The sequence below is a fragment of the Cibotium barometz genome, chromosome 8 (assembly GCF_041138505.1).
Source record: "Cibotium barometz isolate CiBa-2024 chromosome 8, ASM4113850v1, whole genome shotgun sequence".
Classification (NCBI taxonomy): Eukaryota; Viridiplantae; Streptophyta; class Polypodiopsida; order Cyatheales; family Cibotiaceae; genus Cibotium; species Cibotium barometz.
This window is the reverse complement of record NC_141053.1, coordinates 7,179,358-7,323,536: the sequence shown is the minus strand read 5'-3', so window position 1 is coordinate 7,323,536 and position 144,179 is coordinate 7,179,358. Positions and strand designations below refer to the sequence as shown.

Below are 144,179 nucleotides of genomic sequence, written 5' to 3'. Positions count from 1 at the left end.
TCGATAGAATCCTCGTTCGTGTGGATTGTTGGGTTTGTAAGGAGACGACAAAGCGGCACTCTAGGAAGGCGGTTTTTGGTTATTGACCAAGTGGTCCTCCACCCAATTTGTAGAGATGTGTCGATCAACCACTTGGCCAAAACTCTCTTTCACATACTCCTCTTCTTCTATAATCATGGCACTACTAGTGGCCATACGATTGTTGGCGGGAGTTGAAGAACCAACTTCCATAGTCAACTGCAATTGTGAGGTGTTTGTCACCTCGCTTTATGTGGCCACTTGTGATATGCCCACATCTTGCGAGAGATTGATCTCATCTTGCAATCCAGTGAACCCTTTCGATTGCAATTCGATTGCAATCCAGTGAACCCTTTTGATTGCAAACGAGTGCGTGAAGGCATTCTGTCTTGAATATGCATCCATATTACCATAAATAATTCTTAAATTATTCTTTTGTCATTAATATATGATGTAATTATTTTAAATTAGTATTTAATTATCATTATTTCTTTATTCCAATTACATGCAATGCACTCTCTTTAAAATTTTAGAAATTGTTATGCTATCTATATGAATCAAAACAAGCTTACTTGGAGAAGTTGGATGATTGAGAACTCTTCCTTCGGCATTAAGGGCAAGTGAGGACCGTTATCACTTGAGGGCATTCCAACTGTTGAGACTGCTTCCAACTATTAACGTGCGCTTGTTGAGAGAGAAAGGACGACTCTTTGTGGGAGAGAGCGAGAGCGTGGCTCTTTGTGGGAGGGGTTGAGAGCGTGGCTCTTTGTGGGAGGGGTTGAGAGTGTGGCTCTTTGTGGGAGGGGTTGAGAGAGAGAGAGAGAGAGAGAGAGAGAGAGAGAGAGAGAGAGAGAGAGAGAGAGAGAGAGAGGGCGACTGTTGAGGGGTTGAGCGAGTGAGAAAGAGAGAGAGGGTGGCACGTGAGGGCGGCTTTTGAGCAAGAGAGAGAGAGAGGGTGGGACTTTTGAGCGAGCGAGAGAGAGAGAGAGAGGGTGGGGCTATTGAGGGATATTTTTGAGCGAGAGAGAGAGAGGGCAGGGCTATTGAGGGCTCTTTTGTGAGCCCTCAACATTGGATGTGCAATAGCCGTTGCACAGCCAGTCACGTGGCCATGCAACGTGGCGTGTGGCTTTCATCGCGTGCCACGCATGACGCGGCTATCGCATGTAATACCTGCGCGCATTACACGTGGCAAGTCCACGTGGACTATTTAGTCCATATGGCATGGTCACATGTAATGCCCATGCTCGGGAATTACACTTGGTGGTGCCACATGGACACTTTAGCCCACATGGAAAGGCAACATGGTTCGCCACGTAGACTACAAAGTCTACATGGCGATGCCACATGGACTATTTAGTCCACGTGGCACTACCACATGGACTATTTAGTCCACGTGGCACTACCACATGTAATGCCCGACCTCTGGCATTACATGTGGACTAAACAGTCCACGTGGCATGTCCACATGGAAATGCTAGCCCACGTGGTGAGCTAGTGGCTCACCACATGGACTAGACAGACCACATGGCACACTATGATGTGCCACATATAGTTGTGAAACACGTGGCACCATCTATTTGGCGCCATCATGTGGACTCCACCATCGCATGCAGTCCACATAGGATCCATGTGTAGTGTTGGCACAATGCACGTGGTGCCACGTGCACTGCGCATCACACCTGGCAGCCACGTGTAATGCCCGCACTCAGGCATTACATGTGGCAGCCATGTGTGATGCCCATCGTAGGCATCACATGTGGTCGCCATGCATGGCGTGGCTGCGTGCCATGATACGGCCACGCCACGAATAGCTATGGTGGCATGCACGCAAGTGGAGGGGGCCGGTGGCATGCACACCACGCAGCCCACTCCACCTCCTCCTGCCCCCTCCTGAAGCACCCCCTCCAATCTAAACCTCTCTCAAGCACCCCCTCCTCAAGTGCCTCCTCCTCCCAAGGGCCCCCTCCACCTCCTCCTAAGCGCCCCTCCCCAAGGGGCCCCCCAACTCCTCCCGTGCGCCCCCTCTCCCAAGCACGCAGACGCACCCTCCTCCTATCGCCCCCTCTCCTATCAGTGCAAATATTTTAGATCGAATTTCTCTTTTTTCTCCATCAACATGTAGACGCCCACTTCCTATAGTCCTCTCAAGCCCCCTCTCCTATCACTACAAGTAATCAAAGACGGAATTTCTCTTTATTCTCCATCAGCATGCAAACGTCCACTTCTGTGTTTTTTTACGTGTTAGACCACGTCATTGTTAGAGGAGCTTACCATGGAGTGTATCATCTTGCAAGGATACATGGCACTTGATGAGATGTACAAGAATGACTTAATCAATCCAGACTTGTACTAAGAGCTAGAGAGATTTTGGGGAGTTTATTATTGGAATTGAAGCAAATAGTCAAAGGAAAGGAGAACGACCTTGCAGCAATAGATATATTTGAGCTCAGAGTATCAAATCAATTGCTTATTGGAGGACATGCAGAGTCATTAACGATGAGAATGAGCAATTAATTAGGAATACCACCCAATCAATGGTTACGCATCGTAGAACCTTATGAGTGTGTTTTATAAGAATTGAGGTTTGTAATAATGTTGGCATTACTTCATAATGCAACTTCTTTGATGTAGAAATAATGTTGGCTAGTACTACTTCATAATGCCAACTTCTTTGATGTAGTAATAATGTTGACACTACTTCATAGTGCCAACTTCTTTAATGTATTTGTCCAGTTTTTTAGATGGTTATGTTTTTTGACGTTCATCTTGTAAACCATGATGAAGGAGAGAGAGGAGAGAAATAGAAGAGAGATGAGGGAGAGAGATGTACGAATGCTAATTTTGGGGAAAAATATTTAATATTTATTTATTTTTTAGATTTTTTTTGTAAATTTAATTTTTGTTAAAAAATTAAAAATATAATTAAATTATAACGGTTAAATTAAAAACGGCCAAGTTTTTTAAGAGTGTTAATCACCATATCAGTACTTGTGTACTCCCTACCTATTGTTGTACCATTCTTTTTTATTCTTATGTACTTCGTTTTTGCTCCTCTTTAACAATGAGTTGTACAATCACATTCCCATCTTCTAAGAAAGAACTGACTTTCAACAATGGATGGGTTGTGGTGAGGGAAAAGTTTTTACATGAGCAAGTAGCTCCCCACTCATTTTGTGGATTGCAAGCCAGAGTAAGTATTGGGACCCAAGAGTTGCACATCCCTCTCAAGGCAACCTCTAATCATGAGGGGGAGGAGTTCTACATACTTGAGGACTCTCTATCTGAGGAATGTGATGGATTTATGTAGTACGTTTCAAGATAACAAGGATACCGATGCATCGGGGCCCATCCAGTGTGTTATAAGAGGACAAGGTAAGAGCATTTTAGAATACCTTTTCAACATGAAGAAGGGAAACACATTAGCAAAGATTTTATTAAATGTCAAAGACGTTATCAAGGCCGTGGAGATTCCTAACAATACAATGTGATTTTGTATTTGAGTTCCCACCGACCATGGGAACACACTCAGGAATGGACTTCATGGAGCATATGTATGATCCCCACTAGTGGTCAAAGCTGCAAACCTCTAACATTGCCTTCCCTGGAGCATGTTGGCGAAGCCATTGCCTAGGTAGTTTGAAGTATATTAATGAACTTTGCCCATGTTTAAAGAACCATGTGGTATCAAATACGTCACATTTTACTAGAAGCATGCTAAAGGCACCAACCATTGGAGAGGAGTGCAACAATGCAACAGTGCAACAAGGTAGGGGAAGGATATAGATTCTCTTTACTATGCATGTACTACCGATATGGCAAATGCAATTTTGCAAAGCACAAAGGCAATCTCTTACACTCAATGCAAGCACATAGGGAGAGGCCCAAGCTTGGAGAAACTAAAAGAACGGTGCTCTACAAGCCCTGCCCAAGTGGTCCGAACAGTTAATCAGGCAACTGAAGGAACACCCATGTACAGGGCACCTACCCCTCTCACTGGCAAAGAAAATGCACATCACAAGAGACCGTCAAGGGTGGTAATTGATATTAATGATATAAGGCCACGCATCGACTAGAGTACAACACACATGTAAGAGACCGCAAGTATTCAAGTAGGTCACGGAAGATTAATTTCAAAGAACATGATACAAGTAGAACTCTAGAAACAAGTGCAGAAGAAATAGAGGGCAATGTCATTGAGCACAATGTGAATGAAGCTATGTGGTCAATTTGAAGGACATGCATTGGCAGCAAGGTCACATGCAACGGAACACCTCATGGGGGTAAGAGGTGTAGGCAACACATAGTCAGATCTACAAAGGGTGTGCCTGCACCTTCCTTTGAAGGCTAGCAAGCACCCTAATGGTCTCATTATATAATGGATGTGGTTCTACCCTGACCACGTGCTTCATTGCTATATTATAGATAACAACATAGACCCAAAGCCCATTCCACCACCACCCAAGATATGGCCAGTTGCTATAGGAACAAACCTCACAAACAAGGAGGTATATTCATTGTGGGAAGGTGGATACCATTGGAGAGCAAGAATGCAGAAGGTGTTGTGCCCACCCCATCGCGTAGCAGTGGGGCTTCAAGGTTCTTTACAACAACTGCAACTTTAAAAGATCCGCCATATGGGTCTAACTACTAACATAGAGGTTGTTGGGTCAGGCATGCAAAATGGCATGAGTCAAGTACCACAAGTCAATATCAAAGGAAGCAGCCAAGAAAATAAAGGCTGCTTTGAAAATGAAAGCTATGGCGGTGGAAGAAGTGTAGACAGTGGATCACAAGTATGAAGTTTTCAAGATCGAATTGCACTGGGATGATGCACACATGGGAAAATATGATGTGCATGTGAAAGACAAATCGTCTTATACATGTCCAAATTTTGTAGATAGAGACGCCAAGAAGAAGCCGTACCTTGCATGCAAGCACTTGTACTTCATTTATTTATGTGTGCTAGGCTCAAGCCAGAGCAAGAATATGTCCATCCACCAACCTATCCTATTTGACCTTGAGCTTTACAATCCCTTGTCTCGTAGGAGAACATACCCGAATTTAGACATTTGAATGCAAGGATAATCATTTGACCTTCGATATTTTGGGATAACCTTTGTGGATATCACCTCATTGTAGAGGGTTCTATTGTGCAATGTATATCTCCTTTAAATACATACTTGCTCTTTCCCAAACAAGTTCAAAAGATGCATTTTTTATTGTGGTGCCGAAATTTGAGGAAAGATACCTTTATTAATAACATTAAAAAATAAAAAATATATTTTTTTATTTAGAGTGTTGAAAAAGGAAGAGTGTATCTCTCCCACTGCTATAAATATAGAGGCAAGCTCCAAAGCAATTTGTTATACACCATCCACCACCAAGCCTTGTTATTAGAGTAAAATAACCTAAACCCTCCTTCTTTTTGTTTGTGATGGCCTCATCAAATGTTAGCATTGAAGTTGTTGATGCACGTATCTAGAGGGAGGCCACCAATGTGGAGATCAAGCAGAAGACCATAGATGGTGCACAAGCATGGAAAGGTCTCACATCCTTTCCACTTCTTGGAAATGATGATGTTATTTCTTAAGTTAAGGACAAAGTGGTGGGCTTAATTGCAATTTGGTGAGTCCATGGTTTTATTGATGAATCGTTTAAGCTTGTCTTGCTAGAGGAAGTACAAAAGGGTACGAACACCATTCGCTTACTTTGTGCCTACACCCCGGAGAACAAACGAGGCCCATAGTAGTAAAGATGACAGTTTTTGCATTTCTATATTTGGAAGGTGTACGTGAATGAACTTGTTTTTATTTTCAGTTTGAACCAATAACCCCAATGTAGAGGATGTGATGTTGAAATGTGTTGTGTTCCTACCGAAGTAATTATGTCATGTTGCTCTCTCCAACTTACTTCACCCCGCTCTCTTCATGGAAGGGGGCTTTGCATTTCTGTAATTGGAAGATGTACATAAAAAAACTTGGTTTTATTCTCAGTTCAAACCAATAACCTCAATTGTAGGATGTGTAATAATTTTGTCATGTTGCTCTCTCCAACTTACTTCGACCCTCTCTGTCTTGGGGGAGGGGGCATCTTTTTGGAATCCGCTCACCCGATTCCCAAAAAGTGCTCGCTCAAAAAAGATCGCCAAAAAAACTCCCCGCATCATCTGTGAAACTCATTCACGTAAATCTTGAGACGTGGATAAAGAGGCTTCAGAACCGGAAGAAGATGGTTGGTGCACAACAACAAGGGCAAGGGAGGTATTCACCCCTATGTGCTCAAGGAAAGCTTTAGTGACCTGTGGGGTCAATGGTAGGGTGTGCTCCAAAACAAAAGGAAATAGAAGGGAAATAGAGTCCTGTGTGGAATTGAGGGGTGTAGGACCACCAGCAAGAGGGGAGAGTGGTGAGGTAGTGGGGTGTTAGATCAGTGTGCCTATAGATGGAAGGGTGTGGTGGGCCAACCATACCTACAAGGGTTAGGGAAGAGAGGCGACAATGCAGGATCTCCAAGGGAAAGTTGGATGGTGGCCAGGCCTGTCAGCCCTAGTGTGGCGAGCTCGAAAGGGGTGAAGAGGGAATTGAGAGGTGAACTTGCGAATGGGTTAGGCTCATGGAAGTTAATGTAAAAGATGTTAAACTGAGTGCGATAAGTCCTAATGCTTTCTCATTCCTATTCTTCCACTCATTTTCCCCACTCACCTCTGGGCATTCATCTCTTTCCTCAACTAGCCACCACAGATTTTTCCTCATGAGTAGATACATGGTTTTTGTTTGCCATGTATAAAACTGCTCCCCATTAAATTTGGCTATCTCTTGTGCTGTGCTCATGATGATGTGAAGGGGGTCTTACCTCTTGATCCAATTTCAAGATTCAAGGGCAGTGTTTACCCTTTTACAACTCAATCTGGTGTTTAGGTGATGATTACAACAGATTTATCAGCATAAATTCACTAGAAATTATATTAAACCAAGGGTAACAAATCTGTACTGAATGGTTGGAGTATCAAACCATCTCCGAATTGCAATTTGAAGTTATAGGGATCTGTATCAGATACCTAATGGTTAATTTGAACCCTCAATTTCACCAAAATACAGTGATTAGTACTGATTAGTACTAATTAATCATTGATTAGTACTAACTTCAAACCATCTCCGAATTGCAATTTGAAGTTATAGGGATCTGTATCAGATACCTAATGGTTAATTTGAATCCTCAATTGCACTAAAATACAATGATTAGTACTGATTAATCACACTGATTAGCAAAATAATCACTAAGTATGCGGGGAGTCCAGATCTTGCGCCTTAGAGTTCAAATGAGCTCAACTCCTTTCAAAGCAATTAGTCTAGTAGAGGATTAAGCCAAGAAACACAAGATTTGACCAAACATTGAATGCTTAATCTCTGTTTTACCAAAGTCACCTGCAGATTTGATAGAGAGCTTGGATCTCACTGTAGACTTGATGAAATCAAAAACTGTCTTCACTAGCTTGTAGAGCACCCTTGAAAACCCATAGGGTCAAGAGGAATTAGAGCAATGTCTTCTGGTGCAGACAAGATCTCAAATTTGCTTCAAAAAAAGGCGCCTAAAAAAACACGAAAATCTGCAGCTCTGGGTAGCGGTTTGATGTGTTGAATAGATGGGCTGGAGCATAGGGCTTGTGGCTATGTGTGGCTAAAGGCTTGAAGCCTATTGTTAAGCCTGGAGGGAGATCAAGCTCCTCCACCAGCTGGGGGTACAGAAGCTCTTTGAAAAAAGGAGGTAAAAACTTGATTATCTACTAATCTTGATTAACTAGGTGATTAACAAGATAATGGGCTCATAAATTTGATGGATTCTAAGCTAGGCTCTGATACCATGTTAAATTTGCAGCAATGTGATGAGTTATGGTAGATCAAATGCTAGAATCAACATCATTAGAAAAGAGATTAGATGATAATTAAGACGTGATTAGTGAGTAATTAATTGATAGCTTAATGTAGGCATGGATAATAAAAAACCATCAAATTCTTATTAGGCCAATGCCTCAATTTATAGAGTTTACATCCAAGCATCTAATCCCACTGATCTCTCCTTGATTCACTCCACCTCTTTTGCTTGATTCTCTCCACCTCTTCCCAGAATATCTCCACACCTCCTAAATCTTCTCATGCTACCTTTTATTCTCTCCCAGTAGATACTTCTCACCTTTTCACTCATTTACAGATTCTCTTTTACAGCCTCTTGCTAAAGGGCTTCTTCCCGCACACACCCTATTCACTAGAAGGTTCACCCACAACCCACATTTTTATAGGCCTTGATGACATGGCATTCCTTAGGAGGCCCATTTTTTAGTCCAAAATAAGCCTAATGTTCATACCTATTTGATTGGACACGGATTTCAAAATAGTCCTAGAGAAAGTATTTGATATATAAGAAAGGACAAGTAGGATTTGCTTGTTGTCATTCATACCTATTTGATTGGACAGGGATTTCAAAATGGTCCTATAGAAAGCACTTTATATGTGAAAAAGGACAAGTAGGATTTGAAAAAGAAGTGGGAGTGCATAAACATGTATTTCATTACTAGATTGCCTTTAGTTAATGCTAAATATCAATCTAGATATCTTAGTTATGGTGGATCACTTGACAAAGGTCACTCATAAAGACTTATTCAGCTCTTAATGTTGTTAAATTCTTTTTGAAGGAAACATTCATACTCCATGGATTGTCCAAAAGGATTTCAATCAAGATGCAAAGTTAACATCCCACTTTTGGACTATTCTGGTCAAACTAAGAGGAACTGAGATGAAATACCCAAGCATTAGAACATTGTGATATAAGGCCCTGAGTGAGTCGCTCTACCATTAGTGTGATTTTGTTACCATAGATAGAGGGGTAGGGGTCTCATAAGATTTTTTAATATGGACCACCAAACATTTAAACTTGTATACTGTATGAATGGATTCATATGCAAATGATTTGATTAGGCTTCTTAATCTTGTACATGAACTATTGAAGCTGCATGTGTACCCTTAAAGTTATATGCCATACAATTGGATACACAATATGCATTTAAATACATACATATATATATATATACATATATATATATATACATACATATATATATATATACATACATATATATATACATACATATATATATATACATATATATATATGTATGTATGTATGTATGTATGTATGTATGTATATATATACAATTGTGTGTATCTATATATATATCTATATACATATATATGCCTATATATATGTGTGTGTATACACACACACACACACACACATATATACATACATATACACACACACACACACACACACACACACACACACACACACATATACATACATACATATATATATATATATATATATATATATATATATATACATACATACATACATACATACACACACACACACACACACACATATATATATATATACATACATATATATATATATATATATATATATATATATATATATATATATATGTACATGAAATATTGAAGCTGCATGTGTACCCTTAAAGTTATATGCCATACAATTGGATACACAATCTAAATGGTGAAAAATAGAACTCTCATGGAGATGGTTAGATGCATGGTTAAAGGTCAACAGCTTCCACACAAACTTTGGATGGAAGTAGTTCTTTGTGCTACCTATGTGCTAAACAAGTACCCCACTAAATCTTTGAAGATTATCACTCCTTATGAGGCTTGGTTCAATAAAAAATCTAAGGTTGAATGCATGCGTGTTTTTGGTTGTTTGTGGCATATGCACATGTGCCAACACAAAGAAGAACTAAGCTTATAATGAGAAGGAAATAAAATGCATTTTTATTAATTATAGTGTTGAAAGAAAAGATTATCATCTCTAAAATCCTCTCACAAAAGAATATTATTATTAGTAAGGATATTGTTTTTATTCTATCCAATGATGGAATTCAATAAGTATGGCTATGCCAATTCCTTGGACATGTTTAATGGATTATTACCTATGCTAGTATCTATTGATTCTTAGAGCAGATTGTGCCTACTGATCCTTGTTTATTCTTGCAAGGGAGGAATGCTCAAGGATTTTATACATTAGCTTCAGATCAGTTGGATGATGTAGTAAATGCTTAAAAGATCAGCATCAACAATCAATGAATCTACTTTGCAAAGAAGCATCATGTAGGATAGCAGATTATATGTTCCTTTTTGCAGAGTAGAACCAGATCTAGGTGCTAGAATCACTTCTTCAGTAGATATTACTGAGTTTGCACTTCTAGGTTCTCTACATGATGTGGATGAACCTGAGTGTTTTGAAGAGGCTCAAGAAGATCTAAACTGGGTGAAAGCCATGCAAGGTGAAATACAACACTTCCAAGGGAAAGGAACCTCTATATATCAACCTCAATCTAGTTCATTAAGTAAAATTCAACCCTCAACATTGACATTAACGAACGCATAATACGTAACCTCTATATATCAACCTCAATCTAGTTCATTAAGTAAAATTGAACCCTCAACATTGACATTAATGACAGCATAATACATAACCTTGTTTTCCAAAAGCCTTAGAAAAATCAAATCCCAAGACCCCTTCCACAATGATAACCAAGCCTCATTAGTGTGATGAGCTGGGCCCAATTCACCAATAATGTACAACACTTAAACTATGTTGGGTTCTCAAGATCTTATTAGAAACTCAAGTTTGCTATGATCATAACACAATCATCATCTAAACTCTAAGGAATGCTAGCTAAAACTTAAAGGAAATCTAGAAGGCCATAACCTCAAAGATGGGATGGAAAGTGTCCACGGATCTAAGGAAACATAAGGTTATCATGAAGGTAATAAGTTAATGTAGATGCCAAAAGATCAATGGTGCGCTTCAGGTCAAGTTCAATCAAGAAAGTGATGACAATATCAAGCTTAGTCTACTCTACTAGCAATAGTCATCAAAGATGGGTTGGGTGCCTAAATAGTCATCAAGAAGGCGATGCCAATATTAAAGCTAAATCTACTAGCAATAGTCATCAAAGATGTGTGGGGTGCCTAAATAGGTACTACAAGATCATGCATTCTATTAAGGAGACATTAACATTTGGCTACCCAAGAGAAACATTAAATCCTCAACAACATTCAATAAAGACCCACAAGAGTCCACAAGTACACAATCTTTAAACAATGACCTTAAGAGAGATACACAAGAACATTTGCCTAAAAACGGCAAGTAACCATAAGAACCTTTCAACCCTAGAGTAAAATAGATTTAAAAAAAACACCTACTCCACGAAGGTTCATTGTACAAACACAAGAACGTGTGACCCCAAAGGCATAGTACCATAAGAGCCTATATGGGACCATCTCGCTACATCATCCCACTACATCAAAGTAAGTAACAAGGCAAGCTCTTATATGAAGGCCGTACACAAGGGATGAACAAAAACTTCAAAGGGAGAACCACATCAAAAAATTCAAAGGGAGAACCACATGAACCATGATGCAAAATCTATGATACATAAGAACCTTCCACAAATGCAAGTGAAGATCATGCATCCACCTACTACAGGAAGGCCAATGGTGGTCTTGGATTTCATGAATTTTAACTTCCACCACAGAGCTAGAGTGGGTCGCTTTCAAGGAGAATATCAATGGATACATGCAAAAAAGATGGTTTCCAATGAAGATCATCATAGACTAGAATTTTCTTTAAAAAATACCAAAGCCAACTTATACACGTAGAAATTTAAATTGAGTGTATACACACACACACACACACACACACACACACACACAGTGTATAAGGAGTTGTACAGTGATGTTGAATGCCTTTTTGTGCCAAAAAATCTTTGAATGCATTGGATATATATTTCCCCCCTCTGTTTGAGCAAAGAGTTTAAACTTTTAAGCTAGTTTCATTTTTAACCATAGCAACAAAAAGTGTTGAAATCTTTGAGTTTTCCTTCATAGGGTAAGACTACTCGTACTTGCTGTAATCATCAATGAATATAATAAAATATAAGTTTTCTTCTAAAGAAGTAGTCCTCATTGGACCACACACATCACTATATACAAGTTGCAATTTGTGATCAGCTTTATCTGATGCATTCTTTAGGAACGGTTAGCAATAAAGTTTGCCAAGGAGGATGCAACCTTCATAAATACATCTTGATGGTGGATCAACTTGAGAAAGATCCTCTAGCATCTCATGTTTCTACAAAAGCATCAAACCACCAATAGAAGTGTGGCCAAACCTAGCATACGACAACTAGGCATTTTTCATTGCATTAGAAGTATGTGCTAGACAAGCAATATCACAATTATCATACATATCTAATTTGTACAAACCACTTATAGTTAAAGATCCAATAAGAATAATTTGTTTGTCTTATTCTTTGTCTCCTCATGGGGACAATGCATTTATTTTTTACAAATATAACATTCGGACCCTGATAGCTAGAGTGGGCACAAAAAGCAAATTCTTGTGAATTTTTGGAACAAAAAGTACATTTTAAAGACAAAGATCCTCACCACTAATAGTAGTGAGAAATATCACGCCAATATCTTTGATGGTGTATAAGGAATTATTGGCACATATAATAGTGTGACCACTTTTTGTGCATTCTCCAGATGTTTGACCAAACTTCTTTGAGAAGTTATATTCTTAGAAGCACCACTGTCAAGGAATTAACTGTTAGAGGCAGTTGCACTGAGACATGCATCTTGTTTAGGATTATAACTACAAATAGCCATTTAAGTGAGAAGTCTTGATGGACAACATTATTAGTAGAGTCATCTTTCTTGGAAGTCTGATTGTCAGAGGGGCAAAACTCTTGGAATCCTTGTTGGATTTTTTTTCTTCTTTTCTTTGTTTTGAAGTTTGAAGCAATTTTCAAGTGCATGGTTGAGATTCTTACTAATACCAAAAAATCACCTTCTTTGGCTTATTAGAATCATCCTTAGCCTCATAAAATTTGTTTAAATTGGTCTTTCACTAAAACTTCTTGTCCTTATCCTTGGCTACTAGAGATTGATCATTGTTGGAACTCTCGGAGATATTCTTTTTGGATTGTTCCTCCTGCAACAATGAGATAACAAGCTTTTGATAGATAAGAGGGGTTGCATTGCCTCTCAAAGAAAGCTAGAGGGAAGTATTAAAACCTAAATAAGATTCAGGCAATGAGTTAAGAGGGTGATGTTATAATCATATCCTTTTCATGAATAACTTCATCAATATTGAGAAGTTGCTCTCTCAAGTCCTATAATTTTATTAAATGTTCATGGACCCCTTTTCTTGCTTTTTATTTTTCAAGTTCCCTTCTAAGATGGGCAATCCTTGCGTCATTTTTAGCCTGATACATAATTTGTAGAGTGTTCCAAGCAAGCATGGATGTTTTACAAGAGTAAACTTACGAAACAATAGACTTTTTAATTGGTAATGTAATCAATGCTAAAGCTTGAGCATCATGTGAATCCCATCTTTTGTGGTCAACAATAGTTTGAGGAACTTGATGTCGGATCTATTGGCCTTGACCCCTTTGAGGAGTAACAGGTGTAATTATGCTAGGGCCAAGCTCGTCACCACTTACATGACTCCATAAGTCCTTTACAACAAGGACATTTTTAACTTAAAACTCTAAAGAGATTAATTTGACACATCTAACTTATCCTCTTTGTAGAAAATACAAAACAAATCATTTGTATAGTTGTTTCCATCCCTGGCTACTATTGGTGAATTTTAGAAGGAAAGATACAAAAATAAAGCTTGAACTAAACTCTGCTAGTGCTAATGATCAATCTGCAGACTATTGAGGATGGTCCTTGAAAGTAGATTCGTAGGATTCAAGAAAGTAGATTGATTGATATGAAAAGTTGAATTGAATGATCCTAAAAAGGTTGAATCGAATGATCCTAAAAAGTTGAATTAGGTGATCCAAGAAAATTGAATCGATCGAACTAAGAAAGTAGAATTAGATGATCACAAAAAAGTGAAATCGTTGAGGTAGGATTAAATGGCTGTGAACAATCCAGCTTTTTGAATCATGAGATTAGATAAAGCAAAAAGTGGAATCAATCAAAAAGTGAAATCAGTCAAACAGTAGAATCTGTTACGGTTTATCCGTCCGTCTCTCTATGGTTAATTGGGGATGCCTACTTACTACTATGTTTATAGCATGACACTTGGGTGATTCCGAATATTCCACGTTAGGACGTATGAAATTAGGGAGACGACTGAAACTAATTGTTGGATTTAATGCTTATGTGTTGTCGTGTAACTTTAGCATAAGTTGCTAATGTGAATGTGTTTGAATGGATAACCTATGTAGGTTGGTGAGATTGACAGGCTTTGTGCTTGTAAGACATAATGGTTGGTGATTTGGCATCAGTAATTACCAGGAAGGTTTTTTCTCATTTTTGGTATTTTGGTTGTAGTATCTACTATGAGATTTTGTATCATTGTTAGCCGCCCACTTTTGTTATACTTGGGTGTGGACTTATTGATTTTTTTGCACGTGAATTAGTCCTTGGGGTTCTTTATGTATTTTTCCTTTAGTGATTTAGATAGGAAGAATTTATATTATCTTTTGGTTAAAGCAACTCCCATTTTTGTAAAGGGCACGTCCATGCATAAGCGTGCAACTATTTTTGGCATATGGAATATTTTTATGAATAAAGCATAAATAGCCAAGAACTAGGAGGATGTCGACACTTCTTGGGGGGGGAGGGGGGGGATTGCACCCAATACTATGTTCAAGGTGATGTCTATTCTATTTCTTGTTTTTTATTTCAATTTATGCTTATCTTGTCAAATTAAATTAAATTCTATGGTTTAGTCTTTGTTGTATTTGTGAGTTTTGTATTACTCTTCAAAAAGTACTTCAAGATCTTGTGTCAAATTAGGTTTAGTCTTTGTTATATTTGTGAGTTTTGTATTATTCTTCAAAAAGTATTTTAAGATCCTCTGTCAGTAGTATCAGAGCACAGGGGTCCTTGGATTCGAAGAATAGGGAGAAGCTCACTAAAATCCAAAGGGTAAAGTATTGAAAGACTCTAGAACCCACCATGGACGAAAGTTTGAAGGGTTATGGGAATTTTTTGAGCCTGTGGATCAAGATTTAGATCAAGGGATATGTTTTAATATCAACTTTGATCAGAGAACCACTCTTTTTGAAGAGAAATTGCCCTTCTTCCTCCAAAAACCACCTTCAATAATCTTAATCCTCTCCCAATTCCATCTATATGGATGGAATTATCACCATTACCCATCTTATGAATAGTTTTCCTCATCATATCTTCAGACTATATGAATGAGGCTCTTGGCACCCTCTTGCCCTCGGTAAAATTTCCAAGTATCATTCTGCTTTATCAAATCTTTACTTCAATTATTTTTGTAACCTTTTCAGATATTTATAGTTTAGAAAAATTACATATTTTCCCAATAAATTCACGTTGCTTTCTCATTTTTCTTTCTAATTCCCAATGAATTATTATTCTCAATATAGAACATCATTGTAATCGAAATAATGTAAGGTGTGACCTTCTTACTCTTGACTCAATCTTATGATTGCCAAGTTTCATATTTATTATTCAAGTTTATTTTTATCATAACTTCAAATGCATATTAATCTTTTTATCATCATGTCATTTGACATTAAGCTAACTATATACATTTAGACTTATTTATTTAAACCATTTCAAAACCTGTTAGTCTTGTTCAAATTTAAAGCTTTTGGAGTAACGTTTAAGTTGACAAAACCTTACCCATAATTTTTATGCGAGGCTGTTAAACAATTTATGTATATTTATACCTTTATTTCCCTTGCCAAAGCATCAGTCTAAACCTATAAAAACCAAGAGATGGTGAAACAATTACCAGAATCTTCCATCATGAGATATTAAGACCAAATAGAGACTTCTTTTTAAACTTATATGGTAATTGGGAAAATATGACTAAAGGTTGCTTTCCTCAAATTTGAGAGACACTTACTATAAATACCTTATAAAGGTACTTATACAAGATTCAATGAAATTTATGCCATAGGTTTTATCCATTGCTAGAAAGAGAACATGTACAAGTTTATTTTGTTTGGCCTAATTTGAATTAGAGACACTAGAAGATGTATTAAAAATATTAACTTATTCTCTTTGTGAAGATGTCAGTTTGCATGGAACTCCACTAGCACAAGTGCATGATCACAACTCTTTCTTTGAAAGATTGTACAAACCTTAAGTCCTCTTAAGTTTAGAGACCTTCTTTATGAACTTAAGATATCACATATGACCTATCCCTAGTAGTCTTTTGACATTAACTCGTTTACAAATTAAACCTTTTATTTTGATTTCCAAGAGACAATTATCATGAAATAGTTAAATTCATGTTTTCATTTTTATCAATTAAGATTGTTAAAATTGATGCTAGTCATTCATTACATTCATGTTTCTAGTGTGCTTAAATTTTGAATGTCAATTCTCAACTCAAGGTAATTTTCTCTCATCTAAATATCCATAATCAATTTATATTTTAAATGTGAAGTTTCTCATAAATTGTGTTCAAGAACTTTATATTTCCTACCCATAAAATGCATAACGATTCACAAGTCTTTGGAGTCTTAAAATTGTTTTTGACAGATAATTTTAACCACACTACAACGATGGAGGTATGTATTTACTTCATTTCTAAAATGGAGAAACCATAAGGTAAGATTTGGGATAAATCGTCATCTAGATTAGCATGCAATTAGCAAGAATCACACATAATGCCTAAGTGATTTAACCTTTCACCAAAGGATGAAAATAGCCTTCCACCATAAGCCAAGGTTTGGTAGCTCTAGGCTCCAATCTCCAATGTACATTCCAAAAGTCATATGATCAAAGGTATCAAAAGGTAAAAATGAAGATCCATGAGACCCTTTTATAGTTAAGCCCATGCCCATGCCCTAACTAAAGTTCTTACTTTATTATAAACCATCCCTTGCCCAAAGATTTTATCCTCAAAATTTGCACTATGTACACTTGGATACATCCTCCAATATATATCAATGGAGAGGATGGTAATGAGCTCATAATAGGCTAAAAATGCATCGATTAAGTAGCCAACATTCTCCTCAATGTATACACTCATGATGACCATGGAAGTCCAATAGCAATGAGAAGAAGCCTTCAAATGAACTTCTGCAAAATTTATCCAGAAAATTCCAGCATATATACTTCCTCATGAAACCCTTGTGAATCTGAAGAAAAGCATGCCACATGGTCAAGAAGCACCCTCAATAGATAAACCTTATTGTCTTACATAAGAAAGTGGTTGCCATTCCAATGAGGTGATAGCTCAAGTGGTGAAGGTGTTTGCCTAGAACTAAGAGGTCCTAGGTTCAAAACCCCCCTTGGTGCTTCCTCAGTGGCATCACCTACTAGTGGATAAATAAGGGCTTGTGGACGGCTGTCTATGGTCTACGAACGGTAAAATTTGGTAACTGTGGGAGGATCTTGGGTCAAAGGCCAGTTGAAAAAAAAAAAGAAAGTGGTTGCCATGTAGCCTCGTAAATGCTTCCATTTGATGAGGAATTCTTCAATGCTCCTATTCCTCAATTCTCTTATTCTCTTCACAATAATCCTCTCTAGCTCATATATGATTTTCCCTTCTTCGTCCATGGGTGGAAGCTCCTCCGTCACTTGAGGTATAGGCCCCACAAATTTCTTAATATTGGATACATGAAATACATTATGGATCTTGTAGAAGTGGGAAAATCAAGCTTGGAGGCCAAGTCACCAACCTTCTTGAGTACCAAATATGGCCCATAATATCTATGAGAAAACTTTGGGTTGGTGGAGATTTTGAGAATATTATGATGGCTCTTTGGAAGCTTCAACAACACATAGTCATCCTCTTGAAACTTCACATTGCATCTATGCTCATCCGCATTAGCCTTCATGACATCTTGAGCCTTATTCATGTTGTATTTGCAAAGTTGAAGAAACTATCTGATCCTTTCCAATTCATCTTTGGCTAAAGGATTAACCACCTTGTACTCTTGAAAAGCTATGGATGGCATATGCACTTGATAACCATAAAGAGACTCAAAAGGAGACATCCCAATGCTCATATGCTTGCTTGAATTATGACAAAATTCAGCAAGAGCCAACTATTCATCCCATGAAGCTTGTATATCATGACAATAGTGTCTCAAGTACACCTCAAGCCACTTGTTAGTACACTCCATTTGCCCATCCGTTTGAGGGTGATAGGCTATAGATGGAATGATTTGTGTGTCCATGTTCTCATGTAAAGATCTCCAAAAAGTTCCCATGAACTTGGTGTCTCTACTATCACACACTATGCTGAGTGGTAATCCATGAAACTTGAATACATGCTCCATGAATTGTTTAGCAATTTGAGATGCTCCATATGTGAACTTAGGCGCATTGTAGGTGTTACATGACCTTTGGTACATGGAGATTTGAATATTCCACAAATTGATTAATAAAGAAAATAAACCATAGACACCATAGCTTAACCCAAGAGCATAAAAAGACAAGAACACAATATTGGGTGCAATCTTCCCTCCTAACGTGTGTGGCTCCTCTCCCACACGTAGTATTTAAATTATATTTTATAAATTTAGCCCGTGGAACCATAAATAGCATAGCTTTTCCAAAATTGGGCTTTTACAAATTTGAACCATACTCCAATGCTTGTAAAGTATCTTATCGAAAATAAATCTTTCCCAACATATGTACAATGGGCCAAACCATACAAAATTAATTATTTTGCACACATGTGCATGGCTAGATTATTCCGTCCAATGTCCACCTTCGTTGTTCCGAACTTATGATCGATACTCAAAGACAATCCACAGTGTTAGATCATAATTACTTTGGATTCACTCACAAAAATAATAATGACAAGTGGTAAACATTATCTAGATTCCCTCTTGATTATTTATTTCTATGTGAAACGTAGTTAATTGGATTTACTCACAATGTCTTCACATGACAAGTGGTAAACATTATCTAGATTCCCTCTTGATTATTTATTTCTATGCGAAACATAGTTAATTGGATTCACTCACAATGTCTTCACAAAGTTTTTTCTTTTATTACAGATGTGTTTCCTTCTAAGTTGGTGGAGGACCAACATATAAAAGCTTAACATGGACATTTGAAGCATTTATACAAGCGTGGATGAGCTATTATTTCATTAGCAAGACTACTACCTCTCTATTTAGTGATAAGGTTAAAGATCGATCATCTATGAGTTTCTTTATGTGGCTCCCTCCATTGAGCATGGTTATGGAAAGTTGGAGTTACTTGTAACCCCTCCATTAGAATCTCCAGAGTGGATCTTATTACCAAGTATTTGGGTTTTTGAAACAAAAGATGTGGCATGATATTCAAGAGCTTCAAGAATGGTTGCATTAAGTTGGATTGTTCCTCCACATATTTTTGTTTCTATGTTTTTATCATCTTCACCCTTATCAAAGTAAAGGAATGTTCACTTGTAAAGCATTAAACACCATAAATTGATGATCTACTAGGAGATTCATGAGGGGTTTTTACATAAAGAATCTACAAAGGAGATGTGTTTTCGCTATCGCTATATAGAGTGTTCTTTCATGTTCAATCTTTTGCACTATACGTACAATTTGTGTAAGAAACAAAGATAAAAATTTTGTAAAGCATTTTAAACACCAAAAATTAATACTCTATGAGGAGATTCATGGGGGGTTACACAAGGGATATGTTTTTAGCTGCAGAGTGCTTGTTTCAAGTTCAATCTTTCACACTATACTTACAATTTGTGTATAAAAGATGGATTAAAAATGCAAGGCATGTGGATTCCAATCACACTATACTTGTAATTTGTGTATAAAAAATGGATTAAAAATGCAAGGCACGTGGATTCCTTTAAAGTCAAATGATGCATCACATACAAATGTTGAGTTAATAATTAAAATGCAAAATAGACGCATGGAAATGTTAGGACATTTAGTAGTACTACAATGTGAGGGCATGTACTTATGACATGGGCAATTTTGTCCCACTGGGAGTTTTCCCATGACCATCCAAGTGTGAATGGGCACCTTAGGGTTAGTAGTATATAAGCAACCTCATTCACAGTTTAGAGTTGCTTGCTTATTTATATTTTCTCTTTGTACTTGTAGAGATTTTCATCTCTCTCCTTTGAGCTTACCAATCTCTCTCCCGATATGTTCTTGTCTTTGAGCATTGTGTGTGTAAGAGTCCAGCTCTCCATTCTGTGTGAGCTAAAAGTGGTATCAGAGCAAAGATTTCCATTCCTTATTTTCTAGTTTTTCTTACAATATGTTCATGCTTTCCATAACTTGCATTCAAGCTTTCTAAAACTTGTTTTACTTAGTTTTTATCAAGTCGTTGTGCAGCTCTTTATCACTCCAAGTTGAGGTGCTTCTTTTTTAAGCTTTTCCTAAAAAGCTTCCATTGAAGCTTTCTTTCTCTGTGAATAGTGAAGGAGGCTTCCTCTTCTCAAATCGACTCTTCTACTTCAAGCAATAACTCTATTTCAGTCCTTTCTAATTAGTGATTTAACTCCTCACCAAGCGATTCAGCTATAGTAATAGTTGACTTCATTTTCACATTCAAATAGTTATACTCACAATTGGATCGCTTCAACAGTCCAATCACCAAATGATATGACTCCTTTTTTAAACCACGTCACTAAGGTAGATAAAATCGCTCATTTCTGTGATCATTTTTACCTCGAATCCTTTTTGGGTGTAATCGCCTGTTTTTAGGATCGTTTTTAGGTTTACAATCAACCGATATAATTGTTGAATGGACCGATTCCACTTTTTTGCCGATTTTAATACAAGATCTTCAAATACTTTTTAAATAATAATACAAAACTCACAAATACAACAAAGACTAAACCATAGAATTTAATTTAATTTGACAAGATGAGCATAAATCGAAATAAAAAACAAAAACTAAAAAATAGAATAAACATCACCTTGAACACAATATTGGGTACAATCTTCCCCCCCTCCCCAAAGAAGTGTCGGCATCCTCCCACTTCTTGGGTATTTATGCTTTATTCATAAAAATAGTCCACATGCCAAAAATAGTTGCACGCTTAATGGGCTTGCCTTTTACAGAAATGGGAGTTGCTTTAACCAAAAGCTAAGATAAATTCTTCCATCTAAATTACTAAAGGAAATATACATAAAGAACCCCAAGAGCTAATTCACGTGTAACAAAATCAATAAGTCCACACCCAAGTATAACAAAAGTGGGCGGCCAACAATGATACAAAATCTCACAGTAGATACTATGACCAAAATACCAAAGATGAGAAAAAACCTTCCTGGTAATTACTCACGCCAAATCTTTGCCATCACGTCGTCCCAGCCATTCCATCTTACGAGCACAAAGCCCGTCAATCTCACCAACCTACACAAGTTTTCCATTCAAACACATTCACATTAGCAACACATGCTAAAGTTACACATCACATAAGTATTAAATCCAACACTTAGTTCTAGCCATTCCTAATTTCATATATCTTACACATGGAATATTCGAAATTACCCAAGTGCCATGCTATGAACATAGTGGTAATTAGGCGTCCCCAATTAACCACAGAGGACGGACGGACAAACCATAACATCTCTCCTACCCGGGATAACAACTGTCCTCAATTGTGTTATATCAATTGGCCCATGTTTGAAAGTAAGATTGGATGAGATCGAGATAGGCATGGAAAACCGCTCAGACATCCATCTAAAAATTCACAAATAGATTCAATATGTTTTTGAAGTGAATGCTTATCTTATTCTAAAAGTAAAGGGACATTTAAATGATTTTATTGAAAATGTGAATCCTTATGGTGAAATTGTAATAAAGTAGAAACTATAGTTAGGGCATGGGCATGAGCTTAACTCTATGAAAGCGACTCATGGATCTTCATTCTTATCTTTTGATACTTTTGATCATATGACTTTTGGAATGCACATTGGAGCCTAGAGCTACCAAACCTTGGCTTATGGAAGGCTATTTCCATCCTTTGGTGAAAGGAAATCACTTAGGCATTATAGGTGATTCTTGCTAATTGCATGCTAATCCACAATGATTTGTTCTAAATCTTAGCTGATGGTTTCTCCATTTCAATTGGTATTAGATCTCTTGTGTTTCGAATCATGGTTTCATTGATTTTTGTAAAATTTTTGGAGAGACTTTGGTTCTTGGACCAAATGTAAGTATTGGACCAAATCTTTTGAGGCTATGGACCAAATTTGAACTAAGTGGGAGCGATTAGTGTTAATTTTTTTATAATTACATTTTTACCTTCTCTTCCACTTTTCTTCAAGCTTTCCATACCTAGGGTCAGTCGTTTCCACACACAACCTCGGGGCTTTGGTTAGGGACATTTTTAGTAACGCATAGAGCACCATTTTGAGGTATTTTTGAAACATGGATTTTCTAATTTCTTCCCTCTTTCCATGAGTTCAAGAAACCCTAGAAATGGTGATTTATAGCTTCCAAGGTGTATATGAACCATTAGGCACACCACCTAATAGCTTAGGGTCACATTGAAGAGCTTACTTTGTTCGATCTTTTCTTCCTAATCTCACATAGGACTGGCAGCAATTTCAGCCTGAGAGGTAAATTTTTTTGGTTCATGTACTTGCCATGGTGCACTATGTGCTCGCTTCTCTAGTCTAGCAATAGTTTTGGGAGGATAAAGAAGACATTCTTGGTAATTTTCTTGGAGATCTTGGTGATTTTGGAGCCTTCTTGAAGGGGAGAAAAAGTTCTTCACAAATCTACACAAAGAGAGGGAAAATCTTCATCAACTCCAAGCATTGGTGTTTTCTAAAGGCCATTGGTGAGTTGCTATTGCCAAATCTTGATTTCTTGCAAGATTCAATGGCATTTAGGGATTTCTTTAAGAAACCCTAATTTCTCAAAAATTGGCCATTCCCTCTTGCCATTGGGAACTCGTTGAGGCTATTGGAAGCATTGCTTATGCCATAATGCTTGCATAGGCTTTCATTTTAGAAATTTGGCCAATATTGGCCTTATTGTGGTATCATTGGATAGAATTTCTAATAATGATTTGTTGAATGACAATACATGCTTATGGACTCAACATTGCCTTAAAGTCTTCACTCGGGCTTTAAAGTTATTTGAATTACTATCATGTAGCACTTGCTTCACTTGGCCTCTTTTTGATGCAAGCTACATATTGTTAATGTTCACAACTTAAATATATGTTGCATTAGTTAACTAGGGCTATTGGTGATATGGTAAGGTTGAAAGCTTTAATGTATAAATGTTCACACTAAAAGTCATGTTGTATATTAACTACCACCTTGATTAATATAAGGTTCCATAATCTTATATTTAGCTCCCTCCCTCGATCTTCGTCGAGAATAGGACATCAAAATGCTCTTTTTTGTCATTTTATTATTTTCTAGAGAAGGCCAAATTAAATGTATAATTATTTATTAATTAATTATCATAAAGAACTTAGCTCATTAGACTAATCACCTTGATTTCGTGCATCATTGTCTACACATGGAGTATGTGTGTGTGTGTGTGTATACACACACACACATACATACATATATGTATCTATATAAATCACACACACACACACACACATGTATATACAAAGGCTTGAGACGTATGGAGGTTAGGTTGTCTCTAGCTCGCATGCATGGAATGAGATGGGAATTCTCTATGGGAGGGAGCTTAAGGAGGTTTTCTTGAGCTAGAACAACAAGGTGCATGCTCCATTGATATAGGTTCTCTCTCTATAATTTATAATGACCTCTCCATGTGACTTGGACAAAATTAGAAACTGCATAAAATTGTAGGTCCCATAGGAGAAGGAAAAGGCGCAAGAGTGGGAGGAGTAGAACTAGGGCAACCTTTTGTAAACCTTAGGATATAAATTATAATTATCCCTCCAATAGTGGGCATTAAGTAATAAAAGACACAAATAGAGTGAATAACACCACAAATATGTTTGCTTCTCTTGTTGATTCACAACAGAGCGCCCCCCACTAGCTCCTTAGCTCATGACGTCTCATTGCTCATCCTAGAGCAACCCCCCACCTTTAGGCTCCTCATGAGAGAGAGAGAGAAAGAGAGAGAGAAAGGAGGAGTTGCATTTGTCAAACATGCTAAAAAGTTGCAATCCTTATAGATTTTTTGCCAAATAAAGATAATAATGTTATTTACCTGCACGTAAGGCTCAAAACCTAACAAGAACCTTTGAATTGTTTTACTCTTGCACACATTTACATTATTTAATGGTGATGCCAAAGAAAAAGAAGGATCTAGGGGTTACTCTTTCTATGCCTTTGGTGGCTAATACTTGCTATTTGTAGATACATGAATAATAGCCATATAAGCATAAATTGTTTTTAATTAAAAAACGTGTTTCACATTGCAAGAGAGGGTACTAAAAAGAAATGTCATTTTTAGGCTTGCACCTCGTGGGTGTGGTGGGCATGGATTGAACCTAGGTCTCTTGCATTCCTTATGTTCCCCCTTCACCAATCCACCACAATGCCAGTGGATACAATTTCTAAAAAGCTAGTGAGCACATTACTATTTATTTAGGTTTACAAATAAGATTTGTATGGCTGCTATTTTCGAGCCAAGAAATAGTAGCTTCATAAATACTATTTCTAGGGGTAAGAAACAATACCTTTTGGAGTTTTAACACACGTGACTACATAACCACTATTATTTTACAAATGATCAAAGTTAATGTGCCACACGTTCAGGGTCTAAAATATTGCTGAATTTTACAAAAAGAAAATAACAAGTGATATTCACATTTTTTTTGTTGCTATTTCATTAAATAAGTGCTTATTTTGAGCAATATTCCTCATTTGAACCTCTTTAGTACACTAATACCATGGAGTACGAACCTCTCATTCACCTATGGGAGCACATCCAAACAAAACCTTAATCTAGGTTTAACCAACAATAAAGGATGCATGGAGTAAAAGAATGTAGACGTACGAGTGAGAAGACGAAAGCTTGCAAGTGGATCCATGAATGACTTCATTGTGAGACGCCAGTGTGGATTTGGCACTCGGACGGAGATCCCGAGGGACCGCCATTGGTGTTGCGGCCATAGCCAAAAAAAAAAAAAAAAAAAGCACCATGTGCCTAGCTAGGGACATGGACAAAATCGCTACTATTACATTAATGGGGGTCGTTTTACCTTCGAAGCTTTGACCCTTTAGTACCAAGAAAAACATGTTGCTATATATCTCCTTGGGGACGAAGGAAGATTTTCAATTTTGGTGGCATCAACCCAGTCTTAATCGGGTGCATGCGAATAACCTCTTGGGAGTAAGTAAAAGCCCAAGGGAAGGGACTATTTGCAGCCTCCAGTCTTGCAGTTGTGCTCACATCAGAGACCTCCACTATGAACATCTCCACACCAATCACCACCTCTATAAGTATTGCATTCAACGTTAATATCAGTATACACTTCTGTAGCATCTTGAAGCTGATATAGCTTCCTTTACACACCCAGATGTTATTTACGGGTGAGAGTTTTTGCTCTCTCTCATAACATTCAGGCTGGTAGAGATGTCTACCAATCAAGATGTTGGGTGGGCTTACACACAAAAGATGAAGAGTATTCTGTACCAGCTCAATACAGTGGTGCTGTGCAGCTCTTCATATCAACTTCTAGTTTTTGTTGTCAATGTACTCAAACGACAGATGCTCGACTTGTTTTAAATTTCCATTCAAAGTATTTCTTGTGTCTGGTTCACTCTTCTGCCAAGCGTGCACCCCAAATCAAGTCCCATCTTAGCTAGTTACGTAGCAAGTACCAAGAAGCACGGGATGAACGTGTGCATACTTCCTAAGGTGCACTTGCTCCATTGAAAGAAAGAAAAACGTATTATTTAAGCCCACTAAGCTGCTTCAAAAATAGATTGGAAAAGTAATATCCAAGCCACCACTAAGCTGCTGACTTGGTTTCACAAACCAAAGGGAAAAAATTTTGAAACAGATCTTAAGAAGGAAGCCACATACCAAGCTCTAGCTTTGCTTCAGAAGACTTGAAAATACTTTTTGCTTTCTGTAGTTCTAAAGGCAAAATACAATAAATACAAAGTGACAACTGTGCTACACATGCCAAACTTTAGAATATAATTAACTTTTTTCTAAATGTGTCAGACCATTAAAATGCTCAAGGAATTGAAATTCTCCAAGCATACACTAGAGAGGGTTATATCATAAAAGAGTTCGCGACTCCCCATTGTGACAGCATATTACAAAAAAAACATTTACATTATTACAAATCGGCCAATACTTCAATGTCTTTGGTTTCAGGCACTGCAGTGATCGTTTAGTCATTGAAGTGTCATATCTATATACAATGCAAAATGGATAAAACACCCTCAAATTAGATGCCTTTTAGGTACACTGCGCCCACTTCTGCTGATCCCACTATCGGTATTTGCAGATGAAGACTGGCCCCTCTGTGCTGCTAGTTCGTGAACTTGTATTAGAATGGGACCAGGGACAGGAGAAGCTGAATGCTTCCGTCTATGCTCCCCCTGCTACACATCACCACGGTTAAGTTAGAAGATTTTGGCTGAAGAGAGACTCCACTACAAGGTACTTCATTGCAGTCACCAAATTTGGCCAGTACAAAGAAACATCTATTCCAAAGAGAGATGGAAAGCCGAAGCATGGTCCCCCTTCTCCTTACAGCTCTGCCTTTGCTGAGCGCTCTTTCAATATATTGATTTGTGTAGACGTATTGCAGACTTGTTGACATGCATCTCGAGGTTAAGTATTGATCGAGTGGCCAATGATAATAGTACCACACTCCATGTTTGTTAACACACATCCAACCCATGGTCACCATCAGCTGGGCTGCAAAAGTGTTCTGAACAACCAAGGTGGCCAGCCTCCAGTGGCTGGATCAGAAGTTCAGGCCATCCATGGAAAGTTTGGGTGGTCGGTGGACAGCAGGGTTGGGGGGGGGGGGTGTGGGACGGGGAGGGCGGGCGGGGGTGGGGTGGGGGACAACAGGCTGTGTGGCCGGACAGGAAATTCAGGGACTGCTTTTGATCAATACCTTTGGAAAGGTTTTTTAAAAAAATAGATTCATATTTAAGCCCAATTTGTTCGTAAAAAACCCGGGTAATTTGACTTTATGTGATCAGCCCTGAGGATTTTTCTTTTTTTACGATTTTCTTTTTTTTCTCCTCCTTTTTGTGCGTGTGTGGGGTTGGGAGGGCAGCCACCACCTTTCATTTTCATCAGCTTGGTTGCTGGGTTTGTAGTAGGGACCATATATTTTACAAATGCTTGCTTCTCTACTTCAATGCACTAAAACTACATTGCTTCCATCTGAGCATTGATGCCCTTAGTCTCTAATCCATGAGTTTTTTCCATCCATGCCAGGAGAGAGACAAAGAGAAAGAGAGAGAGGGTATATATTAATTTCTTTGGGGACCAAAGTCGCCCATGAGACAAAAAATGTGCGAGTACTATAGTAGGAGATGCATAGGGCATTATACCTAAACAAGGCATAATGAAAAAAAAAAGTCAAAGAGGTATGCCCAGGAGACAACAATGGAGAATGAAGGCATGATATGTCAAAGCGTCATGTTTGCAAAGCCATCTCAAGACCTCATCCAATGACAGACATGAGGGGATCCATACTCATGGATTGACTTAAGATCAAAATTGGTCCACAGTCACCGAGGTGTGTGTCCGGGTGCAGCATTGCATAGAGAGTGGTCTCTTTTGCTGAGCTTGAGTCTTGATGGGTTGTGTGTGTTATCGTCCACGGGTGTTTAGCAACAGTTCGGTGTTTGGACATCAAGATGGAAACTCCCAATCTCTCTGTGTGCCTTAATCGGGTGCACGTGAGTCCCCTAGTTATCTGTCTCTTGAGCTCGACACCATCTGATGCTCTCAAAGAAACATGTAAGGAATGTCTGAAAGTGTATCTCATGAAGAAATGCCACAGACCTTTTGTTCTCATACTCTATGATTCAACAAAGTGGACCAAATGTAACAGGAAGCGTGATTCTCAGAAGACTTACGTAGTTAACTTGACTAATCACACTTTAAGACAACCATTAATTACAGCTTTGCACAATCATACCACACTAGGGGTCGAAGATGGGCTGACATAGCCATGAAAGACAGTCATGACTCCGTCCAAAGCTTCCAAAGTGTTTTCAGGCCTTGCTTCAAAAGGTCCTCACAAGCAGGCAGCCTTGCTTTCCACCACATCTAGGAATACCAACTGGGTATTCTCACTCCCTCCTAATACACAACTGGGTCTCACGAACCAGTCCCAGGCTGTAATCACAGCCTAGCCGGCATTTGCGCTCTAGAAAACATCCCCATTGGTAGATACAGGGAGGACTGCTCACCCATGTGAAGAACGCGCAGTGCAGGCACCACCAAGATAACAAGTTGACCAACCGATTTTAGAAATTCAGCATGAAGAAGATGGCGATTAGGGGAGAACAAGTTGACCAACTGAATTTAGAAATTCGGCATGAAGAAGATGACGACCAGTAGACTCCAGGCATGGGAGGCAAGCAACAGAGGCTAGCTAGGTGCACCAGGGAGCTGGCCGCACATTTCTACAGAAGCCGCGAACAAAACCAATAATGATTTACAGCCCATCTTCCTCTTCTTGTGTGCGCCAAGTTCTCCTTCCTCACATTAGCAACTTGAGTTGCTATTTGGGTGCCCCAGCCTATATTGGCAACCCACATGCACACTCGCATGCATGGCTGCCCAGTCTCAGGCACCCATGCCACTACTTGTCTTTGGTTTTTAAGACTTGTATGCCTTGCTTGTGAAAGCTCAAAGTTGTCTGCCCGTGGTTGAGTGTAGCGTGTAATAAATGCTTACACAAATAAATAAAAACAAGCCCGAACAACTCTCGTTGAGCACAGTCACTGGAGACCTTACACATTCCCTGTTATTTCCTCCCATAATCTTGGCTCTTGCCTCGAGTAAAATTATGTCTATAGCAACTCACTCGAGCAAATGGCTTTTGCATCTTGATCTATCCAAGACTAACTCATGTTATTCCTAGATGCACAGAGGAACAATCGATCATGACAACTCTATCGCAACTGTGACCAGGTCGCCTGCCTTCTGCCTATCGACTATAGACCTGGCCTTCTTCTTGTGCTACAGTCTTCGCAATCTCTAGGCCCACTTCAGCATCTGCAAAAGCTGCCACATCTGTATCAACATTTAAGCTCCTCCAACATCCAAAATTAGGGGTTTTCTGAAATGTGGTGAGAATTTGTCAAATTGAATTCCCTCCATATACCATAATTTGGGGTTTTTCAAAATTAACGCAAAAATTGCCTAATTAACCACTCCGGCATTGATAAAAGTTAGGGCATTGCCATGCCGTCGAGCGAGATAAGACTGTCGAGATCGCCTGCGAGCTCCGCTTCTCCCCCCCCCCCCCCCCCCCCCCCCCCCCCCCCCGCTGCTTCTCGCCATCGCGCCCCTCTCTCCCCCCCGCCAGTCCTCCGCTGTCTCCTCCGCCCTCTCCCCCGCCTTCTTCATCGCGCCCCTTTTCGCCATCTCTCCACCGCCTTCTGCCTCGCGTACTCCCCCGCCTTCACTCCCCCGCCTCCCTCCTCGTTTTCCGCTTTCTTTCCCCCCGCCTTCTCTTCCTTCGCCACCTTCCTCGCTGCCTTCCCCGCCTTTCCCCCCGCCGTTTGCTTCCTTCCCCCATCCTCCGCCTCTCTAACCGCCTTCGCCTCCCTAACCACCTTCGCCTCCCTCTCTCTTCTCTCCCCCGCCACTCTAACCTCCTTCGCCTCCCTCTCTAACCTCCTTCGCCTCCCTCTCTCTTCTCTCCCCCGCCACTCTTTTTTTCCTCCGCCTCTCAAACCACCTTCGCCTCCCTCTCTCTTCTCTCCCCCGCCACCTCTCCCCCCTCCGCCTTCTCTCTCCTCCCCTCCGTCTCGCCCCTCCGCCCACCGCTAACTCCTCCCCGCCTCAGCTTCCCCCCCCCCCCCCCCCCCCCCGCCCCGCCCCCGCTATCCTGTAGCCCTCCGCCTCTTTTTTCCTCGCAGGGCTGTGTCCCTCCCGTTGGTGACCCCGGTTTCTGGCTTTTTCCCTCTGGAGGACTCCATGGAAGCCGCTCCGACTAACCCTGCCGATTCCGGTCTCCGTCTGGAGTTCACAGCTGAAGATCTTCAGTTGTTTGTTTCCACAGTTTCCGCTCTTGAGGCCTCCTCCTTGGTCTGCAAGATAGTGGGTAGCCGTCCGATGCGGAGAGAGCTTCGCGACCTTCTGCAAGGCAGCCTTGTTGGCGTGCCCGCCAAGATCGTCAGCGTAGATTTTTTGGGACGTGGCTACTATCAGGTGGATTTCAAGTCCCCACAGGCAGCTCAGATGGTGCTGGCTCGGAGCCCCATTGCCCTCCGCTCTTCCCGGGCGTTCCTGGCGCGATGGACTCATGGTTTCGACCCTGCTTCTGACCCGCTAGCAGGCGCGACAGGTTTCCCCGTCACTATCTGTTTTCCTGGACTCCGTAGGGAGTACTTGCCCCTCTTGTCATCCATTGGCAAGGCGTTCGGGTAGGTGGTGGAGACGCCTCAGACAACGGCTTCAGTGATTGCTCGGGCAGCAGGACTCCCGGCCATTCGGGTTGTGGTTCCGTCACCGGAGTCCCTCCCGAAGACGATCCTTCTCCCTTGTCTTTCTGGAGGACATATGATACAGCGCGTGGAGTATTCGGGCCTCCCCGGCCAGTGTTACATATGTCGGGAGATGGGCCATCTCGCACGCGCCTGTCCCCGCAAGGGGGCTCATCCTTCACGCTATGCCGCCTCCGGACCCCCTGCATGAGACCCGAGGGGTGGCCATCCACTTCAGAGACCGGACATCCCTGGCTCGTCACAGCAGGCGCCATCATCTGACGAGCAGGCCCCGGCGGAGGATGCCGCGCAGTCCCAGGAGGCTGGCGGATGGCAGGAGGTTCGCCGGCGGAAACGCCCGGCCCGCAGGGACCGTCGTCGCAGACGCCAGCAGCAGGCAGCACAGGCGGGCGGACAGGCGACTCCGGCTGGCGGACAGGCACCTATCCGCACTTATGCTCCTGTCAGGGATAGGCGGCCAGCAGGTCCCACCCCGATGGACGAGGATTCAGACTCAGTGCCCGTTGAGGCCGCTGGTGGAGCCTCCCACGTGGAGACCCCGCTCCCGCCTCCCCCCGCGGGGGGCCCCGCCCCCTCCTTGGAGCAGATTCCTGAGGATCCTGGGCCGCACTCTTCGACCCCTGGCTCCCCTTCCCCTCACCCGGAGAGCACTCCTTCCACCCTCCCCTCTCCCCCCCCCAGCCCCCCCCCCTCCCGCCTCCCCCGGCGGCCCCCCCTGACACCTATCCTCTGGCAGATGCCTCTCCATCCTCTCCTCGCTCTCCCCCCTCCTCTCCACGAGCCCCCATCCCTCCCTCGGCCTCTCCAGGATACTTCGCCAGACCACCCACTGCCCCGGGGCAGCGCAGCTGGGTAGGCCAGAGCTCAGTCCAGCGGCTGTTCCACCGCCACTCCGGGCCGGTGGAGATGGCGATCCTCGCTTCGCCCGCCACAGAGTTCTCTCCAGCCTCCCCTGGGGGGCCCCCGCGAGTGATGGGGCTACCAGTGGATTACGGTTTTTTCAGGTGCCTCCAGCTGGATGCTGGCCCGTTCGAGACACTGGTCGCGCCCTTGCGAGTTTGCGTGGTGTGCCATCCCTCTCGTTCTCCCTCTGTGGTGAGCAGCATGGTGGCTTTCTCCTTTCCTCTCAGTGTTGCCCCAGACACAGCATGGGATTGCAACTCTGTAGAGGAAGTTTTGCGTGATCAGATACTGGAGTTTTCTCACCACTTCAGTGACTTGGGGCTCACGGACCTATTGCAGACCCGATTACACTCAGCCCGCATGAGCTTGTTTGGTATAGGAGACTGGCGGGCGGATCCGGTCCACACCTCAGTTGAGGCGGTGCTTCTGATTCTCCTCCATGCCGCCCCGAGGGTGCAGCCTACCTTTAGATACATATATGCAGAGGATTGGTCTCACGCCTATGCCCTGGACAGGGCGAAGGCGGAGTGGGGCTGGACACAGAGACAGGTCACCCTCTTTTTGGAGAGACTCCGCACCCGGACAGACAGTGATTATTCTCCCTCCAAGCCGGCGCCCAAGACTCACAGAGTGGAGGGCAGATCATCCGGGCCGGCTGAGAGGGGTGAGCCAGTGGAGGCTGCTTCACTTGCCATAGCTCATCCATGAGGATCCTCTCATGGAACATCCAGGGTCTCGGTGGACATCGTGCTACATTGGCCGGGGCAGACTTCGCCAGGAGATCCAGAGGGCTCTCGTTGGAGGACCCATAGATATCCTTTTCATCCAGGAGCACCACCTTTCTGCCGGGCGTACCCGCACCTGCGGGAAGATCTTGCCAGGCAGGACTCACACTTTTTGGTCACCGGCATATGGCTCCCAGGGGAACCAGGGTGGAGTATGCATCTCAGTCAGCGAGCAGCTTCTATCCGAGGTTGTGGACTCTGGCATTCTGGTCCAGGGTCGTGCGCAGTGGATCATCCTTCGGGTTGGGGAAGACCGCATTGGCTTCCTCAACTTCTACGCCCCTAATGGGGCGACCGGGAGAGCCGAGTTCTGGAGCACCATTAGGCAGTCCCTCCCCTTGGCAGACCACTGGTGCCTCGGAGGGGATTGCAACATGCTGGAGGATGCAGAGGACAGGATGGGGGGCAGCCAGGAGACCATTCATGGGCCGCGCGCTCGGATAGACGGGCCACAGGAGTTAACCTATCCCGCATCGACAGGTTTTACATTGATGAGTGGGCCTGTGATAGAGGTGGCACAGTGGGCATACTTGCAGGCTCCTCGTTTTCAGACCACTATCCAGTGCTTCTCCAGATCGAGGACCCCACGAGAGGAGAGCAGGGCCAGAGCGTCCGGATTCGAGATTGTCTCATAGAGGAGCCCGAGATTGCGATCAGAGTTGAGCAGGTTTGGCAGGAGCTGCAGTTCAGGAGAGGATCGGCAGCCAGCGATCTTGCCAGTGGCTTGCAGGAGATCAGCCAGATGCTCAGACAGGCTGCCTTGGACCGGCTGGAGGCCTTCAGAGAGCAGGAGAGGAGCCTACGGAGGAGTCTAGCGTCCCTCCAGAGACTCCAGGAGAGGGATCCTACGAGCCCTTGGATCTCAGAGCAGATGGAGTCAGCTCGCACGGAGATCAGATCCATCGAGGAGAGGAGGGTGGAGTTCCGATTCCATGCTCGGGCTTCCTTTTGGGGAGACAGAGTGACTCGAGATTTCTTTGAGGCGACAGGGCCTCGCTTCAGACGAGAGATGGTCTTTCATACATCGAGACAAGGCAGGAGTCAGCTGACATTCACTCTCGCAGGACGCCAGGTGAAGGTGGTGACATCATACGTGTACCTAGGGGTTACCTTCTCTGCAGCAGCCACACGCTTCACCATGGGTTCAGCACCCAGAGCTAGATTGACACGGGGATATGCAGCACTGGCTATGCTAGAGAGACAATGCCACCAGGCGCATGTTCAGGAGCCCGGGACGAAGGGGTGGCTATTTGACACATTAGTCACACCAGCACTGATGTATGGAGCAGCGGTATGGGCGCCAGGCCTTGCTGCCCATTGATGGACACAGATAGAGAGACCACAGGCCCTCATGATGGCACACATGATACGCAGCAAACCGTCAATACCTCATGACATTATCCGAGCAGAGTTTGCTGCGCCTCCTTTGATGGTAGAGGCCATATTCCAAACTATATGCCTACTAGACACATTCAGAGAGATGCCACAAGACAGATTGTCATACAGAGCTTTTGAGGCATCTAGACAGCTGGCTGAGGCAGGAGACAGAGGATTATGGTATGCACAAGTCACACATTGGTTCTCACAGCATGGCCTAGACATGGATCATCTACCACCATTCCAGTATGACAGGGATGCACCACATATCCGTCTCTCTCATAGTGAGAGGAAGAGAGTATTGAGACAGGACCTATGGCAGCTCTATACACGAGAGACATGGATATCGCCTACACAGCCTCTTCCACCGAAGATGCTATACTACAGAGATCACTTCATGAGTATCACTGATGATGGATTTATAGAGAGGCCTAGATACATGCAGGGCTTTTTACCACACGGCTTCCGAGTGGCTATTGGTCAGCTTAGAGTTTCATCACATCGATTGGAGATCGAGACTGGCAGAGCAGCACGGATCCCCCGAGAGGAGAGGGTATGCAGATTGTGCAGAGAGGAGGTGGAGAGTGAGGAGCATTATGTATGGAGATGCAGAGCATATACAGCCATGAGAGAGAGATATACAGCCATGAGAGAGAGATATCCCATTTTATTCAAAGAGCCACATTCCCTACGCCAGATCTTTGAGGCAGCAGACCAGCGCATATTGGGGAGATTCATTCTAGACATACAGTGTCACAGAGAGACATCATTACAGGCTCAGACAGCTCCAGAGGGGGGATGACAGACACAGATTACTACATTTTTTCAGAGATCCATCCCACTCCCAGCCCCTACACGGCAGGGAATTACTCTCCAGAGAGCAGAGACACTCAGAGCCCGTAGGAGACAGAGGACACCTAGCTTTCAGACACAGAGAGATGACAGAGATCAGAGCTCAGTTTCACAGAGGGTGTGCGGAGCGACTTGCTCGCTTCAGAGCAGACCCAAGCATGTTCTTCAGGGAGCTGTGGACACCCCCTTCATTGATGTATACCATTTTATACCCCCAGTATGGTACAGGATGGAGCTAGCTAGGTTGCATATCATGATTGTATACTCCATGCATATAGCTTTGCATTCTCCTAGTAGTAGAGCTCCATCCCCTCTCCCACTCATTGTACGTATTGCACACCCAGATTCAGCTTTTTAGTTCAGTACTTTTTCATTTTGTTGGGATGACAGAGGATACCCCATACAGGTACACCGATTTGTCTCATAGGCCGAGTTCGGTCTTTTGGAAGACGTTAATAAAATCTCTCTCTCTCTCTCTCTCTCTCTCTCTCTCACACACACACACACACACACACACACACACACACATTCACGTTCAGATACCCGAGGCTTGTCCTAGAGTCCTTGAGACAGCTAGCACTTGAGGGCCACTCTGGAATATGGTATGCATTAGTTTCCACTTGGTTCTCAGTATATGGGCTCCGCATGGACCGCCTACCGCCCCTTTAGTACAGTTTGGACTCCCCTTTTCTCCGGCTATCTCACGAGGATACCAACCAGGTTATCCGGTTAGATTTTCTTAGCCTCTACACCCATTGCACATGGATCACACCTCCAGAGCTCCCAATGAAGACGCACTTCTACAGAGATCACTTCCTCACGCTCACGATTATGCCACACAAAGGTGGAGACAGAGGAGCATTACATATGCTACTGCCCTATATACTATGAGATCCGCAGGAGGTTTCATTGTTTGTTTTGTGAGGGATTTGGCCCACTCTCTAGGATCATTACCAGCGTTGCCTAGGTCTCTTCCTGGTTGAGCTCCGCAAACACAAGGACACTTTTCTTGAGAGAGCTTCGGCCCTAGCCACCCCACCCCCTCCCTCGCTAGGCTACCATCACCAGTTTCTTCCGGACTTAGGAGATGGAGGACACCGATAGTGGATCTTGTGGACCCACCTCGAGCTGCTCTGGATCCACCTCGCCCGAGAGGAGTTACCTCAGACTGGGCCTCCGCACTCCAGCGTGCCCAATGCCCCCAGCCCCCCAGCCGTCGACCACGATCTCCTGATCCAGGACATGCTCCACTGCCATTGAGCTATTTTGGAGAGTGGTATACCATCTATTGGGGGCTGATGCTGCTCTCATGTTTCTATGGTCGAAGTATTCCATGATGAGTTTCCATGGACGGTTTTGTATCACCCCAGTGAGATACCTATGTTTATGTTTTGTTTCTTTTTTATTTTCCATTCCATGATGAGAAATGCCATGGACATTATTGTATCACTTTGGTCTCATAGGCCCATTGGGTCTTTAGTAGATGCTTAATATATCTTTCTTTTTCTAACGCACACGCACACACATTCACGCACACAGAATTCTCTCTCTCTCTCTCTCTCTCTCTCTCTCTCTCTCTCTCTCTCTTCGGACATGGAGCCAATACAGTGGACTATCTAATGGGATCCCTCTCTCTGATCCCACTCATTCCAGAGTTTACCATCTCGCCTTGCCCCATTGGTGTTGCAGCTGCCCATGCATACCTGGCCTTCTCCCTCACATGCTGCTTTGCCCCATCACTGTCCAAGATACCACTTCACTAGAGAGACCTCTTCCATCTATTCTGATCATGTCTACCGCATCCTCTCCGACCTTGACCCCCACATCCCACTTGATGACCTTACCACACACCTCTCAGCCACCCTCCATATGTCTGCTACAACCGCCTTCCCGCACTCCAGAGCCACCCCTACATCACTAGGAGGGACTGTCCCACAGAATAGCTGGTACGACGAGGAATGTCGTGATACCCGACCCGAGCCCGTCTACATCGGAAGATGGCACCAGGATCCACTACTCACCAGCATGCGCGAGTGATCTTTCGACGTCTCACACTGTGAAAGGAAAGAGCCTACCTAGCCAGGCTTGAGCGGGAGCTATACCAACTATTTCTTGGAAGGGACTGTAAGGAGGCTTGGAGGATCTTCCAATTCATCGCCTTCCGACTCCGATTACTTCACCCGGCACCTGGCACACCTTTGCCACCTCTCTCTACCATGCCCCTGAGCAGCCACCTCTCCCCCATCCACCTGAACCTCGTCCCCCACACCCTTTCTTCTTTCACCTCAGCATGGTGAGAGATGCTATTGACAGGATGCAGACTGGGAGAGCACAGGATCATGATGGACTCCTCACCGAGCATTTCTCCTGTGCTAGGGACACGCTAGCCCCTTTACTGGTTCACATGTTTAACAGGGCTTTATGTGAGAGCTTCCCCACCAGCTGCTCATCGAATACTATTGTACCTATCTTGAAAGCAGGCGACCCCATGGACCCCAACAACTACAAGACTATCATGATTGATCACACCTTGGCCAAGATTTATGGTTCAATTTTGGAGCATGAGCTTAGTAGATGGTCCGAGGAGCAGAGACTCAGAGCACCGGGGTAGGCAGGCTTTAGGAGAGGGCACTCCACACTAGATCATATCTTTACACTACGGGGGATCATTGAGGAGGGGAGAGCTCTCACGAGCATCGGATATATTGTTGCTTTGTGGATTTCCGCAAAGCTTTTGATACCGTCCCACGAGCCAGACTGATGAGGAGACTGGAGGATATAAGAGTGCTAGCAAAGATGCTTTGGGGGATCATTACACTCTATGAGTCAGTCACAGGCAGAGTACGATCTCCAGGAGGTGACTCAGAGATCATACACAGCACTATCGCGGGGTGAAGTAGGGCTGCCCCTTGTCTCATACTCTATTTGGTCTATACATTGATGAGATCTCGGATTACATAGACAGACAGGGAGGACCAGGAGCACATTTGTCGGGAGAACTGATATCGATCCTCTTGTATGCAGATGATATTGTTCTTATTTTTGATTCACCAGAGGGGCTGCAGAGGCATTTGGATGCATTACGGGCCTTTTGCAAGGTCCGGGACCTCACTGTGAACCTTGGAGAGACCAAGGTCATGATCTTTAACACCTCCTCACAGTGGATAAGTAGATCTGCAGTACAGTTTACATACCATGGAGAGCCTATGGAGTATGTTACCTCATATGTATACCTTGGGATCACTTTTGCTGGAGCTCAGTTCTCAATGCGGAAGGCGGCCGCCGAAGCTAGATTGATGAGGGGATATGCAGCCCTTGGCTCGCTAGAGAGGCAATGCTCACAGATATAGTTTCAGGAGCTCAGGACGAAGGTTTGGCTATTTGATACTCTAGTTACACTTGCACTACTGTATGGTGCCCCCCATCTGGGGTCCTAGCTTATACCACAGGAGGAGACAGAGGAGAGAGCCGTCCGAGATAGATACAAAGGAGGTATATGATGGGTGGAAGCCGATGGAGAGGCCCCTAGTGGCGATGATCTCATGCATGATTAGGAGTAAGCAATTAGTGCCACATGAGATTGTGCGGGCAGAGATGGGGGCTGCACCGATAGTGACATAATGGCAAAGGCTACGGAAACTTCCACTTGATAGATACCCCCGGCTAGCCCTGGAGTCCTCGAGACAACTGACACTTGAGGGAGATACAGAGTGTTGGTATGCACAGGTAGGCACTTGGTTTGGCATGCACGGCAGGCAGATGGAGGCACTCCCCTCGTTCCAGTACAGCCTAGAGGCCCTGTCATTTGCTCTTAGCCGCACAGAGCAAAACAGGGTTATCAAGAAGGACATTGTCAGACTGGATACTCAGAGGACGTGGAGTTCACCTAGTCGTCCACTGGGGACGAAGATGGCCTTCTACAGAGATCACCTCCTATGCCTGAAAGAGGATGGTTTCATCATTCGGCCAAATCCTATCCTTTGGGGTGAGATGTGCGATCGGCCAGATCCACACCTCGTCCCACCAGCCAAGAGTGGAGACTGCTAGATATGGGCCTAGGACGGCCGCACCAGAGGACAGGATATGCCAGCTCTGTCACACAGAGCCTGAGACAGAGGATCATCACATATGCCAATGCCCTGTATACTATGAGATTCGGGGGAGGTTCCACTGCCTCTTTCGAGCTGGGTTCGGACCACTTTCCAGGATCATGGACTTCCCGGATTAGAGATGCCTGGGACTTTTTCTTCTAAAGCTCCGTAGACACAGGGAGTCCTTAGTGAGATCCAGATCAGCTGTACTTGCTCGAGGACCAGTACAGAGAGCTCTCACCAACTTCTTCCATACCAGCACTCCAAGGACCGATCCACCCATCATACCCGGACCACAGGCTAGTGCAGAAGCTTGGCCGAGAGGTGTGACACTCGACACAGCCACTGAGTTATGCGGAGCTCGATGCCCCAGACCCCATGGCCCTCGCCCACAGCCACGCCACCAGAGGAGGATCCGGGCCATCATCTCCCATCATCGCAGGACCTCCTCGCGCTAGCCAAGTTTAATCACCTTGAGTACCATCTCACAACAGCCCATAAGGGATGTATTAGGGTGATATAAGAGCTCTCTACTCATGTACCTAGATCAAATTTTATAGTTCTAGATTTTTGTTATCTTTCTTTATTACTATTTTGTACCCACGATGATGTACCTCATGGATATGATGTAACCTTTTGGTCTCATAGGTCATTTTTGATGTAACTTTTTGGTCTCATAGGTCATTATGGCCTTTTGAAGACGTTAATATAACATTTCATTTCTCTCTCTCTCTCTCTCTCTCTCTCTCTCTCTCTCTCTCTCACACACACACACACACATGCACGCGCGCGCGAACGGACGCAGAGGAATTGAAAATTGGAGTTGAAAATTTATATTCTCTCTCACACGCGCACGCGGGCGCGCACAGAGGAATTGAAAATTGGAGTTGAAAATTTATTCTTGTACCAGTTTCTTAAATTTAAATGAAAGACAAAAATGTAGCACTGCGTATTTTGAGCCAAGGCACAAGCTCCTCTCCTTTAAAGAGTAGTTATGGAGTGTGTTTGGGCATGTCACTTTTATGAAAAGAAATCGTCCCGGGGCTTCCATGGTAAACGATTTGATCTACATAAGCTCCAACCTACGCCTTCTAGGCCAGCATGCATACCATATGGGTGAGAGTTTTATTGAGCTAGATCCACCATCTCCTAAGAAGGAGATACACCTACAAGCAGATGTTGCGTGGTTACATGCAGTAGATGCAGATTTAGATGATTTGGTGGAAACGAGAGTGGCAGACTGTAACTTCCCGAGGTCCTGGGGGTTTCACAAAGCAGTTGACCATTAATGCAATTAAACACTTAAATGGCCACAACCTTAAACATATGCCACTTCATTCCACAAACTGTAAAAGATGTCCACATCTGACACCACATAGAGGCCGGATGGGCCGACCCCCCCCCCCCCCCCCTTAGAGTATTTTATTACCCAAGGAGAATAATATCATGTACAAGCTTTCAAGGCCTTAATCTCCCCACGGGAGATGCCAAATTATCCATATACAAATGCCATGATACAGCCCAAAACGAGGCAACCATAAAATTCAGCAGGTACACAGGCTGTAGAAATGCTGACCCAACAATATAATCCATATACCTCCGTGTGGGTACCGATTCTTCCCCAAAAACCACGGGTCTTCATGCAATAGAGCTGGTATAGCAGGTATAGCTCTCCATTCAGGAGGTACAACAAGTACATGGGCTGGTACAACAAGTACAAGGGATGGTACATCAAGTACAATGGCTAGGTACAACAAGTACAAAGGTTGGAACAACAATTACAGTGGCTGGAAATCATAATAAAATGATTAAATACCCTTGCCTTCCGTATTTCTTTGCGATGGAAGCCTTCAAAACAGTCCCCAACAGCCAGTATACTTCATGGGCAGCCTTCAAGAGAGAGAGAAAGAGAGCAGCCACCATTAGGGCAACCACTAACGGTGGTAGAAAGCCATAACGTTGGAGTAGAGAACCACCAAGAATAGAGAGTTACCAACATGGTAGAGACTAGTTTGTGGCAGTAGAGCCTCTCTAAATGAAGAGAGAGGGATCCACTTTATAGATTTGGGCCTCCCATGAGCTAAAATGGCAAGAGAAGGCTATAATGACAAGTGGAGAGCCACACAATAGCTGAAGTGACAAGTGTGAGGCCACTTGTTTCACTGTGATCCACTTTCTTGCCACATGTCCCAATCCAAGAGGTGGGTCCTCCCATAATCTTTACCTTTAAAAATATCCCAGTTGATAGCCCATTTGTAATAAGTACTTTGGCAACTCTTGGTATTTGCTCAATTCCAGATGTAATGACGCGAACATAATTTACATCGGACTCGAGCCAAAAATAGCAACTTTCCTAAATTTTAGGAGTGTTCTCCTTGGATTCCAAGATAATCCCCCATTCCCAAAGCTTGTACTTTCCAATATTTAGATGTCCTAGAGTCCACCAGACTCCTTTCATACTGGGAAATATCCAGGCTGGTGACATCCTCCCCAGCTTCTTAAAAGTTGTCCTCAACTTTAAGCTTCAAGCCATATATCCAAGATATAATCATATCCCATTCAGTCGGCAAGATGAGACAGTCTCATAAATCCAATATAACTGAAAGAATCCATATCCAAAATAAATGGGTGAGACAAAACAGTCCCATAAATCAGATATCATAATCATGTCCCAAAATAAATGGGCAAGACAAAATAAGTCTCCATACTACTAGATTCCAGTCTACTAACCCTTGGCGTAGACATAAGTTCCCTGCCAAAAGGCGCTAGTCCACATGACCCTTGGCGTAGACATAAGTCCCCTGCCCAACCAGGCGTCATGTCCACTCTACCACTTGGCATAGTTACCTTGGACTACACATAGTTATAGGCATTTTAACCACCAGTAGAAATCCAGAGAGAAATCCTCGATCCATGAGATAACCATGAGTTCCATAAGTCCAATGCATCCAAAATAAAGGGAGCCAAAAAGAATAATCCATCCGAGTAAAAGGGATCCATAAACATAATCCACAAACCTGAGGATGGATCCAAATCCCAAGAAAAGAAGTCCACCAATCCATAGACCTATATACCGTATGGTACACATGTATACCATAAACCTGTATACAATACTTCCATTAGTCCGTCCAACAATGCCTTGAGAAGATCCATAATCCAAAGGAAGTCCACCTGTCCATAAAGAAGCTCCATCACCAATGGATGTCCACGAGAAAACTCCATATCCAAACTCAAGTATGCCTCGTAAAACCACTATATGAGAACCACATACCAAACAATGTATAGAAAGAGTGCTCAGGCACAAGTCTCCAGAGTACACTTCCTCCATCACATATCATGGACTAGGTGACATTATATCCCTTGCCAATTGGTCTTACGTGAATACACGCATGTACTTAACCAACCAAGTCCCCATTCATGAAGCTATACCAAAGGACATTTCCAGGCAAGTACACAAGGTACCAGACCTAGTGGAAGGCCAATCCTCTAGGCGTTGATGTTTCCAAGCAAGCACATGATTAAGGTACCAGACCTCATGAAAAGCCAATCCTCCCCAGGCATTTCTAGGCATATACACAGGCACAAGTCCCCACGGAAAGCCATTCCTCCAGGCGTTTCCGGGCATATACAAATAGACAAGTCCCAGCGCCACCACATATTCCAGACATGAACACATCAAGTTCCAATAGAAGATCACGTCCACAGTCTCACATGACAGGCATCAATCCCATGCATAAGCATAAACCAATAGCCATGGATGCAAGTCCAATGCATACACATAGTGAAAAAATAAAGTACAACAACACAGTTCCGATGAACTCGCCAAACTGTGAAGTCTTTCAATCATAGTACTACTATGCAGTAAGACCACTACTGCGCGTTTCCCATACTACACAAAATATTGCTTTGTAAAGCTGACAATCCATAGACCCATATTGGCATGGTAAATGGAAATGAGTTGTCATACAAAACCATTACCATAATTCTACCACATGCTCCGTGCTAGCCACAACTTGCAGTAGTGGTGGACTTACAATTTATAAACATTTCGGTCGTCGATAGAAAATTCCATAAAAGCATTATATCCATGAGATATCCAAATATTTCTTCTCTATAAACTCGGACAAATTTGTCCATAGAAATTTCCTCCGAAGCCCAATATCTATATAAATCTCGTCCAAATATGAACTCTCCATAGATACATCCAAATAATCCATGAACACATGTAACTACGAGACACATGGAGTATGCATTTCCATCAGTGAGCAACTACTACCGGTAGTGGTCGACTCAAGCACCATTGTCAGCCAGTCAGTGACCATGCGGATTGGAGAGGACTGTGTGGGCTTCCTAAATGTATATGCACCGAACACGGCAACATGTAGGGCCACCTTCTAGAGTATAGTACGTCAGTCCCTACCGTAGGCGGATTTCTAGTGCATGGGTGGGGATTTTAACATGCTAGAGTCGGCACATGACATACTTGGAGATGCCATGGCTACAAACCTGGTATAGAGTACTCGGCTTGGGAGGATTTGATTTTGGCTCACAGGTGACAGGAATCAAGATCTTTCCGATATGCGAAATTCATATGATAAGAATGATGATTTTCAGCTTGTATGGGCAGATTTACAGTAGGGTAATTCAGCCCCAAACTATTGCATACAGGATGGATAATGTGATGATGCAAAATCGCTTATGTGTGTATAAGGATTTACGGGATAAGGTGATGGATGAATGCCATGCACTGCCATATGCAAGACATAGAGGAATTCTTGACACTACACAGGCTTTGGAGAAGTACTTTTTCTAGCCAAGCATGCGCAAAGACATAGATGTTTATGTGCGCGAATGTATAGTTTACCAAAAAGTGAAGTTTGATAGGCATAAGGCGTCCGGTTTGCTTCAACCTCTGCCTATTCTTCCGGATCAACCATGGGACTTCATCGCCATGGATTTGCCTAAAACACAGCAGGGAAATGATGCCATATGGGCATCATTGACACATTTAGTAGGCTCATTTCATTTCTGTGCGAAAGAATATTAAGCCTAAGCAGATGGCGAGAGTATTCTTGGCCCATATTTTCAAGCAACATGGTATGCCTAAGACTATTGTGGGAGATCGGGATCCGAGAACCACAAGTTTTTTTTGGTGGGCTTTATTTGATAATATGGGCATAGAGCTGAATTTTTCATCAGCTTATCATCCTCAAACGGATGGGCCGAGTGAAATTGCAAATTCAGTTGTACTTGATATGCTCAAATGCTATGTGGCTGAATGGAAATCAGATTGGGAGGAGTACTTGCCTCTTGTGGAGTTTACTTATAACAATACGGTGCACACCTCCACTGGAAAGCACCTTTTGAGATTGTTTATGGGGTAGAGTGCTGCTTCCACCTATCCTTCCCACGAAGGATGAAATCTTTGCTGCCGATGAGTATGTTAGAGATCTGGATACAGCTTTCTCACAGGTACGGACAGTGATACAATGAATTCAAGAAAAGCATAAGAAAGCTGCAAATAAACATCGCAGCAGCAGACAGGTAGATTTCAAAGAGGGTGATTGGGTGCTTCTCAAGTTTGAGAAGGCACGCCTTCAGATGTGACCTGGCAAGCAAGGGAAGTGCCTAAAATTGTCTCCCAGGTACTATGAGCCATTCCAAAAGTTGAAATGGATTAATGAGGTGGCTTTCACGCTTGCTTTGCCTCAGCACTAGCGCATACATAATGCTTTTCATGTTAGCCTCCTCAAGAAATATGTGGATCTTCAGCCGCTTGAGCTAGTTATCGAGGACCAACCCGAAATTGATGAGCTTGAAGAAGTCCTTCAACCGAAACAGATTGTGTTTCATAAGGAACGGAGAGCTGTTGGTGGCAAGCTTCTCCGCACGTTCCTTGTGAAGTTTAAGAACTATAGACCCTGGTGTGTGTTCCAGGTAAGGTTTAGTACATGTGGAAGGACTCCATGGAAGGATTGAGATCCTGGTGTGAGCTCCTGGCATGGTTTGTTACATGTGGAAGGACTCCATTGAAGGATTGAGATCTTGGTGTGAGCTCCTTGCATGATTTGTTACATGTGGAAGAGCTCCATGGAAGGATTGATATCCTAGTGTGAGTTCCTGGCATGGCTCATACATGTGGAAGGGCTTCATGGAAGGGTAGATATCCTAGTGAGAGTTCTTGGCATGCTGATGAAGTCTCATGGAAGGGTAGACACCCTGGTCACCATTCTTTATACCTATATGGGCGGTGCCCAAGACAAGTTCTGTACAAGATAAATAAGTTGGGAGATGGAATCAAGAATACTATCCATAAAGCATTTGTATGTGTTTTGACATGCATGAATGACTTGTCTTAGCTGCCTGGACAATGCCTGGTATTTTTGCTTGTGATTGTCCTCCATGGGCTCCGGAAACGCGTGTGTGCACACCCATTTGGGACTGAGGCGGTGGTTTTATGTGTTTTGCAGGTGGTAAGTGACCCCAAACTCAATTTACAGCTTATATTTTATCATACAAAGGTTTATGGGTGCAGGTGTTCACATACACTTAAATTTGGGCAGACAAATTATAAAGTGTTCACATACACTTAAGTTTGGGCAGACAGTTTATAAAGTGTTCACATCAAGCGGACCAGTTTTTAATGAAGCTTGGTCATTACTCAAGGTGGGTAGCCCAGCATGCAATAATAGCTTCGTGAGTTGCTATTCTGGGAGGTGGAGAAGCCAAAAGGAACTAGGCGCCCCCTTTCCAGCCATTTTTGGAGTGAAACACTCTAGGGTTTGAGGACATGTGTCAGTTTGGCATGCACAACAGCTCTAGGGTTTGAGGACATGTGTCAGTTTGGCATGCACAACAGCTCTTCAGGGCTGGTCGACTCCTTCCAGGGCTGATATATAGCTGATCGCTTGCCTCCATAGTGGCTATAGATAGAAGCAATTCTTCTCTCTTGAAGCAGGCGACTTGGAACCTTCGGGTGGCCAAAGCTAGGGTTTTCATGGCTGGTTACTCGAGACAGCACTACTACTAGAGGGTGTGATCACATACTAGAGTATGGTTGTGCCTGAGGAACTCTTGGAAAACTGAGATTAAGGTCTCAGGCAACTGCTTTATTTGTTTTCATCATAATCTGGATGTATCTAGTGCCAGTCTATAGAGTGTTTACTCTCTGGCACCTGTTCTCTTGCACTGGAACACTCTGTTGGTAATAAAGATACCTTGGGGGGGGCTGGCCCAACGTCAGCCCCTCGTGCTATGTCTTGTGCAGGCTTCTCATATTGTTGTTTCAGGGGTTTCAAAGCATGATTATGTATTGTCAGATGCCTATGTATTATGCCATGATGTTATGTATGGGATAAGATTTTCTGTGTACACGCTTCCGGATTTGTGACAGTGGTATCAAAGCCTTGGGTCTGTGGTAAATCCTCTTGTTGAGGTAGCAGATAGAGCGTTCCGAGCACAGAAGATTATTGTGTTGGCAAAAATTTGTGGTCAGCAATCATGGCTGAACATGTGAGTGATGATGAGCATGTGATGAATACAACCAACTGGCAGATGCAGGATGAGGTGCTCAGGATGTACGTAACACACCACTTGCCGCACCACTTACGGATGTATTATCTGAGTTGGAAACTCTAAGACACCAGGTTAGGCGATATCGTGATGAGAGTGCAACACTGAGGGCCATATAGGAAGATCCCGATGTACAGAGGGTTTTGTAATCTAAGAGAAAGAGTAATACAGATGGCGAGGTCTTCGAGACCATAGCTTGCTCATGATGTACGCAACACACCACTTGACGCACCACTTACGGATGTGTTATCTGAGTTGGAAACTCTGAGACACCAGGTTAGGCTATATCGTGATGAAAGTGCAACACTGAGGGCCATACAGGAAGATCCCGATGTACAGAGGGTTTTGCAATCTAAGAGAAAGTGTAATATAGATGGCGAGGTCTTCGAGGCCATAGCTGCCCAGTTGGGATATCCAAATCCCAAGGAATTCGCCAAGTCTTACTTGTAGGAAAAAGGAGAGATGAGGAAGGATGTGTCTCATCATGCCACTCATGCAAACTCTAAGGAGTTTGATGATGCCTCCTCTCATTCTTGTCATGCCTCTCGAAAACGAGAATACTCAAAGCATGAAGTCTCTTCTCATTCCTGGAGTAAGAGAGATAGATTTGATTCCCCTGATAGGTCACGCAGCAGGAAGAAGACCCGAGAACTCAAATCGGGAGATAAGGACATTAAGTTTAAAATTTTCCATGGAAAGATGGATACTACGAAGGCTCTTTCATTTGCCAGGCAATTTGAGATAGCCTTTAGTGATGGAGACTTCACGAGCTGCAACATGTGGGCATGCACTTGAAAGATAAGGCCAGTGATTGGTGGATGGCCAAATTGTTGGATGGCAGTGCAGCTCTTTCATGGACTGATTTTAAGAGGCAGTTTTATGCACGGTTTTTGCCACCAAACTTTTCTAAGAATGTGAAGAAGGAATGGGATTGGCTTAAGCACGAAGAGGGAGTGTGTGTGCAGACTTATGTGGCCAAATTTTGGAAGGTGCTGCTGAAGGTAACTCTCTTCATGTCTCTTGATGAAGAAGAGAAGAAAAGAAAGTTGGAAGTTGGCTTAACACTCTGTAATACAGGACAACCTTGAGATGTACCCGAATCAGACACTGCAAAAGCTCATTCATTCAGCTACTATGGCGGAACGATTGCATGTTCTGCCCAAAAACATGCCATTTTCAGATCCATATAAAGGCAAGAAGAGGGCTGGTTATGACCAGAAAAAGGAGGGACAGCCCCATAAGAGTGACCAGAAAGGCTCCTCTGACACAAAGGTTCGTTTAAGAAGCCGGGGAGTAGATTGTTTGATCATGCGCTGTCCAAACAGCAAAGGCTTGATTACATATGAGATGGAAAATGTTTTGGATGCAGTAGTAAGGACCACTTCTATCCTAAGTGTCCTAAGAATCCCAAGAATGCAAGGGACAAGGCAGAGAAGCCTATTGTGAATGTGATTCCCAATGTGCAAGGAAATATTGGACAGCCTCAAGGAAATATTGGACAGCCTGCTGAGAGCAAAACCATATGCAAGGCTTGGGGGCAACTAAAGGATCAGCCCGCTCTTTTCCTTTTTGATGATGCATCCACAGATAACTTCATCTCTGAAGAGATGGCTGCAGCTATTGGGTTAAATGTATCAGACTATGGTATGCAAATGAATGCTGATTCCGATTTTGTTGATAAAGGGGTTAATGTAACTCCTATCATTGGGAAACTTCGCATTCATATCCAAGGATATCTAGATCATCAAAGCTTTTTGGTTGCTCCACTCACAGGATGTCCCTCCTCTTACGACTCGCCAAACCCCCACTCACGACTCGGACAGCCCCTCTTGCCCTCTTCCCTACCCCAATCCAGACTCGAACCAAATCCCCCCCTTCCAAACGACTTGCCCCAACCCCTCTATCCAACCCTTCCCCCTCACGACTTGGCCAGATTTCCCTCTCCCCCCTCACGACTCGCCCACAACCCCCCCTCTCCCTCTCTTACGATTTTCTCAACTGCCCCCACTTCCACGACTCCCTTCCCACCCCCTCAACCAATCATCCCCCCTCTAGACTCACCCAAACCATACTCACTCCCACGATTCGGACAAAACCCCCATCACCCCTCATGCCTCACCGACTCGCCTTTTCTTTTTCCTCTCCTCCCTGCCACATGTTCACCACTCCTAAGTTTACTCCTGTCCTTTCTTCCAACAGTGCCTCCATCTACGTTGTGTGCTTTCCCTTGTTGCAAGTAGTTCTCGACTCCTACTCGATCTCCCCATCGATTTTCCAAACCCTCCCCTACTCACCCCCCTCTGTTTCCCTCGTCTCCTCGCCCTTCCTCCAAAAGAAAAAAAAAATGCAAAAAGGGAAAAAAAAAAAACAAGAAACAGACTAGCCCAATTGATTGGTCTCTATACTTTTCTTCCTGCCCATGCATTTCCTTTTCATCCCATCATGGCAGACAAATTACCTAACACTCCAGTCCCGTACCGGCACTGCATTGCTCGCTTCCTTTGACTGGTGGGGCCATCTTCTTCCTCACAAGTGGCGCCTCCGGTACCTCCTCCTGCACAGGTCTCTGCGACAGCACCTTCGACAACAGGCGGTGGCTCTACCGCACCACCATCTTCTCATACTCTAGTACCTGTGCTACCTCCATCAGGTGCTGGCTCTACTGCACCACCGTCTCCGCCTCCTGCATCATCGACTGTTCCAACCACTCTGGCTCCATAGGTAACCTTTCCCACCACCTCTTTGGATTCCTATGAGTCCTCAACGTTCACATCCTCTTCCGATAGTGATCCTCAGTATGTTCCCTTTGAGGATGAGGCTGTCACTTCCACTTCCACCCCACCCCCTCAACTGCATGTTCACCACCGCCCCGCTCACACTCCATCTTCTTCCCCTGTTTCAATCCAGCCTTTCCATCTACCTGCCTCCGTATCCCGCCCCACCCCCTTCACCATCAACTTCATTGACACAACTATTTCAACTTCCCCAGCTCACACATTACTTACTCATACCGAACTAGCAACTTTGGGCTTGCAAGGCCTAGCCTCTCTTCCGCTCTTGCCTGCTCTTGATGCCTGTCTTTGCGCCACGTTCCTCACCGACTTTCCGTTGATGCCCAATGGGCAGCGCCTCACAACCGCCTACCTTGCCCACCTCATTGGCCCTCCCGAGAGTTCGGTTCTTCATCGTTGCTCTGATACTCACATCATGGATATTCCCCGAATCAAGCTTTCTGCCGCCACAATAGCCCTACTGGCTTCCACCCCTTCACTCCCCAGCCCCTGTACCATACATCTCTATGTTATGTTCTAGTACAATCTTCTACTCCGCGAAATTCCCGCTGCTCCGTTGCCCTTCATCTCCACTCACTCCATAGAAGCCTTCCAATGTTTATGTGCAGGCCATCCCTTCCCCTTCCATCATCTCTTATACGAATCCCTCCGCCTTTGTTGCCATCACTTTCATACCCAGCTTAACAAGCCCGAAATCGCCTCTTTTACTTGGCCCTCTGCACGATTTCTCACATATCTTCTACAGCAGCCGCCCATCCCCCTTACCTCTCCACTGCCTCGCCAACCTGACCAGTCCACTCCTTCTGCATCCCCCATCCGACCTCGGGTGCAACATGTTCTTTCCGCCTCATCACGCCACCGCACTGCTCCCCCTGATTCTCCACCCATTCCCCCTACCGCCACTATCAGCGGCCCTGCGTCATCCCAACACACACCATGCTTGACCTCAGCTGTCTCTTCCCTCTCACCCCTCCATCCTTGACGTCAGCTGTGTCTTCTCTCTCCACCTCCATATCCTCGACATCAGTTGTTTCCTTCCCCACATCATCTTCTTTTCCTCCATCAATTGCTCAGGGGACATCCTCAATGGTGGCCACTGCCATCCTGCAACCACCCCTACCATCGCCTCTAGAGGGCCATCCTTGCGTGCTCCCACTCTCAGTTCCCTGCATGAGGTGATTTTCCGTGTTGATCGGGAGGAGGACACGGACCGCATAGAGCTTCCTGATTCCCCATTTTCCTACAATGCTCCATATATTTCGGTGGGAGATCTTCCATGCCTACAGTTTCTAGACCCTCTAGAGAAGCTATCTTTGCCACATCCTCGTCGAGCTCATCATATTGTTTGGGGTCTAGAAAACCTCTCGGCTGATCTCCGCATCTACTCTGCCGACCTCACTGACTATATTTTTGAGCTCTCGAGTGATCGCCGCCACCAGAGGGATTGCACCCACCAAGATACCGACACCATCCGTAGTCTCCAGACTCAGGTGTCCACATTAGAGCAGCACCTGCACGACACAGAGTCCGAGCTCACCCACCTCCGCTCTTCATCTTCCCACAGCACTGAGGAGGTGGTGGTATTATGCGATCTAGTAGAGCAGTAAAATCGGGAGCTGGTCTCTTTACAGGCCCAAGCAACCGAATTGGATACCCTCCAAGAATCTCTTTGGTCTTCCCACTTCTTCATCCACTAGCGCACCTATCACTACTCCTGCCACACCTAGCACTACTTTTGGCAGTACTTAGAAACCCTACTATCATGAGGAACATTTTCAGTTATTATTCTCATTGTATATACTATCTTTATATGGTGTCATTTTTTTTCTGCACCAATTTCATAATGTAATCAATGCATACTACATCTTTCATAGTGTCATCAGTGCATACTACATCTTTCATAATGTCATCACCACATCATGCATACTTTCCATATATGTAATACTCCTCAAGGCAAAATACTTCTATCTTCCTCACTGAGGATGGTGAGCACTCTAGTGGTGGGCAGCTTGTACCCACCAAGGGGTGCCCACACTGGATGCACCACCACAACAGCGTGACACCGCCACACCGTAACACTGTCAAACCGTCACAGTGGGTCAACCTAAAGACGCCGAGCATTCAGGACCATCAAAAGCGGAGGCGCACCCCAACGGACACAGAGCAGTGCACGCACCAGCGTTGAAGGCAGTGATTGACACTCCAACAGGCATCTCCCAGACATAGGAGAATCTACCAAAGGCTGCCACCTCAGCGCATCCACCGAGATGCCACCTACTCCACCAACTCAACCCGTCTTGCCGGACTGCTTATATGGTCCCTCGACTCATCCTCAAGAACATCCTTCATCCCTCACCCATCATTCTGAAGGAAATCCTTCATATTTCATTCTTCATACCAATTTGCAGTCACTTGTCATCAACTTGAGCTGTGTGTTGTCCTCTTTACTGTGATCTCTGCTGAGTGTGCATGGTACAGTGAAGGGACATGTAACAGTGTTCTTGGAGTAGTGCAAGTGTTCTTGTTCCTCTTGCAGTCTTGTTGCTTGTGTTGTGTTCCACTCCATAGTGTCTACTGTGTCACGCTGTAAGCATCAAGGACGCCGGACATACTGTCCAGAGAAGAGCCACCACTTAGTGTGCCGGGCAACCAACCCTGCAACAGTAGTCCCACTACAAAATCCATCAAGACACACTGCCATTTGTTCTCAGAAATTGACAGTGGTGGCTGCAACATACCCCCAGCTCTAAGCCTATCATTGAGCTTGCTAAGTAAATCTTTCATTCTTGCTAATCTAGAATTAGAAGGATTACTTTTGAGAAAAGAAAGAGGCCTTGCTTCTAAATCTGATCTAAATAAAATATTTCTGGTAAAAGAAAATAAGAAGAAAAAGGAAGGCGTCTCCCTATCAATCCAACCCCTGCTCAGCCTCTCAATCCTGTAATCTGCTGACTCTAAGTGCATATGAATAAGGTACCCTTGTAATTTAGCATCAAATTCAGAGTTAGCTATATAACTGCAAGGCGTTCCAATTCTAGTGATACCAGATTTCCAAACACTTGATCGAGTTAATGAGATGATCCGTACACTAGAGGTCATTAATTGCTTAGATTTTAGAGTCATCCAGAACCTATTTATTTTAGACCTACTCCTTGAGGAACAGCATAATAGAGGCAATTTGACGTACTTCAACTAATGTCACAAAAGAGAGGAAAGGTACTGCAGAAGGAGATGGTTGATGTTGCATCCTTTACATAGACATGGTAAGGGGTAGGGTTCATACTCTATGGGTCATGCAAGGTGTACCATGTGTTACGCTATTGGAGAGTTAGTTACTAGTCCCATAAAAGCATAGTCATTAATAGGGTCTAAATCCTGTACAAGTGAGTAGGTGTGCACATAACTGTCTGTGAACCAAGTGTGTGTGTCTCAATCCACTCTAGCCCATGAGGTAAATATTGGCTCGAACCACCTCAGGGTTTCCGGGCATGGTATGGATCATTTGAGGGCAATGTGGTCTATGATCTGGAGGCCTCACGCTCAAGTGTATTCACCCATTTAACTCTCTTACCCCACTTACCCCTCTGGCACTAGGAGGGAGAATTCCTACTGGTCCAAGCTTATTCAGTTCGCCAAACATGATGGTTCAAGCAAACATGCAAATTTTCTTTTGTATGAAAGATTGGAATAGGCTTTGGTGATGGCTAAGCAAAGATAGAGCCATTCTTTCTTCTGTGTGGATAATTGTGCAGTTAATCAAAGCCAAACTACATTTTGTAGCTCCACAGGTAAAGGCTGTGGCCAGTCACTGGTAGATGGCAGAAATTTCAGGAAGTGAAACTGGCCTAGCTTTAAAAACAATTCCAGCTCTCATTTGTGCCTTTCAATGTTGGAGGAATGGGATTTTTAATAACTGAATCAATGACTAAAACAACAAGTTTTAAAAGATATACTAAAGATAAGCCTTTTCCAAAAAGGTAAAGAATAAGGCTAAAACACTAGTCTACCTGTGATATCATCTTATAATGTGTGTTACTAGCTCTTACAAGATTCCGCCATTTATCCTACACATAAAACAGCACATAGATCAATTTCAATAAAATAACAAACTCTGATCGTAAGAGCATGTATTGCTGAGAATTCAAAAATGGTTCCTCACTTCAAAAATGTGCAAGCCATTGAGGCAAATGCATGCTGAGATATGCCAAAAATAGAGACACCAATAGACCCCTCAAGCTTAAAGAAGAGCCTTGGGAAGCATGCCGACAAATACATAGGTGTGCATGTGCTTGCACACACACCACACACACACGTAGAGAGAGAGAGAGAGAGAGAGAGAGAGAGAGAGAGAGAGTTATATTAAACATCTTCAAAAGACCCAATGGGTCTACGAGACCAAAAGTGGTACAAGAGTTCCATGTGATATTGGGCCATGGAGAGAGAGAGAGAGAGAGAGAAAGAGAGAGAGAGACCTTAAGATCAGTAGATGAACGATAAACACAGTTTGAGAATGAAATTTTTTTGATCTCTGCCCACTTTCCTACTCCGCAGCGAGTTACACCCTCCAAAAGCTTCATCACTTCCCTAAGTGTCCAAGGATGATGATGCTTTTTTTGACTTCCACCTTTCCCACCAAGTATTGTGTCTGTGTCAGCTTCTGAAGACTTCAAGTCAGGAAGGTTGGAAATCATTTCACCATTGCCTTTTGAAGGTGGTATCAATGATTCTAATGAAACATCCTGATAAAAAATGTGGCAGTATCAGTAAAATGCTCTCTCTCTCTCTCTCTCTCTCTCTCTCTCTCTCTCTCTCTCTCTCTCTCTCCCTAGTTGCTGCCTCCGGATGCTCCCTACTGATGTATTGTAGGGCTAGATACTTACCTTCAGTTCTTTCTTTTCTTTTCCAGACAGTGTATTAGATGTCACATGGTTGTAACTTTGGTCTCATAGGTCACTTTGGCCTTTTGAAGACGTTAATATAACATTTCATTTCTCTCTCTCTCTCTCTCTCTCTCTCTCTCTCTCTCTCTCTCTCTCTCTCTCTCTCTGTGTGGCACGCTGCCGTCTTAAGCATGAGGTACGGATTGGGCAAAATCACGAGGCGCCAAGCGCAACAGATTTCTCAACGGCTCACCCAACGCAAGAAACGGGAGTTCTACGCTCGGAAACAGGATGAGTTATATTGACTTTTCTTAGGACCGAACAGCAAAAAGGCCTGGAGGAAACTCAGAGAACATCCCCCTCCCACACCTGTCACCTGCCCGGACACATAACACTCCTATGCACGCTCCCTCTATCATATCCCCCATCAGCCACCCCTACCCCCACCACCAAATCCCCGTCCCACCACCTCCACCTTCTTCACAAAGGGCATGGTCCTCAAGCCCATTCGTAGACTACGCAATGGGCGAGCCTAGGATCATGAGGGACTCACCGCCAAGTACATCTCGCATGCCGATGATACCCTAGCGCCCCTACTAGCCTACATGTTCAATAGAGCCCTTTGTGAAGGATTTCCACCCTCTGGGTCCACCAACACCATCACCCCCATCCCCAAAGCCGGAGATCCACTTGATCCTAATAATTACAGGACGATCATCATTGGCCACACATTGGCCAGACTCTATGGATCAGTGCTAGAGGTGCAGCTCAGTTCATTTGCAGAGAGCCAGCGATGTGGAGCTCAGGACACGCTAGCTTTTGGAGCAGCTACTCTACCCTTGACCACATCTTCACCCTATGTGCCATCATCGAGGAGGGTAGACCATGACATCAGAGGATTTACTACTGCTTTGTGGATTTTTGCAAACCTTTTGATACTGTACCCCGAGCCCACCTCCTACACCGTCTATAGGAGAAAGGAGTCCCATGTGACATGGTTTGGAGCATCATCGCCCTCTATGAGCCCGTCACCAGAGGAGTGAGACCCCTAGGAAGTAAGTCACAGAAGATTTCTAGCACTATTTGGGTGAAACAGGGCAACCCTCTATCATCCACTCTTTTCCGCCTCTAATTTGATGAGATCTCGAGCTTCATTGACGGATTAGGTGGGGCTGGTCCCACACTGGCAGTAATATTGATCCCCATACTACTTGTCCTCCTCTCAGACTCAGCCGAGGGGCTATAGAGACAGTTGGATGCTTTACAAGACTTTTGCACTCAGCAGGACCTCTCTATTAACTTTGGTAATACCAGCCGGAGCTCCCCACAAAGATGCACTTCTACAGAGATCACTTCCTTACACTCACTGAGGATGTATTCATCCAGCAGCCGGGCTACTTGAGTGTTCACATGTTCCATGCCATGCGGATTGCAATTGGCCACATACGGGTTTCATCCCACCGCCGTAGAGTGGAGACAAGTAGAGCTCAGCGCACCTTCAGAGCCGGGAAGCTCATACGGAGACCGAGAGAGGAAAGGATCTAGTGATTATCTCACACAAAGGCCGGAGGAGTATTACATATGTCGCTACCATGTATACTATGAGATCCGCCATAGGTTTCACTGTCTATGTCGTGATGGGTTTGGTCCACTCTCCAGGATCATTGACTTCCAGGACCAACGTTGCCTAGGCCTCTTCCTGCTTGAGCTTTGCAAGGGGACACCTTCTTGAGAGAGCTTCAGCGCCAACTACCCCGCCGCCTCCCTTGCCAACCGAGCCTCCGCACTCCAACGTGCCCGACGCCCCCGGCCCCCCGGTCGTTGGTCACGATTACCTCAACAGCTCCAGATCCAGGACATGCTCCACCGCCATCGAGCTACCTTTCCACATGACATAGCTGAGGGAGACCTCTCGGCCATACTCATTAGCCCCATGCTTGATATTTTGGAGAGTGGTATACCATCTACTCCGAGCTGATGCTACTCTCATGTTTCTATGTTCTTGAAATTCCATGATGAGTTTCCATGGACAGTTTGTATCACCCAGTGAGATAGCTATGTTTATGTTTTATTTTCCATTCCATGATGAGATATGCCATGTTTTCTTTGTATCACTTTGGTCTCATAGGCCCATTGGGTCTTGAGTAGACGCTTAATATATCTTTCTTTCTTTTCTCTCTCTACCAAGCATTTCTCCCATGCTAGGGACACGCTAGCTCCTTTACTCGTTCACATGTTTAAATGGGCTTATGTGAGGGATTCCCTGCCAGCTGGTCATCGAATACTATTGTACCTATCTTGAATGCAGGTGATCCCATGGACCCCAACAACTCTAGGACTATCATGATTGGTCACACCTTGGCCAAGATTTATGGTTCGATTTTGGAGCATGAGCTTAGTAGATGGTCCGAGGGGCAGAGACTCAGAGCACAGGGGTAGGCAAGCTTTAGGAGAGGGCACTCCACACTACATATCTTTACACTACGAGGGATCATTGAGGAGGGGAGAGCTCAAAGGCATCGGATATACTGCTGCTTTGTGGATTTCTGCAAAGCTTTTGATATCGTCCTACGGACCAAACTGATGAGGAGACTGCAGGATATGGGAGTGCTAGCAAAGATGCTTTGGAGGATCATTACACTCTATGAGTCAGTCATCACAGGCAAAGTACGGGCTCCAAGAGGTGACTCACAGATCATACACAGCAATATCGGGGTGAAGCAGGGCTGCCCCTTGTCTCCTACTCTATTTGGTCTATACATTGACGAGATCTCGGATTACATAGAAAGACAGGGAGGACCAGGAGCACATTTAGCAGGAGTCCTGATACCGATCCTCTTGTATGCAGATGATATTGTCCTTATTTCTGATTCACCAGAGGGGCTGCAGAGGCATTTGGATGCATTACGGGCCTTTTACGACGACCGGGATCTCACTGTGAACCTTGGAAAGACCAAGGTCATGATCTTTAACACCTCCTCACAGTGGCTAAGTAGATCAGCAGTACAACTTACATACAGTGGAGAGCCTGTGGAGTATGTTACCTCATATGTATACCTTGGGATCAGTTTTGTTGGACCTCAGTTCTCGATGCGGAAGGCAGCCGAAGCTAGATTAATGAGGGGATATGCAGCCCTTGGCTCGCTAGAGAGGCAATACTCATAGATACAGTTTCAAGAGCCGAGGACGAAGCTTTGGCTATTTGATACTCTAGTTACACCTGCAATACTGTATAGTGCCCGCATCTAGGGTCCTAGCTTATACCACAAGAGGAGACAAGGAGAGAGCCGGCCGAGACAGATACAGAGGAGGTATATGATGGGTGGAAGCCGATGGAGAGGGCCCTAGTGGCGATGATCTCACGCATGATTAGGAGTAAGCCGTCAGTCCCACATGAGATGGGGGCTGCACCGATAGTGCCAGAGGCTCTATTCCAGACAATGACATACTATCACAGGCTATGGGAGCTTCCACTAGATAGATACCCACCGCTAGCCCTGGAGTCCTCAAAGATAGCTCACACTTGAGGGAGATACAGAGTGCTGGTATGCATAGGTAGGCACTTGGTTTGGCATGCACGGTATGCAGATGGAGGCACTCCCCCCATTCCAGTACGACATAGAGGCCCCATCATTTGCTCTCAGCCACACAGAGTGGAACAGGGTTATCACGAAGGACATTGTCAGTCTGGATACTGAGAGGACATGGAGTTCACCTAGTCGTCCCCACTCGGGACAAAGATGGCCTTCTACAGAGATCACCTCCTATGCCTGACAGAGGATGGTTTCATCATCCGCCCACGCTACATGGACACACACCTATCCTTTGGGGTGAGACGTGCTATCGGCCAAACCCGCACCTTGTCCCACCAACTGAGATTGGAGACTGCCAGATGTGGGCCTAGGGCGGCGGCACCAGAGGACAGAATATGCCAGCTCTGTCACACAGAGCCCGAGCCAGAGGATCATTACATATGCCAATGCCGTGTATACTATGAGATTCAGGGGAGGTTCCACTGCCTCTTCCGAGCTAGGTTCGGACCACTTTCCAGGATCATGGACTTCTCGGATCAGAGATGTCTGGGACTTTTTCTTCTAGAGCTCCGTAGACAGGGAGTCCTTAGTGAGATCCAGATCAGCTATACTTGCTCGAGGACCGGCACAGAGAGCTCTCACCGACTTCTTCCATACCAGCACTCCGAGGGTCGATCCACCCATCATACCCGGACCACAGGCTAGTGCAGGAGCTCGGCCAAGAGGTGTGACACTCGACAAAGCCACAAGTTATGCAAAGCTCGACACCCCAGACCCCATGGCCCTCACCCAAGGCCACACCACCATAGGAGGATCCTGGCCATCATCTCCGATATCGCAAGACCACCTCGCGTCAACTCAGTTTCACCACCTTGAGCACCATGTCAGAGCAGCCCATGAGGGATGTATTAGGGTGATATGAGAGCTCTCTGGTCATGTACCTAGATCAGATTTTATAGTTCTAGATTTTTGTTATCTTTCTTTATTACTATTTTGTACCCAAGATGATGTACCTCATGGATATGATGTAACCTTTTGGTCTCATAGGTCATTTTGGCCTTTTAAAGACATTATACAACTCTCTCTCTCTCTCTCTCTCTCTCTCTCTCTCTCTCTCTCTCTCTCTCACACACACACACACACGCACACACACTAGCACAGGTGGCACACAGGAGGGAGTGCATGCCACGCATCTTGGATGCATGTAAGGCGGGGAAATGGGCAGTGTGCAGAGATGGGATGGTGATCATCACCGAGCGACGTGCCCAATGACAGTGCGAGACCTATGAGACCAAGCTAGAGATTGCGGTTTGGAACTGCAATCATAGTCACAGGGAATGGGCATTTTTAGACCCGGGAATGTTGGGGATGGCAGGATCTTCCCGTTCCCATTCCCATCCCATGTCACTCTATAGTCACAGGGAATGGCCATTTTCAATCTTTTCCATCCCCTTTTCCCGTCCCCATTTCGCGTCACATGTGACTATGACTGCAATGGAGCCTTGAGGACAGATGCAAGTCTGTTCGAGGAGACATTTAGAGGGAGAGACTTGGTCTTATACACAGAGACACATCAGTGCCAGGGGAGTCGGCTTCCAGAGGTGAAAGGATACAGATGGAGTTTGTTCACCGCCTAGGCAGGGGGTACCCGGGGGTTGGGAGGGGTGGCTTTACTATACAAGGAGGACTTGAGCATGTGATACGGGTGGTCGGGCGGGATGAAGCTACACGGTTTTTGTGGGTGAGGATCCAAACAGAGAGGGCCCAAGACATTTACCTTGCAATGTGCTACTTTCCACCCTCCACTCCTAAATATGCCACCCATGGAGAGTCCCCGTACCTGCCCCTTTATGATGACATTATGAAGTTTTCAAGTCTAGGGGACGTCCTCCTGGCTGGAGACTTCAATGCCCGCACCGCACGTGCATAGGTACCCTTCTTTGAGACAGATGATCCCATGTACCAGGAGATTGACATTGTGGGTACCAATCTGGAGCGGACATCACAGGATACAGCAGCCTGCACACACTATGGAGAGTATCTCTTAGCCCTCGGCAGGGCTCGTACGGCAGGGCTCATAGGCTAGCCATTTATAATGGCCTAGCCAGATGGCCTGGATCCAACTCCTTCACCTCCTACCCCTTCGGACATGGAACCAATACAATGGACTATCTAATGGGATCCCTCTCTCTGATCCCACTCATTCCGCAGTTTACCATCTCGCCTCGCCCCATCAGTGTTGCAGCCGACCATGCATACCTAGCCTTCTCCCTCACATGTCGATACACCACCCAACAACCTGCTTTGCCCCATCATTGCTAGAGATACCTCTTCCATCTATTTTGATCATGTCTACCGCTCCGACCTCGACCCCCACATCCCACTTGATGAGCTTACCACGCAACTCGCAGCCACCCTCCATACGTCCGCTGCAGCCACCTTCCCACAGTCCAGAGCCACCCCTACATCGCCAGGAGAGACTGTCCCACAAAAAAGCTGGTACAACGAGGAATGTCGTGATACCCGAGCCCGTCTACGGCGGGAGGTGGCGCTAGGATCCACCACTCGCTATAGCGCGAGTGATCTTCCGACGTCTCACACGGAAGAAGAAGAAGAGAGCCTACCTAGCCAGGTTTGGAGCCGGAGCTATACATGCTATTTCTTGGGAGGAGCTGTAAGGAGGCCTGGAGGATCTTCCAAGATCATCACCTACCGACTCCGATTACTTCACCCGGCACCTGGCACACCTATGCCACCTCTCTCTACCATGCCCCCGTGCAGCCACCTCTCCCCCATCCACCCAAATCTCGTCCCCCACACTCTTCCTTCTTTTACCTGAGCACAAGATGCAGACTAGGACAGCACAGGATCATGATGGACTCCTCACCGAGCGTTTCTCTCATACTAGGGACACGCTAGCACGTTTACTGGTTCACATGTTTAACAGGGCTCTATGTGAGGGCTTCCCCGTCAGCTGGTCATCGAATACTATTGTACCTATCTTTAAAGCAGGTGACCCCATGGACCCCAACAACTACAAGACTATCATGATTGGTCACACCTTCGCCATAATTTATGGTTCGATTTTGGAGCATGAGCTTAGTAGATGGTCCGAGGAGCAGAGACTCAAAGCACCGCGGCAGGCAGCCTTTAGGAGAGGGCACTCCACACTAGATAATATCTTTACACAAAAAAAATCATTGAGGAGGGGAGAGCTCACAAGCATCGGATATACTGCTACTTTGTGGATTTTTGCAAAGCTTTTGATACCGTCCCATAGGCCAAACTGATGGAAGACTGCAAGATATGGGTGCCAGCAGCGATGCTTTGGGAGATCGTTACACTCTATGAGTTAGTCACAGGCAAGGTACGGGCTCCAGAAGGTGACTCTGAGATCATTGAGGAGGGAAGAGCTCACAAGCATCGGATATACTGCTACTTTGTGGATTTTTGCAGAGCTTTTGATACCGTCCCACAGGCCAAACTGATGGAAGACTGCAGGATATGGGTGCCAGCAGAGATGCTTTGGGAGATCGTTACACTCTATGAGTTAGTCACAGGCAAGGTACGGGCTCCAGAAGGTGACTCCAGCAAGGCTGCCCCTTGTCTTCTACTCTATTTGGTCTATACATTGACGAGATCTTGGATTACATAGAAAGACAAGGAGGACTAGGAGCACATTTAGCAGGAGTCCTGATACCGATCCTCTTGTATGCAGATGATATTGTTCTTATTTCTGATTCACCAGAGGGGCGTCCACTGGGGACGAAGATGGCCTTCTACAGAGATCACCTCCTATGCCTGACAGAGGATGGTTTCATCATCCGTCAACGCTACACGGACATACACCTATCTTTTGGGGTGAGATGTGCGACTGGCGAGATCCGCACCTCGGCGAGATCCGCACCTCGTCCCACCAGGTGAGAGTGGAGACTGCCAGATATGGGCCCAGGGCGGCCGCACCAGAAGACAGGATATGCCAGCTCTGTCACACAAAGCCCGAGACAAAGGATCATTACATATGCCAATGCCCTATATACTATGAGATTCGGGGAGGTTCCACTGCCTCTTCCGAGGTGGGTTCGGACCACTTTCCAGGATCATGGACTTCACGGGTAAGAGATGCCTGGGACTTTTTCTTCTAGAGCTCCGCAGACACAGGGAGTCCTTAGTGAGATCCAGCTCAGTTGTGCTTGCTCGAGGACCAGCACAGAGAGCTCTCACCGACTTCTTCTAGACCAGCACTCCGAGGGCCAATCCACCCACCTTACCCGGACCACAAGTTAGTGCAAGAGCTGGCAGAGCCACTGAGTTATGCACAGCTCGACGCCAGAGACCCCATGGCCCTCGCCCACGGCAACGCCACCACAGGAGGACCCTGGCCATCATCTCCCATCATTGCAAGACCTTCTCGCGCCAACTCAGTTTTACCACCTTGAGAACCATTTCACAAAGGCCCATAAGGGATGTATTAGTGTGATATGAGAGCTCTCTGCTCATGTACCTAGATCAGATTTTATAGCTCTAGATTTTTGTTATCTTTCTTTAGTACTATTTTGTACCCAAGATGATGTACCTCATGGATATGATGTAACCTTTTGGTCTCATAGGTCATTTTGGCCTTTTGAAGATATTAATACAACTCTCTCTCTCTCTCTCTCTCTCTCTCTCTCTCTCTCTCTCTCTCTACATGATGAGTTTCCATGGACAGTTTTGTATCACCCCAGTGAGATAGCTATGTTTATGTTTTCTTTCTGTTTTATTTTCCATTCCATGATGAGATATGCCATGGACATTATTGTATCGCTTTGGTCTCATAGGCCCATTGGGTCTTTAGTAGACGCTTAATATCTTTCTTTCTTTCTCTCTCTCTCTCTCTCGCACTGCGGAGTGCTAGAGTAACGGTTTATGCATCGAGCTTCTAATCGAGAGATCCTGGGTTCGATCCTGGGTTCGAGTTGCATCCCCACACTTCAGTGCTGTCATATAGATCACATATAATCCACTAGCTTGGTTATGATGACTCGCTGCTGTCGAGAGGCCATGGTGACTGTACAGGAGGTCCGCCGCATTATCATCATCATGCGTCACCCCAAATAGGGGCGCGGGAATCAGTCCATTCCAGTCCTAGTGTGGTGTCCCATGTGCAAATCTATTTTCGGCATCATGGATTTTGATTAAGTGATTTATTGTTTAATGTCTAATACGTTTTGATGGTCTCAAAAAGTGTGTCAAAGGCCCTAGCCCCTCGGCCACTTTAGTTGCCCCCTATCAAATGCATCCAGAAGAGGTGGTAAAAATCTTCAAATATCTCGGTGTATAGCTAGCTTTAAATCATACCTGGTGTGAAATCCAGGCTAGAGGCAAGGAGGAACTTTTACTAAACATTTGAAACACATGTTACCAAGCTGAGACGACCAAAAGCTGGCCTCTCAAGAAGTACCCTTTTGACACTTCGGTCACACTTGTAGTACCCTATCAAGCAGAGACCAAAAGCTGGCCTCTCAAGAAGTACCCTTTTGATACTTCGGTCATACTTGTAGTACTTTATCAAGTGAAAGTATATGTGATGTGGGGTTTAAGGGGGGAAAGGGGAGGGGGGTTGGTGTGGGGGGTCGTTGGGGGTAGAAGCATCTCAGCATCTTCTTGCATAGATGGATGTTAAGATATAAATTTTCCCAGATTTCTACACAGTCAAAAAACAAATTCCCTGCTTGCTCCTCAGGTGAGGAAACCTACCATTGAGAAGCGAGGTACAGAAAGGAAAAGCTCGTTGAATGCATGATCAAGCATCAACTTGTGCCCTCGGCAAAGTTGCCGAAGTTTGCATGGGAACTTGGAAGCCAACTGCAAGAAAGAAGACACACAAGAGCAAGCTCTTAAACTTGACCTCCACACTAAGATTGCTGGCGGCAGGCACCCATCCTAGTGCTCGGATGCCAAAATTGTTGTCTGTTTCCCATTTCCTCATGTGGGCTGCCTTTGGCAGAGGTTGCCTGTGACCCTGCTGATGGTAATATGTTTCACCATTATACTATTGAAAATATAATTCTCTTTGTAAATAGAATCAGTTTGCCCACAGCACTTAAGTTTTCCCCTCCTCTTGTGAACCCAAATTGGGTCATCCACAGTTCAAGCCATAGACAATTTTCCCATGGTCTTAGTAAAAGCCTTGAAATTCTATCCATGTGGCTTGAGACCTGAGGACCCAAGAAAGGATAGGCAATGGCTAACATCTATGCCTTTAGACAAGAAAACTTCCATCTTAAGGAAGTGACTGGGTTGGGCTGGGGTGAAGGGTGTGGATGTGGATGTGAACGTAGATGTGGAGGTGTGTTGGGATGAAATTGAGTAATTCTTGCCATAACACGTACCTCCACACCCGCCCAAGACCCCAAAATTTGGAGTCGAATGTGCACACACTCCTTGAGGTCCCCAACTGGCCATCCAGATACCCAGACCCTATACACCCTCTTTGTTTCACCATTGATTCCAAAAACTTGGCATTTCTAACAGGCATACGATAGCAGCCACATGTCCTCCCATGAAGAAGCGGTAACATTATACATTACAAGAACAGAAAGAATGTTACCATTGTGTCATTAGGTAGTGGCTTTATCTTGACTCTGGGTTCAGTTGAGGTCAATAGTCGCGAGGTGCGTACAGAAATGGCCTTGCGCACAAGCTGTGCTGCTCTTCCAGAGGAGTTGGAAGTCTGTTCATCGGCATAGCTCAATATAAACCTCAATGAACGCAAGAATCAAACAGTACTAATCCTCGAACAATCAGAAACAAAAGCTACATTGTAGGCATCCATCAATTTGAAACAATCAGGTTTGTACCTCATGCAGCTTACCAGGAACATGTTACCACTCTTTCTGGGACGTCCACGGCGCCTTCTGTAACCAGTCCTGAACTTCATCTCAGTGATCCCCATGTTATCTGCAGCAGTCTGCCTCCCTTCGTCCCGGAAGTGAGCTTTGTTGCCGATGTTCAGTTCATTCTTTTCTTGGTTAGAGTCTTTGATAGCAGCAGCAACAGCCGCAGCCACAGCCACCTTTCCAAATACGTCTCTTGTGGTGTCAGATGCTGCAAGCTCTTCAATATATCTCTTTGTTGGCTTGCGTTTCCTTTTGCCTTCGTCTTTGGATAGCTGTACCTGATCCTTCTCCTCAATATTATCTGAATCTCCTGTAATAATGAACTGATGTGCCACCCGAGGAGATCGTTTCTTGTGCTCAAGAAACTTGGGATCTACAAGTGATGAAAAGGCTGCTTCAGGTGACCTGTTTCCAGCTTCTTTCTTGTGCTCACGGTGCTTGGAATCCACAAGCAATGAGAAGGCTGCTTCAGGTGATCTGTTACCAGCTACCTGCCCTGTTTCTGGCACACACAATGCCTGCTCTTCAACCGGACTAGTCCCAGACCTTACAAAACCAGGGGCATCATCTGCAATGGCAAGCATAGGACTTCCGTCCGTAGCTCCTTCAGCACTCGTAATCTCAAGTGAGCCTCCCAAACCCATTGAAATTCTACGTTTCAACCATTGTTTGTCTTTGACAGATGTTTGCTGCCCAAAAGTAGTTCGGAATGCTTCATGCAGCTCCCGAATGGACAACTTATCTAAGCTGACATTCCCTTTAAACAAATCACAGTCCAAATCCTTTGAAGTCTCTCTTTTATCATCTGCAAAACCCATATGCACAGGATTGTCTCTAAATGAGCTCTCATTTGAGATGCTTGTCCAGTTATGTTTACTTGTACTTGAAGGGCTCTCCAGCTCCCCTAGATTTTCTCTGCTGTTAGTGGTTTGCTCCAGTGACATGGTGTGATTCTGGCAAGGATCATCAGAGATATCAGGTGACATGATGTTTGTGTCTGATTTGGATTCCCACTTGGTGTCCAGATCCATAAAAGCAGAGATTTGCTGCTTCGCATGATGATCCCCATGGCTTTTGGTAAGCTCAGAGTAACTACCAATATCAACTCCTCCTGAACATGCTATTTCATGTTCTTCGTCCTTCAGTTTCTGTAGCAATGCATCGAGAAACTACACCAAGAAGTTCCACAGTGAATGCATAAGTTCAAAAGAGAGGAGCTTCTTGAATACTAGAGAAACTAAATTTTAAGTTTTTCATTTTGCATACCGCCAACTGAGCAAGAAGTTTTTTCCTTTCGTATTCAAGACCATCTAAATGCTGTGATCCTGCAACATATAAAACATTTAGCTGAGGCTGTCTCGACAGATTAAGAATAGAAAATTGCTATCTTCTTTCTTGCCCCACATGCAGAGAATACATAGGGAAGGGCCAACATGTAGCTCTTACTTCTTTGTAATCTGATTTATAGAAACTGTTGATAGAAGACGTTTCCAAACAGTATGAAAAGACATTACGTCACGTCAGCACTGAATTCGAAGCTACTTCCCAGATGCAGGCAAAGCCAATGCCAAGCTTTCAAACTAAATGATGGCTAATAATGATGCATAAAAGTAAATAGTTTGCACTCACTACACATGTTTTATCTCAGCAAAAGCATTTGGCATCCATCCCACGGTGTTTTACAACAGAAAGTAAAATGCACACCAAACCAGTCACCACAGAGAGAAAGAGAAGAGGTTTAGTAATGTCTTCAGAAGGACAAAACGGCCCATTAAAACCAATGATGATGCAATATATGTGAGTACTGTGGTGGGAGATGCGTAGGGCATCCCCTATAGTCTATACGCATGTCAAGTGTGTCAAGAAGATAGTGATGGACTATGGCCTAGAAGGGTTACACAGCCATTTCAGACCTCTTCCAGTGAGACAGACATGAGGAGTATCCAAACTTATGGACCACCATACGATGAAAAATGATCCTCTATGCCTCAAAAGGAGTGTGTCTAGGTGTGGTGTCACATGGAGAGTGGTTTCTTTTGACCCACTTTGGGTCTCGAATGTGTTTTGTGTACAGCATTGTTTATGGGGTTGCAGCACCGCATAGCGTATTTGGGGTTCTAAAGCCCAACTTATGAGCAAATTGAGTGGCTACGCTATGTATGTTGATTGGGGGGCAGTTGCTTGGCTTTCCTAGTCTAGTCTGCAGCTTTTCTACGAGGGCAGTGACATAGACACTGCTATTTTCATTCGTAGAAGTATTGTGCAGCATAGTTTGTTGTAGGATGTCCCTCCCTCACATTATACAACCCCCAAACAGAGGATTGACACCAGTTGCAAGATTGTTGCCAATATTACAGCATGGCAGACCTGGAGAGCTAGATGTACGGAGGCAATTGAGGATGTCAAAATTTTTGAGTCTCAGTGCATCAGCACTATATGGGGTGATATCGTCCATACTCTCATGGCTACTTGGGCTCGTATTCAGGGGTCCTCTCATTCTGCGCAAGCAAAGCACGTTGTATTTATGTGGAAGTGGGACCATGGCATTTTCTTTTCCTCTAGTCCCACAGGTCTTTCATGGCACCATGACGCTCCTCAATGGCTGAGATCACCTTACATATTGAGGGGATTATATTCTATTCCGGCTTATAGCCATGATTGTTGTATGCCTTTTTTCTTCGAAATAAAAAAAGGCACCAACTCCCATGTCTCAAAGCTCTCGCTAGAGTCCTGTCCCCGCGGGCTGTGCACCTGTCGTTCGAGCCGTTGCCCCCCATCTCTCTAACCTTCCCTCACAATAGTCGTCGATTCCCCCTCCGGCCTCCCCTTTCCATCGTGATACTACAAACCTGCCCTTGCCTCCTTCCCTCACCTCAGCTCCCGTCTCTTTTCTATCTCCGCTTTCCATCGTGATACTACAAACCTGCGCTCTCCGTTTCTCCTCCTTCCCTCACCTCAGCTCCCGTCTCTTTTCTATCTCTGCATCCCTCCATGGCCTCAGTCCCCCACCTCTATTCGCCTCTTCTTCCCCCGTGCGCAATCCTCTTGCGCCACCTCCTATCCTCTCCTTCGCGCCCCTACCACCTCTTCTTCCCTTTGGGCTTTAGCCCTCCCCATCTCTTGCGCTACCCGCCAATGCCTCTTTCGCCATCTCTGAAACTGTGTATCTCCTACAGATGTGACCAATACGTTTTTGCCAAATGTCATCCACCAACCACTGCTCTGCAAATCTCAGATTCTCCTCACAAAATGTCTTGCAACCAAATTTATGCCGCAACTATGCACCAAACCTGCAATTGAGCATACACAGTCAAAATTGACACCTTCACAGAGTTCTTGCCAAAAAACTTGTAGAGCAAACGAGGCGAGAAATGGCCTCGAATCCAAATTTTGAAATCACTAAGAGTCCTACGGACCTCTCCCACAATATATCAGAGCTCTCTACTGCACCGCGGAGAGCGGCTCAAGATGTGAGAGTGCACCTTACCGTTGTGTCCCTCTAGTGCACTGTGGAGAGCGGCTCGAGATGTGACAGTGCACCTTACCGTTGTACCTCCCTGCTGCTCTTGACTAACAACTACTACTAGAAGAGATTTGGTTCCAAATCAAAGAGAAGAGATGGTGTTATCCTTACCCATGTATGGCTTCCTTTGCTTGCCTCTTGAGCTCTTCACGCGAACATGTGCTCTGATACCATGAGAAGAATGTGGAAGCGAGGGTGAGCTTTAGCTCCTTGCAAGCAAACACACACACACACAAGTATAGACAAGCACACAAGGGAGATGGATGGCTGAATTTTCTTCTATTCTCTTCTCTTCTGTAAAACCATAACATAAAGAAAAGAGTGCATACTATAATGAAAATAACTCTCCTACTAAAACATACAAGGTCCATCCATTTTGTGAACCCTACTACATGAGTTGACGATATGTAACTATTTGGCCCTCCTAGCTCTATTTCACATGATGAAATCCTTGCTTGGACACTAGACACGTGGAAGAAGGCATACGGACAGGGACCATAAGGTTTGTTAAAGAAAAAGCACTAGTCTTGGTCAAAAAGCAAGAAAAAGCAAAAAGTCAAACTCGGTTGACCGCGAGCCAGGGACACCACTAGGAAGAAGAGACTGAGCCGGACCAAAAAGCTAAAAGCCACATTTTCAAAAAGCAGCTCTAGGGCCAAAAAGCAAGGCCCTGAAGCCAGAAAAGCAAAGCACAAGTACTTTGGAAAAGACTGGTCAAATTTGAGTAATATTTATTGTATAAAGTATTTTATTATAAAAAGCAAAAGAAAAAAGCAAAGGCATGAAAACTTTTGGCAAAAAGAGGACCTCCCTTGGGTATAAAAGAAGCATGAACCCCTCTTGAAGCATCATGGACAAGGCATGAAGACCATCATTGAAGAGTAAAAGTTTATCATCATCAAACAAAGTGCTCATCTTGGCCATTATTATCAAAAGTTTGAAGCCCATCATCATTAAAGCATGATGATCACCATCTTCATCAATCAAGACGTGGATCTTATTTTGGCCATACGTTGGCTGAGTTCCGCCATTGATGGTTGCCACCTGTTACTCGAAAGCACTGCCGTCAAAGCTACTTGTTGTTGCACTGACCCGCCACGTGTGCTACTCAGTCGCCACCGCTGACTAATCCAGCCGCCTGTGCGCCATCACTCCTTCGCGCCTAGCTGTTGTACGCACTGCGCCCGCCTGTTCAGTGTTGTTGCTGCCTTTTGCACCTTTTGTTCTTCGCCTTCTTAGCCATCAGCGCTAACGAGCACAGTCAACGCTAGCCAGTGCAGCCAGTGCCAACCATCCGAGTGAGCGTGGCCACCGCCGTACGAGCGCCGCTACCTATTGCTGCACTGCTGCTGCCTACGTCATCACCAGTTCGTGCCAACATTGCATGCCAATTGGGGCCAAACTGTAACATTGCCTATCGTGGCCGCTTGTTGCCCTATTACTGAATTGCATCATTCAGTTACGGTATTCCCACAAGGAACTTCTCCTGATATACTCTTTTGTGAGGCTTCTTTTGTGGGCTGTCTTTTCCTCAGGATTCGGTTACAAAATTTACCACTAGTCAACATAAGTTTTCCCTCTACTCGCATCCCTTGTATACTTTGTCTACAAGCTAGGATTTGGATCTGGACATAGACTTGGACATTGGATTTGGAACTTGGACTTGGATTTGGATCTAGAACTTGGACTTGGACTTGGACTTGGACTTGGATCTAGATTTGGAACTAGAACTTGGAGTTGGACTTGGATTGAAACTAGAACTTGGACTTGAACTTGGATTGGAACTAGAACTTGGATCTGGACTAGAATCTGGATTTGGATTTTGACTTGGACTTGCAACTTGAACTTGGATTAGAATTTGGGCTTGGATCTGGATTTGGAGATTTGGATATTGTATTTGGAGTCACTGTGGACTTGGATTCATTGGATTTGGATATTGAATCTGGTGGTACTAGCCCGGTGAGAGATACTTGTGAGTCATCCCCATGGTATGCTCGGCATCAGAGATCTCATGCCTAGACATTGGCATCGACATCGACTTCGATATCCTACATCGGCATATCTCTTTGTTTTGTATTCATCGATTGTATCCTGGCCAACGTGCCCATGGATTGTTCCTAAATAAATTCCTGAAAGGGGGAAGGGCTTGTTCCCCACTCAGTGTGGTGTTTTGTGCAAGATCCCTATTCCCTTCTCTCTCTCCCCTCTCTCTCAATATCTTTATCTCTTGGACATGTGGTTGAGTCTGTCACTACGCGCCCTACTGGGCTCACATGATATAACTATGACATACCTCTAGTGAACTAAAGTGGCTGTCACACAGCCACTAAACCACTAACGGCATATCACCCATAATCTCACCAACCATGCCAGTGGCATAAGTGTGGGGTTGTCATCCTAGCGTGTCACCCATACCCGCACTAGTTAAGCTCAATATCTCAATATCTACAATCCATGCAGTCAAAGGATCTTTGAAAGTAGAGATGTTGTATTTTCTGGAAATTTAGCACAACCACTGGCTGACTTTAGTAGACATTTCGAAAATGGCTCACAGGATATGTTTGAGGGACTACTCCCATTGGACATAGATGCAAGGGAAGACTACCCACTAGAAATGCATAATGGACAGCATGTAGGTGCTGAAAATCAGCTCATTGCAAATCATGACATAGAGGAAGCAGTTCATGAAGAGCGGACGGCTTTGGAAGAGGCCAAAACAATGCCTCGTTGTTTGGTCCATACTTTGTAGGAGAGTAAACTCTCAGCTCCTCTTCATAGCATAGCACAGGCTGATTCAAAAAATGCAGATATGGTCTACATGGGTAGTGTTTATGACACAGATGAGCCGGACTCTTATGAGGAGGCTCAAGAGGATCAGCATTGGCAACAAGCCATGCAACAAGAAATCAATGCTATCCAGAAAAATAGCACATGGGATCTAGTGGAGTTGCCTCAATGGCAAGAAGCCAATTGGTACAAAGTGGGTTTATAAAGTCAACAGAAAGTCTAATGATACCATTGACAAATACAAGGCCAAACTTGTTGCCAAAGGCCATGCCTAATATAAAGGCATAAATTATGATGAGACTTTTGCACCTACTTCACGTCACGGATATCCACTATCGGATGTGTTGTTGCTTTGGTTGCCCATCATGGATGGAAGATGCATCAGTTGGACATTAAGACGGTCTTTCTCAATGGGGGCTTGCAAGAAGAAGTTTATGTGAGTCACCCATTGGTTTTGAGGTGCATAGTATGTAAGCTCCCGAAGGCTCTTTATGCCCTCAAACAAGCTCCCAAAGCTTGGTATGAAAAGATACTCTTATTTATATACCTAGATGAATCCAGGAATTGCCCAAATTCACCTTTTAGGAACGTGCATGTTATATACTCATGGTAGTCAACCCACAAGACCATATAACTATCAACTCCATTCTGCATAGTATGGACTAGATACTACAACATCCCCACTAACGTCATCAGTGCCCAATAGTGGGTGTAGAACTCTGTATCAAGATATGCTCACACACGCACTCCACACACACACACACACACACACACACACACACACATAAGAGCATATATTCACACAAAGCCCTTCCTATTGAGTTTCTGTCAAACCTCCAGAGATGCAGGGCAGACTCAGCCATAATGAAGCCTAGCACCAAGGGAAGTAGCAAACAGAAAGAATCAGTACAGCAAATAAGTAGTTGATAGAGCAAATGCACCGCTGAAGATGGAAAGAATTAGCACAATCTCAACTGGCCGCAACTCGGATGAAAACTTCACAATGTGAAATCTGCATGCCCGTTAATACTAGATGAATCCAAGAACATGCCCAAATTCACCTTTTAGGAACGTGCATGTTATATACTCATGGTAGGCAACCCACAAGACCATATAACTATCAACTCCATTATGCATAGTATGGACTAGATACTACGACATCCAGGAAAAGATACTCTTATTTGGCCAGCTAGGGTTTTAAAAACAGAGAACCCTCTATGTTAAAGAGGATCATGGGGGTTTACTTGTGCTCATACTTTATGTGGATGACATGTTGTTGACTCGAAAAAGTGAGGATACAATTTCAGCTTTCAAAGTTGAATTAAAGACCTTTTGAGAAGTCAAATCTCGGTCTCTTTCACTACTATTTGGGCACACAGTTTGTGGAGACACATGAGCATTATGATGCTTCAATCCAAGTACATACAAAACTCCTGCATAAGTTTGTCTTTCGGGATTGTAAGCCTATTTCTACCCCAATAGAACCACGGCTTAAATTGAGCATGTATGATGCACGAGAGCATTATGATATGAGTATGTATAGCCAAGCAGTTGGCTGACTCGTATACTTGTGCAACACAAGACCAGATATTTGAATTGGTGTTTCCCAGGCCACCAAATTTATGTACAATCCAGAAACTAAGCATTGGCAAACAATTAAGGGTATCTTCCGCTTTCCTCAGGGCACCCTGGATCTTGGCTTGTTTTATCCCAAGAGAGGCAGCTTGCAACTACATGCTTATATTGATTCAGATTATTTATACCCCAATAGAACCAAGGCTTAAATTGAGTATGTATCATGCAGGAGAGCTTTATGATATGCGTATGTACAGCCAAGCAGTTGGCTAACTCATATACTTGTGCAACACAAGACTAGATATTCAGATTGGTGTTTCCCATGCCAGCAAATTTATGTACAACCCAGAAACTAAGCATTGGCAAGCAGTTAAGCATACAAGTTCCTAAAAGGTGAATTTGGACATGTTCCTGGATTTATCTAGGTGTATATATATATATATATATATATATATATATATATATATATATATATATATATATATATATAGTCTTGTGGGTTGACTACCATGAGTATATAACATGCACGTTCCTAAAAGGTGAATTTGGGCATGTTCCTAGATTCATCTAGGTATATACATATACATATACATATACATATATATATACATATACATATACATATATACATATACATATACATATACATATATACATATACATATACATATACACATATACATATACATATACATATATACATATATACATATACATATATACATATACATATACATATATACATATACATATACATATACATATACATATACATATACATATACATATATATATATATATATATATATATATATATATATATGTTCCGTTGTCGTCAGGGCACCCTGGATCTTGGCTTGTTTTATCCCAAGGGGGGCAGCTTGCAGCTATATGCTGATAGTGATTCAAACTCAATTGGAGACTATGACACCTGGCACTCAACCAGTGGTGGGAACTATTTTTTTCTTGGCAACTCATGCATATCTTGGTTGAGTAAGAAACAACCCACTATTGCCACATCTACCTGTGAGGCTGAGTGTTGGAGATATGCATATTTGTAGTGGAATTGTATGTAGGAGTTAGAAGGTAATAGTGCTAGGCACACTAGGCCTTATATAGCATTTAGTTTAAATGGGTTTTTAAAACCTTAAAGTCACTTACACTTTCATAGGCACACATGGCACATTATGCTTGGACCCCTTTGGCCCTTTGATTTAGGGGCTTTTACTTTAGCTAGTGTATCTTCTCCTCACTCAAGAAATTTACATGAGGTTTCCAACGCCATCTCTCCATCTCTGTGTACTCATCAAGTTCTTCTCTACCTGTGTATGTGTGGGTTTTTAAAACCTTAGAGTCACTTACACTTTTATAGGGACACTTAGCACATTATGCTTGGACAACTTTGAGCCTTTGATTTAGAGGCTTTTACTTTAGCTAATGTATCTTCTCCTCACTCAAGACACTTACGTGAGGTTTCCACCGCCATCTCTCCATCTGTGTGTACTCATCGAGTTCTGCTCTACCCGTGTGTGTGGGATAGCTACCTACAGCAAGTGTCACAAACAGAGCGGGGACCCAGAGCAACAATAGAATAGACCAACACTTCAAATACCAAACAGAGCATGATAACACAACAAAAGAACCATATAAAATACAAATACACCGCACTGAGCCGGAACGACCGGCCCCCCATAGGAACTTCTTTATTCAGATAGAAGCTTTTACAATAAACCAAGGTGCGGGTGCATACAGCACCGGATTTTCCACAAAGCATCAGCACAAATCTCTTGCCCAGATCTCAGTCTAGAGCCAAGATACAAACATAGCTCCAAAAAGCCATCCGATAAACTGTCTCAAAACAGTTCCATAGACTGTCCATAAAAGTCCATAAACTGTCCATAAAACAGCCAAAACAATCCAGTACGGAGCCCAAAACAGCCCTGAATCTCCGGCCAAAACAGCCCCAAGAGTCAAAACCAAGCCATAAACAGTCCCAGAAGAGCTCTCAAATCAGTCTTGAAAAAACAGCTCCAAAACAGTCCTAAAACAGGCCTCAAACCAGCCCTAGGGTTTCTCACGTGTATGAAACCTATACAGCCACTGTACGGCCTGCGGAGAGAGAGAGAGAGAGAGAGAGAGAGAGAGAGAGAGCTGTACAGCCTGTTGTGCCCTGTACGGCCAGCGCACAAGAGGAGAGAGAAAAATGTACTCGGCCAGCTTCTGTGCATGGGAGGATAGAGAAGACTGCAGTCGGCCAGTAGGACAAAGAGAGGGAACTCCAAGAGGGATGCGCCCTACTCAAAACAGCCCAAATGCGTGCTTTTAATGAAGTCGAGTAGCTCTATTATTGAAGTGCTTTCCCTTTTTGGCTAAAAGTGGCTGCACTAGCCCAAAATATCCACTTTATGCTTTCCTTGGCTTGTACTCCAAGTTTTGGCCCAAAAATATCAACTTTATGCTTTCTTGGCTTGCTACCCAAGTTTCAACTAGGCGCCTTCTTCTGTCCACCTGTCCATACCCAAAATAATAATATGTCCAACTTGTTTTTAATGATGTGTGAACACACTGACTTATAAACATTATAAGTCACTTTATTGAATAAAATCCCATGCTGCACATCCTGTATGGCCATCTTTCAGGCCAAACCATGCCAGTAAAATGCTTCAGGTTTCTTCAGTGGAAAATCCTCGTTCACACCTTGGTTCCGCTCAATGTGTGAAACACTAGTCAAGACTGGTGAAGGGACCAAATGATGACAGCAAGGTCTTCTCAGCCCTACAAACCCTAACATCTAGTATCAGAGCTATACAGCACAGCAACACATCTGTCACCGTTTGCCCTTTTACCCAGCTCTGACCAATGTTTTGGGGGAAGCCCACACATAACGAAACCAAGGTGAGAATGGAGATTTTCCACGTAATATGGGAGATGGCAAAGAATAAAAGCATTTCTCCGAAGAATGTATCTAGTGTTCACACTGATATCTGAGGCTTGAGCACTTACAACGGATTTTAACACTAAATGGGTACATATATATGTGGGCCAGCTTTTTGGGTTTACAAGGGAACTAAAAGCTAGGCACCCACCTCTCGGAGATATTTTCATAGCATGGCTATTAATGATGGCCGACTTTTATCATTTATAGCGTTTTTGGCTAAAGAAAGAATATGTTTGGATATTTTTAGCATGGACAGCCACTTTTGGAAGGGAAAAAGCATGGGCCATCCTTTTTGAGCTGGCAGACTCCAGAAAGGGAGGGCAGAGCTGAGGCGCTTCGAAGAAGAGTGGCAAGAAGGTGACTTGTTCTCTCTCTCTCTAGATATATATAGCATGCCCTATGGCCCTCCTCTAGAGAGAATACAGGCTGGCAAGCAGCAAGTTGGTCTCTGGCACTCTCTCTCGCCCTTTAACAGGCCGTACAGCAAAGTCTCTCTCTTTCTCTTGCCCTCAAATTGGCCAACAACAGTGTTGTTTTCTCTCTCCTGGTCGCCTATAAACTGGTTGAACAGCAGTGCTTCTCCTCGATAAGCTCCAAGCTACAGTGGCTTTCTTGCAAGAATTAGGGTTTCAAAGTGGAACCCTGCCCTTCTCCAGAGCTTTTGTCAGCATTGCCACTAGAAATCACCAATCAATTAGGTCTGCAGTTCAAAATCTCCTTGACTCAGGGTTCTCACAGGAGCAAGTGGCCATCCTGGTTCAGGAGACACCTCTGCTGATTTCCAAAAGTCCAACAGATATCTGCAATAAGATCAAGTACCTGGTAGAGGAGATGGGCACGTCACCAAGTGATGTCTTGAAGTGCCCTGTATCCCTACTCATCAGTTTGAAAAGGAGGATACAATCGCGGCATGAAGCTCTTGTCCGGTGGAGGTCAGAGAAAAACATACAGAAGCAACACTCGTTGTCATATATGTTTTCTCCCAAGGACGAGGTATTCACCCGGAGGTTTCCAGGTATAAAGCTATGAAGCTGTGTTTGTGTACTAAAGGTCCTTTTGCTTCAACAATGAAGGCCATGTATATCATTTTTTAATGGGATTGCAACAAGCTCATTAGTTCTCGTATATATGATTATCTGTATTTCACTCTTCATGTGTAGAGCTAGCTTCTTTTGTATTTAAGGGTTTTTCACCCACGGAAAGGGGAGATGTTTTCTCTTTGCCCATAAACAGGCTGGCAGCAACAAGCTGCTCTCTTCAGTCATCTGGACAGACTAGCTACAGAGTCTCTGTCTCTCTGTCTTGTATGAACACAGACCGTACAGCAACTTCTGTCTCTCTCGTTCGTCCTCAAAACTGGTTGTTCAACTGTTTCTGGTACTGATTTGGTACAGTGCCGGGGGATATTTTGGAGCTATCATGGACCGATTCATGGGTCTGCACTGATAGCTGAAGATTGACTCTTTGGGCTTGTGAAAAGTGTTTATAATGTGTCTTGTACAAGCTTTGTGGAAAGCTTCATAGGAATTGTGGAAAATCCAGTGCTAAAAGCACCTCACATTGGATTTCTTGTAACAACTTCTGAGTAATAAATAAGTTACCTACAGGGGGCCGGCCGTTCCAGCTTAGTGTGTTGTGCACCTTTCTGTAGCTTTCTGTTGTGATATTTTCTGTGCGCACTTGAAGTGTTTCTGGTCTGGGTTTTGGTTACAACATCAACTGCTACTGCCGAGAGCCCGTGCCAAGAGATCTAGCATCGCCAGCTGCGCAGCCTCATTCAGCCGTCTGCCGCCGCCTCTCTGGGCTGCTCACCCTCGTTGAGCCGTCTGCTGCCACTTCTCTGGGCTGCTTCGCTTGCAGACTTTCGTGTGCAGCTATAGGGTAGCCACTTCTTGGAGTGTCTTCTCCACCTAGGAGAAGAGGAAGAGAAGCAATAGAGTCCATGTGTGGAAAAAGAAGATTGAACATCACCCCTACAGCTTGTGTCTTTAAGCTACTCATGGGCATTGCACAGAGAGAACTTACGGGTCAAGGTGCATCAACAAAAAGGGTGCTCTTGCAAGTCATCGGTATATTTTTGTCAAAATCCTGCATGAGTTATGTCCATTGTGCCTTCGTTCCCTTGATCCTAGCTGCAGGATGTATGATTGATTGATCGGCAGGCAGAGTCTCTATGGGTGACACCACAACTGAACAATCTACTCACTAACCCCTACCACCTCTCACTATTCTTAAGGGTGGCAAAGAGGAGGAAGCTTCAACATCCACAAAATCTATGGAAGCTTCAACCCCCTCCACTTCAGCGTCCAATATCCAAAAGACTCTCAACCATTCTACCTCCACACAACAAACACTTGCATATGAAAAGAATGAACAGATTCAAGAGCTACAAAGTGGCAACCCAAATCTACCTAAAAATGGGTTCCCAAAAATTCTCAATCCATACCACCTCAACCAACCAAGAAAGGAGGACCACAACATAAGAATCGGCACAAGAAGTCCAAATTACAAGTTACCCCAAAATGGATCCCCAAACACTTGTTGAAAGCTCAAGGCTACTACGAGGGTAACCGTTGTATTTGGATACCAAAACATAAAAGTATACCCCTAGTCTCACTACCGCCACTTACCAATTCCCAAACTTCCTCATCAATGATGGATAAAGGCTTCAATAGCTCAAATGCCAACAAAGGAAAAGCTACTGTAATAGAACCTTCACTACCAACGCCCAAAAAGGTCTGGATCCCAAAGAGAAACCCTATCACACAAGACATGGTGATTGATGGTGGAGCCTCTACATCGCTAAAGATTACAAAACTATTCGAAATCTGCCCATGTCCCGCTGCCACATTCACATAGTGCACATGATCACTTGGCTGTGTATGCACTCCCAATTTTTGCACAAATCCGATAGTAACGAAGAATACTACCAGGGTCAAAAAAGATGTGCACAGTCTTCTCGGATACCGATCCATACATCCGTATTAGATCATTGGGACGAAAAACTGCCATCTTGAAGTTACACTCCATGCATGGCCCAGGTACTATGAACTAAAACTCTAGTATTTACAATGCTCTACCTACTAGAGCTTTGCCACCATCCGGAGACCATGCTCAGATGGCACCTAGAGTGTCACAGCCAGCAAGATGCCTGTTTAAAACTTCTTCAGATTGCATTGGCCCACACAACAGAGTACCATCGAGGCTTTACAAGGTCCGAGGTATCATACAGATCAGAGACTACACTCCACCTGCTTGCGGAATCCTTTGGCCCCACGCACTTGTGGCATCACTACTGAGAGGTGTGCGATCCCTCCTAAGAGCCAGACACCCCCACATTCATGGATCTTGGCCTATGGCCCATCAGTTGCAGATCCATGACATACTCTGCCGCCATGGAAAGGCCACTCCACGAATAGGGGACGCCATCGCAGCTCTACGTGGAACTTTTGTAACACATGTTGGTCCCATAGACCCATTGCATCCTTTGTAGACGTTAATAAAATATTTTTTTCTCTCTCAAGCTAGAGGTGATGATGCTATGACACATGATCAAGAGTAAGCCATCAGTACATGACATTATACGTGCAAAGTTTGGGGTGGCCCCACTGGTTATAGATGGGCTCTTTCAAACCGTCACCTATATACAGCATGTATACACTCAGGAAAGTGATTGCCTCCCACACCTAGCACTGGACTCCTCTATGCACTTGCATCAAGAGAGGGAGAGGGAGAAAGAGAGGGAGAGGGTCAAACGGACTGGAATACCCTCCTCCTCGTTGACATGGCCACCACCATCACCTACGCGTGCATTGTATTCGGAGGTAGTTCAATGGTTTGATGGACATGGCATACAAAGAACTGTCTCCCCCCCATTTCAGTACAGCCTAGATCCCCCCACCTCAACCTCTCACGGAAGAGATCCACCCAAGCATCCAGTTAGATTTACTCGGATCACACGTATGGGGTGTCCTTGTCAAACATTGATAAAAAAACTGAGTTCTATAGAGATCACTTCTTGAGACTCTCTGAGGATGGATTCTTTGAGATCCCAAGATACATTCAGATACACGTCAGATGCTATCCTACCACCTCAGGGTAGAGACTAGACGAGCTAAGGACAGGAGATGATATGAAGAGTATGTACCACAAGAGAGGTAGAGCATGAGCCACACTATATGTTAAAGTGTCCGGCCTACTATGAGATATTAATAGTGATTAATGTGGGAATACACAAGTGCTAGGTGGTTGTGTAAACTAGCACTCTAGTGTGTGTAAGCATGACAACTGGCACTCCAAGCTGGTGATCCATTGATGGAAGTACCTACCTACAACCAACCCCTTCATACGTGCACTCCATGGCATTTACCTGGTCCATCTCTTACCTTGGAGGGATGCCATTTGCACACCATCAACAAGCACCTGGCGCGTTCCTAACATTGGCAATCAATGGGCAGGTTGCACCGGCACATCCCTAATATTGGCAAACAATCAGTGGCAGGTTGCACAAGGAATCACGGTCCACATTCAATGGCAGGCACTTCATGGCCCAAATGGTGCACCTACCCAAATGGTGCACCTGCTTGCACGGTGGTTGGACCCCTTGTATAAATGAAGTGCCAAGGGATCAATCAATCATTTTAGTGAAAGTATGTAGGTGACACATCTTAGGGACACTTGGCATCATAGTTTGACATGTGGCATATGTGGTGGCAGCATATCTATGCACCTCACTCCCACAAGAGATAAGAGTGAGGATCAGATGGGGGACTACCCGGGCAGAGAACCCCATGACATAAACACACATAAGAAACTAGAAGAAAGTGTTGGAGAAGAGGTGAGCCTCTTTACACCACACATATTATTAGCCTAAGTTTTTATTTTTTTGAAACCTTCTCTCCTTTTGCGTTGACGAATACTGTCAAAGGCGGTGGCATGTGGCGAAGACGCAGTCGGTGGTGCGCTGCAGGCGTGTGCAGAGCTGGAGAAGCAAGTTCGAAGTTCGGACGGGCAGCACGAATGGAGGACCTGCGTAGGTGGAGTGACATTGCTGGTGCAAATCTCCGGATATAGCAACACTAGGCAATCAGCAAGGGTACTATTGCTATTGATGCCCTTGCTCAAGATAGGCAAGTTGTTGGCAAACAGTAAGAGTTTTATGAAGAAGTCAGGTTGTGGCGACTCTGCGCGAGCATAGCAAAAATGCTAGGGGACGACATGGTGTTGCCGGTAGATAAGAGCCGCGACTGTAAATAGGCCTTAATATAAGGCTTATAAACCTGATTAGAAGGCTTAACAAGCCTTAATCAATGGGCAGCAAAGATGCTCTGCTGGCTGCTTGTTGAGCTAAAGACGAGAGAGCAACCAGCTAGGGAGGATCAGAGAGATAAACGTAGAGTGAATGGATGAGAGAGAGAGAGAGAGAGAGAGAGAGAGAGAAGGAAAGAAAAGAAGAAAGAAAGTTGTATTAACATCTTCAAAAGGCCAAAATGACCTATGCCACAGAGAGAGAGAGAGAGAGAGAGAGAGAGAGAGAGAGAGATTAAGCATCTACTAAAGACCCAATGGGCCTATGAGACCAAAGTGATACAATAATGTCCATTGCAGCTAACTAGCAAGACGCATCGACCAATCTCTACTCCATGACGTCCCATACCGCCACACGGAGCTACCCTTGTGGGCCTCGAGACTGCTGCCAGCCTCAGTTGCATGAAGCAGGTGCACGTCTGCACTAAATCCAGGCTCCTAACCGCAGAGCTCTCGCAAAGACTCACGAGACTCTGACTGACTGACTGACCTTGGCCACCCTCTTATAGGCTCTTGACCGGTCACCAGGCATCCACACTTGGGCACCCGACCATTAGTCCATCCCTACACCAATCAGCCTACCTAGCTCCAAGCTACCCCAAGCCTCAACGCTAGTCTTGTGTGCGTGCTGCACACGGTAGATACACTCTGTGCACATGAGAGAGAGAGAGAGAGAGATAGAGAGAGAGAGAGAGATAGAGAGAGAGAGAGAGAGAGAGAGAGAGAGAGAGAAATGAAATCAAATGAAATGTTATATTAACTTCTTCAAAAGGCCAAAGTGACCTATGAGACCAAAGTTACAACCATGTGACATATGATACACTGTCTGGAAAAGAAAAGAAAGAACTGAAGGTAAGTATCTAGCCCCACAATACATCAGTAGGGGGCATCCGGAAGCAGCAACTAGGGAGAGAAATGAAATGAAATGAAATGAAATGTTATATTAACGTCTGCAAAAGGCCAAAATTGGCCTATGAGACAAACAAGTAGTACAATGATGTTCCTCCGGTCATCAAGAGGAAAATGTGGAGTGAGAATAAAATGTACAAGTATGACAACACAACCATAGGGGACTCAATAGTGGTGTACAAACGAGAAAGAAAGAAAGAAAGAAAGAAAGATATATTAAGTGTCTACTAAAGACTCAATGGGCCTATGAGACCAAAGTGGTACAATAATGTCCATGGCATATCTCATCATGGAATGGAAAATAAAACAGAATGAAAACATAAATATAGCTATCTCACTGGGGTGATACAAAACTGTCCATGGAAAACTAAGAACATAAAAACATGGGAGCAACATCAGCTCCGGGTAGATGGTATACCACTCTCCAAAATGTCAAGCATGGGGTTGACGTGTATGGCCGAGAGCTCTCCCTCAGCTATGTCACGTGGAAAGGTAGCTCAATGGCGGTGGAGCATGTCCTGCATCCGGAGCTGATGAGGTGATCGTGGCCGACGGGGGGGTCGAGGGCGTCGGGCACGCTAGAGTGCAGAGGCTCGGTCAGAGGTAACTCCTCTCGGGCGAGGTAGGTCCAGAGCAGCTCGTGGAGGGTCCACAAGATCCACTATGTCGGTTTCCTCCACCTCTCCTGGGTCCGAAAGAAACTAGTGATGGTTGGCTGCCAAGGGAGGGGGCAGGGTGGCTGGGACCTGTGTCTCAAGAAGGTGTCCGTGTCTGCGGAGCTCAAGCAGGAAGAGGCCCAGGCAACACTGGTCCTGGAAGTCAATGATCTTGGAGAGTGGACCGAATCCCTCACGAAATAGACAGTGAAACCTCCCGCGGATCTCATAGTATACTGGGCAGTGGCATATGTAATGCTTCTCCGTCTCAACCCCTGTGTGGCATAGTCGGCAGATCCTCTCCTCTCTGGGTGTCCGTACGAGCTTCCCAGCTCTGAAGATGCGCTCAGCTCTACCTATCTCCACTCTGAGGCCGTGGGAAGAAACCCGTATCTGGCCAATCGCAATCCGCATGGCATGGGACATGTGAACACTCAAGTAGCCCGGCTGTTGGATGAATCCATCCTCAGTGAGTGAGGAAGTGGTCTCTGTAAAAGTGCATCTTCGTGGGGAGCTCCGGGGGTGTGATCCATGTGCAATGTGTGTAGAGGCTAAGAAGATCTGACCGGATAACCCGGTTGGTATCCTCGTGAGACAGTTGGAAAAAAGGGGAGTCCAAACTGTACTGAAGGGGGGGTAAGCGGTCCATGCAGAGCCCGTATACTGAGAACCAAGTGGAAACCAGTGCATACCATACTCCAGAGTGCCCCTCAAGTGCTAGCTGTCCGGAGGACTCCAGGGCAAGCCTCGGGTACCTGTGAGGATCCATGTGACTGATGCGATGAAGGTACGTGACTGTTTGGAAGAGTGCCTCCACTACCATCGGGGCTGCAGCAAACTCTCCCTAGATAATCTAGTGTGGGACTGATGGTTTGTTGCGGATCATTCAGGAGAACATCATGACTTGGGGCCTCTCAACTCGCTGCCAATCCTCATCAGATAAATCTGGCCCCCAGAAAGCTGCTCCATACATCAAGGTTGGTGTGACAAGGGTGTCAAAAAGCTAGCCCTTCGTCCTAGGCTCCTGGAAATGTGCTTGGAAGCACTACCGCTCAAGTAAGCTCAAGGCTGCATATCCCCGTGTCACTCTGGCATGTGCTGCGGGAAGCATGGTAAAGCATGGGCCACTAAAAGTGACACCAAGGTAGACATAGGATGAGACAATCTCCACAGGATCCCCTCTATATGTGAAGCTCAATTTGGATGTGACGGGGCGGGAGGTATTGAAGACCATAACCTTGGTTTTACCAAGGTTAACAGAGAGGTCCCGTTGAGTGCAAAAGTCATGTAAGGCATCCAACTGTCTCTGAAGCCCTTCCGCTGAGTGCAAAAGTCATGTAAGGCATCCAACTGTCTCTGAAGCCCTTCCGCTGAGTCTAAGAGGAGGACAATGTCATCTGCATAAAAAAGTATGGGGATCAATATGCCTGCCAGTGTGAGACCAGCCCCGCCTAATCCATCAATGAAGCTCGAGATCTCGTCAAGGTAGAGGCCGAAAAGAGTAGGTGATAGAGGGCAGCCCTGTTTCACCCCAATGGTGCTGGAAATCTCCTGTGATGTACCTCCTGGGGCTCTCACTCATCCGGTGACGGACTCATAGAGGGCGATGATGCTCCAAACCATGTCAGATGGGACTCCGATCTCCTGAAGACGGTGTAAGAGGCGGGCTCGAGGTACAGTATCAAAAGCTTTGCGGAAATCCGCAAAGCAGCAGTAAATCCTCTGGTGTCGTGCTCTACCCTCCTCGAGTCAAGGGTAGAGTAGCTCCTCCGAAAGCCAGCCTGTCCTGAGGCTCTGCAACCCTGGCTCTCTACAAATGAACTGAGCTCTGCCTCTAGCACTGATCCATAGAGCTTGGCCAATGTGTGGCCAATCATGATTGTCCTATAGTTATTAGGATCAAGTGGATCTCCGGCTTTGAGGATGGGGGTGATGGTGTTGGTGGACCAAGAGGGTGGAAATCCTTCACAAGGGGCTCTATTGAACATGTAGGCTAGTAGGGGCGCTAGGGTATCATGGGCATGCGAGATGTACTCCGCAGTGAGTCCCTCATGATCTTGGGCTCGCCCATTGCGTAGTCTACGAATGGCCTTGAGGACCATGCCCTTTGTGAAGAAGGTGGAGGTGGTGGGGCAGGGGTCTGGTGGTGGGGGTAGGGGTGGCTGCTGGGGGATATGATAGAGGGAGCGTGCATAGGAGTGCCATCTGTCTAGGCAGGTGATAGCTACAGACACACTAAGGAGAGAGCCTTGGCTGACACCCTCATACATGAAATTGTGGACTCTCGTCACGTGGCAACACATTCTTCAATTCCGCAATTTGATGGCATTGGTGACAACTATGATGATGTAAGGTAGATTTAAAAAGATTAAATTAGAAAAAAGAAATGTTGAAGGACAGGTCTCACTGCTGCTATATTTAGTCTTGAAGTATGTGAATCCAATAGCAAAATGAATGCATTGTAGATTTTTGAAAGCACACTATATGTGGTGCATCCCTGTCGTACTGGAATGGTAGATGATCCATGTCTAGGCCATGCTGTGAGAACCAATGTGTGACCTGTGCATAACATGATCCTCTGTCTCCTGCCTCAGCCAGCTGTCTAGATGCCTCAAAAGCTCTGTATGACAATCTGTCATGTGGCATCTCTTTGAATCTGTCTAGCAGGCATATAGTCTGGAATATGGCCTCTACCATCATAGGAGGCATAGCAAACTCTGCTTGGATAATGTCATGAGGTATTGACGGTTTGCTACGTATCATGCGTGCCATCATGAGGGCATGTGGTCTCTCTATCTGTGTCCACCAATGGGTAGCAAGGCCTGGCGCCCATACCGCTGCTCCATACATCAGTGCCGGTGTGACTAATGTGTCAAATAGCCACCCCTTCGTCCGGGGCTCCTGAAAATGCGCCTAGTGGCACTGTCTCTCTAGCATAGCCAATGCTGCATATCCCCGTGTCAATCTAGCTCTGGCTGCTGAACCCATGGTGAAGCGTGTGGCTGCTGCAGAGAAGGTAACCCCTAGGCACATGTATGATGTCACCACCTCCACTTGGCGTCCTGCGAGAGTGAATGTCAGCTGACTCCTGCCTTGTCTCGATGTATAAGAAAGACCATAACCTTGGTTTTCTCAAGGTTCACAGTAAGACCCCTCTGTGTGCAGAAATCATCGAGTGCATGTAGATGCTGCTGTAGACCTCCTGGAGACTCAGACACTAATACAATATCATCAGCATAAAGCATAATATGTACTGAGGTACCTGCTAAATCAACTCCATCTCCGCCTCCCCGTGTAATGAAGTCAGCCACCTCGTCAATGTAAAACCCAAATAGCGAGGGGGAAACTGGGCATCCTTGCTTCACACCAATGGTGCTAGCAATAGTCTCGGACATACCTCCTGGACATCTGACTCGCCCAAAAACCTGCTCATATAATGCATAGATGCCCCATGTCATATCTGCTGGTATGCCAAGAGACTGCAGGCGCTGAAAGAGCCTCTCTCGTGGTACTGTGTCAAATGCCTTGCGGAAATCCACAAAGCAACAATAGAGCTTTCTCTTCCTCACTCTGGCCTGATCAATCATACATCTCAAAGTGAATACATGATCAGTGGTAGAGAAAGCTCTCCTGAAGCCTACCTGCCCTGATGAGCGTAAACCTGCTCGCTCAGCATATAAGCTAAGCTCTTGCTCCAACACTGCACCATAGAGTTTGGCCAACACGTGGCCAACCATAACTGTCCTGTAGTTGCTCGGATCGAGCATATCCCCTCTTTTGTGAATTGGCACAATGGTGTGCATCGTCCACTCCGCAGGCAAACCCTCTGCTAGTGCCCTGTTAAACAGGTGTGCAAGAAAAGGAGCCAAAGAATCTACTGCATATATGAGATGCTCACCCTGCAGGCCCATATGGTCGGCGGCCCGTCCATATGTTGTAGGCGGCGGATAGCTTCCTTTACCATCGAGTGGGTAGAGAAGCTAGCTGTGGTAGATCGAGGCTCCTGTGCTGAGGTATAGGTGGCTGCTGTGGGGCGTGGTATAGGCCCTCTGCATGTGTGCCATGTCTGTGGGTCTGCAATGGGTGTCGGTGTCCGAGGCTCTCTGAAGTGCCGCCATGAGATAGGGCTATCTCTACTCATGAAGAAATGGAAGATCTCTAGCTCCTGTATCTCTACGAAGGCCCGCCTTTTGCGGCGAGTAAGTCTCTTCATCTCTCTCCTCGACTCCTGCTCTGTGATGGCTCCCAAGGCTCTCTGTATGCGAAGCCGTGAGTATAGGACTCTGCACTCGTCATCATACTATATGTTCTGGGGCATAGTCCCCGATCTCTCAGGCTAGTGGACACGATGTGGGAAGCTCTGTAATGCAGCCGTGTGTAGGAGTGATGCCAGCTGGGCTTTAATGGTATCCATAGGTGCCAGGGGATCCATGAGTAGGAGCCCATCCTCTACTCTGCCAGTGTATATGTCTGCCATGTCATGTGTGAAGTAGATGGTAGTGTGTGGCGTCGGTATGTGGGGGGCTGGTGATACTGGTGATCCGGCTAGTGAAAATGCCAAGTATGTATGATCTGCCCCAATAGGACGAGGTGGAATGGAGAATGAGGTGACAAGCTGTGATGCCTCCAAAGACCCCATAATGTAGTCTACCACCGTGCCTCTGGTCCGAGTATGACCCCCATGTGGGAAGCATGTCAGCCCTCCTGATCCCGGCCACTGTAGCATCCCATTATAAATAACGAGACGATGCCTGGCTCCCAACTCTAGTAAGTGGTCCCCATAATGTCCTCTGTCTCGTCCAGTGTCCTTTGATGCCCGACTAGCCCCTATCTCCTCTGGATCCACAGGGTGGAGGATCTCCATGTCATCATAGTCATACACCTCACACTGTCTGCTCTATGTGTGGGCATTGAAGTCGCCCGTAAGAAATACTTCCCCTAGTGTAGAATAATGCATAATCTCCTCTGACAGACAAGTGTATGGCGAGGCTCTTGTCTCCTCCTCCTGTGGCATGTCCTCTGTAATGACATAGGAGGATCCTGATGGAGGAAAGTAACATAGGGCTATGTATATAACCCTGTCCTGTGAGAGCTGTAAGCTGATCCACATGTATCTGGCCTCTGGATCCTGTAACCACTCTCAGTCTCCCCTGTAGCTCCCGTCTGAATAGAACTGCTACTCCCCCCGACCCTCTCGAGGTACCCTGGCGTGTGGTCCTCCTGTATGCTGACTCCCACTGGAATCCCTCTACTCGAGTTAGCCCTCTCTCTAGACTCTAATGTGTCTCTGTCAGAAGTATGATGTCTCTCCCCACCATAACATGCTCCAGTCGTCCAGGCTGCACCCATAGTGAACCATTACAGTTCCATAATGCCATGTGTATCTCTGTCACTGGCCTGGTCTGTGTCCCATAGGCCCCAAACCGCTAATCCATGGGCCGGCCATCAATGATGACCCGACCATCTCCATAGAAGGCCTTCTTGCCTTCTCTCCTTGCGTGTAAGACTCGTGGCATGCAAGCTCTCCTATGCTCAAGCTGCATCCTCGTGAGATCATCATCCAAGAAAATAGGAGCTCCCTCTAAGCCTCGTAGTATGACCCTCTTCCTCATCAAGGTGACCCTCTCCGTCTCTCTTGCAAACTGTAGGATGAGGGCTCACTTGCGTGTTGAGTCTTTCCCGACTCTCCATGTTTTGGTGAAGGGGAGAGGGTCCTCTTCCCTGTAGCCTAGCTTCATGCATAGAAGCTGTCCATCTTTCTCGGGAGTGGAGTTGGGTGTCTCGGGAGTGGAGTTGGGTGTCTCGGCTATACCTGTGACTCGAATGTTGAGGCGGCGGGCATGCCTCATCTTCTCCTCCTCAATGGTGGTGTGAATGATTTAATATTCTTCCCTTTGAGTCTCCTCCCTCACTTCTTTACGGATGTTCTTCTTCACCACCTCAACCCATCCTGATTGCTTGGCTTCGAGTTTTCCCTCCATGTCCTTTGTGATCTCCTTGGAGATCTCTTCTTTGATGGCCGTGAGAGTGATGTCATTGATCTCCCCTTCTTCCTTCTCGGTGTTCTTGACGGCTACCAGTTCCACTTTCAATGCACTCACCTCCTCCTTGAGTGCTGTGTTCTCTTGTTCAAGGTCCGTGACCCGTGCTTCGAGGGCCATGATGTGCCGGTGTAGTTTGTTCTCCACCTCATTGAGGTTGGAATCGGATGTCTTCTTGTTCTCCTTGATTAGCGCCTTCATTGCCGTCTCGAGGGCCTCGAGTTTCTCTTGGAGACTCGGGGCCATTCCTCCAGATTACTCTACAGTCCTTCCCACAGGCAGGGAGGAGAGAGAGAAATGAAATGAAATGTTATATTAACGTCTTCAAAAGGCCATAGTTATGTTGCTGCCTTGGGGGCCTGAGCAAGGGTGGGTGGGAAAAGGGGGCACAGGGCCTAGCGGAGAGGGAGGCGGCCCAGCATAGCGGGCGGCGGCGAACGAATCAACGAGGCAGAATCGGCGAACAGTCAGCAGGGCAGCGAGGCGGGCAGAATCGGCGAACAGTTAGCAGGGCAGCGAGGCGGAAGGGCTAGTGGGCGGCAGCGAAGCGGCGAACAGTCAAAGAGAGAGAGAGAAATGAAATGAAATGAAATGATATATTAACGTCTTCAAAAGGCCAAAATGACCTATGAGACCAAAAAGGTTACAACAATTGGTGGATCTGATACAATGTCTGTGTAAGAAAAGCTAAAAACAACTAACTGAAACTGAAATAACTGTGAGGAAAAGTACGGTACTAGGAGCTCCTAATGGATAACATCTGGGAGGGGGGAGCGGCGAGCAAGGGCGAACAGCGAACAGGGAGAGAGAGAGAGGGGGTGGCAACGGAAGCGAAACAGAGGGGGGAGCGGCGAGCAAGGGCGAACAGCGAACAGGGAGGCAGACGGACGGGCTAGCCCAGGCGGGAGAGAGGCGGGCGAACAGCGAGAGAGAGAGAGAGAGAGAGAGAGAGAGAGAGAGAGAGAGAGAGAGAGAGAGAGAGAGAGAGAGAGAGAGAGAGAGAGAGAGAGAGAGAGAGAGAGAGGGCGGCGAAAGCGGCGAACACTGAGAGAGAGAGAGAGAGGGCAAGGGGGCTGACGGAGGGCTAGTGGGCGGCAGCGAAGCGGCGAACATTGAGAGAGAAAGAAAGAAAGAAAGAAAGATTTTATTAACGTCTTCCAAAAGACCGAACTCGGCCTATGAGACAAATCGGAGTACATGTATGGGGTATCCTCTGTCATCCCAACAAAATGAAAAAGTACTGAATAAAAAAGCTGAATCTGGGTGTGCAGGGGATGGAGCTCTATTACTAGGAGAATGCAAAGCTATATGCATGGAGTATACAATCATGATATGCAACCTAGCTAGCTCCATCCTGTACCATACTGGGGGTATAAAATGGTATACATCAGTGAAGGGGGTGTCCACAGCTCCCTGAAGAACATGCCTGGGTGTGCTCTCAAGCGAGCCAGTCGCTCCGCACCCTCTCTGTGAAACTGAGCTCTGATCTCTGTCATCTCTCTCTGGTATAGGCGTGGTGTCCGAAAGCCAGGTGTCCTCTGTCTCCTGCGGGCTCTAAGTGTCTCTGCTCTCTGGAGAGTAATTCCCTGCCGTGTAGAGGCTGGGAGGGGTATGGGAGAGAGAGAGAGAGAGAGAGCGGCGGAAGCGAAACAGAGGGGGGGGCGGCGAGCAGGGGCGAACAGGGAAGCAGACGGACGGGCCAGCCCAGGCGGGAGAGAGGGGGGCGAATTGCAGAGAGAGAGAGAGAGAGAGAGAGAGAGAGAGAATGAAATGATATATTAACGTCTCTAAGAGGCCACGATGGCCTATGCGACCAAAACGGGTACATCAAGAGAACCAAATGAAACTGAAAAGTACAATAAATTGACTATCTTACGGTTATAAGAACTGTAAGTAAGACTCCTGGATGATACTGAGTAGAAAATACTGGAAAATGTATATCAAGTAGATCCATGTATGCTGATCAGTTGAAGTGTTGCCCTCTCCTCAGATCAAATATCTCCGCCATGGGGCTGTCTAGAATGGAGAGGTCGTAAAAGCGAGGTAGGCGCCTCCAATGCCGAGCAATAATGGCTGTGATCTTGCGATGGTGAGGATGCCGTGGTCGGGATCATGGTGGACGTGGCCGACAAGCACGACATAAAACGACTGCTCTATCAATGGTGACTCCCTGGGAACGTGGCTGGTGTCCTGATGGCTCGATGGACGAGGTATTAGGAGGTGTGTGGCCTCGGCTACTGGTGCTGGTGCTGAAGAAATCTGTCAGGATCCTTTGTCTAGGTACGTCATGGCTCGGTCTCCTCTCTACCAAGAGGGTCTCTCTGTGTCTCCTGAGCTCAAGTAGAGAGAGAGAGAGAGAGAGAGAGAGAGAGAGAGAGAGAGTTACATTAATCATCTTCAAAACACCCATAGGCCTATGAGACAAAAAGATTACATCATAGTCCATGTTATATCTCGCCATGGAACAAAAGAAAGAGAAAATGAAACTAAAACCGAACATAAAACTGACTAATGAAAGACAAGAAATAGCTGTGCCTAGAAACTGCCATGAAAATACATCATCATCAGAGCTAGTATGCTCATCCCCCCGGGGTGGGTAGAGGGCCATCTAGGATATCTAGCATGGGTGATACAAGTAGATCAGATATCCGTGGCATATCCACTAGGTCGGAAGCGGTTGATCAGTGTCCATGGAGCATATCCTTGATGGGTAGATGGTGGGTGTCTAGGTGGAGGCGGGCATCTAGCCCGCTGTAAAGTATCGGCTCAAGCGAGGATGACTCCCCGTGGCGGTGTGGGATCTATGTTAGGAAGGGCTCAAGTTGGTGGCTGTGTGGTGGGATCAAGCCTCTCATCATCCTCAGCCTATCTCTAGAAGAAACTGGTAATGGGCTGCTGCCAAGGTCCAAGAGGTGCTCATGAGTTGAGAAAATGTATGATTTGAGATGGCTATGGAGTGTGTGAGAGTTGCAAGAGGGAGCTATGGTGGATAAAAGATGAAAGAAGACATCATTAGAGCATGATATCAACACTAATAGAAGTGATTAAGATATGAGCCAAGGCTAATCAACACATCACATTTTTGCATTATGAGAATGAGCTTGATACATCCATATGTAGCTCTCATAGAGCTTTCATCCACATGTTCTATGCACACTTGTGCCATCCATGCGTTCATAAATGCTTGCATACCTTGTGCACCCTGGTAATTTGCCCCAAGCCTTGCATATGACTCTACTCTTGGGCTCATGCCCTGTATTACCCTGCACATCGGGTACAACATTCGCAAGAGGCTTTTCCACATTAGGCTCAGCATTCTTAGGATTCTGTGGGCATTTAGGATATATATGATCTTTACTGCCACACTTAAAGCATTTTCCAGCCTTCCTGTACTCTTCCAATTGCTGTTTTGAGAGCAAAAAATTGTGGCGTTTACCCCCCGGCTTCTTTTCGGAGTCATCCTTTGCATCTCGGCCATCTTTGGGAGCATTCTTAGGTGGCTGTCCACCCTTTTTCTGGTCATAACCAGCCCTGAATTTGCTCTTGTTTTGACCTGCAAATGGCTTATTTGTGGGTGCTTTCATGTGCAAGTTCTCCGCAATCATGGCTGAGTGTATAAGCTCTTGTATGGTCTTATTTGGGTACACTCCCAAGCTTTGTTGGATGATGTGATGGAGCCCCGATTCAAACTTTCTCTTCTTCTCGTCCTCTCCAATCTTCATGAAGGGAGTAACCTTGAGAAGGACTTTCCAAAACTTTGCTATGTATGAAGCAACGGACTCTCCCTCATCTTGGGACAGCCAATCCCACTCCTTGCGTACATCCTTTGCAAAGTTTGGTGGTAAGAATTGATCATAAAACTGAATTTTGAAAGAAGACCAAGTTGGGACAGCACTTCCATCAAGTATTTTTGCAAGCCACCAATCACTTGCCGTATCCTTGAGATGCATTCCCACATGCCTGAGCATAGACTTTTCCGAAAAGTCTTCATTGCAAAAAGCTATCTCAAACTGTCTAATGAAAGCAAGTGCTTTGGTAGAGTCCATCTGTCCCTGAAAGTTTTCAAACTTTACATCCTTGTCACCGGACTTGAACTCTCGAGGCTTCTTCCTTCTATGTGCATCCCTATGTACATCCTGTTCATCTCCATGGTGATGATGCCGCGATGAAGATTCACGATCCCTCTTCGTTCTCTCTTGAGCCACACTCTCCGAATGAGTGGAAAGCTCAACACGAGAACGGATATGTCTTCTTGGAGCAAAGCGGGAATGAGTAGAGGATCCCTCATCCTTACTCTTCTCTTGACCTGCATCAAGCCTAGCACCAGGGACTCTTGTCCTTTCAGCATTTGGCACTTGCTGTGCTCTTCCTGCTTGTTGTGCATCATGTGCACCACCACGGGCAGCCATGAGGGGTGGCTTCTTGAAAGCCAATCTACCATCTACTTCGGTGTATACATCACCCTTAACCATTAGGTATGCAAGTGCAAGCTCTCGGGGTTTCTCAACATCCATTTCCTTTGCAATTGCTTCAAAAGTGACTTCATGGACCGAAGCCTTTGCCTTCGCAGCCAACACCCTTTGTACATCCGGGTCATTTTTCAATGACCTGAGCTCTTCGGTTTCAGTCCTATAGCGTCGCACTTGACGCCTCAAAGATTCCAAATCAGAATGCATAGTGTCATGAGTACCTGCATCTCCATAGACATCATTGCCTGCAGCATCTCTTGCATCCCTTGCACCATGAAATTCACGGTCCTGTGTGTTCTCCACACTGTCAGAAATGTGGCTGTCCATGACACTCAAATCAGGTCACCAGTTATGATTCCAAGCCTCAGACCGTTTTTCCAATGAGGGGAAAAACTGAGCTCTGATACCAATGAAACGGGAGGCGGACGCGTGAATTGGAATCGTATAAATGTGAACAAGATTCTGAGCACTTAACACTTGAGCATTACAACCACAAAGCTGAAAATGACAGTACACCACATGAAGGGGTCGATGATAGGCTGACCCCCCCCCTTTAGGTTATATTACCAAAAGAGTCTGCAAAGTACAAGATTACGGATGCCTGGGGATTCACCACCAGCCTGCACCTGATTCTTCCAAATACATTATGAATGAATACATTTCAAACAAGAGAATCTGTAGGTACATCCGCCCTACACACAGGTACATCCGCCCTGCACAAGCCTCTTCACAGGTACATCCGCCCTGCACAAGAGTATCACAATCCTCACAGGTACTCCGCCCTGCACAAGATGTAAATGGATCTTTAGGCCCTGTTTCCACGCGAGAAACTGATCCAGAAACCTATGTTCTCCGCGAGCAAGTGTCCCCAATGCTTGCCCTAAGCACCTGCTATACCAGGAATCCTTGAGACACATCCATGCTCACATATTCCATTGCTGTCCGGCCTGTTTTGTGCAATAACCAGTCCAAAACAACAACTTTCTGTCGCGATAAATCCACCTATAAAGGGGCCTACAGCCCTGTGGAGGTCCCTAGAGTTGTCCTGTACTGTCCAAGTTGACTTTGGACACCTGTAACCAGCCCAAAACTCGCAATAACCAGAAATTGCAGGTCTGAAATTTACCAACCAGCCCTTTAGAAGAGTGTGGGGATCGTTGTCCAAGCTAAAGTCCGGGAAGCAAGCAACCAGCCCTGTAGCAACTCCCAAAGCTCCAACCAGCTCTCCAATATGTTGAATAATGAGTGAAATAGCCCAAAAGGGCCTCTTGAGGGAGGCACCTTTTTCAGGTGCCACCTCAGGGGCCTGGTGGATACACATGCTCGCTGACATGTGTCCCCATAAGTGTTGAAATATACAAGTGAATAGGGTGTGTGTGGGAACAAGCTCTTGGTTAGAGTCTGTAAAAGAGGAGATGTAATTGTGAAAGAACCTGTGAAAAGGTTAGAAGAATCTACTGGGAGAGAATAATGGGTAGCATGAGGGAATTTAGGAGTGTGGAGATATTCTGGGAGATATTCAGGGAAAAGAGAAGAGGTGGAGAGAATCAGGCAAGAGGTGGAGATATTCTGGGAGTGAATCATGGAGAAATCAATGGGATTTGATGCTTGATGTAAACACTATAAATTGAGGCATAGCCCTAATGAGAATTTGCTGGTTTTTGAGTATCCATGCCTACATTAATCTATCTGCTAATTATTCACTAATTACGTCTTAATCATTTCTTAATCATTTTGTTAATCATGTTGATTCTAGTGTATGATCCACCCTAGCTCATCATTGTGCTCAAATTTCAACATGGTATCAGAGCCATGCCTAGAATCAACCAGATTTATGAGCCCATTAGTGAATTAATCAGGATTAGTAAGATAATTAGCAAAAAAATCAGTTTTTAGTAAGCTTTCACTCTTCCCCTTCACCCCCAGCCAGTGGAGGGTCTCTAGCATCTAGCACACATCAAATTAGGGCAAAAGCTTCTAGCCATAGCTAGCTAAGCTCCTTAGCTTCAAGCCTATCTACTCCACGCAGCAAACCGCCGGCGGAAGCAGGAGATTTTCGCAGATTTCTAGGCGCCGTTTTTCTGAAGTAGAATGAAGATTGCTCTTTGCTCAGTTCAAATGTCTTCAATTCCTCTTAGCACAAAGGGTAATCAAGCATGCTCTACAAGCTGGTGAAGACAGAAATCAATTTCATCAAGTCTACAGAGAGATCAAAGCTCTTCATCAAATCTGCAGGTGACTTTGGTAAAACAGAGATTAAGCTTTCATTATTTGGTCAAATCTTGTGTTTCTTGGCTTAATCCTCTACTAGACTCATTGCTATTGATGCCTTTGAAAGCATTTGAGCTCATTTGAAGTGGAAGGCACCAGATCTGAGCTCCCCGCATACTCTGTTTTCTGCACACAAACCAGAGCATTAATTTGCTAATCAGTGATTAATCAGTGCTAATCACTGTACTTTGGTACAATTGAGGGTTCAAATTAACCATTAGGTATCTGATACAGATCCCTATAACTTCAGATTTCAAATCGGAGTTGGTTTGATACTCCAACCATCCCGTACAAATTGGTTACCCTTAATTTAGTGTAATTTCTGGAAAATTGTGCTGATAAAATTTGTGAAAATCATCATTTTACATTCAACCCTTGGTTAATGCCTGTAAATCTCATTCAAATACAAGATTATTCACAGCCAGAGTTGCATTTTGAATGTGCATGAGAATGAATGCTATACGCATTATGTATTGGGCACATTTTATCAGTGTAAAAATGGGAACAGACACTGCCCTTGTCCAGATTAAGGCAAGAGGTAAGACCTCCCACATAAATTTGGGTTTGCATTGCATAATGATACAAAATAAACATAAAAAGCCCAAAGGAACTGTCAGCAAAACATTGAAACATGTTGCTCACATGGAGCAAAATGACCTGACGGACGAGCTCATGGCCCCAACCATGAAAGAAGAAGAATATCTCTTCCCAAGAAGAGGATCCACACCGAGAAGAAGACCTGAAGGAAGACATGGACACGAGAAGAGAAGCTGCCACAAGAAGAGAAGCTGCCCCGAGAAGACTGAAAGAAGAGACGGACGCGTGGAGAGAAGCTGCCACGACAAGAAGACTGAAGAGAAGAGAAGATGTGAGGCTCCAAAGAGTGAGGAGCCATGTGAAAATCTCTGAGAGAGAGAGAGAGAGAGAGAGCCCACAACCCAATGTAACCTGCCCCAATAAAGTAAAACCACCTCTGAGCCACCGATGATGTAGGCCACGTGGTAGATGTATGTGTGAGCACTTTAGTCAAGGTCACGGGCACTTATAGTAGCCTTGGACACATAGAGAGAGAGAGTGTCAAGGACTATGGAGTTTAGGGACTTGAGGCACTGGTCGCGGACTGTCAAGTAAGAGAGAAACTTGATACAGGGTCCAGGTGTGCTGAGATAACTTGAGGGGAGGATTAGACACTGGTCGCGGACTACCAAGTAAAGGGAGGCAAACTTGGTATAGGGTCTAGGTGTACTAGGAGTATTCACTTGAGGGGAGGTGTTGAAATATACAAGTGAATAGGGTGTGTGTGGGAACAAGCTCTTGGTTAGAGTCTATAAAAGAGGAGATGTAATTGTGAAAGAACCTGTGAAAAGGTTAGAAGAATCTACTGGGAGAGAATAATGGGTAGCATGAGGGAATTTAGGAGTGTGGAGATATTCTGGGAGATATTCAGGGAAAAGAGAAGAGGTGGAGAGAATCAGGCAAGAGGTGGAGATATTCTGGGAGTGAATCATGGAGAAATCAATGGGATTTGATGCTTGATGTAAACACTATAAATTGAGGCATAGCCCTAATGAGAATTTGCTGGTTTTTGAGTATCCATGCCTACATTAATCTATCTGCTAATTATTCACTAATTACGTCTTAATCATTTCTTAATCATTTTGTTAATCATGTTGATTCTAGTGTATGATCCACCCTAGCTCATCATTGTGCTCAAATTTCAACAATAAGGTGTCCAGGTAGGTGTCCAGCCCATAGTGCTCCATTTGTCCTGTTTCTATAAGTTTAGGTCCAACCAAATGGGAAATGGCCATAAGCTGTCCGGACTTCATTAATTTTGGTCCAACCAAATGCGAACGCATTATAAGTTGTCCAGCCACTTATTAATGAGTGTGGACCTGCAAACCAATAAACCTTAGTAGTAAATGAAGTAAGCTGTAAATTGAGTGTGGACACACTTACCACCTGCAAAACCCATAAGCCCACAGTTTTAGGCCCAAACAGGAGTGCACACACGTGTCCACAAGGTGCCCGGGCGTCCCCGGTCCCTCGGACTTCACAAGCCAAAATAACAAGCATTGTCCAGGCAGCAAGACAATGTCACACAAAGTAAAATAAAGTTATGGCATGCATCATTTATGCATTGTGCACATGTAAACTTGGAGAACCACCTATCATCATTCTTGTACTTGAAAATATTCCGCCTGCCATCATAACACACCATGTGTGCATGGCCGGAATCCACACGGGCACCGCCCAAAAGTCCACAAATATCCTGCCATGTCCTTGGACTCATATGCATCCACTCATATGATCCATACACATGCCCAGGTATAATACATACATGCATCCGCATGTTTCTAGGCCTGACACGCATCCGCATGTCCCTAGAATATAGGGGTTTGTGACAAGACTCCTTTATGCGATCCCTCCCCCGGGCCCCACCCAAGCCCTTGTACTTGATGCGCCGGTAAAGTGAAGATTGTACCAGTTGTACCCACGCATATGGTTCTATTATGGTAGAGATAGAGAGGTATTTACGGTGCTGAATATTTGAAGTTTTTCTCTAAGAGTTGGAAGGCCTGGTCATTGGGGAAGATCAACACCCTTGGCCCTAGTGCAGCGTCATATGTGCAAGCGCCTATTTTCAGCTTTCAGTGGATGTTTCCAGTTTCTATGTTATATGCAAAGTGATTATGAAAATATGTCGAGGCTACGACCATGTGTCATGTTTAAATATTAAGTAAGCACTTGATGGTATCTAAAAGTGTGTCAAAGTCCTTAGTCCCCAGGCAAGCGAGGTACATTGGCATCAGAGCATAGACTTTCTTGAAAGCGGAGGCTTCTTTCATCAATGAGGAAGAGAAAAGATCTCAAGTGGGGACCACACTTACCATCATTGCTCTTAAGCATGGCCAACCTATTCACATATGGAAGCAGTCATGCGTCAAGAGCATGGACAATGCACTCTTTCCATATGGATATTGTGGTTTATACAATCAAGCTTACAAGCAAGCTATATGGAGATATATCTAGGGTATTTTATGGATATGGTGACATGATGAACCTGGCAAAGAAAAGCTAAGTATACATTGTTGTACCAACCAATGTGCCTGCTAAACCGGCTACAGCCCCTATACCTATTGTACCAACCCTCGTACTTGATGTGCCGGCTTTGAAGTGAAGATTGTACCAGTTGTACCCACCCATATGGTTCTATTATGGCACACACAAAGAATATTTGCAATTTTTCTCTAAGAGTTGAAACTTGGAAGGCCTGGTCATTGGGGAAGATCAGCACCCTTGAGAGGTATATTGGCTTCTACATACATACTTTATATGTTCATGGGTTCTTGGGCATGAGATGGACAGCCCTATTCTACATTTGTTCATGGTTATGTACATGGATAATCCGTCAAGAACCCCTGTCATGGATGAGCCTTTGTAAGCCCAGCGGGGCGTGCCGTGACAGAGTCAACCACGTGTCCAAGAGAGAGAGATATAGAGAGAGGGGAGAGAGAGAAGGGAATAGGGATCTTGCACAGTACACCACATTGAGTGGGGGAACAGGCCCCAACCCCTTTCAGGAATTTATTTAGGAAAAATCCACGGGCACGCTGGCCAAGATCAATACAATCAATGAATACAAAACAAACAGATATGCCGATGTAGGATATCCAAGTCGATGTCGATGTCGAGGCACAAGATCTCTGATGCCGAGCACACCACGGGGATGACCCACAAGTATCTCTCACCAGGCTAGTACCACATCCAATATCCAAATCCAAGTTCATATACAAGTCCAAGTTCATTTCCAAGTTCTAGTTCCAGATCCAAATCTAGATCCAAGTCCAAAATCCAAGCGCTATGTCTAAACTCTATGTTCCATGTCCAAGCTCTATGTCCAAACTCCATGTTCATGTCTAAGCTCCATGTTCAAGCTCCACATCCAAGCTCCATGTCTAATCCAATATCCAATCCAAGTCTATATCTAAGTCCAGACCCGAATCCAAGTTCTAGTTCCAATCCAAATCCTAGTCCAAGAATCACTCCCTCATCCCATGAGTAATCTCCACAACTCCTGCAGCCTTGTCGAGGAAGAAAACCATGGAAAAGCTCTTTCTTGCAAGAAAATTGATATAAAACCTATTTTAATGGTTTTTGGGCGATAAAAACCTCAAAAAGCAGTTTTTAGGATTTTTGGAGCAGTTTTAGGGTTTCTGAAATTTCAGTCCGTATAGTTTTGTATGACATAGGGATCGTGCAGTCGTACGGACAGATGATGACGTGGCGCTACAGCCAATGAAGGTGCTCTGAATCAACGGGCAACGATGAAAAATTCCATAATTTGGTTCATGATCAAGTAGATGATGATGGAGAAGAGGATCTTCAAGCTTCAACGAAGATGGCAACGCGATGAAGAGGTTCTTCTTCAACTTGATGCTCAAGAGATGCTCATGCTTCTTTTATACTTGGGAAAGCCTTGCTTTTTGCCAAAAAGCCTTCATGCTTTTAATTTGCCTTTTTATGCTTTGCTTTTTCCTTTTTGCCTTTGCTTTTGCTCTTTTTACTTTTATTAATAAAATATTCTCAACTTTTGGTGCTTTGCTTTTCTAGCTTTAAGGCCTTGTTTTTTGGCCTTAGAGTTGCTTTTTGAGAAAGCTGCTTTTAGCTTTTTGGTCCGGCTTAGTCTCCTCTTTCCAATGGTGCCCTTGGCTCGCGGTCAACCCTGTTTGACCTTTTTCTTTTTCCTGCTTTTTTGACCACGAATGGTGTTTTTTCTTTATCAAACCTTATGGACCCTGTCCCCATGTCTGCTTCCACCTGTCTAGTGTGTCCAGGCATGGGCTTCATCATGTGAAATAGAGCTAGGAGGGCCAAATAGTTACAGCCTTCAAAGCTTGTACAAATTCCAAATACTCCCTGGGAATAAAATTATCCACCGGGGGGGGGGGTCTGCCCATTCCGGCCCTAGTGCAAAGTCATATGTGCAACGTATATTTTCAGCTTTCAGCAGATGTTTCCAGTTTCTATGTTTTATGCAAAGTGATTATGGAAATATGTCAAGGTTGTGGCCATGTTTCATGTTTAAATGTTAAGTAAGCATTTGATGGTATCTAAAAGTATGTCAAAGTCCTTAGTCCCCCGTGCAAGCGAGTTACAGCACCTACCTTAGGCATTCAGCACCACCAAGGCATTGGATGTTCCAGGATCCTATGTGCATGTCTATGAGGGGAGGGTCTGGACCCTCCTCGGGTCCGTTCGGCTTGCAAGGCTTTCAAAACTGGCTTGGAGGGCTAGTAGTCAAAGTGCGTCCAAGTGCAAAGATGCTCCAAGTGGGTGTGAATCCGCCCATCCAAATGGGCGCACTCCGCTCGGGCCCGGCCTAGAGGCGTAACTCCTCGCAAGTTAGGTACCTGTAATCTTGAGTCACGAAGAAGCTGACATGGAGACGAAGAGATGCATCTCATTCCCTTCTGCCTCAACGGATCCATCCTCTAGCCTGTAACCGGAGCTGTCTAGCTGCAGCCTAGCCAGCGCTAGCACAAGCTAATGGTGTCGGTCAGGCGAAGGTCGCCAACATGGTGAGAGAAGTCAAAGGCCTCATCCCGGATGGTCGAGACCACCCAGTCACAATCCCAACTGTGCCTAGGGCTACACTCAACGGAAGGCATAAGACCACGGCTCCCACATCCGAGGGAGTGGGGTAAAAGTGGTGCTGAATCACACAGATACAGAGACGGATCACCATCTTAGAGAATGAGCTCAACTCCGCCGGCAGGTACCAAAAAGGAGTAGTCCACTGGGTGCCCATGATCCGAGGAGGGGCTCGAATACACTCCGGCGGGAGGCATGCTATCAACGAAGCTACGATGACCATGTCCACAGGGTCAGAGTAGTGCTGCACTAGTCATCGGCAGACCCGACCTAAGGGCGCTGGGTCGGGCGGTGCGAGAGGTCGCTGCCACGAGTGAAGAGGCGAGGTGGGGGGGTTACACGAGCCGGGTGTAGGAGAGGATGGAGGGTTGAGGGAGGCGGGAAGGAGGGAAGGAGGAGGGGGGGGAACTCCACTGGAGGGCAGACTAGGGGAGGCTCTTGAAAATGTGGGCACTCAGCACGCTGGGGAGGAGGGTCCGAGGGAGAAAGCCCCACTAGGGCTGTGAGCTGACGGCCGATTGGCCCGCCAAATCTCCTTACAGCTCTGCATCTGGATCCTGAGGTAAATGCGAGTGACAGTTCTTAGTGGTGGACACCGTTACCTCGGGGTTCCATGTCGCCCGGGGCACAAGGTGGCTGGCTGCCACGACGTTGGTTGTTGTCAAGCCTGCTGGTGGGGAGGAAGACTCTCACCAACTGTCGGATTGGGGTGAAGCGTACACAGACAGTTCTCCATTTGAGAGTGCTGGGCTCCACACAGGGAGCTTGCCAAAGAAAGATGGTAAGAATTCAATCAAACAGAGATGGGCATTAATGGGATCCCCTCCAGTGAAATGGACAGTTCATTTTCGGCTTCCAAAGCCTTTTCCGAACCTAGTCAGAGCCTGTGCAGCACTTAAGATTACTAAGCAGCTCCATATATCTATGAAACAGAGCATTCTTAAAAAAAGACAACTAAGAAACTAACCCCCCACACACCCCTTCTTCTTTCCCCCTTTTTCCCCTTTTAGACCACATTTTGGATAGTCAAACATGTCAATTCACTGTTATTCTAAATTTTACGAAGGCCCACCAAACCAAAAAAAAAAAACATTTAGAAAAATAGGCCACGAACTCCATGGGATGATGCATATGTTGGAGAGAAGGGCAGGGGGGGGAGGAATCGTGTAGGGGGTTTGGGTTGAAAGCAATACCCACTGAGCTTTTGTCCTTTGAACCTAAACTGTCTTCCTGCTCACATACGATTCCCTCCTCATCCTGCATTTCCATTCGAGTTCCTTCCACATCAGATACTTGTATAGCTGTTCCTCCTTCCAGAAATGACTCCATCTCTATCACTTCATCCTCAGAAGCAGGAACGACTGTCCCATCCTCTTCAACCTGGTAGCCAAACACCCGACAAGAACACACATTAAATGCAAATACAAAACATAAGCTATCAGAGACAAGGTGTTTTATTTTTGCATCTTACAACCATAAATCTAGAGAAAATAAAGCTTCTAATTCCAATTTCACATGTTGGCATAGGGACATTGCTCACAATTTCACGAGAAGTAGCCACTAACAGAAACAAGAGAGGAAGAGGCTGCACACAGCAACACCTGTGTCAAAGCCCTCCAAACCTATTCAACTGCTCCCTAGCAGATTCTTCTACAACCTCCCTCCCCCCTTCTCACTTCAAACACCCCGACACACACACCTCCCCCCACCCTGTTAGCAGTCATCTCATGTCTGTACACTATACCAGGGCCTCTGTTGTGGGTGTGCCTGCCCGTTTTTAGTGTTTCCCCAATTTTTCTCACTCTCCATGTACTTTCCCATTTTTTCCCTGAGGTGTGGAGGGCCATTACCTGTCCTCAGAAGCTGGCCGACTGCTGTTCTGGTACCCGACCTGGTCAGGTGTCCTGGCCGACTGCACGCACCTGGCCGACTGGCTTATTTGCTGGTCATGGGCAGTCCAGGGCTGGTCGTGCTGCTGTAGGCTGGCCAACCAGCAGCCTGGGGCCATATAAAATGGCCCCTTGCCCCCCACACTTCCCACTTGTGATTCCGGGATTTCCTTTGGTGTATATAGCAAAGTTATACAGCTTCTCTCTCTCTCTGTCATCTGCGTTTTGCTCTCTACAGCAGTTGTCTTCATTTCCGCTGTGCATTCTAACATGGTATCAGAGCCCTAGGTGGCTTGAAGCTTGGAGACAGTGGGACGTCGAGGGTTTGCTGATTTGAGGTGCTGATTGAAGATTGTTTGGGCTGTACGGGACTTGGAGATCGGGTAGAAGGTGGCCATCACCGTTGGACAGCCACCTTGCATATTATTTGTGACCTCTTCTTCTTCTTTTTTCCCCACCCACCCTCCCTTCACAAGACCTTGTGAACCCTTGAGATGGCAGACTTGCTTGAGATGGCTGAGAAGCACGTGAAGATCCCAACACTCCCCACATTCCCGGTGGACCGACATTGGACGGGAACAACTACGGCATATGGAAGGTAATGATGGAGTCCGTTTTGGAGTCTTATGACTTGGCTGATTTCATTGTTGTTAGGGTTCCATGGCCGGAGTTGGAAGACGGGGAGTTACCCTTTATACGGAAGGAACGGGAAGCCCAGGCACAGTTATAGGATCATGTCAATGCCCACGTCCGTTCTTTCATCTTCCTGAATTGCACACCACAGGTGATCAATCACATAAAGCATATGACGTTGGCCAGAGAGGGATTTGGCAGCATTTGGCTTCTCTGTACAACAGGGTATCACCCATGAAGAGGATCTCCTTGGAAGTTCAAATGCAAGTGATGAATCCTTGCAAAGTCGTTGACGATGAGGGAGCACATCAACAAGTTGAAGGCTCTTGCAGACGCCATCCTTGGGAGGTTCTTTGTATTTTATGCTGCTTGTTGATGATTGTAGCAAATTCACTTGGGTTTATTTCCTTTCCCAGAAGGACCAAGCTTTTGCTCGGTTCAAGAAGTGGCATGTGATGGTGGAGAAAGAGTCTGGCTTGTAGATAAAGACTCTTCGGGCTGACAAAGGAGGAGAGTTTTCTTCCAATGCATTTGTGCGGTTTTGTGCGGAACATGGCATCAAGCGGAAGCTGGCCAATATAGTTTCGCCTTCAAAGAATGGAGTAGTTGAGCGTAAGAATAGGACTGTGGTGGAGACGGCGAGGACGATATTGAAGCATCATGATCTTCCTCGTCCACTTTAGGGAGACACTTTGGGAAGAGGCTATGGCTACGGCTGTCCATATCCTCAACCATTCTCCGACGACTTCAGTACCGAATATGACTCCCTTTGAGGCATATTTTGGCAAGAAACTAGATGTCTCCCATTTCCGTGTGTTTGGGAGTGATGCATATGTTCACATTCCAAAGAAGCAGAGGGGGAAGCTTGACTGTAACTATTTAGTCCTCCTAGCTCTATTTCGCATAATGAAATCCATGCCCGGACACCAGACAAGTGGAAGAAGACATGGGGACACGGTCCGTAAGGATTGATTAAGAAAAAGCACCATTCTTGGTCAAAAAGCAAGAAAAAGCATAAAGTCAAACAAGGTTGACCACGAGCCAAGGGCACCATTGGAAAGAGGAGACTAAGCTGGACCAAAAAGCTAAAAGCTGCTTTCTCAAAAAGCAATTCTAGGGTCAAAAAGCAAGGCCCTGAAGTTGTAAAAGCACAAATCAAGAACGTTGGCTATTATTAATAATATTTAATAAAAAGACAAAAGCAAAGCAAAAGCATTACTTCTTGGCAAAAAGCAAGGCTTCCCCAAGTATAAAAGAAGCATGAGCCTCTCCTGAGCATCAAGTTGAAGAAGAACCTCTTCATCGCATTGCCATCTTCATTCACACGTGGAAATTATCTTCTTCATCATCATCTATGAACCACATCATGGAGTTTTTCATCGCTACCCGCTGATTTCAGAGTGCCTCCAGCAACTGCAATGCCACGTCACCATCATTCCGTGCGACTGTACGGATCTGTACAGCTGTACGGTCAGAAAATTCCAAAAACCCTAAAAACTGCGTTTTGGAGGTTTCTATTGCCTGAAAACCATTAAAACAAGTTTTATATCAATTTTCTTGCCAGAAAGAGCTTCTCTAGGGTTTTCATCATCGACAAGGCTATAGGAAATGTGGAGATTATTCATGGGATGAGCGAGTGGATTTAGAGCTTGGACATAGAACTTGGGCACAGAGTTGGACATGGAAGCTTAAACTCGAGCAGACATTAAGAACTTGGACATAGAGCTTGGGCATAGAGCTTGGACATGAACATGGAACACAGAGCTTAGACATGGAGCTTGGATTTTGGACTGGGATTTGGACTTGGACTTGGACTTAATCTGGACTTGGTTTTGGATTTGATTTGGACTTGGAACTTGGACTTGGATTCATTGGATTTGGATTTGGATTTGGATATTGGATTGGATACTAGCCCGGTGAGAGATACTTGTGGGTCATCCCCATGGTGTGCTCGACATGAGAGATCTTGTGCCTCAACATCGACATCGACTTGGATATCCTACATCGGCATATCTGTTCATTGATTGTATTGATCCTGGCCAACGTGCCCGTGGATTGTTCCTGAATAAATTCCTGAAAGGGAGCGGGACCTGTTCCCTACTCAATGTGGTGTACTGTGCAAGATCCCCATTCCCTTTTCTCTCTCTCCTCTCTCTCTTTATATTTTTATCTCTTGGACACGTGGTTGAGTCTGTCACTGCACGCCCCGCTGGGCTTACATTGACTCAAAGTCCCAAAAGCTTGTTTTTGTGGGATATAATTCTCTTTCCAAACAGGTTGTATGATCTGGAGCGGAACGAGGTTGTCGTCAGCAGAGATGTGGTTTTTGATGAGCATGTTCCAGCTTCCACTGTTGATGAGCCGCCACTTCTTGGAGACCCAGACGAGTCTGATGATGATTCCCAATCGATTGTTCCAATTGGACAGCCTCAGTCAGTTGAGGAGGTTGAGTCCCCCGCAGCAGCAGCAGGCTCCATGTTCTGTACGAGTACCCAGGTGGTTGTTAGACAACCTTCGGGAGTCGGGTGTTACGTAGCTTCCCTCCGAATGGACCACAGAGGACGGACCTCAAAGATCACATAGAGTTCGTGACAAAAGTCATTCAACGGAGCTCTTCTAGGTAAACTATGCTTTGATGTCTCATATCATGCGGGACAAAGAGCCCACTTCCGTAAAGGAATCCCTTGCACAAGATACTTGGAGGAAAGCCATGCAGGTGGAACTAGATGCCATAGCGAAGAATAAAACTTGGGAGTTGGTTCCGAGGCCATCAAAACGGTCAGCCATTGGTATCAAGTGGGTCTTCAAGACCAAGTATACGTCAGATGGGTCGGTGGACAAACACAAAGCCAGACTTGTGGCTAAGGGTTATGCTCAACGTCCTAGCATCGACTATGAGGATACCTTTGCCCCAACAACGAGGATGACCACGATTCGGACCATTCTTGCCCTTGCTTCTTCTCAGCGGTGGCCCGTATATCAAATGGATGTGAAGTCCACGTTCCTTAATGGTGACTTGCAGGAGGAGGTGTATGTTGAGCAGCCTCCAGGCTTTGAGGTTCCAGGATCAAAGGGGATGGTTTACAGGTTGTCGAAGGCCTTGTATGGTCTTACACAGGCTCCCAAGGCTTGGAATCAGAAGATTGATTCCTTCTTTTTACGGACTGGATTTCAGAGATCAGTTGTTGCAGATCCTAACTTGTATCTCTTTGAGGAAAGCGGCATGGTCACGTTGATCATCCTTTATGTGGATCACCTCATTCTCACTGGCGGTGACATAGAGCACATTGCAGTGACGAAGGCTGCCTTGTCAAAGGAGTTTGAGATGACCGATTTAGGCTTACTCCACTTCTTGGGATTGGAGATCTAGCAGAACCAAAGGGGGTTCTTTGTCTCTCAGCAACGGTATGTCAATAAGTTGCTTGAGGCCTTTGGGATGGAGAACTGCAAGCCTATCACGTCACCGATGGACCCAAACACGAAGCTTACAGTGAATGATCCTTGTGAGCCGGTTGATGCCTTTCTGTACCGGAAGCTGGTTGGTTCATTGATCTGGTTGCTGAACACCAGATTGGACTTGAGCTTTCCTGTGGGGCTGCTGAGCTCATTTATGTAGACGCCGTTGAAGTCTCATTGGGACGCAGGATTGCGGATCTTGCGGTATTTGCAACATACGAAGGATCTAGGACTCTTCTATGACACTGGAGGTGAAACGAACGACCGAGTTCGACTCCAAGGTTGAAGTGACTCAGATTGGGGAGGAGATCCAGACACGAGGAGATCTACATCAAGCTACAGTTTTACCCTCGGCTTAGGAGCTGTTTCATGGAGCAGCAAGAGGCAGCCGACTATTGCTTTGTCATCTATAGAGGCAGAGTACCAAGCTGCTTGTGGTGCTGCTTGCGAGGTTGTGTGGCTGCGGAGGTTGCTTGGCGAGATTGGGTTTCCACAGAAAGAGCCCACGGTCATCCAGTGCGATTATCAGAGCTGTATCGCTATTACTCGGAACCCAGGACCAAGCACATAGAGATACAATATCACTTTGTTCATGAGAAGATCTTGGCTGGTGACATCTTGCTTCTTTATTGTTCAACGGAGGACAATGCGGCAGACCTCTTCACGAAGTCTCTACCTCAGGCTATGCTCCAGCGGCACTCCAGCTCACTGGGGTTGGTTCCACATCCAAGAGATGAGAGGGGGTGTTTGCAGTAACCTCTTGTCTGTACACTATACCAAGGCCTCTGTTGTGGGTGTGCCAGCCGGTTTTTAGTGTTTCCCCATTTTTTCTCACTCTCCATGTATTTTGCCATTTTTTCCCTGAGGTATGGAGGATTGTCGGCTGTCCTCAGAAGCTAGCCGACTGCTGTTCTAGTACCTAACCTGGTCAGGTGTCCTGGCCGACTGCAGGCACCTGGCCGACTGGCTTATTTGCTGGTCGTGGGCAATCCAGGTCTGGTCATGCTGCTGTCGGCCTGTTTTAGGCTAGCCGACCAGCAGCCTGGGGCCATATAAAATGGCCCCTTCCCCCCCACACTTCCCACTTGTGAGTCCGGGATTTTCTTTGGTGTATATAGCAGAGTTACACAGCTTCTCTCTCTCTCTCTCTCTCTCTCTCTCTCTCTCTCTCTCTCTCTCATGTGTGTTTTGCTCTCTACAGCAGTTGTCTGCATTCTAACACACCCCGCCCCAAATTTCCTCCTGTTCATGCCTAATTTTTGTGCTACCATAGCACAATCTCCACATCCTGCATGAATCTCTACTATCACTTACCCTTTTTTTACATGACGCTTTTAGTGGCTATCCCAAAAGTCATATCCACAGTGACATCCACCTGCAAAGAAAACATCTCTCTTAATTCCACAAAAAATGTAATGCCCTTATTTTGGAGCACAATTTTTTTTTTTCCATACCTCGCCATGCTATCCCATCTAGGTGCCTGTTGTAGTGCATCATGTTGCAAGTGTAACTTGGTTGAACACAATGCTAATCAATACACTTAAATACACTAAGATTTGAAGGACACTTGCTCAAATACAAGAAGTAAATTGCTGAATTTGACAAGAGGCACACAATGAGCCGGAACGGCCGACCCCTCCCTTGAGTAAATTGTATTACTATTGGAGAAATTCAATACATAGTTTCACGGGCATCCATTGCCAAATCCTCCATGCCAATGCATATGAAATTCAGCATTTAGAAAACAATGGTATGTCGATGTAGATCACCAAGGAGCTGCCTTGATGCCCGGCCCGACTTCAGTGCCCATATTCTCTACCATTGGCTCTATGTTCTACCAAGCAAGGTAGCAACATCTTCAAGAGCACATAGGACAAGAGAAATACTACACAGGGCGGCTAAACAAGGAGTCCTGCCCTTCTACTGAGTAAGTAATGACAATACATTGTCCAATTACCTTACTAGTCTTCATAGAAGTTGTTGCAAGCGGAAGCCTTCGCGTTGGAAGCTTTAGAAGTGTTGATATCTTCGATTTGCCGCAATCCTTCGCGACAAAAGTCTTCAAGAGGATGAAGGGAACCTTGGGAAAGCTTCCCCTATGGTTCAACTTGAGGAAGGAAGGCTGAAATTAGGGTTTTCAGCAAAAAGACCAGAAATTACAGCAAAAATGAGAGCTGTTTTGCTGAATTTCAGTCATTGGGAGTGAGTAGGAGAGTGATTAGCACTTGGAAACACTCTTGGAAGCTTGGAAAACACCCTAGCAAGTTGGGTATGGCTATGGAGAGCTTGGAAATGGAGAGAAATGGTGGAAAAACAGAGTTTTCAGCCTCCAAAAATCCTCATGAAGAGAAAACACGAATTTCTCTTAATAAGTAAGTGAATTGGGGTCCAATTAGGTGAAGGGACATGGGGAGATGCCCATTTATGAGTAAAAAGGGAGGATCAGGTCCTGGACATTGAGTCTTGTCCGCCTCGGGACTTCAGTGAGTGTGAACTTGGAAGCGGTCATAATTTATAAGTGACTTTTGGGCGCCCAAACTTTAATGAAATGGGAACGCACTCACTTATAAATATTGGCTAAGTCCTAAGGGCTATTTGAGCCTAGATTGGGTAATACTTACCACCTGTTCACATGCCACACAACCATGTCAGCAGACAGTTTCACACGCACGGTTCACGGGCGGGCGTCCCCTAGCCCGGAACTACACATAGGTCATGCAGGCATGAAAACAGCATGCAATTTCATTTGCAGGCAAGCACATAAAGATGCTATGCAATGCAGCATTGGCATGAGCAATTCCCGTTCATGAAACCATATAAGACCAGGCGTTTCCAGGCAAGTATATGCGATACCAGACCCAGTGGAAAGCCAATCCTCCAGGCGTTTCCGGGCATGTACACAAAGGCACAAGTCCCAGCGGAAAGCCAAGTCCTCCAGGCGTTTCCGGGCATGTACACAAAGGCACAAGTCCCAGCGGAAAGCCAAGTCCTCCGGATATTCCGGGCATGATAACATCAAGTCCCAGCGGAATATCATATCCAACTATACAACATGACACGTGTCAATCACCTGCATAGGCATATTCCATAAGCCATGGACACTAATCCAATATGTACATAGTGTGAAAGCAAGAGTGAACCATTTGGGTGGCCAAATGGTGACAGCAAGGATCAATGATATAATCGGGTGAGAAAGGTTGTGTCTGGTTTACTCCAACTATGTAAACCAGTCAGTAGATGTGTAACCACTTTGATCTTATTCCAGATCATAAGGATCCCATGAGAGGAGACCTGAGGAGACAGCTCGTTCACTACAGCAAGTTCTTGTGGGTCTCTTTAGGGAGCTTCACTAGTACATTCAACTTCCATCCATGATCAATACTATGCGTGTGAGTTAGATGGTAACCACAACTGCAAAGTTCCAAGCCCACACCCCATAACACACTTTCTAGATGAATCTACACATGTTTGCACATGTGCTTACCATACACATATACACAAATTCGATCATACATGCCTACATGGGTGCAGATACATTAGCAAGAACATAGGATGCTTCCAATTCAAGTGCTCTGGCTGCTGAAAGACTGAATAAGTACGATAAGGGCTAGGGTTCCCTTTATTAAAGGTGTGCATTATTTTCTACAGCAGAGATTAATGGCAAGTCAGCCAGCCCTTACCACTTTTCACCCTTTTAAAACCCCCTTATGTTCATTTTTAGAGCCCCATCTCTTGGACCAACCATATACTTATGCCCCACTAAGATTTCAGCTGCATAAAATGCATAGCCTCCAAAATGGCACACAACAAAGGAAATAAAAGGCTATGAAGCCTTTTAAATAGTGACTGAGAGGAGCTTGAAATTTATGGAGACTTCAATAGTCAATGTTTGACTAAGTTGATTTCTGCCCAAAGACTAAGGCTTCCGTGGACTGTGTCTATCACCATTTGGCCACCCAACTGGTCCACCCTTGCTTTCTAATTATGTATATACATTGAACTGGCGTCCATGGCTATTATGCAAGGGATTGATGCCAGTCATGAGATACTGTGGATTTGGCTTTCTGTTGGGACTTGTGCATCTATGTACATGCCCGGAAACGCCTAGAGGATTGGTGTTTCACTGGGTCTAGTACCTCCTGTACTTGTCTAGAACACGTCTATTTTGGTTTAGTCTCATGAAGGAGGATTGCCCATACCAATGTTGCATTGCATAGACTCTTTATGTGCTTGCCTACAACTTGAAGTTCCATGTTGTTTTCATGCTTGCTTAACCAATGTGTAGGTCCGGGTAAGGAGACACCCACCTGTGAACCGTGCATGTGAAACTCTCTGCTAACATGGTTATGGGACATGTGACAAGTGGTAAGTACCGGTCATAACTGAGCCTTAGGATCTAGCATTAATTTATAAGTGAGTGTGTACACACTTCATTAAGTTTTCGGCGACCAAAACTCACTTATAAATTATAACCAACCCTGTGTTCACACACACTAATGTCCCAAGGTGGACAAATCTCGCTGTCTAAACCTTATCCCCTTTGTTCAAAGAAAGCAACCTTGGACTGTAACTCTTTGGCCCTCCTAGCTCTATTTCACATCATGAAATCCATGCCCGGACACCAAACAGGTGAAAGAAGACATGGGGACAGAGTTCATAACGTTTGATTAAGAAAAAGCACCATTCTTGGTCAAAAAGCAAGAAAAAGTAAAAAGTCAAACAGGGTTCACCGCGAGCCAAGGGCACCATTGGAAAGAGGAGACTGAGCCGGGGACCAAAAAGCTAAAAGGCGCTTTCTCAAAAAGCAACTTTTAAGGCCTTAAAGCCAAGAAAGCAAAGCACTAAAAGAAGGCTTTTTGGCAAAAAGTAGGGTCTCTTACAAGTATAAAAGGATTGGACTTCTCTTGTAGTACCATGAACAAGATCATTGAAGATTGAAAGAGATCGTGGAGTGTGTGTGGACATCATTATGATCATGGAGAGCTTCTTCTTTCTCCAACTTGCTTTTCAGATGTACGGTCAGCCCTAGACTTGTAATGGGCAATACGGACGCGGGTACGGAGGTGTATGGACAGAAAATTTCAAAAACCCTTAAAATTCCAAAAATGCTAAAAATTGCTTTTTGGATGTTTTTATCGCCCAAAAACCATTAAAACAGGTTTTATATCAGTTTTCTTGCTAGAAAGAGCTTTTCCATGGTTTTCTTCATCAACAAGGTTGTAGGAGTTGTGCAGATTACTCATGGGAACCTGAAATTCTTGAACTTGGATTTGAACTTGGATATGAACTTGGACATAGAGCTTGGATATGGAACATAGAGCTTGGGCATGAAGCTTAGACATGAACATGGAACACAGAGCTTAGACATGGAGCTTCGATTTTGGACTTGGACTTGGACTTGGACTTGGATTCATTAGACTTGGATTCATTGGATTTGGATATTGAATCTGGTACTAGCCCAGTGAGAGATACTTGTGGGTCATTCTCGTGGTGTGGTCGGCATGAGAGATCTTGTGCGTCAACATCGACATTGACTTGGATATCCTACATCGGCATATTTGTTCGTTTTGTATTCATTGATTGTATTGATCCTAGCCAGCGAGCCCGTGGATTGTTCCTGAATAAATTCCTGAAAGGGGACAGGGCCTGTTCCCCGCTCAATGTGGTGTACTGTGCAAGATCCCCATTCCGTTTTCTCTCTCCCCTCTCTCTCTTTATATTTTTATCTCTTGGACACGTGGTTGAGTCTGTCACTGCACGCCCCGTTGGGCTTACAATGGTATCAGAGCAGGATTTCTCTTGAAGAAACTTTCTTGGGGTGACAGAGCCATGTCGAGAGAAGAGAAAAACCAAGGGTCTAACGAAGGGAACAACTATAAGGACGATCTAGGACTTCAAGATAAGAACCAGGGTCGTTCATTCATTACTCATGAGACCGCAGCCATGTCATCACAAGAGTACCATGACTTTCAGCAGTTCATACAATTTCTTAGAGACGAGGAATTCCTTGCGTGAAGAACCAAGAGGGAACGGGACCAAACAAGGGCTCAAATGTTTGAAGATTTCATCAATGATCGAGCCACCGAAGCAAAAGGAGTTGAAGCTGCTAAAGCCTATATTTGGGCCAAAGGAGTCACCATTGCAGGAGGATCTAGAGCTACCCGTTCTATTTCTTATGGAGGATACACGGAAGGTACTCCTAGGCCTATTCTCTCACATGCAGCTTCCTCGAGACAAGTAAGGGTAAGGAAGGCAAAGACGCCAGAGAGATCTGAAGATCATCAGATTGACATCATGCCAAGAAGTTCGACGAGTGGTTTGCAGTGGTGTTTAGCCCATTGCATATTTCGACAAATAAAGCCATGGAATCTTTGTGGACCAAAGCTGAAACAAAACCCTTTTGAAGCATTGAGACTTTATACTCATAAAGGACCGGTGTTGGTTATTCTAGACCTTTCTGTGGTTGAACATGATGAGCTTGCATTGGTGCAGTCTTGAACCAAAAAGGCCATGCTATGGCTTATGAACGTCAAAGACAAGAAGGTAGCAGATGCATTATCTTGGAGAGCCCTGTTTCTATGGGTTACCCTATGGATTTCACTTTGATGAAGGATCTTTATACTACCACAGGAAGACTTCAAAGATGTTTTGAAACAGATTGTAGAATACATATTTGGTAACTTTTTATGTCATCAAAAAGGGTTTTTCTTATGATGCAAACCCAAGATATGTACGACACAAGGAATTGAGGCCAAAGTAATGGAAGAGTGCCATACTCCTCCCTATATGGGGGATAGAGACACCTTGACTACACTTCAAGCTTTGGAGAGCTACCTTTTATTGGCCTAGTACGAGAAAGACATTGAACTTCATGATTCGAGAATGTTTGTTTTGTAAGAAGGTTAAGTTTGATCGACAAACACCAGCAGGATTATTGCACCCATTGAATGATGATACCAAGAAGATCAACCATGTATATCATTAGTTGGACCTTTCAGATCATTGGAAGATACGTGACAGTTTATTGAAACCATGTACAAGTTATCCCTCGAGGAACTTGTTTTGAAGAATCCACCAGGGGTGGAAGAGCCAGAACAGATTGTGTTTCATTCTGTGAGAGAAAGAGGAAAGACAGTGGTCAGAAAGTTCCTCTTAGAATTCAAGAGTTATTTGCTGTTGGACGTGGAATGGATGCCAAAGGAGTACTTCTAGGACTATCCAAATATACTTCGTGCTTATGAGCATTGAGGAAGTGGTTGGTCCAGATGTATTTGAAGTACAGATATGGACGTATTGCGATCAAGACAGATTCAAGAGAAAGGGATCACACCTCTAGCCCTCTTCACTTTATATATATTGGACTGGAATTGATCATTATTTTGCTTATAATGGTTATTTGGACATGCTCTAGTTTGGGTGGCAACGATGCCCGATAGCCCAAGGAGCAAGATTTATATATGGGAGGCAACGATGCCAAATGACCCATTGGACGGCAACGATGCCAGAGATATTGGACTTCGCAGTCGGGCAATCATTGCGACCAGATGGCCTAGATGACTGTATTGAATTTCGCAGTCAGGCGGTCATTACGACTAGATGGCCCGGATGACTGTATTGGATTTTGCAATCGGGTGGTCATTGCGACCAGATGGCCCAGATGACTGTATTGGATTTCGCAGTCGGGCCGTCATTGCGACCAGATGGCGCAGATGACTGTATTGGATTTCGCAGTCGGGCGGTCAATGCAACCAGATGTCCCGAATGACTATTGCTGAACTCTCGGGCGGTCCTAGTGACCAGATGGCCTTGAGTAGAGGATAGTCTGAGCGGTCCTAGTGGCCAGATGGCTCAGCATGGTTTCGATGAAACCAGACAGGACAATCCATGAACAAGAGGATCATTACTTGTGCATTGCATACTAATGTATGTTTGAATTTCTTCGACTTTGTGTGCTATTTTTAATATGTGGACAATGCTTGGATTTATGGCATGTGATAGTCCACTGGGCTCCAGACTACCTAGCCAGTACCTGGAATACCCGGTAGACGCAAATGATGCATACTTGTTTGCTGACTAGCTTGTGTCTAGTTTTTGTAGGAGGTAAGTATGCATTTATTTTATCTAACACATGTGATAGGTAATGAAGATGTACCATCAAGAACAAGGACATCGGTCAAAGAAAAGGCATTGAGATGTTGCCAGATGGGCAGACGACACCACACATACGGGGAAAGACCAGATGCACAAGCTCACCAGATGGGGCTAGTACCTTGAAACATATGGATATACTTGATGTACCTTGAAACATATGGATGTACCAGAAACATATGGATACACCAGGGACATATGGATGTGCTTGGAACACTTGCAGTCCACAGTTGAGGACAACTGCGATGTAAGAGGAAGGGAATGTAACTATTTGGCCCTCCTACCTCTATTTCACATGATGAAATCCATGCCCGGACACCAGACAGGTGAAAGAAGACATGGGGACAAGGTCCATAAGGTTTGATTAAGAAAAAGCACCATTCTTGGTCAAAAAGTAAGAAAAAGCAAAAAGTCAAACAAGGTTAACCGCGAGCCAAGGGCACCATTGGAAAGAGGAGACTGAGCCGGACCAAAAAGCTAAAAGGCACTTTCTCAAATAGCAACTTTTAAGGCCTTAAAGCCAGAAAAGCAAAGCACCAAAAGTTGAGTAATATTTTATTAATAAAAATAAAACGAGCAAAAGCAAAGGCAAAAAGAGAAAAGCAAAGCATAAAACGGCAAAGCAAAAGCATGAAGGCTTTTTGGCAAAAAGCAGGGTCTCTTACAAGTATAAAAAGGATTGGACTTCTCTTGTAGTACCATGAACAAGATCATTGAAGATTGAAGGAGATCGTGGAGTGTGTGTGGGCATCATTATGATCATGGAGAGCTTCTTCTTTGCCATCAACACCTTCTCCAACTTGCTTTTCAAATGTACAATCAGCCCTAGACTTGTATGGGCATATGCATGGGCGATACGGACGCGTGTACGGAGCTATACGGACAGAAAATTCCAAAAACCCTAAAAAACTGCTTTTTGGATGTTTTTATCGCCCAAAAACCATTAAAACAGGTTTTATATCAGTTTTCTTGCTAGAAAGTGCTTTTCCACGGTTTTCTTCATTGACAAGGTTGTGGGAGTTGTGGAGATTACTCATGGAAACGTGGACTTCTTGAACTTGGATATGAACTTGGGCATAGAGCTTGGATATGGAACCTAGAGCTTGGACATGAACATGGAACACAGAGCTTAGACATGGAGCTTGGATTTTAGACTTGGACCTGGACTTGGACCTGGACTCATTAGACTTGGATTCATTGGATTTGTATATTGAATCTGGTACTAGCCCGGTGAGAGATACTTATGGGTCATCCCCGTGGTGTGCTCGGCATCAAAGATCTTGTGCGTCGACATCGACATCAACTTGGATATCCTACATCGGCATATTTGTTTGTTTTATATTCATTGATTGTATTGATCTTGGTCAACACGCCCGTGGATTGTTCCTGAATCAATTCCTGAAAGGGGGCGGGGCCTGTTCCCCGCTCAATGTGGTGTACTGTGCAAGATCCCCATTCCCTTTTCTCTCTCCCCTCTCTCTCTTTATATTTTTATCTCTTGGACACATGGTTGGGTTTGTCACTGCACGCCCCACTGGGCTTACATGGACCCCAACTCACCTTCCCTCTTTGCCTGACACCCAGGGTGGACATCTCATCATCTCTCTCTTCTCCCCTCTCTAGAAGTTGGCACCCCTTTTAAGAGGCTCTATGGCTGTATTTTTTGCACTTTCTCCTTCCCTACACTATATTCAAGCTTGTTACAGTGTTTTCCAAGCTTCCAAGAGTGTTTCCACACCGTCATCACTCTCCTACACGGTCCCAATAGCTGAAATTCAGCAAAACAGTCCTTTCTTTGTTGTAATTTCTAGTCTTTTTGCTAAAAACCTTAATTTCAACCTTCCTTTCTCAAGTTCATTCATAGGGGAAGCTTTCCCCGGGTTCCCTACAACCACTTGAAGACTTTTGTCGCAAAGTATCACGACAAATTGAAGATTTCAACACTCCATACGCTTCCATCATGAAGACTTCCGATGACATCAACTCTACTTGCAATTGGTAAGCTTTAATGCTCAATTATGGAAGCAAGTAGCGAGAGGGAGGAGCATGACTCCATATTCAGATACCCTATGTAGTGTTCTCTTGTCCTACGGTTCTCTTGAGATTGTTTCTACAACGTGTGGGTGGAACAATAGAGAGCACATGGTAGGGAACAATATTGTGCTTAATGGTAGGGAACAATATTGTGCTTAATGGTTAAATGATTGTCATTTCATGAAGATATTAGTGTTGAATCTTATTTAGTGGAAGTAGAGGGTAGTGTGAGTTTAAGATCTTCACCGACAAATATATTGTTTGCAATACTGCATTCATATACATTGGTATGGAAAATCTAGTCAAAAATGCCCATGACACTATGTACTTTATTCTCCCAAGATCAATATACACTATTCGATGGTGAGGCCGGCCGTTCCTGCTCATTGTGCGTCTCTTGTCAATTTAGCAAATTACATCTTGTATTGTGCTTGTTGTCAATTAAATCTTGGTGTATTTGAGTGTATTTATTAGCATGGCGTTCAACCAAACATGCCACACCGGCAAATGGAATTACATTGATCTCAAAGCATACAGTTCTCTTTCACTTCGCAACAAATTGAAGATTTCAACCCTCCATACGCTGCCATTGCGAAAACTTCCGTTGACATGGAGTCTAGTTGCAATCGGTAAGCTTTAATGCTAAATTATGGAAGCAAGTAGCAGGTGGCAAGAGCAGGACTCCATGTTCACATACCCTTTGTAGTATTCTCTTGTCCTACGTGAGTGTGAGTTGAAGATCTTCACCAACAACCATATTGTTTGCAATGATGTATTCATACGCATTAGAATGGAAATCTGGTCAAAAATTCCCATGATATTATGTACTTGATTATCTCAATAGATTTCACGGAAAACCAACTATATCCGATCAATATACACTATTTGAGGGCTCTGGTCAGTCATTCCAGCTAATCGCGCGTCTCTTGTCAATTCAGCAAATTACATCTTGTATTGTGTTTCTTGTCCATTAAATCTTGGTGTATTTAAGTGTATTGATTAGCATTGTGTTCAACCAAACATTCCACACAGACCAGTGGAATTACAGTGACCCAGGCCTAGGCGCACCGCCCTTTGTCATCCAACCACACTAGATAGGATACAATAAAATAGAACCCAACCATTCAATAGGCTCTTCCCGCTTATATAGCCTCAATCAACCTATAAATAGTTACTGACTCATAAATAGCTACTATGGGATAACATTTAAAAAAAACCTTAACCCTTGTAATCACAGCTTGTTGTACTCATCCTTAGGGCCCTACAAACCTAGATTAGGCCCAAGTAACCATGTGGTTAGCATCAAGTATGTATTATACTTCCCCACCTCAGACATTTTCACTATCCAACAACCTCTCAATCTTCAACTGCCATGGAATCGGATAACTTGAAATTGCGAAGTCAATTGTTATAGCTAATCATATTATATACCTAGATGAATCCAGGAACATGCCCAAATTTTAGGAACGTGCATGTTATATACTCATGGTAGTCAATCCACAAAACTATATAACTATCAACTCCATTATGCATAGTAAGGACTAGATACTACGACATCCCCACTAACGTCATCAGTGCCCAATAGTGGGTGTAGAACTTTGTATCAAGATATGCTCTCACACGCACTCCACACACACACACACACACACACACACACATAAGAGCATATATTCACACAAATCCCTTCGTACTGAGTTTCTATCAAACCTCCGGAGATGCATGGCAGACTCAGCCATAATGAAGCCTAGCACTAATGGAAGTAGCAAATAGCTAATCATATTACCTATCCACACCAGGATTGGGTAATTCATCAGTACCTAGGAGATACTTCCCCGTTGCAATGCCTCAAAACTTTTGTATTCTCTCAAATACACAATTATTCCCTGGAAAAACTTCCTCAGTAAACGTTTTCAATTAGCATAAAGCTGCACTCTATCCTGAGCACTACTAATAGAATTTCTAGGAGTGACCAGCATCTCTTGCATATCGGTCAGGAAACCTCTAATTGCATCAACCAAACTACCTTTCTAATATCGGTCCCAAATTCCAATATTACCAGGGATCTTTCTAAAATCCAAACATAAGCATAAATGAGTTGTAACCTGTTGTTGAACGCTTAGTACTCGTGTAGGCAAACTCGACCGTTGGGATGTACCTCTCCCAATCAAATGGTCGCCTAAAGACCTATGCACGAATCATATCCTCCAAAGCCTGATTCACCCTCTCTGTTTGCCCATCAGAAGAGAACTACTTCAACTTGGCCACAAAAGCCTTTCCAAACACTTTCCTCAAATTTTTACCAGATAAAATCCCTTCTATTAGCGTCCATGCAATTGGCCTTGAGAACCTTCAGAGCCCCATGAGGATTCTGATCAACAAGAAGTCTAAATACTACTATAGGTAATCAATGCAGCCTGCTAGCCTTATAGAAGGGGACTAAGGATAGAACAACCTCAGTGAGAACCACATGAAACGACTAGTTGGACCAAGGCTAGGAATTCTCATGGTCTCACCAATGAAAGACATGGCAGAATGAGGGGGAAGGAACTGCCTCAAAATTGTTTTAGAGAGCCAGATAAGGAAAAATATTATGTGGGTGGTTGAATTGTGTATAGACCTCCCTGCCTGCACCTTGCATTCATACAACGGACGTGCCTACACCTTGCATCTTTGCATCCATGCCCGTGCCCATTTCTGTGCCTTGGACTATGTGCCTCCTGTCTTGTTCCCTTAAAGAGTATATAGACCTCCCTGCCTGCATCAACTGAGATCCCTATGCCTTGCATCCATGCCTATGCCCATTTGTGTGCCTTGGACTATATGCCTCCTGTCTTGTTTGTTCACTTAAAGGGCGTATAGACCTGCCTGCCTGTTCAACTGAGGTGCCAACGCCTCGCATCTTTGCATCCATGCCCGCGCCCATTTGTGTTCCTTGGATTATGCGCCTCCTGTTCTTGCAGACCCTTCTTCAGCTGAGTCAGAGACCAAAAAAGAGCTTTTCAAAATCATTATTTAACGAAGCCATCAACCGCACAGACAGACAGAGAGGCAAAATTAAAAGATGAAATACTCGATGTGATCTTCATTATTTAACGAAGCCATCAACCGCACAGACAGACAGAGGCAAAATTAAAAGATGAAATACTCGATGTGATCTTATGAACACTACTTCAAAGTTCAAAAAGAGTTCCAAGTAAAGCAACAAAGAAGGTAGTTGGTTAGGCAAACAGACCTATAATGTCAATAATGCTAGAGGCAAGCATATATCAAAAGGTTGAAAGAAAGCTTAAACACACCCGAACCAACTGATACACCAGCTGATCTGCCACGTCTCCTTCATGGAATGAGGCTGGTTTTTCTAACAGCTTTGGTGAAGCTTCTTCTTGATGCTCCAAAAGAGCCATAATTCTTTCAGCTTAGCTATACCTATGTACTACACAGCTCCAAAAGCAACAAACAAAAGCTGTGCATGAGTCCAAGGGCCAAGTTTTCTTTCGTAGTACAATGCAACCACGTGGCACTCAAAATGTCCCAAAAAAGAAAAAAAAGATCTCAATGTATAATAACGGAGCATATTTTAACACACACAACAATCTGCTGCTCCCTGCCTCATGACAAGCAGTTAGAAGAAACATAGCATATGACCACACACTCAAGAAGTGGATGTGCTCCATTTAACCCTCCTTAAATCAGGTTCCATACTACACCTGCAAGAACTTACCCAAATATGTGTGAATGTCCTCTATCAAAAACTCAGGAGGATGCAATTATGTACCAGTTAAAGCCTGAAATTCTAGGACCTTGGTGCCAATTTCTTGATTGTGATTGGTATATCAGTAAAAACTTAGTTCTTTATGTAACACCGTAACACTGTAACACTGCAACACTATCACACCCCATGGTGGCTACAGGTCGCCCACCACTACAGAACTCACCGTCCTCGGTGAGGCGAAGAAATGGAAACATATGGGATGGTAAAGGCAAGAATCAATAACATAACGAAACTGAAGCAAAACTTAAGCTGCCATTACATCTGAAATGTGGTTTATGTACAAGATGCAAAAAACTGTAAGTTTTATGAAAAAAACATCATGCTATAGAAGATCCTATGTGTCGGCTGAGCACCCAGGGAACCAGTGTAGAGGAAGAAGGCAGCGATCCAGTGAGCAGAAGCTGAAGAAGCTGGAGGGTCACTCACACAGCCAAAAATTCTACTGCCTGGTTCCGGAGAGATATAAGTTCCTGATCCTGGAGAGCTACCTGATCCTCGAGGGAGAGGACATCCCTATTGTGCTGAGATGATAAACTGGGGAGAGCGGAGACCTCAGACTCTGCTTGTCACTTTTAAGGGCTTGAATTCTGAAATCTCCTTCTTCAAATTAAACATCACGTCTATCATACTCTTTGTAAGATTCTTCAACTTTTGGTATTGTGAACTACTTCAAAACACTATGCTCTAGCTTGTCACTTTTGAGGGCTTGAACTCTGAAATCGTGATTTCGAATTCCACACTAATGATGAAGCTAATGGAAGATATCCGATACAATAAAGAGGGTAGATTTGGGGACACCTCGTTTTGTGGAAGAAACTAACTGGTTATAAATACTACTATTTAAAAAACGGGCTTTCAATTAGCAAAAGTCGGTTTGAAGTGTGTCCCAATTTCTATGCAGTTTTTAAAAAAAAGTGATGGGGAGGCCCACGGCTACCAAGGTTAAGTCGGGCATCAGAATCCTCCATCAATGATGTCACCTGAGAGAGATATTCCATTGATCTAAACTGTGAGGCAAGGGCTGCAGTAATCAGTAAGGGAGATAGTGGAAGAACCAATCGCTACAAAGCCAGTTACTTGTCCTGTTGGATTCTCCATGAGTCGCCCACCACTAAAAGACTCTATATTGTCTAGCTTGGCTATGGTCTGGAGCAGAGTGCTGAGTTGTCGGTGCATAGCTAGACTCAAGGGGATTAGGTCATACAAGGAGACTTTTGCTTTGGATTGATGGAGGAGGGTATCCATGGAGAGGGGTGAGTGCCTATCCATAGAGGGTTCCACTGGGTGGAGCAATCTGGAAATCCTGCACAGCTTGTAGGAACACACTGTTGGTGTTGGACTCACACACTCACACACAGAAACCTGCACATTAGGGTTAGGTGCAGGAAGAAGAAGCTCACATAGAAATGAGAGAGAGAGAGAGAGAGAGAGAACCAAAAGTGTGGTAGCCACAAAATGCAAGTCAACCCTTGCATGTGTGTCACATCCATATAATATAGAAGTACAAAATATTATATGTAGAGTGTCCTTTAACACTTGATATCCAAGGGGAAAAACCACATGGGAAAAAGTGCCCTTGGTTAAGCCCTGTTCACACATAGCACTACCATAAGTGAGCATATGCCTACAAATCCCCCCTTAGTGAAAGTGTGAACCTGTACAAGGTAGCAGATCACTCTCTGTATGAGAGTAAGCCCAAAGCTTCAAACTTTTCTCGAGGTAAAGCCTTTGAGAATAGATCTGCAACATTATCTTGTGTAGGGCAGTAAGATAAATTGATCTCCCCTGCATATAACCTCTCTCTGACATAGTGGTAATGAATCTCAATGTGCTTGGTACGTGCATGAAATACGGGATTTCGTGCCACAGCCATAGCACTCTGGCTATCAGTGAGAATGGTGGTGGGTGTCTGCGGACACTCACGAAGATCAGCCAATAATCTCCTCAACCATACACAATCTACTGTAACTGTGAAGACTGCCCTGTACTCAGCCTCACAAGTAGATGTGGCAACAATGGGTTGCTTTTTGCTCAACCAAGATATGCATAAACTGCCAAGAAAAAAACAATTCCCACTGGTGGATTGCCTGGTATCATAATCAACAGCCCAATCTGAATCACTGTATTGTATGCATAAAGCTGCAAGCTGCCCCCCTTGGGATAGAACAAACCAAGATCCAAGGTACCTTGAAGATAACGAAAAATGCGTTTGACTGCTTGCCAATGCTTTGTGCCTGGGCTATGCATGAATTTGCTCAATAAAGACACCCCAAAAGATATGTCTGGCCTCGTGTTACACAAGTAAATGAGGCATCCCATTGCCTGGCCTCAAAAGGCTCTCCAATATCATGCATAGTAAGCCGTACACCTGGTTCAACCGGAGTAGAAATGGGCTTACATTCATCCATGTGAAACCTTTTTAGCAAACTTTTGATGTACTTAGTTTGCTGCATAACAATGCCATCATCTGTATGCATAAACTGTATGCCGAGATAGTAGTGTAAAGGCCCCAAATCTGACATATCAAATTCAGCTTTCAAATCAGCTTTGAAATCTGAAATTTGTGCTTTGCTAGTACCTGTAATGAGCATGTCATCTACATACAAGATGACTATGAGAATATCAGCACCGGTTTTCTTCACATACAATGTGCTTTCAGCTGGACTATTCACATAACCTTGGCTGGTTAGATGAGCATGTATTTTATCATAACAAGCTCTTGGAGCTTGCTTTAACCCATACAATGCTTTGTGTAACCTGCATACTTTATGTTCCTCACCGAGAACTACAAAACCAATGGGCTGATTTACATATACTTCCTCCTGTAAATCCCCATTTAAGAATGCAGTTTTGATGTCCAATTGATGCACTTTCCATCCTTTATGTGCAGCCAATGCAATCACTGATCTTATTGTAGTCATTCTGGAAGTAGGAGCAACAGTCTCCTCATAATCTATTCCCTTTTTCTGGGAGTAGCCTTTACCCACAAGTCTTGCTTTGTACCTGTCAATAGTACCATCAGACTTCCTTTTGACTTTGTACACCCACTTTGTTCCAATGGCATGCTTGCCTTTCGGCAATTCCACAAGATCCCAAGTATTGTTCTTCATGATAGAAGAGATTTCATCTTGCATAGCTTGCACCCAATGCTCATTCTCATGTGCTTCTTCATAAGAAGAAGGCTCTTCTGAATCAAAGAGACCACCCATGGCTAATGCAGACTCCCCATGATGCATATTCAATGCATGGCTGGAACTAGCTCTTGTTCTACCTGTGAGTGGAGCTGCAAGTTTGCTTTCTTGCAAAGTTTTCAGCAACCATCTTGGCACCGACTTGGCTGTGTCTATGGCTGTTTGCTCTTCCCTAACAAGATCTTCTTCTTCTTCCGTAGAAGGGGACTGAATGGCGTAGAAGGGGACTGAATGGCTGGCTGTTCCACATGTTCTATATGAGGATTTTCTTGTGTAGGGGCTGGTTGATCTGAATCCCCTCTAATTTCAATGGGTAATAGCCCATCAAACATGTCATGTATGTCTATATCATTACTTTCATACAAGTTGTACATGGACTGTACTGAATTTTCAGCAAATACCACATCTCTACTGACAAAAATCCTACGTGTTGTTGGATTATAAAGATGGTATCCTTTGCTCTCATTGCTATAGCCCACAAAAATGCATTTCATTGCTTTATCATCTAGCTTTTTTCGGAGTTGTTCTGGCACGTGTGCATATGCCAAACACCCAAATGTACGCATATAATCCATTGTTGGCTTTCGGCTATACCAAGCCACCCTTCAAACTGCTATACCCTTCCTCTCACAAAGGGCCAGATGAAACAACTCTGCAGCAGACATAAGCCAGTGGAAAGAAAGAAAGATTGATATGCTCAGAGCTTACCAATTTTTATGCGTGGTTCTGTACCAGAGGGACTAACCGTACCAGTCTGTACTTGCACCAGCCTGTCTGTACTTTTCTCCCTGCAGCCGCCTGACTGATGCACCGACTGTACTCTGATGATGCGCCGCCTACAGCTGATGATGCGCCGCCTGCAACTGTTCAGGACTGAACAGGACTGTACCCGCCTGCACCCTGTCCGTACAGGTTTGCAGTACCCGCCTGTACCAGTTCGTACAGTTCTGCGCCTGCAGCTGCTGCCTGTTTGATGCACCTCCGCCTATACCAGCTGTACGGGTCTGCACTGTACCAGCTGGACAGAGCTGTCCTTGTCGCCTGCACCTGTCCGTACAAGTATTCACCTGCAGCTGCCTGCACAGTAGCAACCCGTACCTGGTCGCCCTGCAGTCACCTTCGCCAATTGATGTGCAGCAGCAGCCGCCGCCTGTACCAGCTGTACGGAACTGCAGCCACCTGTTCTGTACGGCCTGAATTCTGTACGGCTACTCTCCACGCAGCTGTGGTTCCCCTTCTCCTCCAAAAGCCAGAGAGAGAGAGGAGAGAGGCGTGTACCTCCAAAAGTGGAGTTGCCCCCTTTCCCAAAAATATCCTAGTGGCCCCTTTCTAAAATTTATCAAACTTACTAAGGGTCACTTATGCCTAGGGGCCACCCAACGTTAAAACATTAAAAATATTAAAGTCCTTGGTCCCCCTTCACACTTGAGGATGTCCACACATAATACCATTTGTCCGGGCACCCAAATATGAATCATTTAATATTTATCTTGCTCACCAACCACCATGCCCACACTTGTGCTGTTCCACTTTCACAGGGTCATGACATACCCCCCTCTTGAAAAATGGCAAGCGTCCTCGATTGCAATCTGGTGATATAGCAAAATATCCAAAGTGAAATGTACAATATAGCAAGATCAACGTCCCAATCTCTCTAAGCCATGCATATGTAACAACATTCACTGCAAACCAATGGTGTAGTAGTAGTCCAAGTTGTATACCACTCTGAACCATGCACAACCACAACATCCAATGTGACTAGTACACATATATCATAGAAGTCCCATAAACATATGTACTGTCAGCCATCAGTACCTTCGGGTGAGACAAAAGCTGCACCAAAAGCGACCTCTAGATGTCATCTGACCAAGTGTAATTTGATAAACACAATTGAATTGAAGTTAAGACTGGATATACAACAAAAACTATAAGTCTTCCAACCTTGGCTAACTACAAGCCACTAGAGCACCTTCAAATCTATCCCTAGGTTTGCCTAAACTTGGCATCCCTGGTCTGAGACCATAAGATTACGGCTCATACAAAAAAGTGTGTATTCTTATTTTAAAATGACTTTCTCATTAACGAAGAAGTGAGCATGAAGATTCAATTACAAAAGACAAAAAGACCTCTAAAAAATAAATTTTATTAAATAGGGGTACTAAAAAAATATGTGTCACGACTTACGGTCCAGGAAGTAACGACTATTGAGCCACGACTTAGGGTCTAGGAAAATAGGGGTTGTACAAAAATTAAATAGGGGTTGTACAATAGTACTTAAAAAATATGTCACACACCCCCAACACTACTTAGTTCAAGCAACACTCCTATCAACTAACAAGCGTGCCCATGCGCACACGCACAAACATAAAATCGAAAAGCATGAAAAAACATATGCTTGAAGGAGCCAGGAAGGGAGAAGGAGTATTCGGGTAAAAAGGGGTATATACCATGAAATAACACCGGCAGATTGGAATCTACCACAACCAACCAACTTCATTTGCCATGCTCAGTCAAAGTAGTCCAAATACTTCCTGTGCAAAAAGTCACATCTCAAGGCATTAAAGTCTCAAGTAGTATACCTCACAAATAACCTGAAAAATTAAAGCTTATGAGATAAAGGAATTTCAAACCCCTACAGACATCACTGAAAGCATTAAACAGACTATATATGTTCACTGACTCTCGCTAGCATCCAAAAATCGGAAGGGCTTAAAGGAGCTTGCTGAAAACATACCGCTTCCTAGGATTATTACCCAAAAATCTTTTCTGAAATGACCAACGGCCAGGTCACATCTAGGATTGCATGACACGGAACAATTTGCACTCTCTGCATCAATCCTAACAAAAATGTTAAGCAAGCATGCCTTGCCACATAACAAAAAGGTATGCAACTATGGCTTGTTTTTCACCTTTTTTAACAGCTTTTTTTCTGTGTGAATTATACATTTTTGTAGGTACTTACATATTTTTTGTATGAAAAAGCCTCGGTGGGTTTGGGGATTTTGAAGAAGAGAGGAGGGGGAAAACCAAAAAACGCCAAAAAAGAACATTTCTGATTATCTTTGAAAAACTGCATCTCAAAATAGTTCAAAGTTCTCAAAACTGTAACCAAACGCAGATAAAAACATTTTTAACTATTTTAAAAACAGATTGCATGGTAAATGTCCTGATTAATTGCATTGTAGAAAAGAGATCTAGCTCTTCTTTTAACCATAAAAACTTTGTAGATTTTCGAAGAACGGTTGAGAGAAAAAATCGATCAGGATGTGTGCCTAATTACCTCGAAATTTAACTCTTTTTTTCTTTAATTTTGTTTGTTTTTTGCTGTAGGTGGGGTGCGAGAAGAAATTTGAAACTGGGACAAAAACAAAGACAAAACCCCAAAGGCAAAAGCCCCCCTTACCCCCCCAAAACCCTCCAAAAAAAAAAAAAGCAGGGAAGGACCTATCTGGAGTCGAAAAATTGGGCGCGTGATCGGAGAGCACGGCAGCAGCACCAAAATGCGTAGAAAGGAGGAACCCACGTACTCTGGCAAGCCCAAAGCTCAAGAGAGAGAAATGACTTCATACCGAGGCACAATTTTGATGTATTAAAATTTTGAATAAATTTATGCCATCACCAAGTATAAGGTGTGCATATCTCACACAGAGTCATTATTTTGAGTGTGAGAACTTTGATCGAATTTGCGAGGTCATTGGAAAGGATTGTTATCCCACCAAGATCTATTCATTCATACTTTGCTAGAAAGGTAAAGTAAGCCAATGGATTAGGTCTCAAAAACACCACCTTATGAGGTCTTGACACACACATTCATTACAAAATATTCGCCCAATGGATCCAAATGGAGCCCTATTGCACAAATCTATAACCCCAAGCAAGAGAAGGGAGAAACAATACACGATTACTTTGCTAGAACCAAGTATCTCCACATGAGTTGTAGCCTCCATGAAAGTCTAGATAATGCTCACATCGATCGATTTATGATCGGTCTCAAGTAATCTAGGCATGATTATTATTAGCACAATGAAGCGAATGGACCTCTTCTTATGGACACACACTCCACATCTTGAAGATAACATTTAGACTTTACCATAATTTAATTTGGCTGGATTTGTGGCACAATCCATAAACTCTATAAAACCATATTTTACATGTTTTTTGGGGCCAACCCTCATTAATAGCCCACAAATTATATGTTCTAAAAGCCATATTTTACATGTTTTTAGGGCATCCCTCGTTACTAGCCCACAAATTATATGTTCTAAAAGACACATGAAACCACCAACCCCCAAAGAAAAACAAAACACCCCCAACCATACTAAAGTGTTTTTTTGTGAAAGGATAATTTCTCTACATGCCCTTTGATTATGAGGGTTTCCCCATTCAATGTGCCAAGATTGTAAACACACAAAGAAAGGCCTCTCCTTAAGTACGGTTATTAAGGCATCCCGTCATCATGGCCCAATTTTACTCCTCTTTTATGTGTGTGTGGTGTGTGTGGGTCGGTCTGGGGGAAGCCCCACCAACACCCTAGGGCTTTTACCCCTTCTTGTAGGCTACTACTCTTAGTTAAAAAGATATAGACAAGGAATTGATGGTTGTGTTATACAAAAGAAGAGGATGCTAGAGGCTACTACTCTTAGCATAGCATGGGATGTGTCCTACAAAAAGAGATAGCATGGGATGTGTCCTACTACTCCTAACCAAAAAGAGATAGCATGGGATGTGTCCTACAAAAGGAACATAAAACCAAACCCAAGCCCCCTCACTCACATTACCAACCCTAAACAGATGCCCTCGTAAAAGCTTAAAGCTATTAATAACAAGAAAGGAGGTAGAAATTACTTACAATACGTACAACAGGATGGGAAAATGAGGTAGAAATTACTTGCAATCCATTCAAAAAGATCAGAAAATGCATCCTCCTTAAAATCTTATAAATGATCATTGTGCCAACTATTAGAAGTTGGAAAATCAAGAGTAGAGGTCACAAGATGGATATTAGAGCTTAAGCATCCATCTTTGAAAGGGCAAGTTATTAGTTTTCCATTAAAACCTCAATTTATGTTTATGTGCTTTCCTTCAAATGGAAAGACGAGTTTTTCTTGTTCATTGAAGTGGTTTGCCACATCATCCCATTATTTTATTTAAGGGGTGGAATTTAAACCATGTTTATTTGCTTTGATATAAGAAGGGCATATAAGATAACTTCTCAAACTAATGATTTACTTTTGAAAAGGAACAAAATTCATCCCCTTTGCCTCATGTGCTGCATTTTTAAAAAATTAAGTGTTTAACATTAACCATGCCTAGAACCTACGAGGGTTTCTCATCTTAATGCAATTAACAATAAAGGAGATTTTTTTCTCTTTTGAGTTGTTTGTTTCCATTAGAGCGCAATAAAGGAGGAACTCTTCACCTCTTTGAACTACCCATGAGAGCTCAATAAAGAAGGAACCCTTCTCCTTTAAATTGTTTGTATCCATGAGATATGGATGCCCAAGAAAGAGTTCATGTGCGAAAAGAGTTGAATTGTTTTATTGATTGAGTGACTACACACTTCAATTGCATTTTATTCTATCTAGGACATTGATGTGTTTTAACATGCAAGCAATATAGCTGCTTAGAACATATTTTTGAATTCACTAATTCATTCCATCAATGGGAATTGGGAGACTCCCTCGATAAAGATGTACTTGGTCACCAACAACAAAATCATGAGATGGACTTGGTCATATGAGATAGACCAGCAATAAAATTCGACAAATTTTATTGCTTCCATCAATGGGAATTGTGAGACTCCCTCAATAAAGATGGACTTGGTAAGACAAATTTTATGTTCAACTATTATTGTTACAACAAAATTAGACAGATTGTCTAATTGTTTAGTTCAAGTGCTTACCTTGCCTTTACCGAAACATGCGGGCATTGGGAACTTTGCCAAAGAACCATAAATGCAACTTTCGATGTGGGTATGCTAGATCATTTGTTTGGATCTTCACACCATTGTTGTCACAATGGAGAGATTCATAGCTGTGGGTTGTGGAGGAATAGCTTGATCCACCTTGATAGAGTGAACTTTGTCGAAGAGCCGTAAATGTAACTTCTCAATATGGGTGTGCTTGCTCATTCGTTCGGATCTTAGCCCTGTTTGTCACACCACCGAATAAATTCATAGCTATGGGTTGTGGAGGAAGAGCTTGATCTGCCTTGATGGAGGTAAGAAGAAGGATTCCTACACTCTGGATCTCACTCACAAGAGGCAGTAGGAGAGAGGAAACTTATGCAAGAGAGAGCCTACTACCATTCTTACCTAAGCATGCATATCCATCAACAAGCAATGTAAAGATCCTATAGAACACAAGCAAGAGAGTAGAGAGGAGAAGGAGGAGAGCTCACAAGTATTCTATTGCAAGTGTAATAATCTTACATACAAGTGGCTCTGGTGCTCACACTTGGTCGACCATGACCTATTAAATAGTCTATGGCACTCTATGTATCGCTTAATGTCAAAATAATCTTACATACAAGTGGCTCTAGTGTTTACACTTTGCCATCGTGTTTAAGTTATGAAAATTATAGAAGGGGCCCTTGCCCTCCATTACTAGAACTTATGTTGCGACCACTTGCATTTGATTTGTAAGTACATAGTGTCTATATGGACTTCTCTTGTTAGCATGACATTATACTCTTCGGTCGACACCTCATGATTGTTTAAGAGATAGGGCTTCTTCCATTTGGGTTGTGTCTTTTTACTTTGTATTAGAGTAGTGCTGTCAACAAGCAAGCTCCACGTGGATCGTAAGGTGTCGCTGCTGGTGATATATCCCACATCATGAATTTGGGGGTTCAAATTAAATATATAAATAAAGTAATAGGGGCCCTTCCCCTTCATCCCTCCAACACCTTTTATGGGTGAGTGGGGGATGGGATACGGAGGGTTGGGATGGGGTCTTACGCCATGTCTGAGGCGTCCTTTGTGGGTGTTTGTTGTGCTGAACTCTAACCCAACATTGGTATAAAAGTGAGGGAGGGACTTGCACTTGTTTTACGTGGCGTTTGGATGGTTGTTGACATTGTCGCCCTTGCTTCTTGGGTTACAACTTGCGAGCCCTAGTGTGTCGGGTGGATGTCATGGTGGCTAGTGGGTATAAAAAGTTTGGCTGCAATGGTCTAGTGGAGGAGGAAGTTTGAAAATTTCCACCGTGTAGCATGTTAGCTCCTAGAAGCTTCCAACCAATCCAATAGCTTTGACTTCTCTCTGTAAGGCACTATGCCTTTTTAAATTCAGTTAATGTTATGGTATGAACAATGTGGATATCATTGTAGCCCCTGGCATGCCTTGGTCTAGTCCCTCCTCCAACTTGAATATAACTTGAGTCTCATCTATTGTGCATTGTGTGATGTGTATTGTGCACTCCGTGTTCTCACCATTCTTAATGTTTATGCTCATCTGTGTATCCCGTGTACTAGTGAGCTATGCACATGCCACATAGCTCATGTCTCCCTAGCTTGTGACAACTCCTCAGGGCATATTGTCCTAGAGTAAACCATGTGTTACACTGTGGTGTTCACCATCCTAATTTAGCATGTCGACAGGCAAAGAAGTGTGCTATAGGAACTTCTAAACAATTGGATAAGTGAGTACCAATGAAATTAGAAAAATCATCAATGAAAGCACAAAGGAAATTCAGAAGGAATTCCCTAAAGATGTTAGTGACAATGCATTGAAATGTGGCCGGTGCGTTGCATAAACCAAAGGGCATCTTATTGTAGAAGTGTGTGCCCCATTGTGTAAAAAGGTTATTTTACCCAGTCATCCAAGTGTATTGCCACTTGGTTGTATCCCATCAACCCATCCATGAAGCTATAGAGATTGTGATCTACCATATCTTTGAGAACCTTGTACATGAAATGGAGAGGAAACCCATCTTTGATTGGTTGCTTTATTAAGAGAACGAAAATCAACACATACCCGAATCTTATTCGTTCTCTTTTTGGGGGTGATGACCATTGGGGAGAGCCACTCTAAGTGTTTCACTAGAGATATTATAATGGCAGATTCCATCTTTTCCAATTCCACCTTGACTACCTCTGCATACTTTGGATTGAGGTTGTAAACGGGTACCTTAACTGGCCTGGTACCTTCTTGGAGAGGAATGGTGTGAACCCCAATGTCCCTGCCGGCACACCATCTTTTACAATTCCACCTTGACTGCCTGTGCATACTTTGGATTGAGTTTGTAAGCGCATCCCCTAACTAGCTTGGTACCTTCTTGGAGAGGAATGGTGTGAACCCCAATTAACACACCACACAAACACATCTTTGAAGGAATGGGAAAAATAGGTGGCTTGGTCCAAGAGAGTGGGGTGATCCCACAACCAAGATGCTAGCAGGATGGGACGAGGATCTTCGGAAGTACCAAGATTATATTCCCACACTAGATCTTGGCATGCTAGAATGGGTAGAGGTTCACCACAGTATCAATTGCTATAGAGAGGGCAGTTGGGTCGTGTGGCTCAAGTGGAAAGTCACCATATTGCTCCTCTTTCCCCTAATTGGCTTGGTACCTTCTTGGAGAGGAATGGTGTGAACCCCAATGTCTGTTAACACACCATTTAGATCCTTATAGGTCCACACAAACACATCTTTGAAGGAATCAAAAAAATAGGTGGCTTGGTCCGAGAGGGTGGGGTGATCCCGCAACCAAAATGCTAGCAGGATGGGACAAGGATCTTCGAAAGTACCAAGATTATATTCCCACACTAGATCTTGGCATGCTAGAATGGGTAGAGGTTTACCAGTATTAACTACTACAGAGAGGGCAGTTGGGTCATATGGCTCAAGTGGAAAGTCACCATATTGCTCCTCTTTCCATGAAGTTGGGAGCTTCTCTGGGTGGATGGCAGGCTCATCTAGGGAATTAGAGTGTTGTCAATGCGGGCAAGTGGTACGTGGAACTATCATACTTGGTTGGTTAGGCAGCCAATGGGTGATTGTTAAACTTCTTGCCCCAATGTTGGTCCGTAATTGGTTCCCCTAGGCCAACCACTTCAAATTGTTTTGAAGGTTCTAGTGGAGGATGAAGCTTGGAAATTTCCACCATGTAGCATATGAGCTCCTAGGCATCTTCCAACCAATCTAATACCTCTGACTCCTCTCCATAAGGCACTATGTTTTCTTCAGATTCAGTTGGTGTTTTGGTATGAACAATGTGGATATACCTTAGCCCCTTGCATGCCTTGGTCTAGTCCCTTCTCCAACTTGAATTCCTTGGAGCCCTACTACTGAGGAAGGTATAACTTATCTCTCCCCCAATCATACAACACACCTGCACCTCTTAACCAAGGTTTACCAATGAGTAGTAGGAGTAAGCACCTTTGACTATTGGAAGCCTGATAACCACAAAATCAAGAAAGAAGGTGGTATCTTTAATCTATACAGTGACTCCTTCCACCAACCCAAGGGGTGTCACTTCACGTTGGTCTGCCATGCGGACACAAAAGTTGGAGGACAACTGATCTAAAGTCCCACTACATGGAGTGTAAATTCAGGGATCAAGTTAACACCTGATCCACCATCTACTATTGCACCGAGCAAAGAGGAGCCATTAATTTGCATTCGGATGTAAGGACTTCGGTAATGTGAGGAAGGCACTGTATGAACTAACTCCCATGCACCTTGCAATCTTCTTACCTTTATCTTGCTTTTGCCTTTACCTACCACTATGAGATTCTATTGAGGCCTCTCTCTCCATTTGGTTGAGAAAAAAAAATCCAGATGGTGCTTAGCAATGGGGCTGATTTGTAGCAGTTGGTAGATTGGCACCCCAGCTGGAGTTTCTTGAAGGAGAGTCCCCATTGAGAAAGTTGATGATTTTGTGCCACGCAGAAGTGGGACAATTGCAATAGGTGTATCCACCATTGGGAAGCATCTTGTAGCTCTTTAAAGGCTTCCAAAAATGCGTGATCCACCAAGTTGTGAGGAAAAGGTGAAGAGGTTTCCCCTTGCTCTTCAACTAATGGTTATGTTCCCCCCATGGCCTTGAACTAGGCACATGTGGTGACAACTATAGTGGTGAGGTGCTCAGGTTGTGTTGAGGAGAGTGGTGAAGGGGTTACATCCTAAGCAAGAAGAGGACATGGCGAGGGTTTTTGATGCTTCATTCTCTACTGAGATTAGATGGGCAACAAGTGGAGTAGGAAAGGTAAAGTCATCGGAGGTGGATGCCCTTTGCTTGGGGCAGTACGAGTATAGTGATCCTTGGCCTCTGAACATTGCCGACAAGGAGGTGTTCCTTCTAGAAGGGAACAACGACTTTGGTAATGGCCATACTCCCCACACCGATAATAGAGGATTAGACAGTTTACAGGTAGTTAGTGGACGAGATGGCCATGCAAAAGTAGCTCGTATAGGGGCGGCAAGTAATGGGGATAGTATGTGGAACAGGAATGAGAGGTGGAAGGTATGATGGTGGTGGTGCGGGGTGGTGTGGTGTGGGTAGGAAGGAGTGGTAGATTGGTGGTACACTGATGGTGTTAAAGGAGCATAAGTTGTAGTGTGGTAAAGTGTGGCTTGGGCCAGCACAAGTTTCTATTGCTGTGGTGAAGTTGGTGGACACCTTTGAGATAGTAGCAGTCCTCCTTGTCTTCATGGTCACTCTTGGCACAAAAGGCGCAATATATTCTTTTGGAACAATCTTGTATAGTATGGCCTGGTGTTTTGGGAAATGGCACACCATATTCCTTGCTTTTCTTCTTGTTGTCCTTTTAGTGCTTCAATTTCCCTCTTCATAGTTGAGCCAATGTGCCATCCTCACCTTGTTGTCCTTTTAGTGCTTCAATTTCCCTCTTCATAGTTGAGCCAATGTGCCATCCTCACCTTGTGTCTTTTGAAGCTTCAAAGCTTCCAACTCCCTTTTGAGGATAGCCATTGGTTCTTCCAGTGAGGTTGCAGCACCTAAGGTTGAGCCTTCAAACATTTGCCTTGCATTTTATTGCTAAGAGGCTAGCTTTTAAAACTCTAGCAAGGTGGTGGAGGCTAGCTTTTAAAACTCTAGCAAGGTGGTGGCTACCGACTTACTCTCCCAGATAAGTAAGTGGTTTCCATGTAACCTCATCCATAGGTAAATTGTAACACCCACCATTTTCGCACCATGAAATCACTTGGGTAGGTTAGGGAAGCAAAGCGGCTACCAACAATGTGGTTCTTATATTGTTTCTCCATGGTGTAGTTATAGAGTTCCCAATTCTTGGAGAATGTGGTCTTTATAGTTGCTGAGCCGAAAGGTGTGAAGAAAGGTGTCCCTCAAAGTGGCCTTGTTTACAAAATGATCAACTGGAAATTGGCTAAACCACTTGTGTGCAGAACCCTCAAGTGTGGATGGAAAGAGAACCACATAGGCATCTTCCCTCTCCAAGCCTATGCTCCTACACATAGAGAAGAAATGCCGCACATGGTCATCCACATCTTCTGAAGCAGAGCTTTTAAAAGTGGGAAGTTTGAAATTGACCATGCCAACATTGTGGAGAGAGGTTCTAGTTGGGGGTTTCCTTGGTTGTTGCTTAGATTTTCCCCCTTGGTTGGTGCCAAAATTAAGGTTACCAAGTTTGGCAATAGCCATGGGTAGAGGTGGAGGAGGAGTTTGGGATGCAACCTATAGACAGAACGTGTGTTGGGCATGCAAACACTAGACTATCATGGACTCAACAAGAACTCCTGACACACAAGAGTTCCCTAGAAGGATCTCCAGATTTTTAGTGTACATGTAGCATACTTCTTTGCCTGACATGTTGAACTAGAATGGTGTACACCACAATGTGACAAAGGGTTCACTCTAGGGTAGTATGCCCTCAAGAGTTATCACAAGCTAGGAAGACGTGAGCTATGTGTGGCAGGCACATAGCTCACTAGTACACATAATACATGGATGAGAATGAATATTAAGAATGGCGAGAACACGAAGTACGCAATACACATCACACAATGCACAATAGATGAGACTCAAGTTGTAATTATATTCTCCTAGAATGGTCCCCATCACACAATCCTGATATCCCTTTATACAATGCCTCTTAGCCTTTGGGATGGAAGGGTTACCATGAAGTGGTTGTGCTATACAAAGGCACGTGGTGCTCATTAAGTGAGCACAAGAAACAAGTAGTGCACTGTTGGAGTGTCAGTGAAAGTGGTGCCTAGTGCTCTGGTCCACTGGCCCAAGGTGTCAATGCAATGGGCCGGGCTGGTCTAAAGTGACAATGCAAGTGGTGGACGAGTCCTAAAGACTAAAAGGAACTATAGAGTGGCCGATATACGAGTAATGTGGAACAGTTTGCACTTTTGTCCGGCCAAAAAGTGAAGGGCCAAAAGTGACTGCGGGTAGACAGGGTGGCTACATGGCTAACTCACAATGTTGGTCGGAACAAGTAAGGTCTTTAATAATCAATGTCACACAATAACCAAGGGTTCTTTAGCACCCCAAAGGGAAGCAACAGTATCATCACTAAGTTTTTCCTTCTCCTCGCAATTGAGGTATTTCATGGGAGGTATCATAACACTCCTCAAGAATTTGCTCAATGCTATATAGCTTTTTGGTTTCACTCCACTTTATGCCACTCGTTGGTTCAAACCTAGTACTAAAGACGCATTAAATTCCATGCATTTTCTTTTGACTTAAGAGAAATAAGCAGTTGACTGGTTTTTACATCAAAGCATAGTCCAAAGGCTCTTATCTTAGTAATATCATCCACACTCGAATACTTCTAAATGTTGAATGGGATCACTTATTTTATCAACCTTTCTCATAAACTTAACTTCAAATCTAATGCCAACAAATTTCAAACATGCAGTATGATCAAATTCATTATACAACTAGGAAAACTTCACACCATGTGTAACTCAAACCCATATTCCATCAAAATCGTCGTGTTGTTAAATACGTGTACAAGTACATTTGAACCTACCATGCTATCAAAGAACTTTGACCCAACACGAGAAAAGTTTTCTCACATCTTCTGTGTTTTCCGAAATCTTTTTTTGGGCCCTATTTTGCACCTTAAAAAATACGTTTCATCATCTAGCATCACCACGTGACAACACTCTACACTTCTAAAATGTTTCTAATAAAGATTTTATTGCAAGTTTAGGTTGAGCTGTGTCACGCGAGGAGGAAGTGGCCAATTCATGTGTGACTCCTAAATTTTAAATCACCCATTGAAAGAACCAAACAAATGATCATCCAAGAGGCCATTGTTGGGATGGTTGGTGATTACTTAAGAGCTCTCTTGAACAAGGGACATCCCTCGGAAGAGGAAGTGCACATTCCTTATTATACTACTGTAGGTCCTAGCCTACAACCAAGTGAATATGAGTACAAGCCCATAGACATTACTAGACAGATAATGTTTGGAGAGACCATCAAAATTGGATGGAAGGAAATCTACAATCACATTGAAGATCCAACTGTAATAAGCTTGAATCAAATACAAAAGCCAATACCACGGATGAACACCGTGTTACCTATTGTGTACAAAGGAAAACATCTTATTGCAATCTTGGATGGTGGTGCTAGTGTTAGTATAATCACAAGAGAGTATAGGATACCAGGGAAAGCCCATCACTTGTACACACCATTATCTTGTTGGTAAAGCTTGCTGAGACGAGAGCAACATACCTAAACCAGTGGGGGCATACTTTGAGAAATAAAAATCAAGACCTTTGGGTCAAGCTTCCACCACTCATTTGTGGTGATGGACTTCAAGAGAAGAGAATCATGCACTATGATCCTTAGAATTCCTTACATGAGAGATGCTAAGCTAGTACATGATTGGGAAACCAATCACATCTACATACGCAAAGGTGACCATATGGGAGACGTCACCCACCCCTGACTCATTCAAATCCTACCTTTACATTGGTTAAACAACTATCAATCCATAATTTTTAGGTGTTTTAGAATAGATATTTACATTGGAACTAAGCATGTTCTCAGTAAGTTTTATGTGTCATTGATAGTCATAATGGAAGAAAATAGATTTCAAAGACTAATTGCACAATTAGTTGGAGTAAGAGAATTACATCCCTAGACCTCCACAATGCAACAGTCATCGTATCTTTGGTGAGACGAGGATAACCCAAGCCTATCAACATCCCAAGCCTTGTCTACAATCTATGAACTCAAGTGACTCCTAAAGCTCAATACTCCTCTCACCTTGTGTCGACTACCCCTTAAACCATTTCAAATATCTAAAACCTCGTGAAGGCCATCTCCTAAGCAACAAACTCCACAACCCCCAAGGGAGGCCCTTAAATAGGAATGGGTACCCAAGAGCACCTTGGCAAGCCAAGGTATCTACAATGCCAATGCCAAAACCTAGGAGCCATCTTCCATCAAAAACCCTATCCCCAAGTGGAGGCATTGTAGACCAAAGGCCAAACCGCAACTTGAGCCCTATTGGATTTCGATAAAGTTATAAGTAGCATAGGGCTACTATGAAGGGAACCCCCCCATCTTGGTCGTAAAGTTGAAAACACCCTCATCAAAAGCCTCTAAACCTAAGCTAAAGACTCCATCATAAGCCAAACTAAAGATGTAATAGAGGCCAAAGGCATATCTCTGGACACCACTCTCAAAGCTTTAAACAAGTATGGAAAGTAGGGGCTACCAATTCGACGCCTTAAAAAACACCACCACCTTGAAGAAGGCAGAAGGTCCCCAGAATACGAGGCATCAAGAGGTCATGCCAACGCCCCATGAGATGGCCTAACCCATTTTCACTTCCATCAAAATTGAGCCAACCACAGTGACAAACCACAAATAGTGTCCAATGCCCACCTCATCTGCACCCCCAATATTCAAGCAAACAACCAACCACCCCTAACATTCAAGCAAACAACCAAGGTCCCACAACACTCCTCCTGAGTGCTATGCACATGACACTAACTCATCATTTTGGAAGCCCAAAGCACAATTATGTGCTCCAACAAAGTCAATAGTGATGGTAGCTAAGCTATCATCATGGATGAGAAGGAATTTTTTTGTTATCGCTCATTAAGCTCATAAGGTAACCTGTGAAGCCCTTGCTTCAATGTACATAAGGTAACCCGTGAAACCCTTGCCTTCAAGTGTACATATGTAATGTAGTAGCCCCTAACAACTATATTGAGAATGGTTAATAAACAAACCGTCAAAGGAAGCAAAAGAAACACAATAAGAACACTGAAAAAAGTAGATGTGTTGGAAAAGAGAGTTCCTTCACAAAAAATGCCAAGAAAGTAGGTTGAGCGGAAGATAAGCATCGAAAGAAGTAGTGAGTTAAAGAAAAATGTAAAAGAAAATGAGGAAAACTTGAGAGAAAGCAAACTTGCTAGAAAAACAATGTTTGTGGAGAAAACTTCAAATTTAGGGCCAAAAATGTTTTTAAAAAAGTTCAAAATTGTATAGTTACAACTTTTACTTGTACGATGTATAACTTCCATGATACACATGCAATTTCAAATTGTAAGGGGTCTACATCTTAATGGTATGTATACATACAACGTCCACTAGTATGTGGATAACATCCAACGATCTGAAGGAGAACACACATGGACATCATCAGCCCACACACGGATCATGTGTTGTGCTTTAGCACTCACAAATACGTCTTACATGTATAGGCACTCATATAAATAAGAACAAGCACCATAGCCTCATCTTTTGGACAACCGTCCATGAACATCTCCTCGATAACCTTCTAATGTGCAGCCACAAAAACTTTCCAAATCATAAGGTATGGCCAATATCCTTCACAAGTCATGGTGAAGAGTGCTTAACCATATCCTTACCCTCTCCATGCCTTATACCAACCATCGCACCAACAATCTCTATAGCACAAGCTCTACATCATCAAACCACCAAAGTGTTGGGTCAGAGTTCAGTGCAGTAAACACCCACAAAGGATGCCTTCGACATGACGTAAGCCCCCCCCCCAACCCTCTGTAGTATCCCCTCACCTACTCACCCATAAAAGGGTGTTATAGGGATGAAGGGGAAGGGCCCCTATTACATTATTTATATATTTAATTTTGCTAGTGATATATATCCCAAATTCATCATGTGGGATATATATCACCAACAATGACACCTTGCCATCCACGTGGAGCTTACACATCGCTACTCCAATACCCTTCTTTACCCGCAAGCTTGTGACATGCTTGCACTTGACAATGCGACTCACCGTCAGCCAGTCGGTTCTGAGAACAAGTGATTAGCACTAATCACTCTCAAACCCCAACCCTAAGCACACCATACATGCTAGATTAGAGTTGCAAGAGAGAGAACACTCTAGTTCTATTGCACAAATGGGAGAATGAGTTACAAACAAGAGAAATTGGCTTTTATAGATCCAAGCCTTTTCCCACTAGGCCACTCGGGAGTAAGTGCCCAAAACATAGTTACAAGGCTTTTCTCTATGGATTGGCCAACTGACCAAGATCCTCTTGTCTATCCTTCAAAGCTCAATACTTGGGAGCGTCTTTTGGGCATGTCTCTCATCAAATGATGGGATTTACAATATATAGTGTCAGTGCCCATTACATAAGTGTGCGGACATAGTTGTCGCAGTAATGTGTTAACCAATATGTGGTTAACATACACCCCTTCCTAAAGTCGATTACGTCCTCGTGATTGGTAAGAGGTGGTCGAGGCACACAGGGAAGTGTCACACTTGGTTGGTTCTTCTATGTGGGAGAGTTAGTAAGATGAAAAGAAGTTACTGGAGTACTAGCGATTAAGTATCCAGCTAGTCTGATGGGCTCTAATGAATTTGCTTTCTTCTATGTGCCCACTAGTACTCTTTATTTTGTTTTGGTGTTGTTTTTTATTTTTTTTTTCACTTTTGCAATGGGACATCCTCATAAGAGGAGTCAAAGTACTTGAATGAGTCCCGAATGAGTAGACTAGCACATAATACTTAATGACCACTATCCAAGTGGTAGGTGGTATTATTAAGGAGGGATTAGTAGAACAACAGTGTTAGTAAGCAAGTGGCAAGGGGGAACTTCCAGAGGGACGAGAAGGCAACTCCCATGGAGAGTGCTTACGCTCCGAGATGTTTTATGTCAATGGCAATGTTCATGAAGCTCTAGCATCTTTGTCAAGACACCGTAATGGGTATCTTGGCTCCCGTGGAGGTATCGATTTTTGCGGTGTTGTCTCTTTTTCTTTTTGTAGGTTTTCTTCTTCTATTATGGAGCTCTGGGATCCTATGTTGAGAGGAGTGGTAGTTGATGTGGCAAGGATCCATAGGTGTTGAGCCCAAGATGTTATGGGTAGGAAGGATTAGGCATGAAGCACAATTATTGGGGTGAAACAGGGGTGATTAAGAAGATCTAGGTGATGGGTCGTACCATTGACCAGGCTTGCACCCACCATGGTCCCCCCATCCAGAGATGTACCTAGATGGCTATCAATGATGAAGCTTTGTGCGGTGTGTGCACATAGGACAGAACTCGGTGAGAATTGTAGGTGTGGTGCATGGGCGAGGGAAAATGGTGTGCATGTGGTCCTAATCACCTAGAGACTCTTTTTTTGGGTTTTTTTTTACATGTGTTTATTGGTCAGCACCCCTAAAGAGGGTTGTGTACTGAGCGGTGGCCCATTTGGCAAGATTTGTGAGACTACCCTTGAGTTTATCTTGGAGTGGTTGGATAAGCTCAGCCATTTGTAGCATTGCCCCTTGGGTAAGTGACGAAGTCAAGGGACGGGGTGGTGTGTCATGGTCGAGGCTCCATTGGGAGAAAGGGCTAGACAAATTGAGCTTTTGAGTGCCCATGGGTTGGGTGTGGGAAATTCCGTAGGATTTAGTTGAGGAAGAGGGGACTTGCTTAGTTGGTGTGGTTTGGGCAAACTGCTGAGAGTTAAAACGTGGGAGCCAAATGATGGAATTGCCATCATGGAAGCCTTGTTCTTCTAAGAGACATTTGGGCAACGATGCCGAGTGATGAAGGTCTGTGGTGGTTGTCAAGGCTTCTTGGTTTTTGGTCGCGAACAAGGCTTTGAGCTAGGTATAGGTTGTTGACACTAAGGATAGGATTTTGATGGGGGCTTGGGGAGCCATAGGTGTGTGTTGCCTTCATGGAAGCCTTGAGATTTAAGAATGCTGGTAGGTACCCAGTGTTGGTGGCTTTGTTGTGCTTGGGGTTGCGTAACCCATGGCTGTGGGACCTTTTGTTGTGGCTTCCTAGGGAGTTGCTGTGGGGAATGAGAACATGTGGCATGCTTGGGTACCCAGAGGTGAGTGTTGCCTTCATAGTAGTCTTGTGCTCATAACAGGAAGTCGGGGACTAGCCAACATTGAAGCTTGGACTTAGTTGGTTTTTGTTGCCTTAGTTGGCTTCTTGCGCTTGGGTTTTTGGGATGGCCGTTTTGGGATCCAAAGTTTTGTGTAGCCATCGTAGAAACCTCGAGCTGCAAGAAGATTCTTGGGCACCCACCATTTATTGTCATGATAAAGGTAATAGGTCGGGGTGCTTGCTGTGTGGGTGGTTGATGTTGAGATTCAAGCTCGATGTCAGTGTGAGCCAGCTATGCTATGTGCTGGCATGTTAGGTAGGAACATGTGAGAGACATAAATGACCGCGTGTCTAGTTGGTCATAGTGTGTGGACATTAGCTAGGGTTAGATGAGTGTGGACACAACTCATAGTGTGTTGTGTGTATTATGGATTATGGCTTTATGCATTGTGTGAGAAGGGAGATGGCTTCCCTCTATGGTTAGGGTTTGTAATATAAATTAGGGTTTGCTCCTGTGTGTGTCTCCTCTCCCTCTACCTATTTTTCAACATGGTATCAGAGCCTTGTGCTATCTATTAGGGTTTATGAGTGAGTGAAAGAAGAGGGAGAAGAAGCTGTGAAGCTTGCCATTGATGCTGTGAAGCTTGGAGCACACCGATTTCTATCAGATCTGAGAGCTTGGCCTACTGGGTAAGGTCTTCTAAACATCCTTGAGCGGATTGCAGGTGATTCAGGCAAAAACAAAGCAAATTAGAGCAACTCAAAGCAAAGAAAAATTCTGGTTTTTTGGAAGCTTTCCATTAAAGCTTGGAAGCACTGATGTATGGTGGAAATACATGTAAATCTGGCAAAAGACATATGTATCTGACAAGGAGGAATGTATTGGCAACTCCTATGCAAGCCCTACTGTGATTTTGGAGCAATTTACATGCATTTGATTGAGTGAAAAATTCTGGTTTTTGAGCTCTCACAAAACAGAGAAAAGCAACTCAAAATTTGATGCATTTGGAGCATGTTTTTGGCAAAAATCAAGGCATTGACTGGTTGCACACATACCTAAGTGTGTTGGGTACTTGTATAACTCATCAATTAGCAACTCAAACACTCCCAAAGCCCCCTACAGCAGGCGGTGCATTCTGCACAAAGAAACAGGGCAGTTTTGTGATATTTTTGGTACGAGGAGATTGATTATCACTTGGTTGCTTGGTTCCTTCCATAATTGATTTAGCAATTGGTTGCTACACACACTAGAGAAGAGGGCTATATGGTTGGTTTGATCAATTATGCCTAATTGAGCTGGGAATGAGCTGATTAAAAAGCCTGTCTACTGGTTGCAGAGAAACACAGTGATTTTAATCGAGCAATTAATCCTTGGTCTTAAACAATTGGACAAATTCCTCTTACATAGAGTTAGTGGACATAATTGCTAAGCTAATGAATGCCTGGTTGCTCAATTTGGACAAATATTGAAGAATTTAGAGCAAAATTACTACTAGTTTTTCTGGTTTTTCCCAAAATAGAGAAAGGGGTTTTCAAAAATTGATATGTACACATGTCGGATGGTGTTGATATTCAACATTGAGGTTGTTTAGGTGTCAATGCAAGTTACCCATACTTGATTGCATCACTACATTGTATTTTGGAACCTTGGAAAGCGTGTCAAATCAGGGTATCTCGGACTGCGTGAGCCAGTTCATTTTGGATGCATACATGTTGATTTTCTACATCAAATTTGAAGATTGTTGGCTACTTTGGAGTATCTGGAACACTCATTAGAGTGTGGTTGAGTTGAGGAAGGCTCGTTTACAGATTTGGAAGTGTACACAAGGTGTTTTTGCATTGAGCAATATGTCGGATAATCCAGTACAGATTGTTGGTGAAAAGCTGGATAGGAAGAACTTCCAGGCATGGAAGTAGAGGATCAAAAGTTTCTTGAAGGGAAAAGGTTTTTGGAATCTCATTACAGGTGCTGAGCCAGAGCCTGAACTATCCCGACAACCTACACAGCAGCAGATTATAGCTCACAAGCAATGGTCAGAAGGAAAGAGCATTCAAAGTGTTGCATTATTTGTCCATATGTATTTCGGATGCTATGCTCATACACATACATGATGCTGAGAATCCCAAGGATGCATGGGATACATTGGTGAAGTTGTTTGATACAGACACGAGTGCTCGCAAGTCTCAATTGCGACAACAGATACATAATGTGAAGCGGAATAGAAGGAGCATCCATGATTATGTGCAAGAAATAAAGAAGTTTGCAGATGCATTGGCAACAATAA

At 44.3% G+C, this 144,179-nt stretch overlaps 1 protein-coding gene across 18 annotated transcripts; it reads right to left on the bottom strand.

Annotated features, from left to right (window-relative positions):
- Nucleotides 1-26,160: 26,160 nt before the first annotated feature.
- On the bottom strand, nucleotides 26,161-127,384 carry LOC147635865 (uncharacterized). 18 transcript variants are annotated; one of them, XM_086801232.1, is made up of 12 exons: nucleotides 127,065-127,321; nucleotides 126,355-126,447; nucleotides 126,068-126,151; nucleotides 119,954-120,090; nucleotides 119,523-119,629; nucleotides 101,691-101,877; nucleotides 65,633-65,691; nucleotides 64,342-65,535; nucleotides 64,078-64,200; nucleotides 53,545-53,811; nucleotides 53,080-53,136; nucleotides 26,161-26,596 (listed from the first exon to the last, which is right to left on the bottom strand). In XM_086801232.1, exons 5-12 carry the CDS (start codon nucleotides 119,562-119,564, stop codon nucleotides 26,435-26,437), a joined length of 2,091 nt encoding a protein of 696 aa, XP_086657358.1. In that variant the 5' UTR covers nucleotides 119,565-119,629; nucleotides 119,954-120,090; nucleotides 126,068-126,151; nucleotides 126,355-126,447; nucleotides 127,065-127,321; the 3' UTR covers nucleotides 26,161-26,434. The 18 variants fall into 18 exon arrangements, with proteins under 18 accessions (XP_086657358.1, XP_086657361.1, XP_086657359.1 ...); XM_086801235.1 differs by having other exon boundaries at nucleotides 26,161-26,593; XM_086801233.1 differs by having other exon boundaries at nucleotides 119,890-120,090; nucleotides 127,065-127,203.
- Nucleotides 127,385-144,179: the final 16,795 nt, after the last annotated feature.

Bases quoted from the DNA above. Each gene is read 5' to 3' on its own strand.
- LOC147635865 (XM_086801228.1), bottom strand. From the start codon at position 120,061: ATGGCTCTTTTGGAGCATCAAGAAGAAGCTTCACCAAAGCTGTTAGAA. The intron at 65,536-65,632 runs GTATGCAAAATG...TTCTTGGTGTAG, and splicing joins AACTTCTTGCTCAGTTGGCG to TTTCTCGATGCATTGCTACA. The intron at 53,812-64,077 runs GTAACATTCTTT...ATTTTTTATCAG, and splicing joins CACTACCTAATGACACAATG to GATGTTTCATTAGAATCATT.